The following is a 144,179-nucleotide window of genomic DNA, read 5'->3' as shown; positions in this document are numbered from 1 at the left end:
ATGCACACCGACTTTCCTGGCCTGCTTCAGGACATCCTGTAAGCCGCGGTACCTGCCCAAGAACCGCTGCACCACCAGGTTAAGGACATGAGCTACACAGGGCACATGGGTCAGTTGTCCCTGTCGGAGGGCGGAGAGGAGGTTGGTGCCATTGTCGCAAACCACCATTCCTGGCTTAAGCTGGCGTGGCATCAACCACCTCTCGGCCTGCCCCTGCAGAGCTGACAAAACATCCGCCCCAGTGTGGCTCCTGTCCCCCAAACAAACCAGCGCAAGCACGGCATGGCATAGTTTTGCCTGCGTACTTGCGTAGCCCCTGGAACGCCTACGGAGCACCACTGGTTCTGAGGACAGAGCACTGGAAGAGGCCATGGAGGAAGAAGAAGAGGAGGGGGTGGAGGAGAGAGGTGTGTCACAACCAATAGTAGCATTTTGGAGGCGTGGTGGCGGAACAACCTCCAACACTAACGCACCTTGTCCTGCATCCTTCCCAGCTGCCAGAAGAGTGACCCAATGGGCCGTGAAAGACAGGTAACGTCCTTGTCCATGCCTGCTGGACCATGAGTCAGCGGTAATATGCACCTTACCGCTGACCGCCCTGTCCAGCGAGGCAAGGACATTGCCTTCCACATGCCGGTAGAGAGACGGAATCCTGCCTCGTTGGACATGTGCCTCCTCCTCCTCCTCCTCCTCCTCCTCCTCTCTCCTACCAGGCACCCACGTGGAGTCAGTGCCCTCATCATCCTCTCCCTCTTCATCGCTGTAGCAAACCTGGCAGTATGCTGCAGCTTGTGGAACATGACTGCCAGATTGCTGTCCTTCTTGAGCATCCCCTCTCTCTGCATTCATGCTACTGCCTTCCTCTAGCTGGGTGTCATCATCAGAGGCTACAAAACACTGGGCATCCTCCTGGAGCATGTACCCAACACTGTGCTCAAAGAGTTCAGGAGACTCCTCAGGAGGACGTGGTGGGTCTAGGGAAGGAGTCACTGATGATGACATTGAGAGGAGGGAAGACGATGCGTTGGCAGCTGCTTTGCTAGTACCCTGAGACTGGGTGAGAGAGGATGAGGAGGATGAAGAGGGCTTGGTCATCCACTCTACCAAGTCGTTGGCATGTTGCGGCTCAACATGTCCAGCTGCCGAAAAGAAGGACAAGCGTGTCCCATGGCCACGTGCTGATGACAATGCACCGCGTCCACGACCAGGACTGTTGTCTCTAGACACAGAGCCTGCTTGCCCTCTTTTATCGGCTCGCGCCTGTCTGCCTCTCCTTGCCGGCCTTCCAGACATGGTAATGGCCTGAAGGGAGTTGGGTAAAAAAGCAGTTGGGTAGTGTATATTGTGCTAGAGGCACACAACACCCACTAACTCCTGCAGATGCCTTTATTATAGAACACCAGAGATAAAGGGGTATATACAGATGTATACTGTGCTGTGCTGGAGGCACACTCAACTTCCAATAACTCCTGCAGATGGCAAGTGGGCTCAAATAGAGAAGAGCTATGTAGGTGGATATAGCGGTATGTACTGGGTACAGAGCACGCAGACAGCACGCACAAGCTCCTAACACTACTGACTGCAAGCTCTATTATAAAAGATAGATCACTAGCTATATAGGTGAGGTGAATATAGCGGTGTATACTGTGGTCAGGGCACGCAGACAACAACCACTACACAACAGCAAGATCGAAAATCGTCCGAAAACGATCGGTGTGTACTGTGTTGAAGGTACACAGAACACCCACTAACTCCTGCAGATGCCTTTATTATAGAACACCAGAGATAAAGGGGTATATACAGATGTATACTGTGCTGTGCTGGAGGCACACACAACTTCCAATAACTCCTGCAGATGGCAAGTGGGCTCAAATAGAGAAGAGCTATGTAGGTGGTGTGGCAGCAGGCAGGTAAAATCACCTGGTTGTATCCAGGATGGTAAATATGTGTGTCCTAGATTCAGGCTTTATGCAGACTTTTACAATTAGAGGGGAAGAGTTAATGAGCCCAGCTGAAAGCAAGTGGGCTCATTAAGACCTCTACAAAAAACCCCAGCATGCTTAGGGAGATGCTCCATCCTGGAACCAGTTTTGTGTTGTATAGACTGGGGAGTGTGTCACCTGTACTGTGCGGTGAGTTAACGCCTGTGTGGCAAAACCTTTACAACAAAGGCAGGGACTGGTACAGCACAAGGCTGTACCCAGTTGTTAGACAGGGAGTCTACGTGTGTAGTTAGAGGTCAAGCTGACCAGGATTTATTTTCTTGTTTTATTTTGTTTGGCTGTTATATGTATCACTGCATGGAGCATAAATAAACCGGATCTTTTGTTTTTTTGAACCTACACCGCTGTCTGCTGTGCCTGACTTTGTGTTGTGAACCCATCCAGGGGGTCACACACACCCGCTGCCGAGCTAACCCCTCACAGTTGGTGGAGAATGCGGGCAGTTTTTTTTTTGTTAAGGCCAGCATGGAGGAGATACTGAGACAGCTGGCTCTAGCAAATGCAAACCAGCAGCAAGCAAATGCAAATCAGCAGCAAACAAATGCAGGTTTACAAAAGAGCCTTGCAGCTCAACAACAGAGCCTTGCAGCCCAGCAGCAGATAAATGCAACTTTGCAGCAGAGTTTGGAAAATCAGCAGAAGGCTCACCAGCAGAGTTTGGAAGCTCAGCAACAAGCCCAGCAGCGATCTGAAGCCCGCTTCATAGACCTGTTGCAGAAGCAAGAGCAGAATTTTCAACAGAAAATAGAGACATTAATACAGCAACGTCCGCAGACCAATGAAGCAAGTGGTTACAATAATACCGCATCCTTTGGTGTGAGCCATTTACTGACAAAAATGACTGGAGAGGATGATCCGGAGGTGTTTTTGACCACATTTGAAAGGACTGCTGAAAGGGAAAAGTGGCCTAAGGAGCAATGGGCTGGACTGGTGGCCCCTCTGTTAACTGGGGAATCGCAGAAAGCTTATTATGACCTAGAGCCTGACCAAGCAAAAGACTATGTGGTGCTAAAAACAGGAATATTGGCACGGCTGGGTGTCACCCTGGCCGTCCGGGCTCAGCGTGTGCATAATTGGACTTTTCAGGTTGGAAAACCCCCCAGGTCTCAAATGTATGATCTCATTCACCTGAGCAGGAAGTGGCTGCAGCCAGAGACTTTGACCGCACCAAACATTGTGGAACGTGTGGTTATGGATCGTTTCCTGAGAGCTCTTCCTACTGCCATCCAAAAATGGGTAAGCCATGGAGACCCAGAAAATGCAGATAAACTTGTGGATCTGGTTGAGAGGTACTTGGCTACAGAGAACTTGACCACCTCTTCCAGGGACTCGCGGACTTTCCATCCTAAGACCAGATCATCCCCAGTGGCGGGTAAGATGACTCCAAGGGGTGAGGGTGGAGAGAGTGAGAGGGTGGGGGTTCTACCTAAGGTCTGGCGGGAGCAGCCCAGGAAGCCCATGCTGCAAGAGACAGTGAAAAAGATTATTTGCTACCGCTGCCGGCAAGAGGGACATATTGTAGCCAATTGCCCCGTTGTGGATGAGCCTATGCAATGTGACTTTATAAGGGAGAGACGTCAGTCGCTGTTTGCGACAGTTGCATGCACTGCCATTCGGGGACCTGAGAGACATTTATGTAAAATGTGTATTAATGGTAGAAATGTTGATGTGTTGCTGGATTCAGGTAGCCTGGTAACATTGATAAAAGCTGAATTAGTTACTACAGAGGTCTCTGGGAAGAACAGGGTGGCTGTTATTTGTGTGCATGGGGACACCCGAGAGTATCCTGTAACTTCAGTGTTTTTTGAGACCCCCAAAGGTAACCTCTCTCATCAGGTGGGGTTAGTGTCTCACTTACCACATGATGCTATTGTGGGAAGGGATTTTCCAAAATTCTGGGAACTCTGGGATTGTCCTGAGCCCCCCACTGGTGCCCCTATAAACCAGGAAGATGACCAGAATTCCTATGGGAGTGGTGAGGACTCTCCTGAATTTCCCTTGTCGGTATTGGCGGGGGAAACTCGAGAAACTGGGGAGGAGCCAACATCCTCAGATGAAAACATGCCGTCTGTGGAGTTTTCGGATCTTGAGGTTCACAGGGAAAATTTTGCCACAGAACAGTTAAAAGACCCCACCCTAATAAAGGCACGGGAAAATGTGGTGAAAATAGATGGCGAGTTAGTGAACCCAGATAAGACTTGCCCTTATCCTTACTTCACTATGGAAAGGGACCTGCTGTATCGAGTGGCTCAAAGGGCAGAAGAACCCATTGAGCAACTTGTAGTGCCCAAACCTTACAGGAAGTTGGTGTTAGAATTGGCCCATGGGCACATTCTGGGAGGTCATCTGGGGACCGAAAAAACCAGAGAGAGGGTATTGCAGAGATTCTATTGGCCTGGGGTCATGAAGGAAACAGAAAATTATTGTTCCTCCTGCCCTGTGTGCCAGAAGTCGGCACCTATGCCACATTTCCGTAACCCGCTGGTACCTCTTCCTATCATTGAGGTCCCCTTTGAGAGGATCGCAATGGATTTGGTAGGTCCGATAATGAAGTCTGCTAGGGGACATCAGAACATTTTGGTTATTTTGGACTATGCCACCCGTTATCTGGAAGCAATTCCTCTCCGAAATACCTCGGCCAAAACCATAGCCAAAGAGCTATCTCTTGTTTTTAGCCGCGTGGGTATTTGTAAGGAACTGCTTACGGACCAAGGTACACCCTTTATGTCCCGGGTTATGAAAGAATTATGCAAGTTGTACAAAGTGAAGCAATTGCGTACATCTGTGTATCACCCCCAAACAGATGGGTTGGTTGAAAGATTCAACAAAACCCTAAAACAAATGTTAAAGAAGGTGGTGGATAGAGATGGAAAGAATTGGGATTGTCTAATACCCTATCTGATGTTTGCCATTAGGGAGGTACCCCAATCCTCTACGGGTTTCTCACCCTTCGAGTTGCTCTATGGGAGACACCCAAGAGGGCTGCTGGATATCGCCAAGGAAACTTGGGAAAATGAGAGTTCTCCTCACAGGAGTGTAATTGAGCATGTCGCCCTGATGCAAGATAGAATTGCACAGGTAATGCCAATTGTAAAGGAACATTTAACCCAAGCGCAGTTAGCACAGCAGAGAGTGTACAACCATGGGGCCAAGACCCGTACTTTTTCCCCGGGGGATAGGGTCTTGGTGCTAGTCCCTACGGTTGAAAGCAAATTTCTGGCCAAATGGCAAGGTCCATATGAAGTAATTGAGAAAATTAGTGAGGTGAACTACAGGGTTAGACAGCCAGGAAGGCAAAAGCCGGAGCAGATCTATCACGTCAATCTGCTGAAAGCCTGGAGGGATAGGGAATCCCTAGTCGCAGAGACTTTGTCACAAGTACAGCCTGATTGCTTAGTTCCTGAGGTTGGAATAGCAGACACCTTATCGAAACCCCAACAACAGGAGGTTAAAGAGTTTGTACTTCGTAACAAAGAGATTTTCTCTGAGCTTCCGGGACAAACATCTGGCGTAGAGCATGACATTATCACCCCGCCAGGAGAAAGGGTAAAACTAAAACCTTATAGAATACCAGAGGCCCGACGGGAGGCAATACGTGGGGAGGTTCAAAGGATGCTGGAATTGGGTGTGATAGAGGAGTCCCAGAGTGACTGGTCCAGTCCTATCGTACTAGTGCCCAAACCTGATGGGAGCTGGCGGTTTTGTAACGATTTTCGACAATTAAATAAAGTTACAAAATTTGACACCTACCCCATGCCGCGTATAGATGAGTTGATTGACCGGCTGGGAACAGCCCGATATATGACAACTCTTGATCTCACCAAAGGGTATTGGCAAATTCCCCTGGCCGAGTCAGCCAAGGAGAAAACTGCGTTTGTAACCCCAGATGGGGCATTCCAATATAAGAGAATGCCGTTTGGGTTACAGAATGCACCGGCAACATTCCAGCGGAAAATGGATAAGATTCTGAGGCCCCATCAGAAATATGCTGCAGCTTACCTGGATGATGTGATTATTCATAGCACAGACTGGGTCTCACATTTACCAAAAGTACAAGCAGTCCTAGACTCTATCCGGGAAGCTGGGTTTACGGCCAATCCAAAGAAGTGTACCATTGGACAGGAGGAGGCCAAATATCTTGGGTACACTATTGGGAGGGGGGTGATAAAACCCCAAGTCAATAAAGTCGAGGCCATACAGAGTTGGCCACGTCCCAACAGCAAGAAACAGGTACGAGCCTTTCTGGGAATCGCTGGCTATTATCGACGATTCATTCCCCATTTTGCTTCTCAGGCTGTGCCCCTCACCAACCTGACGAAAGGGAAAGAGTCGGTCATGGTTAAATGGTCCCCAGAGGCTGAAGAAGCATTTCAGTCCTTAAAAACAGCCTTATGTAGCCAGCCAGTGTTGTACTCACCAGACTTCTCTAAGGACTTCGTGGTACAAACTGATGCATCAGACGTTGGGTTAGGAGCAGTGTTATCCCAGGTCTGGAACGGGGAAGAGCACCCAGTCATTTACCTCAGCAGGAAGTTAAAGTCCCATGAGGTAAATTACTCCACGATTGAGAAGGAATGTTTAGCAGTGAAGTGGGCTCTAGATTCCCTTCGGTACTATCTGCTAGGTAGGCACTTTGACCTGGTGACTGATCACGCTCCTTTAAAGTGGATGGCTCAGAACAAGGAGACCAATAGAAGAGTAAATAGGTGGTTCCTAGCCCTACAGGAATTTAACTTTACAGTTAAGCATCACCCTGGTGTTAAAATGGGGAATGTGGATGCTTTGTCTCGGATACATGCGTGTCTGACTGCTGGTGTTACAACCCCAAGGTTGAAACAAGAGGGGGGGGTATGTGGCAGCAGGCAGGTAAAATCACCTGGTTGTATCCAGGATGGTAAATATGTGTGTCCTAGATTCAGGCTTTATGCAGACTTTTACAATTAGAGGGGAAGAGTTAATGAGCCCAGCTGAAAGCAAGTGGGCTCATTAAGACCTCTACAAAAAACCCCAGCATGCTTAGGGAGATGCTCCATCCTGGAACCAGTTTTGTGTTGTATAGACTGGGGAGTGTGTCACCTGTACTGTGCGGTGAGTTAACGCCTGTGTGGCAAAACCTTTACAACAAAGGCAGGGACTGGTACAGCACAAGGCTGTACCCAGTTGTTAGACAGGGAGTCTACGTGTGTAGTTAGAGGTCAAGCTGACCAGGATTTATTTTCTTGTTTTATTTTGTTTGGCTGTTATATGTATCACTGCATGGAGCATAAATAAACCGGATCTTTTGTTTTTTTGAACCTACACCGCTGTCTGCTGTGCCTGACTTTGTGTTGTGAACCCATCCAGGGGGTCACACACACCCGCTGCCGAGCTAACCCCTCACAGTGGATATAACGGTATGTACTGGGTACAGAGCACGCAGACAGCACGCACAAGCTCCTAACACTACTGACTGCAAGCTCTATTATAAAAGATAGATCACTAGCTATATAGGTGAGGTGAATATAGCGGTGCATACTGCGGTCAGGGCACGCAGACAACAACCACTACACAACAGCAAGATCGAAAATCGGCCGAAAACGATCGGTGTGTACTGTGTTGAAGGCACACAGAACACCCACTGCTTCAGACGCCAACACACTACACAAGTCCGCCGCGCTGGCGGCCTTATATAGTGTGGGGCATGCACTACACAGCCTGAGCTATGATTGGCCACAGGCATCCTGCCTGTGGCCAATCATGGCTCTCCTCGCTGCTGGCGCTGCGATTGGCCAAGCATGCGGGGTCACAGTGCATGCTTGGCCAATCATGAGCCAGCAATGCACTGCGCCATCACAGTGCATTGTGGGCCGTGAGCGCCACACGAATTTGGCGCGAACGGACCAAAACGTTCGGACTTCGCCGAACGGGCGAACAGCCGATGTTCGAGTCGAGCGTATGTTCGACTCGAACACGAAGCTCATCCCTACCTTACAACAAAACATTGACTGGTGTTAAATAAATGTATTGATTTTTTAAAACACATGAGCCTGGAAGATTCACCTGCATTGGGAGTTTGGTGAATGAATGATTCATTGCTTTAGAAAATACACCATAAATTGGATCTATAATTATTATTTAAATTATGGTTATCTGCAGGGCTGGACTGGGACAGAAATTTGGCCCTGAACTTCATCCAGATCGGCCCACTTACATTTTGAGTGTCCCATCACCAGCCCCCTTACAACAGAGTGTCCCATCACCAGCCCCCTTACAACAGAGTGTCCCATCACCAGCCCCCTTACATCAGAGTGTCCCATCACCAGCCCCCTTACAACAGAGTGTCCCATCAGCAGCCCCCTTACATCAGAGTGTCCCATCAGCAGCCCCCTTACATCAGAGTGTCCCATAACCAGCCCCCTTACATCAGAGTGTCCAATCAGCACCCCTTACATCAGAGTGTCCCATAACCAGCCCCCTTACATTAGAGTGGCACACTGAGCCATCGGCCCACCGGAAAACTCCCGGTAGTCCCGATGGCCAGTACATGCCTAGTTATCTGTCTAGGAATAATGTGAACAGTGTAATGTGAAAAAGAAACCACTGTAAACAAGCAACATTATTATATAATTGTGGATTAGATGCAGAGATTAGTTTTGCACACTATAAACAGATTAGAAGCAGAGATCTTGTTTGCACACACTCTGATCTTCTAGCCCCACAAAAGCCTCAGGGCAGCTTATAAGGCAGCACAACCAGTCCTGTTGTACTGGGTACGGGCCCCATCAGTTTAACAAGAGGACCAGGCAACTTTATAATTCATTTCTGCCAAATAAAAAAAATAGGGCTTACTAAACCTTGCCCCTGCACCTACTTGCTAAGGGGGTCGTATTTATTGGCGTATAACACGCACTTTTTTCCCCCTGAAAGCAGGGGGAAATCGGGGATGCGTGTTATACGCCGATCCCCGCCATTTCTAACCCTTTCTGCCGCTCTCGGTGGCTTCAGGGTATTTTGGGCCGCACTTGGCCGTTCTCGGCTATCTTCGGCCATTCTCGGCTATTTTCGTCCGCACTCGGCCATTCTCTGAGGCTTTCGGAAAGCCAAAAGCCACCGAGAACGGGTAAGTGTGGCCGAAAATAGCTCAGAAAGGCCGAAAATAGCCAAGAATGGCTGAGTGCGGCCGAAAATGTCCGAAAGCCGCTGAGAGCGGCCGAGAATTACCAAGCGCCGCCGAGATACACAGGTCATCCACTCTGTATCTCGGCAGTGCCATTTTTAAATGGAAAAGCCACAGACAAGGCTACAGATGACTGAGAAGGCTAAATGCAAGGCTGAAAATGACTGACAAGGCTGCAATGGAAGGCTTCAATGGAAGGCTGCAAATGACTGACAAGGCTGCAATGGAAGGCTGCAAATGACTGACAAGGCTGCAATGGAAGGCTGCAAATGACTGACAAGGCTGCATTGATGGGCATTTAAATGTAAGTTTTTTTTCCTTAAACTTCCCTCCTAAAAGTTTTTTTCTTTTAAATTCCCTCCCAAACTTGGGGTGCGCGTTATACACCGATAAATATGGTACATTTTTCTGGGCCCCATCAGGTCAACAGAGGGACCCAATGGAGACTCTTTCTCAAATACATTTTTTTTATCAGAAAATAAATGTTATTGTACAACATTTCAAGAAAGTACAACAACCGGATTCAAAACTCCAGAAATATAAACATAGAAGTAGCAAGTATACATTTCAGGAATTGAACCAATATGATGTATCTATGCATCACAACTGGGTATTCATTCTTCACAGTCAATGTAGGGTTCATTATTACAGATATCAACAAAAACAAAACTCAAAACAAAAATAACTTCAACTTGTGTGATCACCTCCAGTTTCAAGTAGATAACATAAACATCCATCCTCATGCAATGTCTATTTGCCACCAACATCCTGTGTCCCACTCAGGCCCACAAGGTCCGCAAGGTCCACTACTCGCATCCGCACAACCCACTCTCCTACACCTGGAGAAGTCTATCAAGGACCAACTGAGTCGGAGCCACTACAGGGTTTTCTATCCACTCTAGTCCTGACAGATTTTGGTAAAATTGCTGGATGTATTCCTATGCTGATATGCATTATTTCTCTAACCAATATATTATTAACTTGTTGTATCCATTGGAGATGTGGGAGCTTGAGGAGAGAGCCAAAACCATTCTATCAATTTTCTGGATAAGTAAAGTAATCTAGTCGTTTTCTCCATTTTCGCTTTAAAGGCAGCATATATTATGCTGCTCAAAAGTTCCATCTGGCTGCCCATTGCCCTCTCTGGTGGAGTGATCTGTAATGTACTGTACATGTTCCGGCTCCGCTCTCTCAGTTGCCCAGACTGATGTGCGGTGGCTGAGAGGGAAAGGTTAAGCCCCGTACACACGAGAGGACTTATGTCTGACAGACTTCCGAAGGAGTTCCGTCGGAGTTCTGCTGGAATTCCGACGGAGTTCTGACGGACTTTTTGGCTGAGCGGACTTGGCCACACACAATCACACTAAACTCCGACGGATTCGAACGTGATGACGTACGACTGGATTCGAATAAGGAAGTTCATAGCCAGTAGCCAATAGCTGCTCTAGCGTCGGTTTTAGTCTGTCGGAATAGCATACACACGAGCGAATTTTTCGAAGGGACCGGGTCCGGCGGAGTTCCTTCGGAAAAATTTGAAGCATGTTCCATATTCTAAAGTCCTTCGGACTTTGGCGAGTCAAAAGTCCGTTGCAGCCCACACACGATCGAATAGTCTGACGGACTCAGTCCGTCGGACTTTGGATGTTGAAAAGTCCGCTCGTGTGTACGGGGCTTTAGACTAATTCTGGTGGAGGCAGGGAGCATGGCAGCACACAGTGAGTGAGGAGTCACACATTGTTGTATCTTAATAGAATCCTCAGAGTACCACAGAATCCTTACTGTGCCTTATGATCTTTATCATTAGGATAATCACGCAGCGCAGCAGGTGCTCTGTCTCTGTCACAGCGTTCCACATGACCATTGGGTGCTGACATTGTTACCAATGTACCGTGTTACAGCCTGTAACAAACAGTACAGCCAAAAATGAATAAAGTCAGCACCCAACAGCCATGTAGCATGCTGTGACAGAGACATAGAGCACCTGTTGCCCTGCATGATTATCCTAATGATAAAGATCATAAGGCACAGTGAGGGTTCTGCAGTACTCTGAGGATCATAAGGTACAGTGAGATGCTACTTTACATGGGGGAGTTAGTAAAAACACGCAGTTGAGCTCTGTTTTTACTGCCCTTTAACCACTTTTAAAATGGCGCTGGGACCATGCTGCACAACTGCAGCACTGCATTCACCCCCACAACCGCAGCACTGTATGCACACCCCACTTAAGGACAAAACTACATTTTGTTTTGAGGCAGGGTAAGGGGAGGGGCCAGGGGTGGGGTTGAGGGCTGATTTAAAGGGGGCCTTGTCAGGTAGGCTGTACGGCCCCGAAAAGCCTACCAGAAGTTTGATAGGTATAGCTCCCCCACTGTTGCTTTCAAGCACTACAGTTATGATGTCACCAGGGAGCCAGGTCTATGAATAGGAAGAGGTCTTCCACAGCAACACTCTCCAATTGCAACTGCAATCAAGGGCAAAGTGGAACTGGGCAAAAAAATGTCTGCTATAAATAAAGTTGGTTTGTGTGTGATTGTGTCTGGTGCGGCATTAGGCGCACTCTCATCAAGCTCTATTAGAAAGTGTCTTTTCATGAAAGCATAACAAAGTCCTGCATGCTGCATCTTTGATGCGCTTTGATGAAAACGTTCCTAAGCTCATGCTGTGCCAAAACACAGTGCATACTCTATATATGAACCCAGCCTTATATATTATTTGCAACTGATTTGTCTGTGTGCTTGAAAGTTAAAGTGGTTGTAAACCTTACATTTACCCAATGATGTGACTGACTTCAGGTGACACACACACAGATGAAAAAAAAAAAAATCCTTCTACATACGTTTTACCTGTTTATCTGCAGCTTTCTCTCCTCTACAGCTGTTCACAGTCCAGAATTTAAAAACTTGTCCGACTGTCAGAAAAGAGTGTGTGGAGAGCTTAAATTACACTCTGCAGAGGTAAGGAGAGCCCTGAGAGCTGATTGGAGGGAAGGGACACACCCCTTCACACAGCTCACAGGAACAGAGCTGAGGCTTTTAATCAGCTGCAGAGGTAAGGAGAGCCCTGAGAGCTGATTGGAGGGAAGGGACACACCCCCTTCACAAAGCTCACAGGAACAGAGCTGAGGCTTTCAATCAGCTGGAGGTCCCTCCCCTGCCACCTTTTTTCTCTTGGTGGCAGAAGTGGCTCATGCTGATAGTAGAGTAATGAGGCAACAGACAGAAAAAAATGACACTAAGTTCTAAGGCTTACAACCACTTTAAAGAATAATAAACCTTAAATACATATGTAATTATTACTTATTGTATTCAGAAGAATGGGCATTGCTTTTTTATAGAAAAGAACCTGTACTTATTGGCATTAGAATGCCATGCACTGCTTTCCGACTGTGTACTCCTACTTCTGTGATCACACATGTCATAGCCGTGGGCACTACAGAAGCTGGTAACTATGAAGTAGGCAGGTCTCATACATAGGACTCGGGCTAAATGTGCCAATCCACAGCCAGCCTATAGTACATAAAGGATGAGTGGGTCCTCGAATGACAACGCTGTTTCTTCATAAAGATACACATGGGTGAAAATCATCACCCTTTGACAAAAAGATGCAGGCATGGCTGTTACTGGTAGGATCAGCAGGTATGAATAATGGAAAAGTAAGCCTAATGATTGATTGAAACAAACTTACTACACCTGCTGAAGGGTAAGCCACCATTTGTTATTTTGTTCTTTGTTCTTTTTTTGAAAGGGGAGGTTAGATACACTTTACGCCGCCGAGATACAGAGCTTTCGGCCGTTCTCGGTGGCTTTCAACCACACTCGGGCATTCTCGAAAGCCTCAGAGAATGGGTGAAAGTGGCCGAAAGCCTCCGAGAACGGCCAAAAGCCACCGAGAAGCTCACAATCGGTGGTCAGCGTATAACACTCACCCACGATTTTCCCCTTGGTGCAAAGATAAGGGGTAAGATAAGTGGTTTGATCCATCTCGGTGAACGCATCAGTTCCTTGATCTACTATATACAAGTGGTAGCTCAGGAATAACCGTTTTATCATTCACAATTTTCCTCTGATTTTAAGGGGAAAACAGTGCGTGTTATACGCCGATAAATACGGTATGTGGAAGAATAGATATCGGCCTAAACTGAGGAAAAAAGGTGTTTGTTTTTTTTGTTTTTTTTTTAAATTGGATATTTTTTATAGCAAAAAGTAAAAAAATATTGTGGTTTTTTTCAAACTTGTCACTCTTATTTTGTTTATAGCGCAAGAAAAAAAACAAAAAAACGCAGGGGTGATCAAATACCACCAAAAGAAAGCTGTATTTGTGGGGAAACAAAATCGAAAAAATTCATTTGGGTACAGTGTTGCATGACCACGCAATTGTCATTCAAATTGTGACAGCGCTGAAAACTGAAAATTGGCCTGGGCAGGAAGGGCATAAAAATGCCCTGTATTGAAGTAGTGGTTAAAGCACTGGATTTTTGTGTCCAAGATTGTACAATATATAAAACCATATGACTTGATGAAGGCAACTTTGTTGTAGAACATGCAATTCTAAGTTTAGACAAGCAGTATGCCTAATTGAACCTTCTTTCTCATGCTGTCCCTGTGACATCTATTCATCTGCCTAACACTGCTGCTCATCTACATCTGTGAACCACTGACATAAAAATAGACACAGGTTGATATTTTCAGACAGACTATTTCAAAGTGTCTGCTTTTCCCGTAGTGAGTCAGTGGTATCAGTTTTGCTTACAGGCATGTTGTAATGTTCACAGCAATAATAATACCTTTAAAGCAAAGCTGAAGTGTCTGGTAGGTAACAACAATATTTAGTTATATATATTTAAATAACTTTCTTCAATGTGTGCACCATAGATTAATAGTTTTCTGATGGCTGGCGGCATATTTATATCTTAACAGGCTCCACTGTGACTTTAGAAGACATCTAATATGGTTGAAAGGCAGAGAAGACCTAGTAGCTATTTAATCAAAAACTGAGAAAAATGGGAGGAAATCAATTGTAAAATGTTTCAAGCTACTACACAGCATGCAAATAATTTCCTCTCATTAAGTTTTTCTCTGATTAAATCTTTTAAATATATTACAAGTGTTTTGGAGCAGGGTGGTGTTGTGGACATAGCCCATATTGATTTCAGCAAAGCATTTGATAAATGTCCAAATAATTATTTCATAAAAAAGCTATACAAGCTAGGATTTAACTCTTTCAAAGTTAAAAAGAAAGATTTCAAAGTGTGGTTGTAAATGAAGTTCATTTGGAACAGAAATAAGTCACTAGTGGTGAACCACAAGGCTCTGTACTAGGTCCTATTCCATTCAAAGAACATTGTGATTTTTTTAAATCAATGCAAAGCATTCTTTGGTTGGATGAGATGAAGCGTTGAGACTGGTTGGTGTTCTCTGAAGGGCGCCCATGCTGAGTAAATGTCCCCCTGTGTTCACTATGCAGCAGGGCAGCCACTTGGCATGAGACCCAGAAACTGTAGTAGCAGTGCCTAGTATGGTGATCTCCAGATTATACGAGATTGGTCAGTTATGGCACATGCATACCTACATTGGTCCAGCCGAATCAATGCAACTATACAAAAATAGCCATGCATTGAATTCAGCTTTAAACTATGCCACAAGCACTGGCCAGAGAAGAATTACTTTGAAAAAGTTGACCAGCTTGAACATATATTGAATTATAGAGGATCCAAAATGTATGCAAAAAATATGCAAGAAAGTCTTAAGGGTGTATAGCAGTGTACAAAGGGTTCATTTAGAATGTTCAGTGTTACCATGTAAGCATTTGAGGTGTGAAACATTATAGTCAAATTCAAAGTCAAGCTACAGGGTAATTTTAGTAAGTACTCCTAATTAAAGTGTATCTTTAGCCAATCTTTTTTTTCTGCTATGGGTAGAGTATGAATAGTTTAAAACCCCTTTCAGGTGATATTTTGCCATCTGTCTCCCATTGAGGAGATCTCCTTTATATTCCTGCCCTAGAGATATACCAGTATGTGAGAGGAAATCTCCCCAAAGTTAGAGGAATTCTGCTCTTATGCAGATGTAACTCGTACAGGTGACCTTGTTACAAAACCTACCCTTGTCTCTTGTTCTAGTAACAACTGTAATATGTTTGATTTCCTCTCAATTACTGTGTTAGTGACCTTGGTCACCAGGAAAAATAGAGGGGTGAGTTTTCCCAACAAGACCAAAATAAAACCTTGAAAAAAGGTCTAACTATTCTTCCCCATGCTAAACAATGAATAAGAAAAGGCTTCCTTTACATATACTTTAAGCTTAAGGTTACAAAAGCAATTATAAATCTTGGCTGTTGAGAGCTTTAACTACTTTTCTAATTAGCATTACATTGATTTCATTGTACTGTAAATTAAATGAATAAGTAGCAAAAAGAGTATCTTAACCCAACCCAAAAACAAAAAAAAATGTAATATATATTTCAGTTTACCAGTTTGTATTCTGTAAGTTGTGGCTTAATTTGTTTTCTTTTCTTTCTGGCTTTTTTTCCTTTATTTTCACTTGACGATCGTGTGAGTAATACACTTCTAGTCCCTTCATGTCTACACTAATTTCTCCATCATACTTAAGCAGCCAGGGTTGTCACACAGGCTGGACTTCAAACAAGTATGCCTTTCTTCATCTCCATTACATGGTGGATTAATAGGACTAATGCCACGTACACATGAGCGGAATTTACGACAGAAAAAGTCAGACAGGAGCTTTTCATCATATATTCCGATCATGTGCATGCCTCATCAGACTTTTTACATAGAAAATTCTGATGGACCTAGAAAGAGAACATGTTCTAAAATTTTGCAACGGAACCAATTCCTATCAGGAAAACCACTCGTCTGTATGCTGTCCCGACGTACCAAAAACGGTGCATGCTCTGAAGCAAGTACGAGTCGGAAGCTATTGGCTACTGGCTATTGAACTTCTTTTTTCTGGTCCCGCCGTACATGTTGTATGTCACCGTGTTCTTGATGGTCAGACTTTGGTGTGACTGTGTGTATGCAAGACAGCTTGAGTGGAATTCGGTCAGAATTGATTCCGATAGAAAAAACGCTTGTGTGTACACAGCATAAGAGCTTAGAAAATAGAGGTAACATTGTTTAACTTTTATTTTCCACTTACAGTAAGTTATAGGGACATTGTATGTTGGCAAGCTCAACTGGCATATTCTGGACTTGCTAAAAATGTTCTGAGCCTAAAATTTTTTCATGAACACAGCCATGTCTAAGCCCTTGTACACACGGTCGGACATTCCGACAACCAAATCCGTCGCATTTTGTCCGAAGGATTTTGTCCGAAACTGTTGCATACACACGGTCGGACAAAGTTGTTGGAAAATCTGATCATTCAGAACGTGATGGCGTTATTTCGTTACAACGGGACTACGTTCAGGCTAGTAGCCAATAGCTTTGGTGTAGGAATTTGATCTGAGCATGCGTGGCACTTTATCTGATCGGAATTCTCTACACATGATCAGACAAGGTCCGATCGGATCATGGTGTGGGAAAATTTTACCGACAAGTTGGAAAACTTGGTCCGTTGGATACTCTGACGGAAACAGTCCGATGAAGACCACACACAGTCGGACACATTCCGTCGGAATCTCCGACCGTGTGTACAAGGGCTAAGAACTGGTTAGATGCAAAATATAATTTTTTAAATAGTTTTTGGGTTTAGGCACGCTTTAGGTACCACTTGCTACACTGATTTAGCTGAAAGCAATTAGCTACATAGGGGGTGACTCAATAAAGCATTTGAAACACCCTTTCTGGTGGTATGGTCCATATAAAACAGTCCACACTTAATTCGTAAAAGCCTTGCAACAGTGTCAGTAGGGGTTCTGTCATGTTCTACAGATTCAGCAGTTTTAACTTGTGCCACTTTAAGAATCTGTTGCTAATGCTTAAAAATACTTACCGCCAGATTGCATATTGGGGAATTGGTGATAATTAAGTTATGAGTTTGACAGCTTCCTTCTCAGGGCTCATGAGTTGCTATGATGCCAGCATCTGCCAGCTTCCTGGCAACCAATGAAGAATATTCAGCCTCATTCAAGTGCCAGCTGGGACATTATTTGGCCAACAGCTGGATGTAAACAAAGGGGACGGGGATGCCACCTATTATTCTAATATAAAAATGGCTATATTTGGAAAATGACAGGAAACTCCTGTCTGGCACTGCGTATGCCTCTCCTAACGTATAAAAAGATAACCAGGCTGCATGTCAAGATGTAGGTACATGCCAGAAGATATGCTTATTTGTGAATTTAATATTTGTATAAAGCATGTGTACAGTGGTGTGAAAAAGTGTTTGCCCCCTTCCTCATTTCCTGTTCCTTTGCATGTTTGTCACACTTAAGTGTTTCGGAACATCAAACCAATTTAAACAATAGTCAAGGACAACACAAGTAAACACAAAATGCAATTTGTAAATGAAGGTGTTTATTATTAAAGGTGAAAAAAAATCCAAACCATCATGGCCCTGTGTGAAAAAGTGATTGCCCCCTAAACCTAATAACTGGTTGGGCCACCCTTAGCAGCAACAACTGCAACCAAGCGTTTGCGATAACGTGCAATGAGGCTTTTACAGCGTCCTGGAGGAATTTTGGCCCACTCATCTTTGCAGAATTGTCCTAATTCAGTTACATTAGAGGGTTTTCGAGCATGAACGGCCTTTTTATGGTCATACCACAACATCTCAATAGGATTCAGGTCAGGACTTTGGCTAGGCCACTCCAAAGTCTTCATTTTGTTTTTCTTCAGCCATTCGGTGGTGGACTTGCTGGTGTGTTTAGGATCATTGTCCTGCTACAGAACCCAAGTTCGTTTCAGCTAGAGTACACGAACAGATGGTCGGACATTCTCCTTCAGGATCTCTTGGTAGACAGCAGAATTCATAGTTCCTTTTATCACGGCAAGTATTCCAGGTCCTGAAGCAGCAAAACAGCCCCAGACCATCACACTACCACCACCATATTTTACTGTTGGTATAATGTTCTTTTTATGAAATGCAGTGTTCCTTCTACGCCAGATATACTTGGACACACACCTTCTAAAGAGTTCCACTTTTGTCTCATCGGTCCACAGAATGTTGTCCCAAAAGTCTTGGGGATCATCAAGATGTGTTGTGGAGAAATTGAGACGAGCTTTGATGTTCTTTTTGCTCAGCAGTGGTTTTCTCCTTGGAACTCTGCCATGCAGGCCATTTTTGCCCAGTCTTTTCCCGATGGTGGAGGCATGAACGCTGACCTTAACTGAGGCAAGTGAGGCCTGCAGTTCCTTGGACGTTGTTGTGGGGTCTTTTGTGACCTCTTGGATGAGTCGTCGCTGCGCTCTTGGGGTAATTTTGGGTGGCTGGCCACTCCTGGGAAGGTTCACCACTGTTCCATGTCTTCGCCATTTGTGGATAATGGCTCTCACTGTGGTTCGCTGGATTCCCAAAGCTTTGGAAATGGCTTTATAACCCTTTCCAGACTGATAGATCTCAATTACTTTCTTTCTCAATTGTTCCTGAATTTCTTTGGGTCTCGGCATGATGTGTAGCTTTTAAGGATCTTCTGGTGGACCTTACTGTGTCAAGCAGCTCCTATTTAAGTGATGCCTTGATTGTGAACAGGTGTGGCAATAATCAGGCCTGGGTGTGGCTAGAGAAATTGAACTCAGGTGTGGACAACCACAGTTATAGTATGTTTTAACAAGGGGGGCAATCACTTTTTCACACAGGGCCATGATGGTTTGGATTTTTTTTCACCTTTAATAATAAACACCTTCATTTACAAATTGCATTTTGTGTTTACTTGTGTTGTCCTTGACTATTGTTTAAATTGGTTTGATGTTCCGAAACACTTAAGTGTGACAAACATGCAAAGGAACAGGAAATGAGGAAGGGGGCAAACACTTTTTCACACCACTGTACAGGACTGAAAGTCCCTTGACATGAAGAAGCAGTGTTTCATGTAACCTTGTGGGACTTTTATTAGGAACATGTATTACTTTAATAACTTTAACCACTTCAATACAGAGCACTTTCACCTCCTTCCTGCCCAGGCCAATTTTCAGTTTTCAGTGTCGCACATTGCATAAGAATTGCATGATCATGCAACACTGCACACAAACAGATAGAGCTTTCTTTTGATGGTATTTAATCATAGCTGGGTTTTTATTTTTTGCTAAACAAATAAAAAAAGACCAAAATTGTTAAAAAAAAACACCTTTTTCTTCGTTTCCATTGTAAAATTTAGCAAATAAGTAATTTCTCTTCTTCCCCTACGTTGATGAGGCTGCAATGATGGACACTGATAGGCTGCACTGATAAGCTGCACTGATGTGCACTGATAGGCTGCATTGATAGGCACTGATGGGCAATGATGAGGGGGCACTGATGGGCACTGATAAGATGCACTGATGGGCATTGATGAGACTGAACTGATAAGGTGGCATTGATCGCAGTGCCCTGATTATCAGTGTAAATGCCCCAGTCACCACAGGAAAGCCAGTTATTGTCTTTCCTTTCCTCAGACACTGACAGAGCTGAGGAAAGGAGATGCCGATAACTGGCATTTGTTTACGTGTGATGAGCTGTGATTGGACACAGTTGATCACATGGTGAAGAGCCTATGCTATAGGCTCTTTACCGTGATCTGTGATGCGCTATGCCCGAGGGAGGCAAGAGTGTGAGAACGTCATGCGATGTCCTCCCAGAACAAGAGTGGTTCCACCCAACTGTCTTTTTATAATATGGCGGACGGGAAGCAGTTAAGATAAAGGATTAACCTGGATATGGGTTAAGAGCAGGAAGGAGCTGGTTTCATTTTCTTAAAATCAGTTTTCTCCCAAAAATGAAAAAAAAGACAACAACTGCCCCAGTACACCAATCATACAGCCTAGTTTACTTTTAGAAAGAGTACTACAAGACTGTAGAACCTCAGCTATATTGATTGGTCAAAAAATAGACCAAAAAACAGCAAAGCCCCTAACCAAAAAAGGAAGAGAGATGTATAGTGCACTCCTAGAAACTGAGTCCAAGTGAGGTCAGTGGTTTAAAGAAAAAAAGAATCAAAATCTAAATCTAAAAATCAAAATCCTGCCATTATGCTTGACTCAGTGGCTACCGCTGCTGAAGAGCTAGAAGGGAATCTGCATTCGCACACACAGAAAAAAAGGAGCAGCACCGTTCTGAGTGTAACATCAAAGTGTAATTTATTTGGAAATAACAAAATGGCAGCTCACAATGTGTGTAGATAAATTAGTGGCTCCCAGCACTTCCTGGTAGGTCCAGGTCCCCTGGAGAGGTAGAGGTGATGTTGGAGGAAGTGGTGGGCGTGGCACGCATCTTGGAAATTGTATTTATGGGCATGAGCCAGTCAGTGGACTACAATGTGCAGCATGTCAGGTGTAATATCCAAAACAGGGCATAATTAGCTGATACATGATGCAACTGACTCCTGGAAAACAGGATAACCTCCCTCCATACCTAAGGACAAAGAGGAGCATATATTACAAATAAAAAATAAGAAACCATTCACAATAATAAAAAACATTACTAAAATAAAATAAATTGGCAGTACTGCATACAGTATCTCACAAACATGAGTACACCCCTGACATTTTTGTAAATATTTTATTCTAACTTTTCATGTGACAACAATGAAGAAACTACACTTTTCTACAATGTAAAGTAGTGAGTGTACAGCTTGTATAACAGTGTAAATTTGCTGTCCCCTCAAAATAACTCAACACACAGCCAGTAATGTCTAAACCATTGGCAACAAAAGTGAGTACACCCCTAAGTGATAATGTCCAAATTGGGCCCAAAAGTGTCAATATTTTGTGTGGCCACCATTATTTTCCAGCACTGCCCTAAGGCCCCTTTCACACTGAGGTGGTGCAGGTGCTGCCGGGAAAACTGCGCTATTTTTTAGCGCCGCTTTATCATTTTTTTCCCCTGCTAACAGCCGAGAAAGGGTTAAAACCACCGCAAATCGCTGCTGCAGTGGCGTTTTGTCTGCAGTATAGCAGAGCGGTGAAGGAGCATTATACACACTGCTCCTTCACCGCTCCAAAGATGTTGCTAGCAGGACTTTTTTACCGTCCTGCCAGCGCACCACTCGGGCTTTCACACTGGAGTGTGAGGAGCAGTTCTTTCAGGGTGCTTTTCTGGTGCTATTTTTAGCACTGTAGTGCCTTCATGAGTTCACCAGATCTTCACAGGTTGCCACTGGAGTCCTCTTCCACTCCTTCATGACAACATCACAGAGCCGGTGGATGTTAAGAGACCTTGCGCTCCTCCACCTTCTGTTTGAGGATGCCCCACAGCTGCTCAATAGGGTTTAGATCTTAAGACATGCTTGTCTATTGCTAAGTTTGACTGGGAGCCTGTCAGGTCATCTCAAGAGTGATTCAGCTGTAGCAATTAAGTGTCGTGCTGGAGGAAAGAGGATAATAGACATAGATGTATATAGGAAAGTTGTCACTTAAATGTTGAAGTCAAGTGAGCATCCCCTGTTCTCTGACTCTGGGTGCTTGTGAAAATTTGGTGTGTCTGGCTGTGCAGGAGTGGGGGATCCCTTTCATTTCCATTTACTACGGGGGGGTAGCGCTACATATTGGCAGTGACTAAACCCATGACATCACTACAGGCAGGCTTTACCCAAAAGGGGAATTTGGGGACAGAGCCATCTAGTGGCAGACTAGCTGAGTGCACCTGCTTACATGTATTTGTAATGTATGTAATATTTATAGGTGGATTGCAGAATTTTCTTAATTTTGATACATTTATATATTTTTTCTATTAAGTGCAAAACCTGTTCCTTGCTTTATAATATTAGGTTGGTAAACTTTTAGCAATTTTAGAAAATATGGGACCCCCTTTACTTTGGTGTTGTGGTGCTGTTTATAATGAATGAAATTCCAGCACAGTTACAGTAGCAGATAATGCTCCCACACTGTAGCCCACCACAGCATATATTTTTGTGCCTTTCAGTGTGATGCATTTAAGAATGGGAACATGACCTTAATGCAAAGTGTGAAAGGAGCATTAATGTATTATAGCCAAAGAGATAATATATCTGAACTGATGCTTTCTGTAAGACATACTGTAAATACACATTTATCGCTCAATCTACAACATTATAGAAAATAATGTATATTGCTAAAGTACGTATAAATATAAACAAATTAACAGCTTTACTGACATACTGAATAACTAGTAAATATTTTGTGATCTTCATCCAAGCCGCATTTTCTATTTTATGCTGACCATGCTAAACAGGGGGGATGCAATTCCCCTGATAGCATTGTCAGCTTTAGGGCATTCTCACAGGTTGACAGTTCCTCTGTTCTGTGCTGCATAGAGTGATTGACAGTGGCTCCTGTTCAGAGTCACGCTGTCAAAAATTATTACAACTCGAGAATAATGGAGTGGTCTATTCTTTCTGAGCTAGATGTGCAATGGAAAATACAGTGCAGGTTTGTGTAACAGAAAAAAAAAAAACATAAATAAAGGACCAGTGTTAAGGGGTTATTCCTGCGCCTAATCAGGAAAGGGAACAATGATTTAATTTTTTAGTTTTTTGTACCGCTGCATACACTGGGAATGGGGTACTTGAACCCCTTTTACAGGATGAAAAATATGAAAAGTAGTGTTGCGCAGTACTGGATAGATAGATATTAACCTGAAAATTTAATAAATTTTGTCCGCATCACAGTAATTTAAAAGAGTGGGTGTACTATCGCCCAGACTAGAAAGGGTGGTATGTAGAAGGCCAAGTTTGGCAAAGTAACATAAAGAAATGATGCTAAATTGTGAATAAATCTGTGTGAGTATCCTCTACGTCACAATGTGAATGTCATAGTACATAAATAATCAGCAAAATAAATAGTGGTACTTAATGCGATTAACAAAAATCGCATAAAAAGTGCAGTGCTAAACAGATGAATAAAACTATAGAAGTAACTACTACACCATAGAATAAAAACCAATATATATACAGAAAATCACTAAAAAAACAGGATTATGTAAAAAGAACATAATAGTGACTTAGAAATCGCATAAAGTGCCAGTGCCAAGAATAATTGTAGATAAATGCGTATGAATGTCTTTATACCATATGCTAAATAGTGTAGGTGCGGTGAACACATATAAACGTGCGACATAAAGCAAAAAAATAAAATGTGTAAAAAAACACAAAGAGATGAGATCTCTTAAACAGAAAATCGCAGTGAATGTGCACAGTGATTTAAAACTATATCAACCAATAAACATAATTAAAGAGGTTGCACAATCACATATACCAGGTTAGTGTCCATTCAAAAGTGCAACAACTGGTGGCGATTATATCCAAAATCGCATGCAACAAAAACGCATGTGGTGCTGATATTCGATTTATATGTGCACTATAAGGTAATGATGCAATCGGTGATTGGGTTGGTGATGGTGACTATCTCCCACGTGGTCCTGTGTGCTCAGGGTGTGGATGTCCCCTTACCTTACAGCTGTAAGGTAACAGCGTTTGACATATATATCCTCAGGGTTCCTGGTAATCCTTATCCCTCGAGGTCCTATTCATGTAGCCCCAAAGCCTGGCTTCTCCTGCCTATTGCTCCGTATTGATCTCCTCAAATGGACGCTCAGCGGTACTCAGCATGGGGGGGGGGGGTTGTTAGGTTGCCTCAGCGGTAGATGTATGTGAGGGTTAAATAGATAAGGAAGAGGGGAGCCCCATAGTGTAGTAATTTTTTAACAAAGTTTTGATTTTATTTAAATGTATTGAATAAAATACTCACAAACATATAGAGATTTTTTTGCAAGGTAAAAACGAGCCTCGAGCTCGATTGCGTCACTTCCGGTAGCGTCCCGACGTGTGTTCGTCACGCGTGTTCGTCATGCTGAGTACCGCTGAGCGTCCATTTGAGGAGATCAATACGAAGCAATAGGCAGGAGAAGCCAGGCTTTGGGGCTACATGAATAGGACCTCGAGGGATAAGGATTACCAGGAACCCTGAGGATATATATGTCAAACGCTGTTACCTTACAGCTGTAAGGTAAGGGGACATCCACACCCTGAGCACAAAGGACCACGTGGGAGATAGTCACCATCACCAACCCAATCCCCGATTGCATCATTACCTTATAGTGCACATATAAATCGAATATCAGCACCACATGCGTTTTTGTTGCATGCGATTTTGGATATAATCGCCACCAGTTGTTGCACTTTTGAATGGACACTAACCTGATATATGTGATTGTGCAACCTCTTTAACCACTTCCCACCCGGCCAATGCGTATATACGGCCGGGTGGGAGCCGCCTGCTCCTGATAGGACGTTTGGGAACGTCATTCAGGAGCAGCGGGATCGCGCGCGCGCGCGCCCGCGCAGCGGCGCGATCCCGATGTGCTCGTGTCACCCGGACACGGCACATCTCAGATCGGCAGGAGGGCTCTGTGATTGGCCCTCCTGATCACATGACGGCCGTGTCCAATCACGGCCGTCATGTGATGTAAACAAACAGCCGGTTGCTAGGCAATCGGCTCTCCTCTCCTCACACGGAAGTCACCGCTGAGGAGAAGAGAGCAGATCGCTGCAGCCGGCTGATGATCAGTGAGTATGGGCTGCTTTTTACAGCTTTTTACTCACTGATCATCAGTGTAGTGTACACACACAACACACCACACAGTACAAACACAGTCCCCACATATGTCCCCAAAACACACATGTCCCCAAAACATACATGTCCCCAAATAATAAAAACACATGTCCCTAATAATAAAAACATGTCCCCCATATATGTCCCACTAAAATCACATGTCCCAATGATTATCTGCACATATATGTACGTGATCACCTGCACACATATGTACATGATCATTTGCGTACATATGTCCGTGATCACACAAACCAATTATTATACACTTAACGGAATTTTTTTTACCAAAAACATGTAGCAGAATACATTTTGGCTTAAATTTATGACAAAATTTGATTTTATTGGATTTCTTTTCAAATAGAAAAAAGAAAATATAGTTTTTTTTCCAAATTTCCGCTATTTTTGCGCTTATATCGCAAAAAAAAAAAAACGGAGTCGTGAATAAATAACACCAAAATAAAGCTCTATTTGTGCGAAAAAAATGATAACAATTTCATTTGGGTACAGTGTAGCATGACCACGCAATTGTCACTGAAAGAGCGAGAGCGCTGAAAGCTGAAAATTGGGCTGGGAAGGAAGGGGGTGAAAGTGCCCTGTATTGTAGTGGTTAATTATGTTTATTGGTTGATATAGTTTTAAATCACTGTGCACATTCACTGCGATTTTCTGTTTAAGAGATCTCATCTCTTTGTGTTTTTTTACACATTTTATTTTTTTGCTTTATGTCGCACGTTTATATGTGTTCACCGCACCTACACTATTTAGCATATGGTATAAAGACATTCATACGCATTTATCTACAATTATTCTTGGCACTGCCACTTTATGCGATTTCTAAGTCACTATTAAGTTCTTTTTACATAATCCTGGTTTTTTAGTGATTTTCTGTATATATATTGGTTTTTATTCTATGGTGTAGTAGTTACTTCTATAGTTTTATTCATCTGTTTAGCACTGCACTTTTTATGCGATTTTTGTTAATCGCATTAAGTACCACTATTTATTTTGCTGATTATTTATGTACTATGACATTCACATTATGACGTAGAGGATACTCACACAGATTTATTCACAATTTAGCATCATTTCTTTATGTTACTTTGCCAAACTTGGCCTTCTACATACCACCCTTTCTAGTCTGGGCGATAGTACACCCACTCTTTTAAATTACTGTGATGCGGACAAAATTTATTACATTTTCAGGTTAATATCTATCTATCCAGTACTGCGCAACACTACTTTTCATATTTTTCATAAATAAAGGACCATTCTACTTTTAATTGGTGTAATTACAGGCTGATAAGTGGGTATGTACAGTACCTAGTGTTTTATGAATGCAGGAAAAAATACTCCTCAAATGCTGTAAGTTATTTTTAATGTATAAGTTGTATTTTTATGTTTGGACAATAAAAAAAAAGTTATAAACGGGTGGTTTAAAACAGGCTTTACAATGAAAATCAGACGACAGCAAAAACTAGGTCAAATAATCAGCAGGAAATTCATTTTGATTTGGGCATTTTGGTTAGCTCTTTTGAAAAGACAAGGTTGCATCCGATGATGCTGATACTACACCTTACAGCCACACTGCTGCATTATTCCATGTTTGAAGTTGCCTACTTGCATCTTTGAAGACTTGATGTGACATCTTTGAAGCCTTACTGTTACATCCGTAAAGCAGAGGGCCTGGACATCTCCAGCCTGGAGGTTAATCCTTTGAAGCTGAGTTCTGCAATATTTAGTACCGCAGGGTGATACTTTTATTACAAAGCTACACCTTCGAACTGGCAAATAATGTTTAGAACTTTTTGGAAAGTAAGAAAAACTGTACAATTACTTATTATACTAGAAACCTTTCCAGGACTTAAATGTCATTAGATTTATTTATTTGCCACTGAGGGGCATAAGGTTGTGTGTAAAATTGAATGCATACCATTAACTGATAACTGATAAAACATCATAGAAGCACTTGATACTTAACACATAGGATACATCAGGGCTGGCCCTATGATGGGACCCGGTGGGATCATCGGTACCGAGCAGCACTTTCAGGGGGGTGGCAAACTAACACCTGCCAGCCAGACCATTCTGCCCGCTTCACGGCCTGTGAGGGAGCCCGGTGCTGTTAGTGGTGACAGGAGCGGCTGGGCAGGCGGGCAGTTTGTGGGTGAGTGAGCAGGTGGGCCATTCGGCAGGTGAGTGGGCGGGAGACCAGAAAGATGACATGATCTCTCACTGCCTGCCCAGCATCACTGCAGTTCCGCCCTCACTGTGCAGCCGTAAGCAGCAGATAGATTACATCATCTAATTGCTGCCTGCCTTCACTCTGGGATACAGCAAGAGTGGAAAGTGACATGGCAAGTGACAATCCGCAACATGTGGCAGGTGATGTCGCGGCAAGTGACAATCCACAATGTGTGGCAGGTGACATGGCAAGAGACCATCCGCAACGTGTGGCAGGTGATGTCGTGGGAAGTGACAGTCTGCAACATGTGGCAGGTGACGTGGCAAGGGACAATCCTCAACATGTTGCAGGTGACATGGAAAGTGACAATCCACAATGTGTGGCAGGTGATGTGGGGATCTGCGATTTTTAGCAGGACTACAACATTGCAGTGGACAGATCAGACACCTTTGACACATTTTTGGGACCATTGTCATTTATAAAGCAATCTGTGCCATAAAAATGTACTGATGATTGTGTAAATGTCACTAGCAGGGAAGGGATTAACACTAGGGGGTGATCAAGGGGCTAAATGTGTTCCCTGGGAGGTGTTTCTAACTTTGGGGCATGAGACTGACTGGTGGAGGAGAGAGATCACTGTTCCTAATCACTAGGAACAGCAGATCTGTCTTTCCTCCCCTGTCAAAAGGGAAATCTGTCTGTTTATCCCTGTTCTGGCTCTCTGTGGAGTGATCACGGGTGGCCAGCGGACATTATGGCCACCAGCCACGCAGAGGTCCCTTTATACTCCTATATGCATGTATGGAGCCATGACAGGTCCTCCTTATACTCCCATATACATGTGTAGAGCCATGGCAGGGCCTCTTTATATTGAGGAGTTCTCTTTCTAACTCTAGATACATGTATAGAGCTGTAACATGCCCTCTTTATACTCCTACATACATGTATAGTGCCATGACATGTCCGCTTTATACTCCTACATACATGTATAGAGCCATGACAGGTCCTCAGGGTCCTCCTTCTCCTGTGTGGATATAAACAGAGGGGAAGCAGCTTTGGCCCATTCCATTGAGGGAGATAGCTGGCAAAACCCAAGAGTGTAGGGCAATGAGCAGTGTTATCGGTGTCACCCGTCGACCACCCCCCCCCCCCCCCCCCCCCCCGTGACCCAACTGCTTCGGGCTTGCGCTGTGTCACGCAGGTTAGGTGACATCATTGGTTGCTAAACGCTGGGCGGTTCTAGCAACCAGCGCAGTGGCAGAATAAAGTAAAACAGTTGAGATGTTAGTTATCTGCGTGGCGCCCACATCTGCCACTGATGGCACTGCTGCACCTGATGGCCCCCAAATTCAGGGCTATAGCCCCAATAGCCACCCCCTAGCAATGCCTCTGCTCGGTGGTATGTTTTGGGTCATTGTCAAGCTGCAAGAACCCTCCACAACCTATCTTCAATGTTCTGGGTCTCATACAAAATTTTACAGATTAGATTTTACCTCAATGCCGCAAAGTTGGCCTGCACCTTTGGCAGAGAAACAGCTCCAAAGCATGATTTTTTTCCATCTTCGTGTTTGACTGTAGGGATGGTGTTCTTAGGGTTATAGTCAGAATTGTTCTTATAATATAAGCTGCATATAAAATATATTGCAATAAACAGGTTCACCTACTAATATACTGCAAGATGACCATGTAAGCAGGTTGAAATAGCCTGTTAGGAGTTAAAGAGGAGCTCCAGTTGTTTTTGTGTTTATTAAAAGTCAGCATCTTCAAAAAGTGTAGTTACTGACTTCTAATAAACGCACACTCACCTGTCCCAAGATCCAGCGCTGTGCTCACCTGAGTAGTCGCTTCTCTCCCTTTTCGCTCCCCGGCGTCATCATCTTAACTGTGGGCACTCATCTGTGACATCTTGCAGCTTCACAGCTGGGTGCCCACTGCAAATGGGCAAGTCGCGTTGTGCTTCCTGAATGGTCCAGCAGTCTTCTGGGACCTGTGACATGTCCCAGAAGACTGCAGGGAGGGGGGGGAGGACTTCTGCACGGATTGCCTAGGCAATCTGAACAGAAGTGGGTGCGGGTACCTGTCAAAACTAAGTACCCACTCCCCCCACCAAAAAAATACATACCAAATGGGGCAGGGGAGGAGGGGAGGAGTACTTAACGTGGAACTTCACGTTTTGGGTGGAGCTCAGCTTAAATCCGACCCACTAATCCTGTGATATAAAGTGGGACAGTGGTCCAGTACAGAGAGCTTGAAAGTGTGTATCTCAGAGCTCCTGAGAGAGCTGGCCAAGGTTGGTTCGGGTTTGAGTTACCTGCAACAGCATGTTCCCCATGAAGGTCTAGTAGAAAGCTAAGACTGATGTCCGTATGGGAGAGGGATGGCGAATGACACCCAAGAGGAGCAGAAGGATGTTGCTTACCAAGATCAGGATGTAAAGTCATCAGAACCTGGGTTTCGTCCTGAAGACACCAGCCCTGGAAGAATGCCTTTGATGGACTTTGTATTGCAGGTATGCCAAGGCAGCACACAGCCTGTAATTAGAGTTGGGAATTAGGGAAGGATTGTGGCTGTTAACATTGGACTCTGTAATTATCTTTTGCACTTTTCTAAGTAAAGCATTTGAAACGTTGTACTTGCTTGGTCTGAAGTTAATGAAAGGGGTGTAATGCAAGTAACCGGCACACATAATCTACTGAGGGGGTCTTAAACACATTGGGGTATGAAGACATCGGTATGGTGTAGGGTAACGGAGGTTTTACAGCAGCCTATTGGTAGTGTGTACCTGTTATAGGTGGTATGGCCCCTAGCAGCAAGGGAGATGTTGTCAGCACTCCTTCCATCCTAAATGCAAATTACTTGGCAGATGTACATTGTCACAGGGACCTGAGAGTTAACTGGAGAACAGTTACGGTGCAAGTTTACGTGATGTATATTCGTTTCTGAGAGTAGAGATCTTCCCTAAGGTTGACTATTCCCCCACAGAAGCCTCAGACTTGTCTCAGGGCATTAATCAAAACGGCATCAAGCAAAGTACCCCATGTGTAGTGACTCAGCAAGGAGGGAAACATGGAGGACGTGATGACCACCCTGTCACCCTGACATTACAACCACTACCCATATACAGGAGCACAGAAAGCTATCTGACACTGTGCTTGTGAGATAATAGCAATAGGAAAGAGATTTGCCTATTGCTAGGATTCTGATCACAAAGCTATGGCCAGCTATAGTTACACTGCCAGAACACAGGGATAATTCCATAATAGTCTCTCCTTTTGGCCTGGTTAAATTACAGCAGTAACTCCTGCATAAATAGTCACGTGGTCTAATTCTGTCTTTACTTTCTGGAAACTTTCCTTTATAAAATATCACCGTCCTCCAATAGAGGTTTCTGACCCAACTAGCAGGGTCAGGAAGTACCTGTCTATAACCAACTAGCTTGGTGGTAATTAACAAGCAACAGCTATTTACAAATACAGACAGCAGAGGGCAGCAGATGCCTACACATGTTTAGTAAATCCACTGTAATCCTCCCAGTGTTGCCAGCCGCTCAGTAATTTTTGGGCTGCCCATAAATTTCACCCCAATTTTGGGGTGCCCGTAAATGTCCATTACGGGCAGCTGTGCCCATAAAAAAGATGGCTGCAGGCCAACAGGGCTACTCGGGAGAACTCGTACATGCTCGGGCGGGCACATGCGCAGTGATGTAATGTCACCGCCCGGCGCCATTTTTGAAAGGCCGACGCTTGTTCTCGGCAACGCCTCACCACAGCAGGGGTCTGGGGAGGTCGATGATGTCTGTTTCTGGCCTAGATAGGATTCCGGAACGGAACATTGACTGACCATCCATCCATCTAGGTCAGTCAGACCTCAGATGTGTATTGTGCTGACCTACCTATACTGAGCCAAGTATGGAGGAGGAGGAGGAGGGAGAACAGGTAGACAGAGCGACTGAGCAGGAGCAGGGCCACCCACAGAGACAGACCCCCTCATGTACCATATCCACACAGCCTCTGACCCCTGCACCAATTCCCCACAGCCTCTGACCCCATACCATGTCCACACAGCCTCTGACCCCATACCATGTCCACACAGCCTCTGACCCCCTGTATCATGTCCACACAGCCTCTGACCCCCTGTATCATGTCCACACAGCCTCTGGCCCCTCCTGTACCATGTAAATGAAGAAATATGTTTTTTGACTTTTGTTTAACTTAAACACATTTCTAATAGCACTAGCTACATGTTTATAGGTAACATATTGATATTTGCACTGTTTAGCACTGAAACAGGCATTGTAGGTACTTTTTTGCAGTGGTGGTAAAAAAAATTGTCTCTGTCAGCAAATTTCAGAATTTTTGCCAGTAAAAAATCTATGGCGTTTGTAAATTTTGGGGTCTTGCCAGTAAATTTTACTTTGGGGGGTTGGCAACACTGAATCTTCCTCCTCTATGAGAGATATAATTGGGAACAGAAAAGCCCATTTATTAAAGATTAGAGGAAGGTGGGGGAGGGTTCTACAGTCTCACAGTCTAGACTGGGAGTATTAGCCTGCGACATACTTTCTATTTTTAGTCATGCCACCCATTACATGCCTGGGGAGCAAAAGAATGGAACTTCACTCCCTGGTGGGTGCCTGTACTGATGGGATGTCTGCTGCTTAAGATACAATGCCTCTTCCTGATGCTTAGCACTCCAGCACAGTGCCCCCACTTCCACGCTGCAGCCCCCCCAACCTTAAAATAAATAAAAATAATTGTACCTTGGGCAGCTGCCCATCTGGCCCCTTTATTGACCTCGTCCTGAGCAACAATAGCCAGACCTGCAACGCTGGCTGATATATTTGCATATATGCTACAAAACAAGCATTGGCCATAAATGACCAAATAAAAGCAAGATATGTACTAGATCTAAACATCAAAAAGGAAGAGAAGCTGGACTCTGCTTCTCAAAAAACAGGTTTTGTAGGCACAGCATGAGACGGTATGTATAAAAAAATAACAAATTTTTTACTATACATTAAAGCACAACAATCATTAAAAAGAGGGGGGAATGACTAAAAAGGCACCCTCTACCTAGAAAGAGTCAACAGATACCTAATCCTATGGTATGAAGACAGAAAATGTCAGTATATTGCAGAGTACATAGGGATCCACCAGTAAGATCAGCATGCAAATAAAGAAATGGTCGCACTCCGAATATCCAAAAAGCTTGCCTGATGTACATTTATTGTCACAAGTGTATCAGACAAACACAGGACAAGCAGTTGACATGTTTTGCAAGCTATAGCTTGCTTGTTCACAACAAAAGTAGCATACACTAAGCAGGCTATTTAAGGAGTATACCCTAATCAGGCACACCCAAAAACCACCTGCTTAGGGTTATGCTAAATGCAAAAAACATTTCAGCTGACATGTTAAAAACATTACAACATTTAAAATGTATATATATATATATATATATATATATATATATATATATATATATATATATATATGTATATATATATATATATATATATATATATATATATATATATATATATGTATATATATATATATATATATATATGTATATATATATATATATATATATATATGTATATATATATATATATATATATATATATATATATATATATATATATATATATATATATATATATATATATATATATATATGTATATATATATATATATATATACACACACAGAAATTGATAAAAACAAAAATGTCCATAAACAAGATATCCATGAGACAAAATGTCATGTTACCCATAAATAAATCAAAACAACAGAAAAAGAATAAAAATGCACACAACAAAGAAAAATCATAGAAAAATCAATGTACTTATGTCCAGCCCATTGTTGCCCAAAAAAGATAATAATTGTATATATACATTCCCAAACCATCTATTGAGTCTAAATGTATATGATAAGTATATATATAAATGTAAGCTTATTCAGAAGGGCATAAGAGGCGAGCTGCTATAAGGGTCCTTTCACACAGGGCAAATCAGTGCCTATCCGCCCCATGGATCGCCGGAGCGATCTCCGCTGAGCAGGAAGATGACAGGTTCATCTCTGCACACTGCGCGGGGACGGACCTATCACAGCGCCGCTTTCCCCTATGGGAGATCGGGTGATGACGGACCGCAGTATCCCAATCACCCGACCCGATAGCTTTTTCCTCCGTCACACTTTTTCGGATCAGAGCGGGTCGATGTCAGCGGACTTGTCACCGCTGACATCTGACGCTCCATAGACCTCTAGGTCTCCATAGACTTTCAGGTCCGCCTGAAAAACTGATATCACAACATTGTATATACAAGCTGGCATATGTCACAGCCGTAAAGCATAAAGATAGACCATCATGGCCCTTTAACCACTTCCCGCCCGCCCTATAGCCGAATGACGGCTATAGAGCGGACGCTCTCGTCAGGGAGGCCGTCCCTGGACGTCCTCATGTTTACTTCCGCAATGTGCGCCGCCGCGGGCGCATCGGGGAAGTTTTGTGTTTGCTGTGTCCCCCGGAGACATGCAAACACAGATCGCTGTAAACGGCCAATCACAGCGGCCGTTTACAGCGCGATCGGCCTATCCAATGTAAACATATGAGATCATCTCTCAGCGCCGCTCTCCCTCCTCACACAGACAGCATGGGAGAGGGGAGAGATGAATGGCTGCAGTGGCCGTAAGTGAAAAAAAAAGTAAAAGAATGTGCCATCCGCCCCAGTACCATCCTCCCCCAGTGCCATCCGCCCCAGTACCATCTGCCCCAGTGCCATACTCCCCAGTGCCATCCACCCCAGTGCCATCCTCGCCCAGTGCTACCTGCCCCCAGTGCCACCTGTTAGTGCTATCTGTCCCCAGTGCCACCTGTTAGTGCTATCTGTCCCCAGTGCCACCTGTTGTCAGTGCCATTTATCCCCAGTGCCATCTGTCATCAGTGCCACGTATAAGTGCCATCTGTCATCTGTGCCACGTGTCATCAGTGCCACATAGTGCCATCTGTCATCAGTGCCACATATTAGTGCCATCTGTCATCAGTGCCACGTATCAGTGCCATTTGTCATCAGTGCCACCCGCCATCTGTTGTCAGTGTCACGTGTCATCAATGCCACTTATCAGTGCCATCTGTCATCAGTGTCACACGTCATCGATGCCACATATTAGTGCCATCTGTCATCAGTGCCACGTATTAATGCCATCTGTCATCAGGGCCACGTATTAATGCCATCTGTCATCAGTGCCACATATTAGTGCCACGTGCCATCAGTGCCACGTATAAGTGCCATCTGTCATCAGTGCCACGTATAAGTGCCATCTGTCATCAGTGCCACATATTAGTGCCATCTGTCATTAGTGCCACGTGTCATCAGTGCCATGTATCAGTGCCATCTGTCATCAGTGTCATGTGTCATTGTCCTGGTGCTCCAGGGCCTTCAAAAGTGTAATAGGTAGTCAACAAGTTAGATGTGTAATTTATGCTCCTAGAACACCTGATGGTGCTCCCTGCATGTTGGGTCTCTCTATGTGGCCAGGCTGTGAAAAAGTACCACACATGTGGTATTGTAATACTCAGGAGGAGTAGCAGAATTTTTTTGGGGGTGTCATTTGTGGTATACACATGCCATGTGAGAGAAATAACCTATTACAATGACAATTTTGCGGAAAAAAATTACAAAAATAAAAAAATCTTAATTTTGCAAAGAATTGTGGGAAAAAAAATGACAACATCAAAAAGCTCACCATGCATCTTACTAAATACCTTGGAATGTCTACTTTCCAAAAAGGGGTCATTTGAGGGGTATTTGTACTTTCCTGACTTGTTCGGGTCACAAGAAGTGAGATAGGCCACCAGTACATCAGATGTGATCAATTTTGTGCGATTCGCACCACAGCTTGTAGACTCTCTAACTTTTACAAAGACCAAATAATATCCACTAATTTGGGTTATTTTTTACCAAAGACATGTAGCAGTATAAATTGTGGCCAAAAGAAAAATTAATAATTTGCATAATTTTGTCACAGAAACAAAGAAATATGCATTTTTTTCAAAATTTTCGATCTTTTTTCATTTATAGTGCAAAAAATAAAAACCCCAGAGGTGATCAAATACCACCAAAAGAAAGCTCTATTTGTGGGAAAAAAAGGACAAAAAATTAATTTGGGTACAGTGTTGCATGACTGAGTAATTGTCATTCAAATTGTGAGTGCACCGAAAGCTGAAAATTGGTCTGGGCGGGAAGGGTGTTTAAGTGCCCAGTAGGCAAGTGGTTAAGGCACACTAAACCAGCCACAGGATATGGGATCACCAATGACATGAGATGATGATTGTTGTATTTTAATGTATAAAATGTGTTCTTTTTTATACATAACGTTTCATGCTGTACCTACAAAATCCATGTTTTGAAAAGCTGAGTCCAGCTTCTCTTCCTTTTTGTATTAATTTGGATGTTGGCAAGGTGAGGTCCTCCTTCCTAGATCTAAACATAATTTGCGACTTTGGAAAGCTTATACAATTAACAATTCAAGGAAAAAACTGCTAAATGCCAATCACAATTGACTATAATGAAGTTAGGTCGGTACAAGACAGTAAAATGTGTTGCTATGTGTAGATGTTTGCACTCATTACCGCTTTATTCAATAACCCCACTGGGCTGCGTAGGGCTTACCTATAAATCAATAGCAAAGTTCACAGCGAAGTCAGGTGATGTGGAAGTGTTTACCATACACCTGACTGGGACGTGTATATACGGCTATTCATTCAGCCTTATATCACATGGCCAGCACACCCACCCACCACTTATATGCTGTGGACCCGCTCATGTGACAATCTATTCCACATGGTATGTTATCTTCTCACTTCTATGTTAGTTTAAACTTTGTCATTTCTCTTTCTTTATAATAAATACCTACCATTGCTCTGTTCTAGATGGTGCGCATACCAAGTCTGTTGGCTCTGTTTGCAGCCTGAGCAAAAAACCCATACTATTTTTGTTGCATCCTCTTTTTAAAATATGTTGGATCCAATATACATGCCGTTTTAATAACTGGTTTATGCTATACACCCTACTATCAAAACTTAGGTGAGATTACTATATATTTTTTTTTAAATATGTTTTTCTCTTTACTCTAACTCTATATATATATATTTTTTTTTATATATTGTTGGAATCAAATATATATTCTTATATATTTGTCATACATCTAGAATCCTTATAGGTGGCGCATCTAGCATCTAATACTTCCCAGGTTTTTAAATACCTTTCATTGCTACTGTCTACTGAACTCTGGTCGTCTATGTATGTGCAAAGGTGCGGCTAGCCACACATGCCATGTATTTTCCTAGATTTACCATCACGGGTCCCTTGATGTGTGCGGTGTTGGCTGTTTATATTACCTATAGCTACATTGGTTATACAGTGCTAGATTGCACTGTGTATTGTTATATAGTATACCTACTTTACTATATTTCTCTACCACGCTTACTAGGCACGCCCCCACGTGGTGTCCATTGTATCACTTGCATGTCCTGGTCCTCTCGGATTATTGCCATGGTGGTCTGTTTGGTTCCTTGAGACATATATTTTATGTTGAATGTACGCCATTACATTTATTATTAACTGCCTCTTTTTTCCTCTCTTAGAAATTACCCAGCTCCTGAAGAAGCGTTTTTTTTTTTGTTTTGTTTTTTACGCAAAACATGTAGTGCTAAGAGCTAATATTTTATGTCATCACTCAGTATATTTGCATATATCATATGACATGTTTTTGATGTGTTTGATTTACACTGGAGAAGTTTAGTCATCACTGCATTCGGCAGTATTTTAAACATGTTTTATGTAATAATATATATGTAATAAAAATTTACTTTATTTTTTCTATAATTGGTGCGTCTCCATTTTTCCACTATTGAGAACGTGGCACTGCGCTACTTTAGGCTCCCACAGAGCTTTTCTAGCTTGTTTGATCCACAAGGCTAGGTTCACACTGCATTGTGGGCAGCTGTCACTGGGAACTCCCACTAAGCTCTGGCAGGGGACGATGCGAAGCACGCTTTTTTTTTTTACTTCATTTGAAGTGTCACATAGTGTGGTACAGCGTGGTGACATGTCATGCCATCCAGTGTGCTGTAAACAAATTGCAGACATGCTGCTTTTTTCTACAATGCCCCAACACTGTGATGTGAAAAGGACACATAGAAAACAACTAGGGAAGGAACAAGGGTAAAGGGGACTTTATATGAGGCCAGTCATAAAAAAACAATAAATATACAACAGTTTTGAATGTGTCCTAGCAGTGACCTGCATTTATAAAGTGTTGTGTGAACAAGCTCTAAAATGATGTGGCTATTGTGGATTACAGTAAACTCAGATTAAAGGATAAGTTCACCTGTATTCAGGGTGTAACATGTTACTGCTGCAGCAGCTCCCCCCCCCCCCCCGATACCCCTTTCTGACAACGATTGGGGGATCTTCTCCCTGCGCTCTACCATGTCAGCTATTCACAGAGTCCTGTGAATGATCGAACTACAAGTTCAGAAAGACTTTGCTGCTGACGGCTTGCAGTTCTCAATAATCTACCAGGGCGCTGCTGAGTTTGTTAATGCTTCCTGTCAGTGTGTAACTGCCTCCTCATATAAATTACAGATAGTCTGCAGGAGTCCTGCATTGCACTAACAATCAGCTGATCACGAGTGCAATGCTTTGCAGGCTCCAGGTAAAAAAAAAAAATACATGCACATTTTACTAGCAAAATTATCTTTTTTTTTTAACAAAGGTGAACTTATCCTTTAGACCCCTTTCACACTGAGGCACTTTACAGGCGCTACAGTGCTAAAATAGTGCCTGCATAGCACCTGTCTCTCCAGTGTGAAAGCCCGAGGGCTTTCACATTGGCGCAGTGCGCTGGCAGGACACTAAAAAAGTCCTGCTAGCAGCATCTTTGAAGGTGAAGGAGCGGTGTGTTCACCGCTCCTGCCCATTGACCTGAATGGGCACTGCTGCCGAAACACGGGCAAAGGACCTCTGCAGCAGTGCTTTGTGTGCTGTTTCAACTCTTTTTTGGCCATTAGCAGGGGTTAAAACCAGTTCGAAAACTCCCCAGAAAAACGGCGGTAAATCAGCGCTAAAATAGCAGCGCTTTGGCACTGACGCCCCAGTGTGAAAGAGGCCTTAAGGTACACTTGTGTGTTCATAGCTCATTGGTTTCGCCTGTTGCCTGTAATTTCTCTTTAATGATTCCACCTATGTTTCATGTGGACAGGTTTGAGAAGACGGGATATTATTTTTAGCAGATAAAGTACAGATGTATTTTAGACAAATGAAATGAAGCATGAACAGGAATTGAGCAATGGCCCTAAATAGCAAGAAAAAAAAAAACATCTGCATGTTCTGTTCTTGTGTCCTTTTTATTAATCAGCGTTTTTTAACAAGGGTGCCCAGGCACCCTGGAGTGCCTTGTGGCTTCTTCAGGGGTGCCTTGGCAAAATGCCTAAAAATGTATCAAAAATTGTGTACAAGCCAGCAGGTGGATGCTTCTAGTTACACAGACCCACAGTTTTGTATTATGCACCATTACGACTTCCTAGACATTGGCATCCTAACAACCAAGAGATGTCATCTGTTGATAAGGAGGATTTCTGTTGCCTATACAGCATCCTTGTTTGACCCTCCTCTGGCTCTCTCTCTCTCTCTCAGCACTGTGGTCACATTAGCAGACTGATGTAGAGAAATTGAGGGAGAAGAGACTAGAGGAAAGACTAGTGCAATACTAGTCAGTACCAGTCTGCATAAGTATATTTGGTTTGGAAGAAAAAAAAAACACCTCTATCATTGGGTCTCCTACATGTATATATGTTACTGCATTATGTAAAACTATTAGAATAGTTTTTATATTCTAAAATGAGTTGCCACAAAATTTCATAATTTTAAAGGTTGTCTTGAGGTTGTCTATAAATTTGAAGGGTCTGAAAAAAAGTTTGAGAAACACTGTTATAGATGATTGACAATGTAATATTGGGGGTTATTTACGAAAGGCAAATCCACTTTGCACTGCAAGTGCACTTGGAAGTGCAGTTGCTCTAAATCTAAGAGGTAAATTTGAAATGAGGGGAAGCTCTGCTGATTTTATCATCCAATCATGTCCCCCTCGGATCTACAGCAACTTTACTTTCAAGTGCACTTGCAGTGCAATGTGGATTTTACTTTAGTAAATAACCCCCATTGTCTGCATCCTGTTTAGTTCAACCTGGTTTCTTTGTATTTCCTGCTTAGTGTTCCAATAAAAAAAATATATAATTATCACCATTGGATGCCGACTTTGTGTTCTTCTCTTTGTCCAGCCTGCCCCAGAGCAGTGTTTACATACATTCAGCGAAGAACAGGTATTAGCCATACTACCGTAGCACTTGTGGGCTCATGCTTATGGCAGCAGAATTAAAGTGAGCAGCACCAAGTATCACAATTGGCTGTTTGTAAAAATGTCTTCCTATTTTGTTTACCTCTATATCTGGTGCTTGTGGCTAAATTCAAAAGGAAAACTTTAGAAAAGAGAAGAGACAAAGGATGTTCAGAGGAGTGAAAATATCCGATAAAATTCCAGACACATGAAACCCTCTCTTCTTTCTTGTGTCCAGTGGTCTTTAGAGTTAAATATAACTCTGCACATAAAGCAGACCCTATGCTGCCTCAAATAGCTAATTTTAGCAGTGTTTTGCCACACTAATCACATGACACAAAGAGCTAGTACAAAAGGTGATTTTGGAGAGTATCCCCTCTTCCACGTTGAAATCAGACATGGATCATAGTGCTGGAATGGGTGGGAAAATGGCTGCCAATGCCAGCACTGAAATGATGTTTCCAGTACAAAGCATGGTGAAGTTACGCACAAATGAAGCAAAGTTTTTTTTAAATTGAATCTTTTTACTTAATCTCTACAAAAAAAAAAAAAACAGAGGGAAAAAAATGTTTATATATGTATGGTGTATATATATATATATATATATATACACAATACACACACACACACACACACACACTCTCTAAAATGACAAATCAGCAAAGAAAACAGATACAGTTTATCAAAAAGGTGTTTACAACAACTAATTAGGGCTACTAATAGTAAATAAAAGGTTAGACAGGAGCACACCGTATGGAAAAAAAAAATTATTAATTATTTTTATTTTTTATTGCAGGTTTGCTGGAAGTTTTTTTTTTTTTTTTACAACACTTTCATTTTCCCTTTTAAATGAAAATCCTTTTGCAGCTTTCAGTCGGAAAAAAATTACAGTTGGCATTCCTGAGAAACAGAGGTGGACATAACTATCGGGGCTCACAGTTTGGTAAAGACACATCTTTAACCCCCACCAGAACACAGCTACAAAGTAGATTAGGAAATGGAATGCATCACCACAGCCTGTAATGAACACAGTCAAATTAAATAAAAAAAAAACTTTTTTCAACATCATAAATCATGCTTATCCAGAGTCTACACAACAGTCATTAAACCAGCAATAAATAGCTAATTGGATGCCATAAAATCCATTAGCCGGATGTCTCTTAAGCTTGGTACACACAATGAAATTATCAGGCGAATGATCGTTCCTTTTTTTTTTTTGTAAATGCTTGTTTCCATATCAAAAATGAAGAGGTTACTAAAGTTATGAAAATTCTCATATGACAGAAAGAAAATTCATAAATGGTGTAATGTGTAGCATTGTATTTGTATTGTATTTTCAGATGAAAACTGTACTAATTAAAAACAAAACTTTTCATGTTTGTCCCTTCGGATAATTTCAGATGAACTTTTGTTATGAGCTCTCGAAAGCCAATCAGATTATCATACGATCGCTTCAAAAGCGGTATTTTTCATACGATTTTCTGATTGTGTACAGGCCTTTACTCCAGGCCTGGTAATAGGTGTCGTAAAATGTCTATATTGTATGTGATTTTACAATATGCCTTTTGTGTCTAAATTTCTTCTTTTTCTAACCTAAGGTTGAACTGCCAAAAAACAAAATCTATATTCGTCTCATAAGCCCCAATATACTAAAATTACATAGTACCAAATATTCCCCCAAATTTATAAGAGAATTACTATTGTTCGGAGACCAAACGCTCCTATTTTATGAGGTGAATGCAGCGGATTAGACACATTCCATCCCCTAAGGATAATAAACATAACAATCCATATCATGTTTAGTCTCTATCAAATAGTACTGTATTTTTCGCTCCATAAGACGCACCCCCCCCCCCCAAAATGGGGGGGGGGGAATGTCTCTGAATATTATGGGGCTAATATAGACCAGACCTCCTCGCCATCGCCGCAGTGTTCAAATACTGGGCCGATCGATTGGCTCTTCAGCTGTGGGTTGCTTGTTTCAGAGAGCCTGCTTCTCCCTCTGTCAGGACCGGAACATCTGTGAGTCTGTGACAGGAAGTGTGAGGCAGAGCGGGCTCTCTGTGTCTCCCCTTCTCAGCCGTATGAGCTGAGCACACAGGTCAAAGACACACAAGACGGGATGCGTGTGCATTCTACTTACTCATCCTTCTTCTAGCAGTGGTGGGGATTAATAAAGCAGCAGCAGGACTGAGCAGTTTGTAGAGGGGGACACTAAGTTGCAGGCAATTAGTGTGCAGTAACCTCTAGCAACCAATCAGTGAACAGTAAAGTGTAGTAACCTCTAGCAACTGAATGGTGAGTGGTAATGTGTAGTAACCTCAGAATATTTTTTTCTTGTTTTCCTCCTCTAAAACCTAAGTGCGTCTTATAGTCAGGTGTGTCTAATGGAGCGAAAAATACAGTAATTTTGTTCTATGCAAGAAGAGGTTGGGCATCAGACTGTAACATGAAATTCATATCATGTTTAGTCTCTACCAAATGGTAATTTTGTCCTATGTAATAAGATGTTGGGTATCAGACCGTAACATGTACTTATATGAAAGTATGGATGCATTTATATCCTAAAGGAGGGATTTGTTAAAAATATCGTGAACGTGTTAGCACTCCTACCTCCCAACCCTCAGACCCTTTGGATGTCTGTGGCATCTCTGTATGTGTCCTCTAGAGCATGGGTCTCCAAACTATGGCCCTCTAGTTGTTCAGGAACTACTGGAGGGCCATAATTTGCTGCTCTAGAGGGTCCACAAAAGCTGCTGCAATCTGCAGCTTTGGAGCTTTCACGTGCTAAGAATGATTCTGAAGGCCAGTAACTCAGACCATATTTCCACTGAAGGAATTTGTCTCTAATGGTACCACAGACCAGGCAAACCTTGTGCTTTTAATTTTTATTATAATTTATTTTGCTGTTGTCTATTTTTGTAAAATCTTTTTTTCTGTAAATATTTTTCCTTGTACCATTTTACTTGTATTTTCATTAAAAGATGTCCAAAAATCATTAAGCTTTATCTCTAAACGATCTAAACCCAAATTGAAGGAATCCTTGTACTAATATATATTTATCCCTTTCATATTCCTGTCTGGTGTAACAGAGATTATCATAGCTGCTTCTTAAAGTCAGAATTGTTACAGTTGATACTGTGAACAGTGCATATTTCTCATAAAACATACGTTGGCAACTATTGTTCTGTGTATGTATAAAGGGTTAACTGCAGAATCAACTGACCCGAGAGATTATCGCTGACATTCTCGTCACAACAGCCATACACAGTACTCATTCCAGATGCATATACTGAGCTGAAAACAGACATTTTACAAGACACCAGCATTTGAGTCCTTTAATTATATTGAAAACGTTGATGTGAAGGCTGGAGGGTTTTACCCTATAGGTTTTCTTAGTAAAGTACATTTATCCCTTTAATATGGACACTGACAGACTTGGTTGAAAAATACTACTTCAGCTAATTAGTAAATTGCAGCATGTCCAATTGCTCTTTCCTTGGTGACAGATTCCCCTTAAAAGTGTTGCATTTCACCAATAGTTCATTTCATAAAAAAGCTATTCCTGTAGTCTTATTTAGAATTTTATTTTACAAAGAATTTACTTCTTAAAATATACAATATATTTTTAAACACTTATTTGAAACCACTTCTTTGTGAATACCCTATATTGGTCTCAAATATACCTGTAAAATGTTGTAAGGCATAATGGAACAAAATGAATTAATCTCTTCCCTGAAAAACGATAAACTCTCCAATGAATCCGTAAACCTAATCAATGTCTTTTCCCTTTTGTATAATCTAATTACCCTGCAATCAATAGCTAAATTGATAGAGATAGAACAATAATTACTACAAGAGAGTAGAAATACAATGTGTCTAAATAAAATGGAAATGTTTTAAATATTTACTAGAATTTAAAAAAAGCTTTGATGTATGAAAATGTAACCTTTCTAGTTAAGTGATTAGTACGTCTCTTTATCTTCTGTGTATTGACTCATGGCAATGCTCATGATATGTATCTTTGTGTTACACTAAAGTAGACCTAGTGTCAAATAAATGTTCAATGATAAGTCCTTGTATGCTACATAATGTATAAGTATTACTCTTACAAGTATCTTTTGCCTCTTATCCACATCAAGAGTAGACACTTTCACCCTCTTCCAGTCCAGGCCATTTTTTTTAGCTTTTAGCGCTGTCACACTCTGAAAGACAATTACTCAGTCATGAAACATTGTAACCAAATGAATGTTTTGCCATTCTTTAGACAGATACTGTAGTGTAGGAGGAGAAGTATAGCCATAAAAGCTTTGTACAAATGTTCCATGAGAACTACATCCCCTCCGACAAAGTGGTGATATTTCTGATTGCACCTTAATCGCTTTTAATGACGTGACATACCAAATGACCTGCAATTTAAAATGTATTTTATTGATGAGGTATGTGCCAAGTTCAATATTTTTATTTTTTTTCTGTCCTCCAGTGTTGCCTCCAAGCTCCCATTTACACAAATATAGTGGTACTTTAGGTTATACTTGAGAGATACAGTGAGTTGGAGTGACCTTGGAATCAAGCAATACCTCCAGTGGAAGAAAATTACTTGCTGCTCACAGAGGTTGGGGTAATGCGAATATAAAATGGCACATTTGTCTATATCACCAAATCACCACTGGGTTTTTTTTTGTTATATAAAAGAAAGACAAAAACCTCCTGGCGAGGCAATCCTGAGGACCACAACCTGGTACTAACACACAGCTAAACCCATCTCCACCATCAGAAACGCTGGTGAACACTGGTTAATGCTTATACCCCACACCTCAGGTGCTTGTGTACTTATCTATTAATATGTTCTGCACAGCCAGTTGTTGCTTGTAAAAATATTCATGTTTATTGAAAAACCACAGTGTGCAAATGCAGATAAAACCAGCTGATGTGTTTCAGCCTACAAGGCCTTAATCATAACTAGTAATAACTGGTAGTTATGACTAAGGCCTTGTAGGCTAAACACATCAACTGGTTTTATCTGCGTTTGTACACTGCTGTTTTTAAATAAACATTAAAAATTTTAAGAGCAACAACTGGATGTGCGGATCATCTTAATGGATTGCTGCTTACAGTCAAATGACTGTAGATCAAGCACCTGTGAGCTCCGCTGATATTCCTGTGTATGGGTAGTAGCACTACAGTGCCTTGAAAAAGTATTCATGCCCCATTTTTCCACATTTTGTTATGTTACAGCCAAAAGTGTAAATGTATTTTATTGGGATTTTATGTGATAGACCAACACAAAGTGGCACATAATTGGGAAGTGGAATGAAAATGATATATTGTTTTCAAATAAATATCTTAAAAGTGTGGCGTGCATTTGTATTTGCCCCCCCCGAGTAAATACTTTGTAGAACCATCTTTTGCTGCAATTACAGATGCAAGTCTTTTTGGGTATGTCTCTACCAGCTTTGCACATGTAGAGAGTGACATTTTTGCCCATTCTTCTTTGCAAAATAGCTCAAACTCTGTCAGATTAGATGAAGTGAATAGCAATTTTTAAGTCTTGCCACATATTCTCAATTGGATTTAGGTTTGGACTTTGACTGGGCAATTCTTACACATGAATATGCTTTGATATAAACCATTCCATTGTAGCTCTGGCTGTATGTTTAGGGTCGTTGTCCTCCTGGAAGGTGAACCTCCACCCCAGTCTCAAGTCTTTTGCAGACTCTAACAGGTTTTCTTCTAGGATTTCCCTTTATTTGGCACCATCCATCTTCCCATCAACTCTGACCAGCTTCTCTGTCCCTGCTGAAAAAAAGCATCCCCACAACAGGATGCTACCACCACCATGTTTCACGATGGCGATGGTGTGTTCAGGGTGATGTGCAGTGTTAGTTCTCCACCATACAGAGTTTTTCTTTTAGGCAAAAAAGTAAAATTTTGGTGTCATCTGACCAGAGCACCTTCTTCTACATGTTTGCTGTGTCCCCCACATGGCTTCTCGCAAACTACAAATGGGACTTCTTATGACTTTCAACAATGGCTTTTTTCTTGCCACTTTTTCCATAAAGGCCAGATTTGTGGAGTGCATGACTAATAGTTGTCCTGTGGACAGATTCTCCCACCTGAGCTGTGGATCTTTGCAGCTCCACCCGAGTTACCATGGGCCTCTTGGCTGCTTCTCTGATTAACGCACTCCTTGTCCAGGCAGTCAGTTTAGGTGGACGGCCATATCTTGGTAGGTTTGCAAATTTGCCATACACTTTTCATTTTCGAATAATGGATTTAACAGTACTCTGAGATGTTCAAAGCTTGGGATTTTTTTTATAACCTACCCTGCTTTTAACTTCTCCAGGACTTTATCCCTGACCTGCCTGGTGTTTTCCTTTGCCTTCATGATGCTGTTTGTTCACTAAGGTTCTCTAACAAACAGCTTTTTTTACACTGAGATTAAATTGCACACAAGTGGACTCTATTTACTAATTAGGTGACTTCTGAAGGCAATTGGTTTCACTAGATTTTAGTTTGGGGTATCAGAGTAAAGGGGGCTGAATACAAACACAAGCCACACTTTTCAGATATTTAATTGTAAAATAGTTTGAAAACCATTTATTATTCTCCTTCCGCTTAACAATTATATGCCACTTTGTGTTGGTCTATCACATAAAATCGCAATAATAATAATAATCGCCATATATAGATTGTTATCTGGAAGAAGCATCTGGTCACTGGATTTTGCACCCATCTGCAACATGTGATAAGATAAAAGTAGAGACGCCTTAAACTGAGTTGTATGCCAGACCAACCTCTAGCACTGACTGTAAAATGTTAAGGAATCGGATATTGGCTAGAGCAGGCAACATAGGAGAGAAAGCTTTGCTGAGCAAACAAAACATTCTTCTTTTATAACCTCTCCTATGTAGCGTTCATGGATGATCTTCTGGTCACCAAGATCTAAACAACCTCCGATGAGAATCCCTGCACCTCTAACGTAGCCTATTCCATGGCCAGGCTATTAAAAGTAGTCTAATTGGATTAGGGGGCTGTTACTGACCTTGCCATAAAAGATTTAATTTGATCAGAGACAAAAATCAAACATAAAATTCCATGGAACCCTGAACATTGTAAGACGGAGTCTTTCCATTGGTATCCTGTTGTAAATATCAGAAGCTGCATGTTCAGGGAAGTCTCCCTGAGAACTATTGCTGGAATGCCTCATAGGGCCAATATTGACATCAATAATTGATTTTGTTTCCCTGGCAAGAAGACCAATCTTAACTGACTAAGTGGTTCTCTGCACCACAAAAAGTTTATTTGCAAGATGTAACAAGAAAAGACTTGGTGTCCCCTTGTCAGGCAATGTAGGCTACTACTATCTTGTTGTCAACCTCACTAGTGAGGGACGAACTTCCGACGGGACGTTTCGCGAACGCGGACCGTGAACGCGGCTGATAGTTCGCGAACCGTAACGTTCGCGGCGGGCCCTATTAACTTCAATGGGAGGCGAACTTTGCAAACCTACAGGTCAAATTTTCAGCCACAAAATAATTAATAGCTGTGCAAACAAAGTCCCACCACATGGCCAATGACATAACACATGTATGAGGTGAATCTGGGATCGACAACTACAAGCATTCTTCTTTTATATGTGAAATTGTTGTGACAATTCAGGACTGTGGAGCGCATGAAGGCATTGGAGGAGAAGGAAGGTCAGGGTAGGCAAAGAAGAGGGTGCAGGAGATGATCACCAGCAGCGTGACATACAGCAATGACACCTGCACCGTGATAGAGTCATCTGACACCAGCACCGTGATAGAGAGCACTGACATCAGCAGCGTGACATACAGCAATGACACCTGCACCGTGATAGAGTGATCTGACACCAGCACCGTGATAGAGAGCACTGACATAAGCAGCGTGACATAAAGCACTAACACCAGCACCGTGATTTACAGCACTGACAGCAGCACCATGATAGAGAGCACTGACATCAGCAGCGTGACATACAGCAATGACACCTGCACCGTGATAGAGTGATCTGACAACAGCACCGTGATAGAGAGCACTGACATCAGCAGCGTGACATAAAGCACTAACACCAGCACCGTGGCATACAGCACTGACAGCAGCACCGTGATAAAGAGCACTGCCATCAGCAGCGTGACATACAGCAATGACACCTGCACCATGATAGAGTGATCTGACAACAGCACCGTGATAGAGAGCACTGACATCAGCAGCGTGACATAAAGCACTAACACCAGCACCGTGATATATAGCACTGACTGCAGCACCGTGATAGAGAGCACTGACTCAGCAGCGTGACATACAGCAATGACACCTGCACCATGATAGAGTGATCTGACAACAGCACCGTGATTGAGAGCACTGACATCAGCACCGTGGCATACAGCACTGACAGCAGCACCGTGATAGAGAGCACTGACATCAGCAGCGTGACATAAAGCACTCACACCATCACCGTGATATACAGCACTGACACCAGCACCGTGATATACAGCACTGACACCTGCACTGTAAGCAGCCCCAGGAGGAAGTCAGCATAGCACAAGGATGGTGGGAGCCCCTCATAATGAGCATAGCACAGGGATGGTGGGAGCCCCTCATAATATGCACAGCAAAGGTACAGCCCAAGGAGGAAGTCAGCACAGCACAGGGATGGTGGGAGCCCCTCATAATAAGCAGCCCCAGGAGGAAGTCAGCACAGCACAGGGATGGTGGGAGCCCCTCATAATAAGCAGCCCCAGTAGAAATATGACACCGCTCAACCTCTTCAAACAGGAGGGTACGGGCATATAGTACGGTGTGCTTTTTTTGGACAATGAAGTGAGCCAAATGAAGAAAGAAGGTCTGTGTGCTCGATTAAAAAAATTGTTTATAGACATATACATGGTCTACTGGTCACATGTGTTGAATTCCTCCGAGATCCATGCCTCATTCATTTTTAGAAATGTGAGGTAGTTAACACTGTCGTGAGCTAGGCGAGTACGCTTATCGGTCACAATCCCCCCTGCTGCGCTGAATGTCCTTTCGGACAGGACACTGGACGAGGGGCAAGCCAACAGTTTGATTGCAAATTGGGCAAGCTCTGGCCAGAGGTCAAGCCTGCCCACCCAGTAGTCCAGGGGTTATTCACTCCTCAGAGCGTCCACATCGGCCGTTAACCCGATGTAGTCGGTCACCTGACGGTCTAGGCCTTCCCTGATGCTGGATCTGGATGACACCTGTCGATGGGTCGGCTGAAAGAATGATCTCATATCCGAAGTCACCAACACATCTTCAAACCGGCCTCTTCTTGCAGGCGCTGTTGGATTGGTACTCGCAACTCCTTCTCTGGGAGTGGGAATTGCTCCTCTGCCAGCGCACGTAAAAGCAGAATGCAGCATTTCTTGAAACAAGGCCTGGAAGTGCTCCATTCTGACAGCCCTCTGTGACGGCGGTAACATTTCCGCCATTTTGTGTTTGTACCGGGGGTCTAAGTACGTTGCCACCCAGTACTTGTCCTTGACCCTTATGCTTTTTATACAGGGGTCCCTATTAAAACACTGGAGCATGAAGGCCCCAATTTGCACTAAACTGGAAGCGGTGTGGTGGCCTGGCTCCTGCTCATCATCCAGCATAATGTCGTCCTCTTCATTCTCCTCTCCCCATCCACGCACAACAACAGAGATCCCAGAAAGGTTTAAAGCATGCTCTTCTTGCTCCTCCTCATCCGCCCCCGCACCATCCTCCTCTGACTCCTCTTCAGACTCCTGTTGTTCACTTGTCTCAGATAGAGTAGCCCCCCCTGGGAATTCATCCAGCATTGCAACTTCCTCATCTTCCCGCTCCTGCTCCTCCACAGCTTGATCAATGACACGACGCAATGCACGCTCCATAAAGAAGGCATAAGGTACCATGTCACTGATGGCGCCATGGCTGCGACTGACCAGTTTGGTGATCTCCTCAAATGGGTGCAGAAGTCTGCATGCGTCGCGCATGAGCAGCCACTGGCGTGGTGAAAAAACCCCCAGCTCCCAAAGAACCTGTTCTGCCGCAGAGGTCATACAGGTAGACATTAACTGCACGTTTCTGCTGGAGCAGCCTATCAAGCATATAGAAGGTTTAGTTCCATCGCATCGGGCAATCGCAAATAAGACGTCTGACTGGCAGATTGTGTCGCCGCTGAATGTCAGCAAGGCGAGCCATGACCGTGTAAGATCTTCTGAAATGGGCCGAGATTTTCCTTGCCTGCCGCAAGATGTCCTGGACCCCAGGGTATTTGACAACGAAACGCTGCACGACCAAGTTTAAGACGTGTGCCATGCATGGCACGTGCGTAATTTTGCCCTGTTTCAATGCGCTAAGCAGATTGGCACCGTTGTCACACACCACTTTACCAACTGTCAAATTGAGCGGTGTTAGCCACTGATCTGACTGTGAACGCAAAGCTGAAAGGAGTGCCGGGCCAGTGTGGCTCTTGGCTTCCAGGCACAACAGACGCAGCACGGCATGGCAACGTCTCACCTGGCATGTCGAATAGGTTCTGGGGAGCTTGGGCGGCGCAGCGGAAGAGACGTTAGCAGCGGAAAAGGAGGAGTCAGCCGAGATGGAGAGGGAGGAGGATGGAGTAGGAGGAGGAGGAGAAGAAGAGCCAGGCCTGCATGCAATCTGTGGCGGTAAAACCAAATCTACACAGGTGCCACGGGTTACATGCTTGACGGCCGTCAGAAGGTTCCCCCAGTGGGCAGTAAAAGTGATATACCTTCCCTGCCCGTGTTTGCTAGACCACGTGTCTGTGGTCAGATATATCTTGGCACCGACACTGTGTGCCAGAGATACATTCACTTGCCGCTGAACATGGCCATATAGCTCTGGGATGCCCTTCTCTGAGAAATACTTCCTTCCTGGGACTTTCCATTGGTGTTCCAATGGCCACAAATTTGCGAAAGGCCTCCGAGTCCACCAGTTTATATGGCAGTAGTTGGCGGGCTATGAGTTCTGACAAACCAGCCGTCAACCGTTGGGCAAGAGGGTTATCCGGCGTCATCATTTTTTTACGCTCGAACATTAGGTCCACGGAAGCCTGCCTTTTTGCAGAAAAACGTGAGCTTGGCGTGATGGAAGGTGGAGTGGAGGACAATTGTGAGGAGAGAGGAGAAGGAGAAGTAGAAGACGAGGCTGGATGGTGAGAGCCTGGAGTGTGGCTTTGTGTGTTCCGTTGCTCCCACTGGGCTCGGTGATGGCTGCTCATGTGCCTTCTTAAGTCGGTCGTCCCTAGGTGAGTGTTGGGCTTACCGCGACTAATACGTTGACTGCAAAGATTGCAGATGGCAACGCTATTGTCAGCAGCGGACACGTTAAAAAAAGCCCACACTGCGGAGCCATGTGCCGGTGTCCTGGGAGCGCCAGATGTGACCGTACATGGTCGATGACTCACTCCTGATACATTTGCAGTCTGCTTTGTCCCTCCTGTGCAATGTACGTTATTCCTGCTTCTCCTTCCTATCTGCTGGTCCATATCTCCCTCTGAACTCCCCTCCTCTTCCTCTCTTGTGGGCACCCACGTGACATCACTAGACACGCCATCATCGACGTCACCTTCCCCACCGCTATAAGTAGAGATCTCGGAGTAGGCAGCAACACCGGGGACCAACCTCCTCCTTGGGCTGATCTGGGTACTGTCGTCAGACTGCTGAGTAGCGGTTGTTGCTACCTCCTCTTCCTGATCCAATACCAAGAGTGGCTGCGCATCAGAAATGTCTTGATATGGATCAGAAAATAATTCCTGTGACTCAAGCGGAAGGTATGTGGTGGTGGTGGTGGTGTTGTTGTTGGTGGTAGTGTCTTTGGGGGTGCACATAGCAGAGAGTGAAGAAGAGGTTGCAGATCGAGAGGATGAGGAGGGTGCAGAAGAGTAAGGCTGAGTGAGCCACTCAATCAAGTCTGGTGCGTCCTTTAAATGAATTGAATGCACCTTCTGCAACTTCCCACTTTGGCTCAAGCCTGTTGCTCCTGCCCTACCCCTACCACCCCTGCGGAAGGGCCTGCCTCTTCCTCTGGCTTTCATTTTTTAAATGACCCTGTGACAAAACGCACCTCAACCCTATGTATTGTGGACCTATACCAGTCCTTATGGAATAGCAGACTGTACCTCACTCAACCCTATGTACTGTAGCACCCTAGACCTTACCAGTCCTTATAAGGACCTTTGTGGAACAAGTAGGTTGTGAATGATTAGCAGACTGTACGTCAGTCCCTATACTGATGAAGGACTGCTGCAGTATAGGGCAGCGGTCAGCAGTAGTGCACCTCAACCCTATGTATTGTGGACCTATACCAGTCCTTATGGAATAGCAGACTGTACCTCACTCAACCCCATGTACTGTAGCACCCTAGACCTTACCAGTCCTTATAAGGACCTTTGTGGAACAAGTAGGTTGTGAATGATTAGCAGACTGTACGTCAGTCCCTATACTGATGAAGGACTGCTGCAGTATAGGGCAGCGGTCAGCAGTAGTGCACCTCAACCCTATGTATTGTGGACCTATACCAGTCCTTATGCAATAGCAGACTGTACCTCACTCAACCCTATGTACTGTAGCACCCTAGACCTTACCAGTCCTTATAAGGACCTTTGTGGAACAAGTAGGTTGTGAATGATTAGCAGACTGTACGTCAGTCCCTATACTGATGAAGGACTGCTGCAGTATAGGGCAGCGGTCAGCAGTAGTGCACCTCAACCCTATGTATTGTGGACCTATATCAGTCCTTAAGGAATAGCAGACTGTACCTCACTCAACCCTATGTACTGTAGCACCCTAGACCTTACCAGTCCTTATAAGGACCTTTGTGGAACAAGTAGGTTGTGAATGATTAGCAGACTGTATGTCAGTCCCTATACTGATGAAGGACCTAAAATATTGCAAAACACCTTAATCTGCATAATCTCCTTGGGCACTCTTTTAAGAACCATGTCCCACGTCGCCCCTCCTACCTTTGCTAATCTTCTGTGCCACTAACACAGAACAGTATGGTACGGTACGTGGGGGGGGCACTCTCTGCCCCCCCCCCTCTTTTCCTGCGGCCTGCCAGGTTGCATGCTCGGATAAAGGGTCTGGTATGGATATTTAGGGGGAACCCCACGTCATTTTTTTTTATTTGACGCAGGGTTCCCCTTAATATCCATATCAGAACTGAAAGGCCTGGTAATTGAATTTGGGGAACCCCACGCTTTTTTTTAATCAATCTTTCAATGAGTGTTCTCTGTATTATGGGAGCCGACAATTCATTATAGCTGCTAGTGATTTTAAATGACTTTTTTTCCTGCAGAAATGACACTTTGTGCAGGGAAATTTCTAAGCACGGGAAACATGCGCCCCTTCACAGGCATACTATAGACACCCCCCAGGTACGAAATTTAAAGGAATATTACACTTTTATTGTTTCACTCTAATCATTATTAAAATCACTGCTCCCGAAAAACGGCCGTTTTTTAAAACTTTTTTTTGCATTGATACATGTCCCCTGGGGCAGGACCCAGGTCCCCAAACACTTTTTAGGACAGTAACTTGCATATTAGCCTTTAAAATTAGCACTTTAGGTTTCTCCCATAGACATGTACAGGGTGTTCTGTGGGTTTTTGGAATTTGCTGCGAACACCCCAAATTGTTCACAGGCAATGTTCGAGTAGAACATGAGTTTGACTTGAACTCAAAGCTCATCCCTAGTGAAGCTTAGTTTCCCTACATTTTCTGCAACAACGTCTGTGACAAAGACTTTGTACCTGAGTAAGCACCTTGTTGGCTGCTAGGCCTTGTGAGAGAGGGACTGTCCAACTCGAGTGATCATCCAGCTGCGAATGGCTATTCTCTGGATGCAACGTCTTTAAAGTTTTTGGACTTTGACATTAAGAGTACCTGAACTTCCTTTTCCAATCCTCTGATCCCAAGTTGAAAGACTGTTCTATTGTTTAGAGTTTTTGCAAATAAAAGCCATTCAAGTGGATCTATTGTCAGTCTTATGTTACTGGGCCATCTACCACGGGACATCCCCTAGACGTGCAACAAGGAGAACGGAGGTTAACGGTAAGCCCAAAAATAACCAGCAGCTCCTTTGGGGGTTAGTGCTACACATATACATACATCTATATATATATATATATATATATATATATATATATATATATATATATACAGTGGCCGGTCAGAAAGAGGGTAAAGAGATTAAAGAGACCACAGTGTTCCTCTTGATAATGCCTTAAGTTTCCTTTCTTCTTGAAGACAGGAGTAACACCTGCCCTGGACACAGTGTTGTTATGTGGAGGGGGTGCTGGGAATATGTCAGCATCTTATTCTACAACTGCCTAAATGACAGGAGTGAGCTGCCACTCCTGTTTCAAGAAGCTGGAAAATTAATTACAGAGCAGAGGGCGCAATAGCTGCTGGAGGGGTGATTCTGCTTTCTCCTTCCTCCAACAGCAGCCTAAAATAGGTGTAAGAGACCAGACAGGCTGCAGAACACACCACCTTTTCAGCATGGGCACCTGCCCTTCTTTCTGTCCCCTCTTGTCATGTCACATATCATGTGACCAAAAAGAGGAAGAAGAAGCTGCCTCCATTCCTGGGCAGTAGCTGTGCTGAGAGGATCTGAACTGTAAATACAGAGCTCCCTCTTATAGCCTCCCTACCAGAGAAGGAGAGGAGCTGTGCCAGCCTCTGTGGGAGGAAGTATATGGTTGTACACTGGCATGTGTTACCCTCTCCTGAGCCTTGTGACTTGTGTGACATGCAATCCTGAGCCCTACAAAATGCACACTCCAAGGATATTTGTTATCCTTTCCTATACATCTCTCTTCATTGACTGTGTTTAGTATGCAATATATGTTCTCCCCTTCACCATATACATCTTGCTTTACCTCTCTCTCATTAAAAAGGTGCACACCTTTAGACCCCTTTCACACCAGAGCGTTTTGCAGGCGCTATAGCGCTAGAAATAACGCCTGCAATCTGCCCTAAAAAAGCTGCACCATTGTCTGTAGTGTGAAAGCCCGAGGGCTTTCACACTACAGCGGTGCGCTGGCAGGACGTCAGGGAAAAGTCCTGCCAGCAGCTTCTTTGGAGCGGTGAAGGAGCAGTGTGTTTACCGCTCCTCCACTGCTTCTCCCCATTGAAATCAATGGGGCAGCGCTGTAATACCGCCAGCAAAACGCTGCTATTGTGGCATATTGCTGGTGGTTTTAACCCTTTCTCGGCCACTAGTGGGGGTAAAAGCACCCCGCTAGCGGCCGAAATGCGCTTCAAATCCAGCGGTAAAACACTGCTAAAAATAGTGGCGTTTTACCGCTGACGCTATGGGCGGTGTGGTGTGAAAGGGGTCTTATATGAATATGCATGTGATATTTTACATGTTGGAAAGTGAACATATTACCCAGACACCTATGGGACCGTTCTAATAGGAGCAACTCAAGTCGCTCCGACTTAGAAAAAGGTTCCTGTACTACTTTTGGGGTGACTTCAGGCGACTTGCATTGACTTCTATACAGAAGTAATTTTGCAAGTCGACGCTGAAGTCATGTGCAGGTCATCTGAGGCAGCCGCGCTGCAAGTCATGCTGCCTCTGTGTGAACCGCCTCTCAGAGGATCCTGTTTAAATACACAAAAGTGTTGATTTCACAAATGCACTGTGCAACAGACACAATTTGTGAAAATAAAATTAACATTTGTTAAATATGCCCTTATTGTTGGAAATGAGAGGAGGTGTAAAGGGCAAAGTTGTGCCACAAAAACAAGATCTGGTTTTTGGATTCTTCCAAAAATGTATTTAGCTTGGTTTTATATTAGCAAATTAGCAATGTGTCTACATTCAATATATTGTAAACATTATTTATTTTCAGAGTTTAGATTTCTAAGCAATTGGTTTTATACAAATGTGATATTTGACTAACCAATATGTAGCTGTTGGATTCAAATGTCATTGATGGCTATGTTCACCTTAGTTAAACAAATGACTTCCTACAGGTTTGAAGGAACACTGGTATAATTTTCTGAATGTCCCCTTGTTTAATGTTATGTAAAGCAGATTATAAAATCATGCAGGTGCTGTAGAGTCTATGATGACGAGGTGTACATATAGTTGTGAAATGTGACAGTGTGTATATTTGTATGTTGCATTACAATTTATAATTCCTATTTTTTATATTTAACCACTTTCAGACCGGACCATTTTGCTGGTAAATGACCAGAGGTCTTTTTACACTTTGGCACTGCGCTGCTTTAACTGGTAATTGCGCGGTCATGCAATGTTGTACCCAAACAAAATTTGCGTCCTTTTCTTCCCACAAATAGAGCTTTCTTTTGATGGTATTTGATTGCCTCTGCGATTTTTATTTTTTGCGATATAAACGTAAAAAGACCGCAAATTTTGAAAAAAAAATGATATTTTCTACTTTTTGTTATTAGAAAAATCCAATAAACTCAATTTTAGTCATACATTTAGGCCAAAATGTATTCAGCCACATGTCTTTGGTAAAAAAAAAGTCAATAATTGTATATTGATTGGTTTGCGCAAAAGTTGTCACATCTACAAACTAAGGTACGTTTTCTGGAATTTACGCAGCTTTTAGTTTACGACTGCCTATCTCATTTCTTGAGGTGCTAAATTGGCAGGGCAGTACAAAACCCCCCCAAATGACCCCATTTTGGAAAGTAGACCCCCTAAGGAAATTGATAAGAGGCATGTTGAGCCCATTGAATATTTTATTTTTTTGCCTCAAGCGATTGAATAATGACAAAAAAAAAATATTTTTTTTTTTTTACACAAAGTTGTCACTAAATGATATATTGCTCACACATGCTATGGGCATATGTGAAATGACACCCCAAAATAAATTCTGCTGCTTCTCCTGAGTACGGGGATACCACATATGTGGGACTTTTTGGGAGCCTAGCCGCGTACGGGGCCCCGAAAACCAAGCACCGCCTTCAGGCTTTCTAAGGGCGTAAATTTTTGAGTTCACTTCTCACTACCTATTACAGTTTTGAAGGCCATAAAATGCCAAGATGGCACAAAACCCCCACAAATGACCCCATTTTAGAAAGTAGACACCCCAAGCTATTTGCTGAGAGGCATGTTGAGTCCATGGAATATTTTATATTTTGCCACAAGTTGCGGGAAAATTACAAACTTTTTTTTTTTTCACAAAGTTGTCACTAAATGATATATTGCTCACGCATGCCATGGGCATATGTGAAATAACACCCCAAAATAAATTCTGCTGCTTCTCCTGAGTACGGGGATACCACATATGTGGGACTTTTTGGGAGCCTAGCCGCGTACGGGGCCCCGAAAACCAAGCACCGCCTTCAGGCTTTCTAAGGGCGTTACAGTTTTGAAGGCCATAAAATGCCAAGATGGCACAAACCCCCCCCAAATGACCCCATTTTGGAAAGTAGACACCCCTAAATTTAGGGGTACACTAGTGAGACTAGGTAATAAATGGCGGGTGCCCTGAAACTATAAAAAAATAACTAACCAACCAGCGTCACCTGTAACAGTTATATGGTGATCACTGGTGAAAGGGTTAACTAGGGGGCAATCAGGGGGCTTTATGCGGTAGTATATGGGGGTCCCTGGCGCTATAAAAAGCTGCGGCGAACCTAAATACCTACCTGCCTAACTAGCGTCACCTGTGACACTAATACAGCGATCAGAAAAACGATCGCTTATTAGGCTGGGTTCACACTGGAGCGATGCGGGAACGCCACGAATGCGCGGCGGGTTCCCGCATCGCATGCCTCCCGGCGGCAGTTCACACTGCCCTATGCGAACTGCTGGGAGTGTCAGTGAAATGTTAATGACACCCCCAGATCAGTTCGCATATCGCAGTGCGATCTGCAAACTTGGATCGCATGGTGTGAACACCCATGCGATCCGATTCTGCTGCGGACCAAAAAAAGGGTCCCGTGCGAGTTTGCGGCGGGTGCGGCGGGTGCGACACGAATTCAGCCATACTATCTGTATAGCTGAACTCGAATCGCACAGAGATCGGATGTGATTTGCACTGCAGTGCGGTGCGAATCACATCCGTTCTCATAAACCGCTGCAATGTGAACCCAGCCTTAGTGACACTGGCGACGGGGGGTGATCACGGGGTTAAACCTTTATTGGGGGGGTTAGGGGGTACCTTAGAACTAAAGGGGGCTAACCCTAACTGCCCTAACAGTTATTAGTCACAAATGACACCCGTCGGGTGATCAGGGGGTTAAACCTTTATTAGGTAATAAATGGCGGGTGCCCTGAAACTATAAAAAAATAACTAACCAACCAGCGTCACCTGTAACAGTTATATGGTGATCACTGGTGAAAGGGTTAACTAGGGGGCAATCAGGGGGCTTTATGCGGTAGTATATGGGGGTCCCTGGCGCTATAAAAAGCTGTGGCGAACCTAAATACCTACCTGCCTAACTAGCGTCACCTGTGACACTAATACGGCGATCAGAAAAATGATCGCTTATTAGGCTGGGTTCACACTGGAGCGATGCGGAAACGCCACGAATCCGCGGCGGGTTCCCGCATCGCATGCCTCCCGGCGGCAGTTCACACTGCCCTATGCGAACTGCTGGGAGTGTCAGTGAAATGTTACTGACACCCCCAGATCAGTTCGCATATCGCAGTGCGATCTGCAAACTCGGATCGCATGGTGTGAACACCCATGCGATCCGATTCTGCTGCGGGCCAACAAAAAGGGTCCCGTGCGAATTTGCGGCGGGTGCGGCGGGTGTGGCGAATGGCTGAACTCGAATCGCACAGAGATCGGATGTGATTTGCACTGCAGTGCGGTGCGAATCACATTCGTTCTCATAAACCGCTGCAATGTGAACCCAGCCTTAGTGACACTGGCGACGGGGGGGGGTGATCACGGGGTTAAACCTTTATTGGGGGGGTTAGGGGGGTACATTAGAACTAAAGGGGGCTAACCCTAACTGCCCTAACAGTTATTACAGTCACAAATGACACCAATGCAAAAAAAAAAAAAAAAAAAAAAATGACATTGGTGTCACTGTGACTGGGGGGCAGGGGTAATTGGGGGGGTGATCGGGGGGTAAAGGGGGGGTGTGAGTGTGCCTGGCATGTTCTACTGTGTGTGTAGAGTGTTGGTGCAACTCACCGATCCGCTCTCCTCCGTGTCGGAACGAAAAATACCGACACGGAGGAGAGAATACATCACTTCCTCTCCTGTGTTTACATTACAGGAGAGGAAGTGATGTCACGGGGGATTTCTATTCGTTGGGAGCGATCGCGAGGGGGTGGCCATGAATGAATGGCCGCCCCCTTCGCCCCGGATCGCTCCCGGACGAAAACCGACCGCCGCAGGCACCGGGCGGGGGCCCGATCGGGCCCCCGACCCACGGGAAGGCAGGGACGTACATGTACGCCAATATGCCTGCCCGTGCCATGCTGTCGACGTACATCGTCGTGCGGCGGTCGGCAACTGGTTAAGGAAGTATGAAATATAGTAATTTTGTATCTTTAGAGTGAAATGATCTGGGAATGTCCACCCCAGATAGCAAGGATAACTTGCCACAAATTTGTGGCAGTATTAAATGGTAAGTCTGTTAACTTGCTGCTCATTTTCACTGGCAAGTTGTACACTTGCAGAGCACTTGAAGCACAAGTTCTAGTTGACACTTTTCCAATTTGTAGCAAATTTGCATGGCAAGTCTTTAGCAAGAGCAAAGTTGCAGTGGTGAGTCTACAGCAAAAGCTCTGCAAGTCTACAGCATTCAAATTCAGCCACAGTGACCCCTGTGGTGGGATGACTATTGCACAACATACCTAAGCCAGAACTTGCAGCAGACTTGCATAATGTTTGCAAAGAAAGTTGATCTGGAGTCATGCAATACGGACTTGCTGCAAGTGTACAATACACTTGTAAAGCCAGGCAAGTCTAGCAATAGCTTAGCAAGTAGTTTTCAAACAATATCTTGCTATCCTGGATATATAATATAAAAAAGTCAACAGCTTCATCAACATGAAGCAAGGGCAGGTGATTTGATTCCAGTACAAACTCTCTTCAGCACCCTCTGGACCTTAGAATGGGTTACACATGAAAAAAATAAAATTCCAGAAATCCTATTCATTACTTTTAAATAGAATCTAGCTTACCCAGTAAAACAGTACACATTTAATTGTGATGCATACTGTATAACTCACAACCGCCAGCCACATTCACTATACTGCAGAATGATTAATGCTTATTGGCAGTTTTGGATTGCTTTATTTATTGCACTTTGGATAGCTGAATAAGCCTGCAAGTCTTGACTGTTAACATTTTGCTGATTACTATTGGGTGGCAAAGCTGAAGTCATAGAATCATCCACAAAGTGCAATTGAGGGAATATAAGCTGATTTTAGTATTAAAACATTGATTTGAATAATGATATCAGCCAGCAGGGTTAAATAGCAGTCTAATAAAATTGGGGCTTTGGTAAAATTGTCAGTGATGCTGTTTTTTGTCACATTTTTTTTCTCCATTTTGAAACAATGTAAGCAAATTACATCTTCATAATTTAGAAAAATCATAGACAAAATCTGAATTTGACTCTAGCATGTCTAGACTGCTGATATATATTTTTTAAAGTGGAACATACAGACATGAGGAGATTGAGATACCATGAAACATGTTGATGATTACAGTAGGCCAACATTTATATCACCCAGGTTGCAGAAGAATGCACCTAAAGGTATGTGCAATCACCAACTAACTGCATTGAATATATGAAGTAAACTAGGGACCTTCTTATAAAACATAGTACAGTTTTATGCTAATATACTTTGTGAAACCTTAATTTATTGTAGGATTGGCAGCAGCTTTCTATCTATTGGAAGCCAACCATCCTTAAAAATTATGAAAAGCAGATACTTCCAAATGTTACAATGTTTATGATAATGGTGAATTTACTTGTGGCAAATAGAAATGTGTCCATGTGGGGACCGATGGTTACACAGTGTTTCCTCTGTAAACTGTCCAATCTCCTCCTTCCCTTCTTCTATGTATACTGCCAATTTTCTGGTCTTCCCTTAGAAATACCACAAAAGCAGATTTGGGCTGTACCGGGCAGTACTGCCAAACATAGTCACAATGAATGAACAAGGCAATTTCCCTTTTGTACTATGGCTTAATTTCACACCAAAGCACTGCATTTTTAAGCAAAACATTCTGATGAACAGTAATGCATCACACCATACTGAAATATATAAGAATTACATACAGCTGAGAAAAAAAAGAAGCAATTTAACAATGCACCACAGTGCACACTGGTGTGACTAAGCATAAATATGTACAAAGAGGAAATATATGTGTCTGATTTCACTCCAGGGCTCAAGGCTGCTCAGTGTTTCATGGGATGCTTTTCTGTTACGCCTCCCTGTATGTCCCTCTAGAGGCATATATATATATATACACATACAGCCAGTGCTTTTCACTCCAAGAAAATTAACATGGGCCTCTTTACCACAACCCTGCCCCGTGGTTGTTTGGGCTCTGTGTGAGCGGGGCGTATCGGAATATAGAATCCTTTTTTAAAACTAAGGGGGCCCCAGAGCTCCCAGATACTGCCTTTTACTATGTAAATGTATAAGGGTACATTCATGAGAAAAATAGTAAATATGCACATTTTTTGACAAGTCTTTTATTAAAAAATAAAACAAAATGCATTACAATGTAAATTGTCTTCAGTTACATTGTGCACTGATACAGATATGCATCAATCAAGATGAATGATGCTCACCAACAATCCATAAGAACATACATGACAATCGCCGACATTATTTACTCCTGACAACTATCCACCATAAATGACAGCTCCTGGTCCCTGCCACAGAATGTAAACTAATGGAAGATGTATCTATCCCAGGTGACGCCATTGACTAAATTACAAATGGCCCATATTTGGTAAATGACATAAAGTAAATCTTAAAATCATATCATATAATTCTTCATATGTTTGTGGGGTACCTTTAATAGTGGCTGTACTGTGTACCTGTAAAGCTAACAGCCAGTTCACATATTACCTCAATAACACTTGAGGCATCAGTGCAGTGAAAAGTTTTGCATATCTAGTTAAAGTCTCAACAAATTGATCAACAACAATATGGGGAAATGCTGGAAAGGTTATTGGTCTCCCCTTCTAAAGGTTTATTAGGGTCTGTCCAGAAACTGGGCCAAAACTGACAGCAAGCTCATTAAATGCATGGTGACATCTAGCAGAAAACAAAGAGCACTCAGCTGATGTGGTACACATTTACCCTGCCAAGAACTAATTAGAAATAAAATGAGGCATCATTGTTAAAGAATCTCAATTAATTCTTCATCAGGGAATAGATGGGAATATTTAGATAGCATGGGAGAACTGTTCTTGTATGCAAATACAGTATGGCTTGTTACAAAAATGACCAATTTACAAACTACAAATGAAGCTTTCATTATCTTTCATTCAGTAAATGGTTCCCAGTATAATCCAGGTTTCTCACTATATATATATATATATATATATATATATATATATATATATATATATATATATATATATATACATATATATATATATATACATATATATATATATATATCATATCTATCTATCTATCTACATAGTTAAACAATTGTATGCTAGACCTGTATGCTGTATGTTTTGCTTTTTTTTTTTTTAATACTTGCCTTTTTCAGGTGTCTTCAGGCTGGACATATGTTGCAATGGGTCATCTTTCGGTCTTCAGCAGTGGGTGTGCTGTCCCTGATGATGCAGAGAAATGCACTGACGTGATGCTGGGCACTTTGGATTTGGGCCCATGACACCCTACATTCACAGTAGATCCACAGTAGGTCCATTCCATGCCCAATGATGATGGGCTTCATTGAAACAAGAAGAATGAGGACACCTTGTGGCACACATTAGGTACTGTGTGGGATAGCTCTGGATCAAAGGCCTGAGCTGTTTTTTAAGCTTATCTGGAGTACCTCCAAAGATAAGGAGTAAAAAAAGGGGGGAAAAATGACTGAGGTCGCAGGAGAGTTCCTTATGGTATAGTAGTTTGACAGATAATTGCATGAGATATGATGAGATGGTACTTTGCAATGGTGTACGCATATCTGTGAGGTTGCTGAGCTCCCTGGGGGGATCAGACAACCTGAAGTGAAAGCTTGCAGGAAGGGTCCCTGTGCAGAAAGAAGTCACTTTCAATGCTTGTTGGGGTGATACAGACGATCCTACACTCTGCAGTCTCAGGATTCCGTTCACAGTAAGAGGTTTATGAGCCCCAAAAGATGGGAAAGTGGTGTCAGCAGAGGCACCCGAGCACACTGAGGAAGTGGTCAGTGTAGTACCATGAAACGCATTGACGGCGTTCTATACTATTCTGTGACCAATAAATATTGAATCAATGAAGAATGCATTTGTCAGCTTCACATTCAGGCACCTCTGCTGACACCACTTTCCCATCCTTTGGGGCTATAAACCTTTTACTGTTTTTTTTAAGCTGCCCATGGACCTTATCGTAAAATATGTCCAAAAAAAGCATGTCCTAGTAATAATAAGAATGCTAATGGGATATTGAAAGTGACTGTAAAGGTAATTTCTTTTCTCAAACATGTCATATTTACCTGCTCTGTGCAATGGTTTTGCACAGAATAGCCCCTTGTCCTCCTCTTCTTGGGTCCCCCACTGGCTTTCCGGGTTCCTCCTCCCTGCTGAAGTAGCTTGCTATGGTAGCACTCATGCATGCTCAATCCTAATCTGCACTCTGTTTGTCCAAAGACACACAGAGTGCAGCTTGGGCCCCACCCCCTGATCCTACCTCACTAGCTGTGACTGACAGCAGCAGGAGCCAATGGCTCTTGCTGCTATGTCTGATTCAGTGAGGAGAGACTGATTTTTAAGATGGCTTCTGAGCACATGTTGTATTAACTTTCTGTATCTTTTTTTTTAAAACTAACCACATAGTAAAATATAGAGTGATTCAGCTTTACCATTTATGGTAACGGATTGTACGGGAATGCTGATTAGCAAATAAAGTATGTACCATCATACCAGGAGCTATCAGTGATTCCTCAGCCAAAAGAAGCAATATAGCTGTATTATTGTAAGTATTAGGAGTGAGGCTGTACATCCCTCTGTGTGATTTCTGCTCCATTCTTTGGCTTGTAAGGATAACCCTTTTGTGTTGACACATCTGAAATGCATTTTCTGCTTTTCAATACATCTGGAGTTTGACTGACCACAGGAGAAGAATATTCCTAACAGGGGGGCTCTTGGGCTCTTGGGATTTTGATGTAAGGGGGGAGGACTCTGATATAGAGGGGGGACTCTGGGGACTCTGTTTGAGGGGGGACTCTGATGGGAACTTTAATGTAAAAGGTGAATCTGATTCTGCACTCTGTAAGTTGTTTTGTATGGTACTTACTGACCCGTTCACTCTTTACATTGTGCTGTACATTACATAGTCCTGACCAAAGTGTTCATTATCCCAACAGCAGCTGGGTTCTTCTAAGGTAGTCTCGGACAGAAAAGTGATAATTTTTTGTGTGCAGAAAATCATATGAGGTGGAAATGTTTAAAGTTTATGTGTATCTATGACTTGTGACATAATGAAGGGCAGTATTTTGTGGGTACAAGGACTGTGATATATGTCTGCAATGTATTCAGTAACTAGGCATAGATTTTGTTTAATCATCTCCCTTTAAGCCCCTCCCTTTAGGGGCATAGGGCTTTATCTATATCAGAAAATTTCTGTTAAAAGTAGTAAAAGTGGAGGAGTCATCAAGGGGGACAACTGGGACTCTACGAATGTGGTTGTGGTGGTGGGAGGGGGGGGGGGCTCTGGTGACGCAAACATGATACAGGAGATGGTCATTGACTGCAGACATGGTACAAGAGATCAATGCAGCCTCACCAGTGCCCATCAATGCAGCCTCACTATGTCCATCAATATAGCCTCACTGTGCCCATCATTGCAGCCTTTCTGTGCCCATAATTGCAGCCTCACTGTTCCCATCAATGCAGCCTCACTGTGCCCGTCAATGCCGTCTCACCGTGCCAATCAATGTAGCCTCACCGTGCCAATCAATGTAGCCTCGACATGCCTATCATTGCTGCCTCACCATGCCAATCATTGCCACCTCACTGTGCCAATCATTGCCACCTTATCGTGCCCATCATTGCAGCCTTACTTTGCCTATCATTGCCACCTTACCGTGCCAATGTAGCATCAATGTGCCCATCATTGCTGCATCACCGTGCCCATCATTGCTTCCTTACTGTGCCCATCATTGCTGCCTTACCATGCTAATCAAGGCAGCCTACTGGGAAATGTCCCGGTATCCCGGTAGGCCAGTTCGGCCCTGCAGAGACCTCAAGCTTTTAACCTCCACAGCACCAAAAGTTCAGCAGCCAGAAGATGACAGGACATCCCTGCAGTGAAGATTTCTACAGGATTCAGTAGCCTGCACATTGTGAGACATGTTTAATTACAAGTAACTAATGTGACTAAATCTGTATAAAAAAAAAAAATGTAGTTATATTTTAGCTTCAAGATCTCATGCACACTGGGTTTTTGCTCAGATTTTCTACTCCTGGCAGGAGAAAAGCAGCTTAAAAACCATGCCTAAAGTCACATTTTGCAAATGCGTCTAGGCAAATCAATTAGCATTGTGGCAATTATTCATTCCACTGACAAGAATATTTATTTACACTACACATTTACATTAGTGCGATTTCAGATGTGACTCGAGTCACACATAATCACATGACAATGGAAATCACATTGTTTTGAATGGTGCCCCTTCACATCAATGCAACATAGCTCAGTGCGATTTTGGAAAATGTTCCTGTACTATTTTGCTGCGATCCCAGCATGATTTTGGTTCCACAGAATATGCAAACCACCTTAAAGTAGCATCAAAGTAGCATCCATGTTGTACTACATACAGTGCCTTGAAAAAGTATTCACACACCTTGAAATTTTTACATTTTGTCATGTTACAGCGAAAATCGTAAATGTATTTTATTTGGATTTTATGTGATAGACCAACATAATTAGTAAATAGAGTCCACCTGTTTGTAATTTAATCTCAATATAAATACAGCTGTTCTGTGAAGTCCTCAGAGGTTTGTTAGAGAACCTTAGTAAACAAACAGCATCGTGAAGCCCAAGGAACACACCAGACAGGTCAGGGATAAAGTTGTGGAGAAGTTTAAAGCAGGGTTAGGTTATAAAAAAAATATCCCAAGCTTTGAACATCTCATGGAGCACTGATCAATCCATCATCCGAAAATGGAAAGAGCATGGCACAATTGCAAACCTCCCGAGACATGGTCGTCCACCTAAACTGACAGGCCAGGCAAGGAGAGCATTAATCAGAGAAGCAGCCAAGAGGCCCATGGTAACTATGGAGGAGCTGCAGAGATGCACACCTCAGGTGGGAGAATTTGTCCACAGGACAACAATTAGTTCCTCAAATCTATTCCCCGTGGAAGATTGGCAAGAAAAAAGAACATTGTTGAAAAAAAGCCATAAGAAGTCATGTTTGTAGTTTGCTAGAAGCTATGTGGGGGACACAGCAAACATTTGGAAGAAGGCGCTCTGGTCAGTTGAGACCAAAATTAAAATTTTTGGCCTAAAAGCAAAAAAAATAACACTGCACATCACAGTGAACACACCATCCACACTGGGAAACATGGTGGTGGCAGCATCATGTTGTGGGGATACTTTTCTTCAGCAGGGACAGGGAAGCTGGTCAGAGTTGATAGGAATGGATGGAGCCAAATACAGGGCAATCTTAGAAGACAACCTGTTAGAGTCTGCAAACCACTCGGACTGGGGCGAAGGGCAATAACTCTAAATATACAGCCAGAGTTACAATAGAATGGTGAAGATTAGGGGTCTCCAAACTTTCTAAAAAAAAGGGCCAGTTTACTGTCCTTCAGACTGTAGGGTGGTCCAGACTGTGACCAGCCAGTATAGAACATTTTCCAGGCATGAGTGGGTGTATAGAGTGTCCCATCTTTGAAATTAGGGGAGGAATAGTGGTCCATTGTTGATGCCAGTGGCATGAATTATGTCCCACTTTTGTTGTCAGAATAGTGTCTTATATCAGTGTGATGAATAGTGCCCCAAAGGCCAGATAAAGGCAAGCAAAGGGCCTCATCTGGCCCCTGGGCTGCAGTTTGGAGACCCCTGGTTTAGATCAAAGAATATTTACAGATAAATATTCTTTGATCTAAACCAGGGGTCTCCAAACTGCAGCCCAGGGGCCAGGTGAGGCCCTTTGCTTGCCTTTATCTGGCCTTTGGGGCACTATTCATCACACTGATATAAGACACTATTCTGAGAACAAAAGAATGGCCCAGTCAAAGTCCAGACCTAATCCAATTGAGAATCTGTGGCAAGACTTGAAAACTGCCGTTCACAGACACTCTCCATTAGGGATGAGCTTCGAGTTCGAGTCGAACTCATGTTCGACTCGAACATTGCCTGTTCAGCGAACAGTGAACAATTTGGGCTGTTCGCAGCAAATTCGAAAAGCCGGAACACCTTATACAAGTCTATGGGAGAAATCTAAAGTGCTCATTTTAAAGGGTAATATGCAGGTTACTGTCCTAAAAAGTGTTTGGGGACCTGGGTCCTGCCCCAAGGGACATGGATCAATGCAAAAAAAAGTTTTAAAAACGGCTGTTTTTTCAGGAGCAGTGATTTTAATAATGATTAAAGTGAAACAATAAAAGTGTAATATTCCTTTAAATTTCGTAGCTGGGGGGTATCTATGGTATGCCTGTGAAGGGGCGCATGTTTCTGGTGCTTAGAACTGTCCCTGCACAAAGTGTCATTTGTGCAGGAAAAAAAGTATTTTAAAATCACTTGCGGCTAAATTGTCGGCTCCCCGTAATACAGAGAACATTCAATGAGTGTTCTCTGTAGTAGCCGACAATTCATTCATTCATTGAAAAAAAAAAAAAAAAAGCGTGGGGGTTCCCCTAAATTCAATTACCAGGCCCTTCAGGTCTGACATGGATATTAAGGGGAACCCCTTGTCAAATTAAAAAAAAAATTGACGTGGGGGTCCCCCTAAATATCCATACCAGACCCTTCAGGTCTGATATGGATATTAAGGGGAACCCCGCATCAAATTTAAAAAAAATTGACGTGGGGTCCCCCTAAAAATCCATACCAGACCCTTTATCCAAGCATGCAACCTGGCAGGCCGCAGGAAAAGAGGGGGGGACGAGAGAGCGTCCCCCCTCCCTCCTGAACCGTACCAGGCCACATACCCTCAACATTGGGAGGATGCTTTGGGGGTCCCATGTTGATGAGGACAAGGGCCTCATCCTCACAACCCTGGCCGGTGGTTGTGAGGGTCTGCGGGCGGGGGGCTTATCAGAATCTGGAAGCCCCCTTTAACAAGGGGACCCCCAGATCCCGGCCCCCCCCCCTGTTTGAAATGGTAAGGGGGTACAAAAGTACCCCTACCATTTCACAAAGAAAGTGTAAAAATGGTTAAATAAGACAAACACACTTTTGAAAAATTCCTTTATTAAAAATAAAAAAAATAAAAAAAAGATTCCAGCGGTGCTAATCCACTCTTGCTATTTAGTGACGGATCTCCGGGGTCCAGCGATGGATGATCATATCCAGCGAGGGGGATCTCTCAGTCCAGCGCTGTCCATACATCCTTCTTCTGTCTCCACTGCGGAGACTGCGGAGATCCCAGCGCTGACGTTTCTTATATTAGGAGGGCGGGGCCACCCGTCACCTGACCCCGCCCCTCTGACGCTGGAGAGGGAAGCCAGGGGTTCCCCAGTGACGTGTGGGTGACCCCGCCCCCTCTGATGTAACGCAGGTTTCCGTTACATCAGAGGGGGCGGGGTCACCCATACATCACTGGGGAACCCCTGGCTCCCTTCATCAGCGTCAGAGGGGGCGGGGTCAGGTGACGGGTGGCCCTGCCCTCCTAATATAAGAAACGTCAGTGCTGGGATCTCCGCAGTTTCCGCAGCGGAGACAGAAGACGGATGTATGGACAGCGCTGGACTGAGAGATCCCCCGTCGCTGGAAATGATCATCCATCGCTGGACCCCGGAGATCCGTCGCTGGATAGCAAGAGTGGATTAGCACCGCTGGAATCTTTTTTTAATTTTTTTTATTTTTAATAAAGGAATTTTTCAAAAGTTTGTTTCCATTTTTACACTTTCTTTGTGAAATGGTAGGGGTACTTTTGTACCCCCTTACCATTTCAAACAGGGGGGGGCGGGATCTGGGGGTCCCCTTGTTAAAGGGGGCTTCCAGATTCTGATAAGCCCCCCGCCCGCAGACCCTCACAACCACCGGCCAGGGTTGTGAGGATGAGGCCCTTGTCCTCATCAACATGGGGACAAGGTGCTTTGAGGGGTCACAGACCCCAAAGCATCCTCCCAATGTTGAGGGTATGTGGCCTGGTACGGTTCAGGAGGGAGGGGGGGCGCTCTCTCATCCCCCCTCTTTTCCTGCGGCCTGCCAGGTTGCGTGCTCGGATAAAGGGTCTGGTATGGATTTTTAGGGGGACCCCACGTCAATTTTTTTTTAAATTTGACACGGGGTTCCCCTTAATATCCATGTCAGACCTGAAGGGCCTGGTAATTGAATTTAGGGGAACCCCCACGCTTTATTTTTTTTTAAATCAATGAATGAATGAATTGTCGGCTAATACAGAGAACACTCATTGAATGTTCTCTGTATTACGGAGAGCCGACAATTTAGCAGCAAGTGATTTTAAAAGACTTTTTTTCCTGCACAAATGACACTTTGTGCAGGGACAGTTCTAAGCACAAGAAACATGCGCCCCTTCACAGGCATACTATAGATACCCCCCAGCTACGAAATTTAAAGGAATATTACACTTTTATTGTTTCACGTTAATCATTATTAAAATCACTGCTCCTGAAAAAACTGCAGTTTTTAAAACTTTTTTTTTGCATTGATCCATGTCCCCTGGGGCAGGACCCAGGTCCCCAAACACTTTTTAGGACAGTAACTTGCATATTACCTTTTAAAATGAGCACTTTAGATTGTGAACGTTCGAGTCCCATAGACTTTAATAGGGTTCTAAAGTTCACACAAAGTTTAGGTCTGTTCGCAGGTTCTGGTGCGAACCGAACAGGGGGGTGTTCGGCTCACCCCTACTCTCCATCCAATCTGACAAAGCTGGAGCTGTTTTGTAAAGAAGAATGGGCAAAAATGTCACTCTCTAGATGTGCAAAGCTGGTAGAGACATATGCAAAAAGACTTGCAGCTGTAATTGCAGTGAATGGTGGTTCTACAAAGTATTGATTTAGGGGGGCTGAATACAAATGCACCCCACACTTTCACATATTTATTTGTAAAAAAAATTAAAACCATTTATTTTTTTTCTTTCCACTTCACAGTTATGTGCCACTTTGTGTTGGTCTATCAAATAAAATCCCAATAAAATATATTGACTTTTTTTGGTTGTAACATGACAAAATGTGTAAAATTTCAAGGGATAGGAATACTTTTTCGAGGCACTGTACTTGCACTGAAAGTCAATCAGATCACAACAGTGTCAACCTAGCATTATGAAAATAAAAAAACAAAATAGTTGGATTTTAAGGAAAGCCTGTGATATGTGGAGCTGTCAATACCAGCTTTCTTCTGAAAATACCACTTGCCTGGCTATGTTGTCTCACTTCAATATGTTCAGTCATTGATGTGAAACAAATAGTAAATGAATTAGGATATCCAGAATAGAGATGTAAGGTTTCTTTATCTGCTTACTTTTTCTGATTCAGGGACTCAAACTTTTCAAGCAAAGCTTAAGAATGTAAGCTAAGCAAATACAATATTTAAAAGGTAAAGTTGGCAATGGTAGCCTCCATGTTTTTCTCATGATAGGTCCTTAAAGCTAAACTCTGGTGTGACTAAATGTAATCCCTTGCAATAGAGGTGCACCCATACTGCTTGTCTGTGGGGGACTGAGTACAACTGATTTACTTACCTGATCCTCAGATCCCGCAAGTTCCACCCTAAAAATGCATGCAACATGTTCCCAACATAGCCTTTAAATGAGCAGTTAAAGTGGTTCTAAAGCCTTAGGCCGCGTACACACGGGCGGATTGTCTGCCCAACTAAGTTCGTCAGACAATCCGACAGACAGTCCGTCCAACATTTGAATGAACGGACTTGACCACACACGATGAACAGACAGTCCGCTGAAAGCTTGCGCGATGACGTGTACAGCACGTACGACGGGACTAGAAAAACGACGTCCAATACACTGCAATGCAACCTTCGGCCCTGTAAATGCTTTCTGAGCATGCGCCATACTTAGTCCGTCCAACTTGCCTACACACGAGCGGACTGTCCGCTGAAACCAAGTTTGGACGGACAAAACCAAGTTTGGACGGACAAAATTACGGAAATTCCGAAAGACTTAGTCCGTCAGACTGTCCGCTGAAAAAGTCCACTGAAGCCCACACACGAGTGGATTGTCCGCTGAAACACGGTTCAGCGGACTAAGTTGGGCAGACAATCCGCCCGTGTGTACGCAGCCTTAAGGTTTTTCACCTTAATGCATTCTATGTATTAAAATGAAAAACTTTCTGTGTTGCAGCTCCCCCTCAGCCCCCCCCCTCCCCTTTTTTTGAGCCCGATCCGATCCAGCAATGTGCACAGGCCCAGTAGCTCTCACTGCTGTCTTCCTCCTTATTGCTGCCAATCTAATGCTGTGACACATGAGCAGGGGGCAGGGCAGAGCTGTCCGCTCTGTGTCAATATATGCAGACAGGATGGCTGGGGAGCGAGTACACTAGGGTTGCCACCTCATCCCATTAAAACCAAACACATATTAATTACACAGGTTCTGGGGCTAATTTAATGCTGAGTGAACTTAATTACCACCTTAATCAGCCACATAACCTGTGTAATTAATGTGTTCGATTTTAAAAGGATGAGGTAGCCCTAGAGCATGCATGGATGCCCCTATGGAAAGTGTCTTTCCAAGGAGGCACCCGCTGAGGAGGAGGGTCCTGGAGAGCCAGTGGGGGACCACAGAAAAAGAGGTTCAGAGCTGCTCTGTGCAAAAGCATTGCACAGAACAGTTAAGTATAGACATGTTTGTTATTTGAATTTTTTTTTATTAAGTTTTACTAACACTTGCCGTGCAGGGGGGAGCTCACGTGAAGACTTTTTAACTTTCCTGGAGTTCAGCTTTAAGGTTGAAAACTGCCTCTTGAAAAAGATTACTTATTAATATCTAGCCATCCTTAAATGGTTGGGTTTGATCAGTAAGTGAACTTATCATAAGCAGTATCTGCTGCTAGAGAACAAGGCTGATTATTATGAGTTTGCATAAGTGAGACAATATTAATCTTCTATAAACAAGGTAATAGATACAGGAAACTGTAGAGGAAATTTTTTTTTTTTTTAATTTGAAGTTATTGTACTTGTTTTATCAATGAGTTATATCCAGATACACAACAAACAGTGCAGCAGCCCCCTGATGCACCAATGCCTGCAGTCTAAAGTCAATGTTTGTCTGTAGTGTTGTATGACTTAGAGAAAACTTAATCCCCGCAAATGCCCGTCTAGTTAATCTTCATATAGATACCATAATGCCTGCAAAATGCAGGCTAATCTTTAAGAATAACAGAGAAAATACCATCTACCTTTCATATGAAGTTTTGGACATTTGCTATTAATCAGAAGCAATGTTTCACTCAGTCACTAATTTAATGATTAGAGATGTTAAAGAAAACCATATTGAGCAGTCGTTATGGATTTTAAGTGAAAACATATGGAGGTTTAGAAGAGAGCCATCTGAAAAATGTGCTGCCACGCTGAGATGTATTCCATTTTTTTCCAGTTTCTTGGTCTGTCCATTTTTAAAAAGTGACAGAACTTTTATAACTGACTATGTGTATGGCAAGATCTTAAATATGAAGTTTTATTTCATTTTGCATTCCCTGTTTCCTCCTTTCTATCCTTATTAGCATGCTAATGAAGTTTCATTAGATACAATATTTTAGACCTGGTGATGTTGTCACTGGGTCTTCATGCTTCTCTATGCAATGAGGACAGATCATGGTTGGTGGTAGGAGCCATCATGGTGCTGTACATATTTGCCTAAAATATTACAATACCCTGCCTCTGTTCTCCTGCCAACAACCCACAACCTTGATGCAAGCAGTGGGCTGAAGAAATCCATTGAGGCAGGCTCTATCAGACTTGCTGTAGCTTCTAATGCATGCTGGAGACTCCAGAAGAGGAGGTAAGGGGTCGCTCTGTGCAATACCATTGCATAGAGTAGGTAAGTGTAGCACCTTCCTAGGATAGGATGCTATGATTGCTCTGTAATCAGAATGGCTGGGATCAGGCCTGGACTGGGACAAAAAATAGGCCTATGCATTTTAGACCGAGCAGCCCATGGCATATTTACTAGGAGGCACGGAGAGTATGGGGGTGGGGGGGGGGGTGAAAAACACAGGGGAATGTGGAGAGCACTAGGGGGCCGGAGAACACAGGAGGAGAAGAGCACAGGGGGGTGGAGAGCACAGAGGGACTAGAGAGCACGGGGTGGGTTGGAGAGCACTGGGGGGGTGGGGACCACGGGGGGCTGGAGAGCACAAGCAGGGGCAGAGAGCATGGGAGGCAAACAGCACAGGGGAGCGGAGAGCACAGAGGGGCTGGAATGCATAGGGGGCTGAAGAGCACTGGGGAAGCCGGAGAGCACAAGGAGGCACCCGCTGAGGAGGAGGGTCCTGGAGAGCCGGTGGGGGACAACAGAAGAAGAGGATCAGGGCTGCTCTAAGAGCACTGAAAGGGGCTGAAGAGTATGGGGGGCTGGAGTGCACTGGGGGGCTAGAGAGCATTGGGGGCACTGGAGAGCACTGAGGGGGGGTGGAGAGCATGGGGGGCAATGAGCACTAAGGGGGGCTGGAGAGCACGGGGGGCAACGAGCACGGGGCAGGAGCATTGGGGGGCAATAAGCTCTGGGAGGGGCTGGAGAGCATGGAGGGGCTGGAGAGCATGGAGGGCTGGAGAGCATGGAGGGCTGGAGAGCATGGGGGGCCAGAGTGTACAGGGGCTGGAAAGCACTGGGGGGAGTTGGTGATCACTGGGGGGGCGCAGAGCATGGGGGGGCACCTGATAGCACTAGGGGCAGTACAGCAGTAGAAGAATCTATCTCTTTATTTTTCTCCTACAGCCTCTGAATGGCCACGGGAGAGGGAGAATAAGAAACAGGCATTTGGAGGCTGTAGGAGAAAAATAAAGAGATAGATTATTTTACTGTGTATGCAGCTGCTCCTCATATCCAGGCGCACGCATGGGGAGACAACACTCACATTACCTCTATCTGGTGGTCGCGTCTCACGTAGATCCCCTCCCTCTTTATGGTAACAGGTAACGTGTGTTAGGCCGCGTACACACGCGGGGACTGTTCGCTCAACTTTGTCCGTCAAACAGTTTCAGCGGACAGTCCGCTCAAAATTAACATGGACGGACTTGGCCACACACGACGAACGAACAGTCCGCTGAAACCGTGCGCGATGACGTGAACGGACGTACGACGGGACTAGAAAACGACGTCCTATACACTGCAATGCAAACTTCGGCGTGTAAATCCTTTCTGAGCATGCGCGGAACTTAGTTTGACGAACAAGCCTACACACGAGGGGACTGTTCGCTGAAACAAAGTTTCAGCGGACAGTTTTTCGGAATTTCCGAAAAACTTTGTTCAGCAGACTGTCCGCTGAAAGCCCACACACGAGCGGACTGTCCGCCGAAACACTGTTCAGCGGACAAAGTTGAGCGAACAGTCCCCGCGTGTGTACGCGGCCTCACCCCACCACTTCCCGGGTTCACACTGTAGCGATGCGGGAACCAGCGCAATTTCAGCGCTGGTTCCCGTATTGCAGGCAGTTCACACTACCCTCTGCGAACCTCACACTGCCCTCTGAGACCACCCATGCGATCCGACTCCAGTGCGGGGGAAAAAAGTCCCTGCACCTTTTTTGTGTGAATCCAATGCTAGTTCACCCATTTAACTGTGTGGCTGAACTCGCATTGCACAGACATTGCATGTGGTCTGCACCAGCAGTGCGGGTGCGAAGCACATGCAATGTCTGTGTTCACTACAGTGTAAACCCGGGCTAAAGGTAAATTAGAGATTTTGGGTCTTTTTTGAGCCCAGCTCTCAATAAAGAGGACCTGTTATGCTTATTTCTATTAGAAGGGATGTTTACATTCCTTGTAATATGAATAAAAATGATAAAAGTGATAAAGAACAAAAAGTAAAGGGACAGTGTAAAAAAATAAATAAATAAATAAGAAAAAAAATTTAAACCGCCCCATCCTCCGTGCTCAAGCGCAGAAGTGAACGCAAATGTAAGTCATGCCCACATATGTAAACAGTGTTCAAACCACACATGTAAGGTATTACCACGATCGTTAGAGCGAGAACAATAATTCTAGTGCAAGACCTCCTCTGTAATTCTAAACCGGTAACTTGTAAAAAAAAATTAAAGCGTCACCTATGGAGATTTTTAACTACTGTCGTTTGTCCCCATTCCTTGAGCGTGCGCAATTTTAAAGCATGACATGTTAGATATCTGTTTACTCAGCGTAACATAATTTTTTTACATTATACAAAAAAACATCAGTAACTGTTTTTTTTTTCATATTAAAGTGTATTTTTTGCCAAAAACATTGTGTTTGAAAGGCCAGCGTGACATAAAATATTGCAATGCTCACCATTTTATTCTCTAGGGTCTCTTCCAAAAAATATATATATAATGTTTGGGGGTTCTAAGAAATTTTCTAGCAAAATAATACTAATTTAAACTTGTAATATAGTAGCAAGCCCGTTGCAGTAACTGGGTGGTAGCACCTGCCTGTAATCACACGATCAGTTCCAGCTTTGTAATAGGGTGGGCCAACAACAAAAATAATTCTGGAGGTGTTTTTTACACTGTTGAGGTGCTTTGTACCCTGCTGTAATAGGTAAAGAAAAAAAAAGATAAAGTCTTTGATAGTAACTAAAGTTTGAAAAGGAAAGACGTTTTTTTGAAAATGTGTAGTAACTATATGTGTTTTATATCATATAGTACATTTGCAATGTTCCTTTTATTTGTGCTTTCTGTATGCAGTTGTTTTCTGTATTCTGGCTTGTGACATAAACTGGTCTTCTAGGGGTGTTTAAATGCAAGTTAGAGTTTTAGGTAAGAGGAGTGTAATAGGCAACAGTCAAACTGTATGACAGAGGAAAATAAATGCGGCTTTCTTACACGGTTCATAATGGCGAGTACCAGAGCCAAACATATTGACCTCCTGCTTCCAACTAAATGTAAAATCATGGACTCCATGACCTTTAAATGATTGTTTTTTTTCTATGCATAACAAAACACATTTCAATGTAAGTGCTTTTTAAAATAAATCACTGCTAAGGTGACTTTCAAACCATTGTGTTCTATTGCACTGTTATTTTTCCTGATTTCACAGAGTGACAACAAAACCCCCCAAAAAAATTGGCTAACCATTTTGAAGCTGCAAGGTCACTGCTTCATTTATATGATTTCACTTTTCAGGCAGAGAGAATGTTTGTAATCAAAGAAGAGGAAAGAATTGATCAGCACGGGGAAAAGATTGTGTTGTGCTGTTAAGTGCATCATGCCAATATACAGTCATTTGTCATTTAGCTGAACGGTAAGCATGCTGGGATAGATTTTTGCAGAGCAGCATTTGCACCTATTAAATAGCTAGAGAATATAAAATAAAAACAGATATACAGAGTGCGGCATTAAATGCAGATTCTGAGTGCTATGCTAAATGGGCAATTCGCAGCTAAGATGAACATAACACAATTTCTGCACCTCTGGAACTGCTCATGGCATTTTAAACAAATACAAATAGCATAACCTACTACACAGACTGCGAGATCAAGCGTTTGCAAGTAAGGTATTTCGTGATTGTTTACTGCTATGCTAGTCATATGTGTAATAGGCTACACTAATTTGTATGCATTTAAAAAGTGGACACACATCAGTCAGAATATTTAGTCTTGCACATTAATCGACCATTTACACTAGCTTTTGGGTGGCAGTGAAGCTACACTGTTCAGCTGCCCTTTTACCACCACTTAACTGCTCCCCCTATAGCTGCAAAGGCAGCAGCTAGGGGGTGTATACATGTTCTTGCCTTGCCGCTTTGACTATACCCTCTGTTGCATTTGGCGAGCACTACTGCATGCTTAGCATGACCTATTCAAGTAAATGAGGCCACACTATAACCACCCACTGCTGTGTGGTAGCATGGCTTTCAGAGGGGTTAAGGCTCTGTTCACACAAGTGCAGGGGCAACAGTGCGCATGCATTTTTGCATGAATTTGCACATCATGTTTAGGGCAGCCTATTCACAAAAGAAGTGTATGACCTTTTTTCTCTCACTCCACTTCCATTCTCTGGAGTTTCTAACCCGGCTAGCAGGGAAAGGAAGAACCTATCTATAACCAATGTACTCTGTGGCATTTAAAGCAAGAGTAAACTTAAAAAAAAAAAAAAAACGTTCTCCCTGCAACCTAAAGGTGCTAGTATGCATCGACTTATGACTGTATGAAAGACTTACCTTGAAATGAATCCCTCTAGCAGCACACAATCATCTCTGCAGAGGCTTCCATCTTCACCCGGTCTTCCTTCCAGGTTCGCGTGCTGCGGCCGATTTAATAACCGAGCCACAATGGTGCTACTTCTGCGCATGCGTGTGCGAGTCATTGCCACAGCACAGAGCTCTAAAGGAATGGTGCGGGTATGTAGTTTCTTCAGAGTGCATGTTCCGGTGACATCACTGGCTGCCAGCCAAGTGAATATCACCTAAACGGTGCATGTTTAGGAAATATTTATTTAACCTACAGGTAAACTTTATTAGCAATTTTCTATTGTCAAGAGTTTACTACCACTATAGGAAGCAACAACTATTTACAAATACAGGCAGCAGAGGGCACCAAAAGAAGAGGCCTAATACTCACCTGTTTTGCAGAACTTTGGATTTTGAAAGTTCTCACAACAGACACACTTCATGGTCTATCTGCATCCCTGCCACATATTGTGGTTCAATGTGCTGGCCTTTACATTACTTGAGGCCACAATAGGGACTTAGGGCTGGTGGTTGGGACCACAATTATGGCCAGGGATGCAGGTGTCAAACACAGACATGTGACAATCTATGGAAAAGGTAGCACAAAAGGTGTGTATTAAAGGCCAACTTCTGATTTCACTTTTATTTCTTAAAATGGCCCCATGGATGATTTCAAAATATAAAAGCTACTCTGACTGCAATGCTCTCCTCATGTTCAAATTAAAAAGTTATTTACAGGGGGCATGCCCAGAACTCATTCTGCATGGCAGCCTAAAACCTGAGCTCTCTCCCAGCCCGCACAGCAAAGGCAATTTCGGAGGCTTTAGCATCACACATATGGGTAGGAACCAGACGACTTGCTCCACCTCGGCCCCTACCAGGCGCTGCTATGGACCTCCGGACGTTCTTTATGCAGCCCACCATGTCTCCGGGCGGCATAGGCAAGATGGCGCCGGACTCCTCCATACCTAACACAAGGGACTCGGTGCAGCTCCTCCCCTCCACACAGCCACATCACCGGACCTCCGCACACCAGCAGCAGCAAGCACTGCATACAGGAGAAGCCTGCAATCCACCCGGAGCGGTGAGTCCCCCACATCAGCAGACTCCCCCTCCCGATGCCTCACTACTAGGCCCGCTGGTCGCCATCTTAGGCCACCAACACCAGCAGTACACACCGTGTACTGGAGCATTTCCACGGATGCTGCGGACGGCATCGGATCCCTGCATCCCAGGCTCACCCACACCCTCGGGAACCTTGGAGGACTTTCCAGCCCTACCAGAGCCGAATCTCCCATACCTGCTATCTGGGTATGGGCCTGCCAGACCCCAGGCCACAAGGGGGGCTTCTCCAGCAGCATCACCCTCTCCAAAGATGCAGAGACCGTCTCGGTCCAGAGACCCTTTCCATATCAATCCCCAGGAAGCCTCCCCAGTCACCTATGCTCAGATGGCAGGCCCCTCAGCACCATCACCGCCTACAGGACACCCAAGACAAGACCCACACAAGACCCAGCCTGGTCCAAATCCTGGGAACACTCACCCCAACATTCAGACCTGAGCACCCTTCTACAACCTCATCCAAGGTCACCACCTCCACCTCCTCACCCTCACCAACAGATGGGGGCTGCGCAATCCCATCCTATACCTCCTCAATGGCACTCCTACCTGAAAGTGATGCCTACTAAAGATGATTTCAGACAGCTTGTAGAAGATGTGAAATCCACCTGCCGCTTGGAAATTCAGGCCCTCCAATCGGAACTTAAACACCTAGCTGATCGAGTTGAAATGGCGAAGGAGGAGATACAAGAGACCAAATTGGCAATCCATCCAACCCAAATCCAGGGCGCAGACCATAGCTCCCTTCTCAGGGACATGCAATGGCATGTCGAGGACCTGGATAACAGGGGACGCAGGAACAACATCAGGGTGTGGGGAGTCCCGGAAACAGAGGGCCCTGAAGACGTGCAAACCGCCTTGCACGCAAAGTGACTCTGGACGATGCTAACATACAATTATACCCAGACCTATCCTGGATCACCTTGCAAAAACGCAGGCTTCTTCGCACACTACAAGAGGGGAACATCCAATACCGCTGGGGCTTTCCATTCAGCCTCACAGCCAAACATCAAGGCAAAACGGCCGTGCTACGATACCCGGAGGACCTGACTACATTCCGCGACATCTTTGAAATCCACATCCCTCAGCTCCCTGACTGGGACCTAGTGGCCACGCCACCTCCGCCACCTTCAGTCTGGCAGAAGGTCGCCCCAGCCAAGCGCTCTCGGGCACCGGGCGGACCTGCAAAACTGATCAGACTCTACAACAGCTGAACGAACCATGCATATCTCACCAAGGAACGAGCCCACCCAGCATCCAGCTAACCTATTTTATCTAGAGACCCTGATCCAACCACTACTCAAGCTTTAACCCCCCTCCAATGCCCTAGTTTTACGTCAAGCTAGCACAAAGGGCAAGTCTCGGACGAGACTTCAGTGAGAGAGACTTCCCATGCCTCACCCCTCACCCCCATCCTCGGTTACCAGACCACAGTTATTCACGATTTTCTTGATTTCTATGACCGACCTAGGATTCCCCCGTGCCCCCCGGCTCACCCTAAGGGGTGGGGGTCGAGGGTGCTCAGGGGAAGCCGTGTTGACCTGGGCCAGTTGGCCTCTAAAGGTCTTATGCTAATGTATGCACAATGTATTCAAAGTCTACTTGAACTAACGCTTTATTTTCTTTCTAGTTCTCTTATCATCTCCCTACTCTCTCGTCATCACTGAAAAACTCCGAAATCTGCCTGGGGGTCCTCCTGCGGGATGCCCACTCCCGGCCTATGGAACCAGGATGACAGCTTTGACAGATAAGCAATCTCCCCACTCCCCATATTTATCCCCATGGCTAAGATCCTGTCCCTAAATGTTCACGGCCTGAACTCTAACAGAAAAAGGCATCTGGCACTGAGCAGCGAGTTTAGACAGTCCAGGGCAGATGTTATTATGGTCCAGGAAACACATTTTGACAAAGGGGGCTCCTTTGCGTTTGCCTCCAATTACTACTCCCAGAGCTACCTCTTGGGACCACATAAGAAAGCAGGGGTAGCCATCCTCATAAAACAAGGTTCCCTTTTACTTGCTCTGACCAATACAGCGATCCTCATGGTCACTTCATTATCCTCCGTGGTAGATGGCAATCACAGCCAGTCACCTTTTGCGCGATTTACACTCCAAATGTCCGACAGATTGGGTTTCTAACTAGGGTGTGTAACTGTCTCTCTTTAAAAAAGGAAAAGGGAATGCTGGTAATGGGGGGGGGCTTTAATTTAATTCAATCAGCCATCTCGGATTGTCATGTGGTGAACCTCATGGCATCTTCGGCAGAACTATCAGGGATTCTAAGTTGTTCCAGCAGCTAACAGGACGCTATGCCCTGTTTGATGCTTGGCGGGTCGTTCATCCTGGCGACCGACAGTACACATTTTATTCAGCCCCCCCATCGTACACACACCCGCATAGACTATTTTTTTGTCAACCACCCCGCCCTAAGACCGAGTCAAAAGGTGCAAATATTGCCAATATCCTGGTAAGATCACACCCCCATACTGCTAACACTAGACGTGGACACCCCCTATCGCAGACCCTACAACTGGTGCCTAAATACGTTCCTTCTCTAGCACCTTCCCTCAAAAACAGCATTAGACTCCATTTTAAAACACTATTTTGTGGAAAATGACACCCCTGACACGACCATTCCCATACTATGGGAAGCCCACAAGGCGGTAATGAGAGGCAAATGTTTGGCCCTGTCATCTGCCACGAAGAGAGACGCGCAAACCTTAAAACTAGAAACAGAAAATGAACTTAAGGCTTTAGGAAGCCACCTACAAAGTTCCCCCTCCCTGCCCCTTCTTAAAAAGATCTCCACCCTCCGGGCAACCCTAGGTGACTTAGCTATTGGACAAGTGGAGAAAGCCCTAACCAAGTTGAAACAAATATATTACGATAAAGGCAACATGGCACACTCCCTCTTGGCCAAGAAGCTACGGAATAGTGCCCATGCAGTAACACCCCACCAGGTTAAGAAGGCCTCGGAATCCCTGATATCACATCCTGAGGAAATAACCCGCTCCTTCATAGAATTCTACAAAGACCTATATAATAAGCCAGACATCCCCCACAACCCACCATCCCCCGAACTTTCCCAGCGTATGCAACACTATCTCGAGAAAAGTGGGATCTCCCAACTCCAACCTGAGGATCTAGCTGCCTTAAATACATTGATCATGGAAGAGGAACTAGTACAGACCATCAAAACCCTCCCGTAAAGCCCCAGGACCGGACGGTTTACCGTATGAATATTATAAAACATTCCTTCCTCATATACTCCCATACATGTGTAAATTATTCAACGTTTTTTTATTCGAGACACCCCCGTCCCACCGGACATGCACAGTTCCTTTATTACGGTCATTCCCATACAGGACAAAGACCCCTCCCTCTGCGCAAATTATAGACCCATTGCCCTTTTGAATTTTGATCTGAAGATATTTACTAAACTACTTTCACTCCGCCTGAACACGGTCCTCCCTTCACTTATCCACAAAGACCAGGTGGGCTTTGTCCCACTCCTCCAGGCGGGAGACAACACCAGGAAAATTATAGACCTGGTTGAGGTGGCGAACAGGGAGGGCATGCAGTCCTTGTTGCTTAGCCTGGATGCCGAAAAGTCATTTGACCGCCTTGGGTGGCCCTTTCTGTTTGCCACACTATGCCACATCGGGTTCCGGGGCCCCTTCTATGCGAGCAATCCAACACCTATACTCCACTCCTACCTCCCAAGTTAAAACACCTTTCGCTACCTCCCCCAGTTCTCAGTGACCAATGACATCAGACAGGGATGCCCGCTATCCCCCCTACTTTTCGTGCTTTGCGTAGAACCCCTAGCCGCCACAATTCGTGGAAACCCATACATAAAAAGATATCTCGGTTAGAGGCAAAGAGTTCAAAATTTCACTATTTGCTGACAACATAATCCTCACCATGACACAACCCAGAATCTCCCTACCAAATCTACATGCGGAACTCGACAGATACGGGGCAATATCAGGGTACAAAATTAACGCATCCAAGTCAGAGTCAGTCACCTCCCAATAAACATACCGGATGCAGAGACAACTCACCTAAAGGCTAACTTTACCTACAGCTGGAAACACAAATCACTTAACTACCTGGGGATCTACATCACTCCAAAATTCACCGCCCTGTATCAGGAAAACTTCCCTCCCCTATATCGATCCATAAGGGCCCTCCTGTTGCAATGGAAAAAACATCACATCTGCCTGTTCGGGAGGATAGCTTCTGTAAAAATGACGGTGCTCCCAAAATTGCTATACCTGTTCCAATCCCTACCAATCCCGATACCCTACGGACACCTGAAAAAGCTCCAAACTCACCTACTCCAATACACATGGAACTATAAAAGACATAGAATACCGCGCTCAGTACTAATGACGGCACGCTCGGATGGGGGCCTAGCATACCCTAACCTTATTAAATATTACCAGGCGGCTCAGCTAAGGGCAATAACATCTTGGTTCACCCAACACTCCTATAACAAATGGACGGAAATTAAAAAAATATGGCTCGCTCCGGTACACCCAAACAACTTGCTATGGAACGCAAATACAGAGGTAGAACCTGAATGTATGCTGGGCCCTATGACCCTACTTAGGCGAATATGGCGCAAACTGATCCAACAACATACACTGACCTCGAACAGCTCGCTCCTGACCTCTTTTGTCTATAATCCCAAGGTGCCAGATAGCCTCACTCATTGCATGTCCTCACCATGGACCATACGGAACTTGTTTCACTTTGGGAATCTGGTAGACCCCAGGTCCCGCAAACTACTATCTTTCGCTGAGCTGCAGACCAAGTTTGACCTGCCGCGCCAGGAGTTCTACGGTTATCTCCAAATTTGCCACTATGCTCTGACCATAACACCAAATCTGCAATTTTCCCCTCCAACCCCCTTTGAAACCCTAGTATTGGCAGGCTCTGCCCAGAAGGGTTTAATATCTGATATATGCAAAATATTGAATGCATATCCCTTGGATTCCAAGGGCAAACATGCCTATATGGTCAAATGGGAAAAGACTCTGGGTGAGAAGATCCCTGTGGAGCACTGGCAGAGGATTTGGTCCCAGGCAGCAAAGAGCTCGCTCTGCACACTCTACAAGGAAAATATCTACAAAATTCTGTACTTCTGGTACATGACCCCAGATGTGCTACACGCCATTTACCCCACCAGCTTCGACCGCTGCTGGCGCTGTGTGGGGGATAAAGGCACCCTCCTCCATATATATTGGAGCTGTCCACTGATACCTCCTTTTTGGACTTCGGTTCAGCAACTACTGGTCCGACTCCTCCGAGAACAGATCCCTATCACCCCAAAATTCTTCCTACTAGGCCTGTCACCACAGAAAATACCAGTACCCCCAAAAGAAACTAGTATGCCACATCCTCACAGCAGCCCGCTGCCTAGTGGTGGTAAACTGGAAGCGGTGCTCACCCCCTCACCAGATCCCCTACACGCCAGGATTAAGGATGTAGAAATGATGGAAAGAATGACCGCTAGAATGCAGGATAGACTGGATGCCCACAATAAGGTCTGGGGGTTGTGGCACCTCTGGGAGGATCCACCATAAACAGCTAGGACAAGCCAACGTGGTGACTTCTTACTCTTCTTTCCCCTCTTTCTTCTCTTTCCTTTTGTTATGAGTCCCCCTGTGACTCATATTATCACTTACGCAAGTTATTACACTTTTTTGAAGACAATACTGGAGCATGCGCATTGAACGAATAGTCGCAAAATGCTCAAACATACCTGTAATGTATTGCACTTATGTCATACTGTGTATAAAAATAAAAACTGTTATTTGAAAAAAAAAATTCAATGTGAAACATGCAAATATATGTTAAAGGTGTAAAAATATTAATGAACAAAGCAAACAAAAAAAGTTTTAATCATTAATAGTTTATAAAATAGATGTGAACAAAAAAACATAAATGGAGGAGAATGAGGAGTTAATTAAGGCTTATTAGAGTAACTTAAGGTTAATAAGGGGTTAAACAACATGAAATCACTTGTTGACCAGCTGCCGCCAATATACGGTGGTAGGACGGTTCTATTACGCGAATCGCTGTACCGGTACAGCGCTGCGTGTTATAGATATAGCGGGCGCACACACGGCACCAAAGGCGCAACCACAGATGCGTGTGGCTGGTGACCAGGATGTCTACCAGCCAACCACGATCACTCCACAGAGAGGCAGAATGGGGATCTGTCAATGTAAACAAACAGATTCCTGTTCTGTCAGGGGAATACATAGAGATCGTCTGTTCCTAGTAATCAAGAACAGCCATCTCTCTCCTCCTCCAGTGAGTACACTCCCCCCATTGGTAGAAACACCTCCCTAGGACACACTTAACCACTTGATCTCTCTTAGTGTTAACCCGTTCCCTGCCAGTGTCATTTATACAGTAATCAGTGGCTATTTTTAGCTCTGATCGCTGTAAAAAAATCAATGGTCCCAAAAAAGTGTCCGATCTGTCCCCCGCAATGTCACAGTCCCACTATCTGTCCCCCACAAAGTCGCTTATCACCACCATTACTAGTAAAAAAAAATTATAATAAAAATGGCATAAATCTATCCACTATTTTGTAGATGCTATAACTTTTGCACAAACCAATCAATATACGCTTATTGCGATTTTATTTTTACCAAAAATATGTAGAGGAATACACATTGGCCTAAACTGATGAAGACTTTTTTTTAATTATTTTTTTTGGGATATTCATTATAGCAAAAAGTAAAAAATAATGTTTATTTTCAAAATTGTCACTATTTTTTTGTTTAAAGCACAAAAAATAAAAAAACACAGAGGTGATCAAATACCACCAAAAGAAAGCTCTATTTGTGTGGAAAAAAGGACATCAATTTTGTTTTTGTACAGCATTGCATGACCACACAATTGTCAGTTTAATTGACGCAGTGCCATATCGCAAAAAATGATCTAGTCAATAAGGGGGCAAATTCTTCTGGTCCTTAAGTGGTTAAAGACGTGGCGGCGCTGCTCCTTAAAGTGGTTTTATACCCTGCTTTCACATTTTTACCTACAGGTGAGCCTATAATAAGGTTAACCTGTAGGTACTGTAAAATTAATATCAGAGCTCAATGTGGAAAAAGGTCATGCTGGATACCTTAGGAACGTAAAGCTGCCACATCGTTTGATGGAAATGAAAATGATCAACCTACAGAGGGCTGAATTCAAAGACAACCCCGAAAATCAAAGTAAAAAATTATGCAGCAAGCTAGTTCATTTTGCTGACATTTTATTGCAGCAAATCAAAAATGGTACTCAGTAGTTTCTATGGCCCCCACATGCTTGTATACATGCCTGACTGAGGTGCAACCTGGCTGCGTCGGATGGACTGAAACATAATGTCCCAGAGGTGTTCTTTTGGATTTAGGTCAGGCGAGCGTGGGGGTCAATGGTTCAATTCCTTCATCCTCCAGGAACTGGCTGCATACTTTAGCCACATGAGGCTGGGTATTGTCATGCAACAGAAGGAACCAAGGACCCACTGACAATGGGTTGAAGGATCTTTATCCCGATACCTAATGGCAGTCAAGAGGCCATTGTTTAGCCTGTAGAAGTCTGTGCATCCCTCCATGGATATGCCTCCCCAGACCATCACTGATCCACCACCAAACCAGTCATGCTGAACGATGTTACAGGCAGCATAGCATACTCCACGGCTTCTCCAGACCCTTTCACGTCTGTCACATGTGCTCAGAGTGAACCTGCGCTCATCTGTGAAAAGCACCGGGTACCAGTGGCAGACCTGCCAGTTCTTGTGTTCAATGGCAAATACTAATCAAGCCCAACAGTGCCTCGCAGTGAACACAGGGCCCACTAGAGGATGAGGCCCTCAGGCCACCCTCATGAAGTCTGTTTCTGATTGCTTGGTCAGAGACATTCACACCAGTGACCTCCTGGAGGTAATTTTGTAGGGCTCTGGCAGTGCTCATCCTGTTCTTCCTTGTGCAAGGAGCAGAACCTGGTCCTGCTGATAGGTTAGGAACCTTCTACGGCCCTGTCCAGCCTGTCCCATGTAACCTCCTCCATGCTTTTGAGACTGTGTTGAGAGACACAGCAAACCTTCTAGCAATGGCACGTATTAATGTGCCATCCTGGAGGAGTTGGACTGCCTGTGCAACCTCTATAGAGTCCAGGTGTCGCCTCATGCTACCAGTAGTGACTGAGCCTAGCCAAATGAAAAACTAGGGAAAAACCCTCAGAAAAGATGAGTATTTTCAGGGTGTCTTTGACTTCAGCCCTCTGTAGGTTGATCATTTTCATTTCCATCAAACAATGTGGATGCCATACTAATCTGCACTCAACATACAGTGACATTATCTGTTCAAATGTCAACATGCTTAATGCATAATTTCAGACCACCCACCACCAGGAGGAAACCGCTGCTTGTCACCTGAACAGCCTTAAGCCATCTGGGTATGGTAAGTATAACAATACAGTAAAATGCATACAAAACACACTGTACGGGCCTCTGGCAATTAACCCCTTCCCGCCGAGCGTACGCAGATCTGCGTACTTGGCTTCCGGGGGGAAAACCGGGATGATGCCCGCACCTGCAGGCATCATCCCGGTACCGTTTTTTACAGCGGGCGATTGGCTTTCCAGCCATAACAACCGATGCGGCTAAAAGCCGCTCGGCTGTTATGCCGGAGGAGCGGGAGGGGACGTCCCCCCCCTCCCGCCGCCTCTCGCCGCTGTTACCGGTGCTCCCGCTCGATCGGGAGCATCGATTAGCGATCCGTCGGCTCTGGCTGCTGGGGAGGAACTGGAACGAAGCCGTAATCGGCTTCGTTCCAGTCTCCTCATCGTAAACACGGAAGCGACGTCATGACGTCACTTCCCGTTTACTCGGCTGCCAATGGCGACGGTTTTAAAAAAATATCCGGTATTCAGAATCAACGTTTTCGGCGATCTGAATACATTGAAGTGTAAAGGAGGGGTGGGTGGTCTTTTAGACCCCCAATCCCTCCATAAAGAGTACCTGTCACCACCTATTACTGTCACAAGGGATGTTTACATTCCTTGTGACAGCAATAAAAGTGATCAAATTTTTATTTATTTTTTAAAACAATTTAGTCATTTTAAAATAAATAAAAAAAATAAAAAAATAAAATAAAAAATTTCAAAGCGCCCGCCGTCCCCGCGAGCTCGCGAAGCAAAGAAAACGCATACGGAAGTCGCGCCCGCGTATGTAAACGGTGTTCAAATCACACATGTGAGGTATCGCCGCGATCGTCAGAGCGAGAGCAATAATTCTAGCAGTAGACCTCCTCTGTAACGCTAACCTGGTAACCGTAAAAATTTTTTAAAGCGTCGCCTATTGAGATTTTTAGGTACCGTACTTTGTCGTCAATCTACAAGTGCGCGCAATTATAAAGTGTGACATGTTTGGTATCTATTTACTCGGCGTAACATTATCTTTCACATTACGCAAAAAATTGGGCTAATTTTACTGTTTTGTTTTTTTTTATTCATGAAAGTGTCCCTTTTCCCAAAAAGTTGCGTTTAAAACACCACTGCGCAAATACCGTGTGACATAAAATATTGCAACAATCGCCGTTTTATTCTCTAGAGCCTCTGCTAAAAAAATATATATAATGTTTGGGGGTTCCAAGTAATTTTCTAGCAAAAAATATGGATTTTAACTTGTAAACACGAAATTCCAAAAATAGGCTTAGTCATGAAAGGGTTAAGGGAGCCTCAAGTTGGGCTTAAAGTGGTTGTAAATGCTTACATATACCCAGTAAATTGACTGGCCTCAGGTGATACACAGAGATGAAACAAATCCTCCTGCATAAGTTGTACTTGTTTATCTGCAACATGTCTTCTCTACATTCATTCAAACTGCTGAATTTTAAAGCTTGCCAGAAAAAGGGGGTGAAGTGCTGAAGTTACACTCTGCAAAGCTCAGTGAGTTGAGCTCTAAAAGCTGATTGGAGAAAGCACCCATTCCCCTCCACCATCTGATTGGAGGGAGGGGACCCACCACCCCCCTCCACCACCCTCCTCCACACATTACAAATGAACAGAGCCAAGGCTGACAATTAGCTGAAGGTCCTTCCCCATCACCAATTTTCTCTTTGTGTCAGGAAAATTTCACAGAAGCGATTCTTGCTGATAGCAGAGGAACAAAGCAGCAGTACACATTATAGAGGCATAGGCTTTGTTCATATTTCATGTCTGAAGTATACAAACGCTATAAGTCTTTTCTTTTGCACATTTTTTTTCCTTTTTTTTTTTTAGAACATCGAAGGTCACTTTAAATAGAAAAGAACATTACATGAGTAATTTTATTATTCTGGAAAAGCTTTATGTGCATCTGAGTTTACATATCAATGAGAACAATGTAAGAAAATACTATTACAGGGTAGTTTTTGGTAAATGAGTTGAGTCACCTGCCAGCTTCTTTTACCTTTTTGGGGCTCTGTTAAAAAAAAAAATGTATTGCCATAGTTTCTCAGTGCCCCCTGCAAACAAATTCTCTGTGTACCTGAGCATTCACCTATCTAAAACAAAATATTCAACAGGAAGGGTGCGCCCAGGTAAAATTGTAACAGCAGGTATTTGACTTGCAAAATGATTTCAATGCTAGGGTTAATTTGACTCGCTGACTTTTACTACAAACTTTATGAGTTATTGGTAGAGTAAGTGGTTTTATACCTTAAAAAAATAATCAAAACTTAGAAAAATATATAGCAACTAAAATCAAATCCAAGTTTTGAGCTTCACATGAGGAAATTTGTGCAAACTGGAAGATTAAAGCTGCAGGCACCCAACAAAATGAGTCAGTGGATAAAGCTATGAGCAGGCAGCTGAGATCCATCCCTTACCCAGGGAATTATAGCATTTGAAGCACCTCCAGAGGATTCCAGTCCTGTAAGGCTGGTATTAGAAACTCATACTTGCTATAAAAGTCCTCAAGTTCAACCAGTGGTCTTGAGAGCCATTTCTCTTTGCTATGACCTCAAAGATAACCCTCCCATGGATTAGATACTAACTGTTACGTGAGACTTTGCAGCAAAGATATAAGGGCATGTCTACATAACAATACCTCCTGAACCTGGTCTAAGAATGCTGGCAGGTTATCTCACTTAAATTATATGTAAATGAATCCCCTCATCTTCTGGTAGTATAAGCAACTCATGACATCCTGAGAATTTTTCAACATGGCAATTGTTTATGATACACAGTGTGTTATTCTCTGGGGTTTCTTAGCTCAAAGAGAGCGCCAAACAGTGAGTTTGTTCCGAGCCAGAGGTATGTTTCAGGGGGTTTTTCTGCCCACTTTTATTTCCCTGATAGCAAGGATGACTTGCCACACATTTCTGGCAGTATTGAATTGTAAGTCTTGTGAACTTGCTGCACATCTTCCCTGGCAAGTTGTACACTTGCAGAGCACTTGAAGCACAAGTTCTAGTTGACACTTTTCCAACTTGTAGCAAATGTGCATGGCAAGTCTCTAGCAAGAGCAAAGTTGCAGTGGTAAGTCTATAGCAAGTGCCCTGCAAATCTCAGCAGGAGCCCCGCAAGTCTATAGCAAGAGCCCCGCAAGTCCACAACAACAGCCCCGCAAGTCTATAGCAAGAGCCCTGCAAGTCCACAACAAGAGCCCTTGCAAGTCCACAACAAGAGCCCTTGCAAGTCCACAACAAGAGCCCTTGCAAGTCTATAGCAAGAGCCCTTGCAAGTCTATAGCAAGAGCCCTTGCAAGTCTATAGCAAGAGCCCTGCAAGTCTATAGCAAGAGCCCTGCAAGTCTATAACAAGATCCCTGCAAGTCTATAACAAGAGCCCTGCAAGTCTATAACAAGAGCCCTGCAAGTCTATAACAAGAGCCCTGCAAGTCTATAGCACGGGCTCTGCAAGTCTATAGCCAGAGTTATGCGAATCTCAATTTTTGGCAAGAAAAAAGAAGTAAGCAGCGCAAATTTATAATCACACAATCTGGTGATAGTGAACCCACTGCTATTAACAGTACACTGTTTTTTTTTTTCTTTTGCACTTTTTTTAATAGCATTTGCACTTGGGTTGTTTCATAGAAACAAATAATTATTGTATGATAGACGAATTATTTTATGCAATGACACAGAGTTTATCATTATACATGATTGTTAGATTGAATGCATTTACATGTGTGCAGTGGGTTCACTATCACCAGATTGTGGGATTTTAGATTTATGCTCCGTTTTTCTTGCCAATTAACTGATGATCATAGGCATGCGCAGGGGATGTGCTAGGTGTGCCTGGGCACACCCTAATCACCCCAATCGCATTAGAATTATCGCTCTGTGTGCAGACAGGGAGATGAGAAATATCTCCGTCTGACCAGTTCTGCCATTCATGAAGTGTTACCGTACTTCTCTTTCACTGTACTGGCTCTACCATAAGAGTGTGTGTCTGTATGTGTATGTATATGTAGTATATATCACACACATATACACACATGCATGTGTGTTTGATCTTTGGGGTGCGCACCCTAATCCAATAGGCTACACACACCTATGCTGGTGATTCACTACTTAGGTGGCAGCAATCTTATTTAATCCTTCAATTTTCCATTAATATCTTTGGCACTAGTTTTCCTGTTGTTTGTCCAAGTGTCCGTTTTTTATATTTTCACTAATAAGTGAAGAGAGGTGAATTGTCTGAAAAATTGCAATATCTAAGCCAAAGTGGCTGAAGTAGAAAAAAAACAGCTCTCATTGAAATATTTTTAGTTCAGCTTTTTTTGGCCTAAATTTTATCATTTCCCTAAAAAATGTACCTCAGTTCACTGAATAGTGCATAAAGACAAAACTGATCTTTATAAAAACATTTATTAAAATATTTGAATAAAATCAATACATAATACTGGATTACATTTAAGTTTTTTTTATTAGGGTGAACATTTAACAAAACTTAAAAAGAACATTCTTAAAAACAATAAAAATGATACAATAAAAAATAAAAAAAACACAAAACAATAATTTCAGTAATATGTGATACTATGTGAAACAGTGATGAAGTGCACTAATTCAAGAAGCTAAACAGCAAAAAGACAAATATGCATAAATGACTATCCCTAATTCAAAAAAACAAACAAACAGAAAAATACAATAATATCCGATAATATGTGAAGCAGTGATAAAAGTGCTTAAATCAAAAGCAGGTATTCCTCCGATTCTACATAAAAAACAATAAAATAAGTCCCAAATAATAAAGTGTATATGCATGTGCATCAAAACGTGATGAGATGGGAAGATCACGTGCTAAAAAAACAGTTCTTGAAAGTTGTGAACACAATTGTTCCCACCTTCCAGGCATCCACCAGAAGTGTGCCCTAGCAGCTCACCTTAAACAAAGACCACAACAGGTCTAGTGGCACTTTTGGTATCCAAATCCTTAATGGCAGTTCACGTTCTACTCTCCTCTTCTCACCTGCATCGAAATCCACAGTTGGTCTGATAAGGCTTTAATATATGGATCCTTTATGGAAAATCTCATTCCACTCCACTCTTCTTTCCTTAAAGCACCATTAGACCTGCTAGGTGAGCTGCTAGCATATAATCAAGGAAAAATAAAACATTACAAATTGTGCTCCGCTGATGGGATATTAGGGTAATGCCACGTACACACGTAGCAGATTATCCAGCCTGATGGACTTTCCGCCGGACTTTCCGAACGAGCTACTTGCCCACACACAGCACTTTTTCAGTGGACTAATACGGCGTACTAAGTCCGCCAGACTATCCGCCGTACTTTTGAAATGAACGGACTCGTCCACACATGCGGAGGAAAGTCCGCTCATTTTGAGCGCGTCTCCAGGTAGCCGGGGCCAGCGAAGGAGGCATCGCTGGCCCCGTCACTTGGTATAGACTTAAAGGGGAACCCCTACGCCGAAAAATCGGCGTGGGAGTCCCCCCCAGGTCCATATCAGACCCTTATCCGAGCACGCTACCCAGCCGGCCAGGAAAGGGGATGGGGACGAGCGAGCGCCCCCCCCCCCTCCTGAGCTGTACCTCAACATGGGGGGGTGCCTTGGGGAAGGGGGGCCGTGCGGCCCCCCCACCCCAAAGCACCTTGTCTCCATGTTGATGAGGACAAGGGCCTCTTCCCGACAACCCTGGCCGTTGGTTGTCGGGGTCTGTGGGCGGGGGGCTTATCGGAATCCGGGAGCCCCCTTTAATAAGGGGGCCCCTGGATCCTAGCCCCCCACCCTCTGTGAATGAGTATGGGGTACAATGTACCCCTACCCATTCACCTGTGGAAAAAAGTAAAAAAAAAACACAACACACAAGAGTTAAAATTGTTTATTGCACAGCTCCGGGGGTCTTCTTCCGTCTTCGGGGGTCTTCTCGCCAGACTCCTCCGCTATCTTCTGCTCTTTTGCTAGCTCTTTCACTAGCGGAGGAACCCAGCTTTCTTCTTCGCCGCTGCCCTCTTCTTCCAACTTCGGGGGTCTTGTCCGGCATAGGGGTTCCCCTTTAAGTCCATACCAAGTGACGGGGCCTCCTTTGATGGCCTCGGCTACCTGGAGACGCGCTCAAAATGAGCGGACTTTTCTCCGGGTGGGAAAAGTCCATTCATTTGAAAAGTGCGGTGGACTGGCACACACACGGCCGGATTGTCCGCCGAAATGCAAGTCCGACGGACAGATTGGAGTGCAAAAATACTTTCTTAGTCCGCCGGACTTTTGGGTAAAAAAAGTCAGCCGAAGTCCACACGGCGGGATTGTCCGCCTGACTTTTCCACCAGATTGTTTGATCGTGTGTACGAGGCATCAGTCACTTGATTTCTACCTCTCTAAATTACATATCAGATATCGTGGATACCACTCACCTCTCTGCACTCCACGCCCAAGCACCAATGAAAGAAAAACCTTACACACAGCAGGGAGCAATGATGAAAATTCAGCCACAGTGTGGTGGGTTAACTATTACACAACATAACTGAACTGGAACTCGCAGCAGACTTGCAGAATGTTTGCAAAGAAAGTTGATGTGGAGTTATGCAATGCAGACTTGCTGCAATTGTGCAACAAACTTGTGAAGCCTGGCAAGTCTAGCAAGAGCTTAGCAAGTCATTTTCAATCTTGCAGCACAATTACTTGCTATCTGGGTTAAAACAAAAGCAAAAAAATCATACTACTTGAATAATTTTCCACGCAAGGGGTTCTTACCATCAATGCAACAAAACATAGAATTCCCCCTTGTGTCTCTCTTTGCAGCTTCACTGCTCAGGTCTCCTGCCTTGGTCCTTTAGACCATCAAACACACAGTCCCAGTGCTCGTCCACAAAACAATGTACCTTTGTCAGCTTGACTGTTTCTCCTGCAGCTCCCAGTTGGTACATCCTCACAGGCTCAAGCCTTTGTCCTGTCCTGACCTCACACACTGACTCCCTCAAAAGGGTGGGGCCATTGACCTCTAAAGCTGTCTCTAAACCCAGCACATACCTGCATCATTAGTGTGTCTGTTTCCTGCAAAATCTAGCCTAGACCGTCATTTAAAACAGTGGCACAGTCTCAACCTGCCACAAGTGTTATGGAAAACTGAATTCTACCTAGTTAGTGTTTACATTTTCTTTCAATAATTTTTATTAAGGTTTTCAAAAGAAGAATCCAAAACAAGTTATAGATAGCACCCCCCCTTTTAAAAAATCATGGTAGTGACAATCCAGAAAGGCATCTATGAGGAATATGCATTAAAGAAGCCTCAGGCTAAAACCTATTTCTGACAGGAAGATGGCATGCTGGGGGGAGGCCGTACCCCACCCCAAGGGGAGCACACTGTGGGGACGGCCTCACTCTCCAACCCCATCTCCGAATGGCCCGCAAGAGCCAGAGCCTCATTGGGCTGTCTATCTCTTAAATCAAGCATATAAATGAACCCAGGGACAGTCGACAAATCAATCGCTGTGTGTAGGAGACAGGGAGGAACCTACACCTGTAGCAGGAATGCTGAACTGAAAGTCCAAGGCGAACTTGGTGCGAGCGCGCGGAAACCTGGCCGTGCCAGGGGGCTTCTGCCTGCTGTCGCATCTGGATACAAAAAATCAAAACACTGGAACAAACCATCGGAACCAGAGAGAGAGGGAAAAGGAACAGGATCAGAAAGAGAGAGGAGGTAGGGAAGTAAGAGAGGAATAGCAGGTCCAAAAGAAGTAGGAGAAGAGGGAAGGATAAGGATAGAAGGTCATCCAATCAGATAGTCGCGGCTTAAGAAATCTATGTCCCAGGAATTATGGAAATTCCGACATAATTCGCCCATGGTTCCCATATCAATTGGAATTTGTGAGTTGTATCCAGTAGTGTAGCAACAATTTTTTCTTGGGCCATGATCCAAGAAATTTTCCTTTTCATGTCGTGCATGGGTACCGTGGGTCTTTTCCAGTGTTTAGCTATAGTAATTCTAGCACCTAATAGCATATAGAAAATTAAGGCTTGGGTGTGTTTGGGAGTACCGACCATACTGGCATTAAGAAGTGCTATCTCGGGTAGCTGTGGAATAGGTGTACCCGTAATTTTCCTCAACAGATGGAAAAAATTGTTCCAGAATTTCCGTATCCTGGGGCAGGTCCACCATATATGAAATAGGGAGCCAGTAAGCCCGCAACCCCTAAAACATAAAGGGGAAGCGTCCGGGAAAATCTTAGCCAGTGTGGTCGGTACGAGATACCAGCGTACCATGAGTTTAATACTAGCTTCCATTAGAGAAATATTCATAATATTTTTGAATGATCTGTGAAATTGAGAATACCATTTGGGTAGGTCCCACTCTACTGCCAGATCTTGTTCCCAAAGTCGGGCATATAATGGCTTGGTGGTATTCTTGGCAAGTGAGTTGTAAATGATGGAGATACCCCCCCTCTGATCCAGCATGTTGCCACACCATATTTCATAAGGGGTCGGTAGAGGGGGTGTAGAGTTTAGAGGCCATTTGGATCGAAGGAAGTGAGAAATTTGTAACAGTCTATAACGCTCAGTGGGGGGCATTTCTAATTTGCTCACACAGTACGCCAGTGTGAGAGGTCCTGTAGTATGCAGGAAATGTCCGATCCTATACAAGCCTTTGTCTACCCACCACCTGAATGCTGTAATATTTTGTCCGGGCGGAAATTCTGGGTTATTAAAGAGATGGGCAAGTGGCCGCATGGGGGAGACTAGGGCTGAGTGCATTCGGAGCCTATCCCACAATGACATAGAGTGAGAGAGGGTGGGGGCCAATATCGCTGGCCGCAAATGCGGTTCAGACCAGAGTAGGTAGTCAATTGTGTGTTTGGGTGTCGCCATCCTTTCCAAGAGAAGCCAATCTGGTTTGGGGTTTTGTGAGTGTACTGTTGATATTTGGGCTATCTGCGCAGCTTGGTAGTACCACCAGATATTGGGCAAAGCTAGGCCTCCTTGGGACTTGAGTCTATAGAGAATGTCTTTGGAACATCTCCTACCCTTGGAACCCCAAATAAATTTCAGGATGGAGGATTGGAAGCGCATGATTTGGGCTTTCCTGATAGGAATTGGCAGAGAGCGGAAAAGATACAGTAAGCAGGGCAATAGAGTCATTTTAATAGAATTTACACGGCCCATCCAGGATAGATCATACCTTGACCATGTCGCCATGTCGGCTTCTAGTTTTTTGAACATGGGGGGGAAGTTACTGGAAAATAGTTTATCATAACTAGAAGTCAGGTTTATTCCTAGATAGGGAATAGCTGATGAGTTCCAGGTGAACGGGAAGTGATTTTGGAGGTTTATGAGAAGGTTTGGAGAGATAGATATGTTTAGAGCTGCAGATTTAGCTACGTTGACTTTAAGACCAGAGGCTCTACTAAATTGCTCCAAGAGTTTAAGGATGTTGGGAGTAGAGATAAGGGGTGATGTGATGAAAAGGAGAAGGTCGTCAGCAAAGAGGGCACATTTATGTTCCTGAGCACCACAGGAAACTCCTCTTATGTCTGGGTTTGTGCGTATGGCTATGGCTAGGGACTCAATGGCTATAGCAAAAATCAGGGGGGATAACGGACACCCCTGTCTAGTGCCTTTCTCAATAGTGAACGTGTCCGAGTACCTGCCCTGCAGACGTACTTGGGCATTGGGAGTAGAGTAGAGTGACTTCATAGTGCCTATAAAATTGGGACCCATGCCCCACCTCCCAAGGACCGCAAAGATATAGGGCCAGGTGACCGTGTCAAACGCTTTTTGTAAGTCAACGGAAAGGAGGAACCCCTCTTGCTTGGGTCCTCCATCCCATTGAGAGTTAAGGAGAGACACTATATCAATAGCTCGTCTGATTTGATCCGGGCCTTGTCTCCCCGGGATAAAGCCTGCCTGGTCCCTGTGCACATACTGAGCAATAAAAGATGATAAACGGTTAGCCATTATTTTTGTTAAAAGCTTGAGATCATTATTGATCAAAGAGATCGGGCGATAATTGCTTACTAAGGACGGGTCCTTTCCGGGTTTCGGAATGACCGAAATGTATGCCAGGTTGGAGGCTTTATCCAGGGGAGTACCATGACTAAGAGAATTGAAAAATCTAGCTAAGTAAGGCGCTAAGATATTGGAAATTTTTTTGTAGTAGCCAGCTGAGAAGCCATCAGGGCCAGGGGCAGAACCTAATTTGAGCTTGCGTAATAGTCTCCAGGACCTCCGACTCCGTAATAGGTAGATCTAGTAGCTCCGCATGAGCTCCGGTGAGTTTAGGCAGGGGAATGGAATCTAGGAACTCCTCAATATTTGGGGGAGATCTGGGTTTGTCATCTTTATATAGAGAGGCGTAGAAATCTTGGAAGCATTCTAGAATGCTCTGTGGATTTTGTGTCAGGGTGCCGGTTGGTAGCTTTATTTTGGGGAAGGCCATAAGTCGTGATTTGGGAGACAATTTGGTGGCTAATTTGGAGCCTATTTTATCCTTATGCATATAAAACCTGGCTCCAGACCATCGAAGATGTTTTTCAGCCTCGGTGGTGAGGGCCAAGTTGAGCCTGATCCTGGAAGATTCCAAGTCTTCCTGGGAAGATTGTGTACGTTCTCGCTTGTTACGTTTACAGGCCGCTTGAAAGTCATTGGAGAGTTTGGTTATTTCAGCTCTATGTGCCTTCTTCAATTGGGATGAAAATTGCATAATTTTGCCCCTCATTACCGCCTTATGGGCAGCCCACAACGTTGCAGGGGAAATTTCTTCAGTATCGTTAGCTATAAAGTATTCATTCAAATCCCTTTCAAGCATGGAGCAGTGTGCCGGGTTACTAAGCAGAGACTCATTGAGACGCCACTTAAATTCCTTGTTTGCGGTAGAAGAATTGCGGAGATAAAGTGTAACCATGGAATGGTCTGAAATAGGGGAATCTCTGATTTTGGACTTTGTAGCTAACGACACATTAGTACCGCGAAGGAAAATATGATCTATCCTGGCGTAGGATTTTTGTGGGGCCGAGTAGTGGGTGTGGTCCTTGGTACGGGGGTTGAGTTCTCTCCAAATATCCACAAGACCTGAGTCAAAGAGGAGCTTAGCTATTCTAGTACTCTGTTTGGACGGTTGCTTTGGTCTCGAGGGACCAGAACCAGATTTATTTAGAGAAACGTCAAAGGTAATGTTGGAATCCCCACCCAGGACGACAACCCCCTCCAGATGTGGGGAGATTGTAGTCAAGAGAGAAATGAAAAATATGTCTTGGCCTTTATTGGGCGCGTAGTACGAGACAAAAGTGTAAAGTGACCCATCTATGGTGCCTTTTACAAGGAGAAATCTACCTAAGGGGTCAGTGAGAATCTGGGACATGGAAAAATTTAGGTTTTTAGAGAAGCACATAGCAACCCCCTTTGTCTTGTTTTCGGCATTAGAGAAGTAAAACTGGGGAAATTGTTGGTGTAGGAATGAAGGCTGAAAGGATTTAGGGAAGTGGGTCTCCTGAAGCAAGAGGACTGAAAAGTTTTGTGAGTGGTACAGTTTGAAAAGTTTCCTTCTTTTAATAGGGGAGTTAAGACCCTGGACATTATGAGACACTATGGAAAGGGGCGAAGGTATGATGTTATGCACTGGCATGGATCAGATGGGAGGTATCTACTGGGAGAGAGTGGGACCTACCTGATATTATAAGGACTGAAGCCGCCAAATCTTGTAGGAATGTATGATAAGATGACCTTCGGATGGGAGATAGGAAGGGAGGGTCAGAGGTGAAGAAGAAGAAAGATGGACCTGCTAGGAGAAATAGAAAAAGAAAAGAAATATCCGTTAACATTAACATTATACAGATATGCAAAAATCCCAAGGAGAGGTGTGAGAACCCATTCCCACACCTCATCCCACCCATACCCAAACAAACTCGAATGAGTGCTCCTTCAAAAAAAAAGAAGGGTCACAAGGCCTCCCCACCGTGGGAGGAACCACAAAGATTCCCCCCTCGGGTCGGAAGGTTTGGAGGCGCAGGACAGCCGTCCCGGCCTACTCCCACGGCCTAAAACAGTTGCTAAGGGGTGTAGTCCCCAACTAGATTATTCAAAAAACAGAGAATATGTGCTCTGATGCGGAAATTGTACCTCCTCGAGCGGTTCTCGAGGTCGTCAATTTTGGAGAACGCTGTTTCAAGTTGGTCCTGCAAGTCCTGTACTCGCGCGGTGTTTTGATTTACTCTGGAGATTGTTTGGTCTGCTTTTTGTTCAATCGTTTCTATTCTGTTACCTAAGTGCTGTAGTTCAGCTTGTATGGCTGAGGTGATTTGTGTAGCGTTTTGTGAGAGACCCCTGGCTAGCATGGTGCCAAATAGTGTGACCATGGACGAAAAGTCCTGAGGAGAGGGATGAGAGCCTGGCATATAGGCCAAAGTGCCTCCTGGGCTGGCTGCAATGTCCTCCATGGGGGAGAGCGGCATTTCATCCAGGACCCTGCTTATAAGGGATTCTGTGGAGGAGGGGGATAAGCAGGCTGTGGAGTTTGTACTCACATCGGGGCCTGGGGGCCCTGTCGAGCGCAGCGGTGGGTCGGCTATGGAGTCCTCCTCCTCCAGCATGTCTCCTCGTGCGGCGGCGTCCGGCGCCATTTTGGAGTAGGCCGCGGGTTTCGGTCCCGTGTTCAAAGCACGGGATAGGTCTCTCCTTGCTGTCCCTCCTGCCATCCCGGGATGCCCGGGTGTATCCTCCGTCCGCTCGTGCCGTTCGCGGTCGGGGCTCGGAGCTTAGTGCGGCGCCGTGGGAGATGTTAGGCCGGGACGGTGCGGAGCTCGCAGACTAGGCAGCCATCCAGCGAGCGGCCGCGCATGCGCCTCGTGTTTACATTTTCATACAAAGGATGTATTCTATTTTGCATACAATAAATGCTGTGCAAGACAGAACAGGACATGAACTCTCAGAGAATATTATCTGATAATAGTTGTATGTAAAGTACTCTTCAGTACAAGAATAAAAAATCATTACAACAAAAAGTTTTCAGCTCATAAGAATTGCTGAGACATAGAGTGCCTTGAAAAAAGTATTCATGACCCTTGAAATTTTTACACATTTTGTCATGTTACACCCAAAAAGTGTGCATTTGTATTCAGCCCCCTTTACTCTGATACCCCTAACTAAAATCTAGTAGAACCAATTGCCTTCAGAAGTCACTTAATTAGTAAATAGAGTCCACCTCTGTGTAATTTAATCACAGTATAACTAGAGCTCTTCTGTGAAGTCCTCAGAGGTTTGTTAGAGAACCTTAGTGCACAAAGAGCATAATGAAGGCCAAGGAACACACCAGACAGGTCAGGGATAAAGTTGTGGAGAAGTTTAAAGCAGGGTTAGGTTAAAACAAATATTCCAAGCTTTGAGCATCTCATGGAGCACTGTTAAATCCATCATCTGAAAATGGAAAAAGTATGGCACAATTGCAAACCTACCAGGACAAGGCCGTCCACATAAACTGACAGGCCGGTCATGGACAGCATTATTCAGAGAAGAAGCCAGGAGGCTCATGGTAACTATGGAGGAGCTGCAGAGATACACAACTCAGGTGGGAGAATTTGTCCACAGGACAACAATTAATTGTGCACTCCTCAAATCTATCCCCTATGGAAGATTGGCAAGAAGAAATCTATTGTTAAAAGAAAGCCATAAGAAGTCCCGTTTGCAGTTTGTGAGAAGCCATGGGAGGGACACAGCAAACATGGGGAGGAAGGTGCTCTGGTCAGATGAGACCAAAATGTAACTTTCTTTTCTTACATCAGGGGACACAGAGCCATAGTACTTACTATGTGGGTTATAGGGCCACTGATAGGTGATGGACACTGGCACGCCCTAAGGCATGAACTGTACTCCCTATATAACCCCTCCCACTACTGGGAGTCCTCAGTTTTTTCGCCAGTGTCTAAGGTGTTGGTCACGAGTAAAGATGTGCTGTGCTGAGCTACACTGGAAGCTTCCCTGCTGGGGCTAGCCATGCTGACCGGATCCGTTCTGATGTCCTTTCATGGGCTAAATGAATGGTACCCGGGCCTCGTGTCCAAAGAAACAAGGTTATGCTTGTGAACGCTTCTCTTTTAGAGAGCTGGACCCTGGGATCCAGTACTTTTTGGTAGTAAGGCCATAAAGTTTTTACTGGCAGGGTGCTGTCGCAGGTCCAGGATTGTGGGTAACCTGAGGTTCCCCTGTTCCTGAAGGTTTCCTGAAGGTTTCGGAACCCACTGTGAAGGGTGAAGATTGGGTTTTATCTCAGATAACCCTGCTGCGAGGAAAGGTAAGGGAGATTTTCTCAGGAATTTCTCCTTCTATGTATAATGCTGTCATGCCTATGTGTCACCACTGGGGGCTATATTGAGCACTCGCTGCCTGATGCTGAAAACAGCGCAGAAGCCTTAATTTCTCCTCTCCTCCAGCCACAAGAAGATCCTCCGGTAAGAAAGGGGGGTCTGGTTCTCCTCCTGCGCCCCCAATGTTATTTTTATCCCCTTCGGGGGATTGATATGCCAAAAGTAGTTTCCTTTTAAAAAGAAAAAGGGGCAGACTGCGCGGCCACTCAGCAGAGGATTTACCCCCCACATCTGCTGTTTCACAGGATGCCCGAGCCACCGCTGAAAGGAAAGGGGAGGCCATAATTCACGCTGGGGACATGATTAATGGCATCAGATGCCGGCCACACATGCAGGAAGTTGTTAAAGCGCTGAGTGTGTAGCTGCTGCCTGGCTGGCTGGATTCAGGTTTGATGACACAGGCATTCCCTTTGACACATTGTACTTTACCAGGCTAGGTATTAATAGCAGCTATTAGCGCTGGACTATAACCTAGCAGTGTACATTCTTTTGCTGGTAGTGCCTCTGCTTTGTGCTTCAGGCTATGAATGGTAAAGGGACCAGGAACGTTTCTAAGGGTTTTAAAGGGTCAGTGGTTTCACAACAAACTAAATCCATTTCCAAAAGAATGTCATCCTCCTCTGAGAGTGATGCACCTGGTCAGATTGAGCCGTCAGGGGAAATTGTTGTTGCAGCTGTGCTAGACACTTCAGCCCCTGTATATATCACACAAGAGGTTTTTTCTTCTACCATTTGTAACTTGGAAAAGAAGATTGATGCTATGTTATCTCTCCATAGTGGGGTAAAACGTAGCAGATCCCCATCTAGTGTTCAGGACCCTCTTGTTGAGGTTCATGAGGCTGGGGATCAGGTAGCTCTTCCCAAAGATTGGGAAGATACTTATTTATCCTCTTCGGAGGATCCTAATATAGAAGGAGTAACATCACAAGACAAGTTGCTTGTGTACTCTCTTACTAAATTGGTTTGTTCAAACTTTTTTCTGCCTGCAGAGCAGGCTCTTGAGGACCGCACCTCCAATTTGGGATCATTAACACCTCCCCCATCTGAGGATGCCTTTCCTATTCATGAATGGCTAAAAGAAGCTTATGTATGCTGAATGAGAACATCCAAATAAACAATAGTATCCTGTTAAGAGATTCTCCAAACTTTATCCTATGGAAGAAGATTTCTATAAATAATGGGGGGATCCAGCGATTGATGCTGCAATCGCCTCAATGAACAAGAATCTCACATGTCCAGTGGATAATGCGCTGATATTAAAGGATCCAACAGATAAAAATTTGGAACTTCTTTCTAAAAGCAATATGTCTTTAGCAAGTTCAGTAGTGCAGCCGGTTCTTGCTGCATTGGTGTATCCCAGTCCATTAAGGAACAGTTTGTGGAGATACTTAAAATTCTGCCTGATCAGCAGGCCCAGCAATAGGCTGGTGTATCAGACGCATTATGTTTCACAGTAAATGCTATGAAAGATTCTATCATTCAAGCCTCCCGGCTTATGCTTGGACTAGTGCTTTCTCGCAGAGTTCTGTGGCTGAAAAATTGGTCAGCCGAAGCACTGTGTAAAAAGCTCTTAGCCAGTTTCCTCTTTCATTGTGAACGGCTATTGGAGACGATCTGTATAAATACATCCAAAGGATCTCTAATGGGAAAAGCTCTCTTTTACCAGTAAAGAAGAAGTTCAAATATTTCTACTTTAAGCATGCTGCCTCTATTGTGCCAGGGGCATCAGCCTCTAGGCAGTCTTGATGGCCTCAACTGTCAGGTTCAAGGGGAAGACCCCAAGGGCAGCACCAGGGTCAGAAGAGATCTTGAGACAGAAAGCCCACAAAGCAGAATGCTAAAGTCTCCTCATGAAGGATCGCCCCTGCTCACTCGGGTCTGACAGGAACAATGTCAAGACAGATGGGTGGCTTCTGCAGTTTTCTCTAGGTTACAACTAGAGTTCCGAGAGTTTCCATCTCCTCGTTTTTCTAAGGTCAAATGTTCCCAAGGATCCAGAGGAAAAGAAGTCTCTCTTTCTGGCTCTGGATCATCTATTATCCCAGTCAGTGATATCAGAGGTTCCCTTAGTGGAGCAGGGCGCAGGTTTTGATTCAAACCTTTTCACAGTTCCAAAACCAAACGGAGAGGTAAGACCCATTCTAGATCTCAAAGATCTGAATCGGCACTTAAACATATGATCCTTTCGCATGGAGTCTATCCGATTGGCTGGTCCGCCCTGCAAGGAGGGGAGTTTTTGGCTAAAATCGATATCAGAGTTGCATATCTCCACGTACCAATATTTGCCGCTCACCAGAAATTTCTACGCTTTGAAATAAAAAATAATTTTTAGTTGTGGCCCTGCCATTCAGTGTAGCCACAGCACCACAGGTGTTCTCAAAGATTCTGGCACCTCCTTTAGCCAGATTAAGGGCTCAAGGCATAACAGTCCTAGCCTATTTAGACGATCTACTTTTAATAGATCATTCAGTCTCAGGTCTAAACCAGAGTCCGATCACAGCTGTAAATTACCTGGAATCTCTGGGTTGGATACTCAACCTAGAAAAATCCTCCTTAAAACCATCATGGAGATTATAGTACTTGGGGCTGGTTATAGATAACGTACAGAAGAAGGTATTCTTACCCCAGACAAGAATCAGATGCATTGTAGGACTAATTCAACTTATCTAAATCCTTCCATTTGGCTGTGCATGAGATTGTTAGGGGAAATGGAGTTTTCACTCAAGACTGCTTTAAAACACCATCCTGTCGGTCTGGAATAAAAAGATTCAGGCCTTGGTTTTTTACAATACACTTGGCTCCCGACGTAAGTCAGAGCCTAAATTGGTGGTTATCCAGCAAAAGGGAAAATCTTTTCTACCTGTATCCTGTAAAGTGTTAACAACAGATGCCAGCCTTCTAGGCTGACGAGCAGCCCTGGAAGAAGATTCTGTCCAGGGGAGATGGTTACAGAGGACCTTGCCTATTAACATTTTGGAGATTCGGGCAGTACGTCTGGCCCCAGAATCTTGGATGGTCAGACTACGGGACTGTCCTGTCAGGATTCAGTCCGTCAAGGCCATGGCTGTGGCTTACATCAATCACCAGGGGGGCACGAGAAGTCGTGCAGCCCAAAAAAAAGGTGGATCATGTTCTAGCTTGGCAGAACACAACATTCCCTGACTATCGGCAATTTTCATTCCAAGAATAAAAAATTGGCAGGCGGACTAATAGAGTCGCCAACAATTATTTCCGGATGAATGGTCTCTTCACGCCGACATCTTCCTAGTGATATGTCAGAGAGGGGGTACTCCGGACATGGACCTATTTGAATCCAGATTCAACAACAAAGTCGACAACTTTGTGTTGAGAACAAGGGATCAGCTGGCAGGCGGAACAGATGCATTAGTCTTCCCATGGGATCATTTTTTTACTGATCTATGCATTTCCTCCAGTTCTGCTACTTCTGCACCTTCTCCACAGGATCAAGCAGGAACAAAAGGAGGTGATTCTGGTGGCCCCAGCGGGGCCCAGAAGATCAGGTTTGCAAAACAGACGTTTTGTTTGTACTGCCAGAGGGTCCAAAATGTGGACAGGCATTGTCAAAATCCACTATTTTCCAAATGGATGCGTCAAGTGATTGTTCAAGCTTCGGCTTAAAGAAGAAAAGTCTCCCTTCTCATTTTAGAGCACACTTATCCAGGGCGATTAGAGCCTCTTGGGTGGTGCATCATCAGGCCTCTATGGCTCAGATCTGTAAGGCCGCGATTTGGTCTTCGGTTCATACATTTATCAGATTTTATCAAATCAATGTTAAAGGTCATGAGGATATGGCCTTTGGTCACAGTATACTGCAGGCTGCAGTATGAGTCCTCTGGCCTCCTTTTTGCCCTACTTTTTTGTTGTGTCTCCCTCCCTTCATTTGCCATTGCTATGGGACATCCCACATAGTAAGTACTATAGCTCTGTGTCCCCTGATGTAAGAAAAGAAAACAGGATTTTTATAACAGCTTACCTGTAAAATCCTTTTCTTTGATGTACATCAGGGGACACAGAGGTCCCTCCCTTATTGGTATACACTTGTATTGCTTGGCTACAAAACTGAAGACTCACAGTAGTTGGAGGAGCTTTATAGGGAGTACACTTCTTGCCTTAGGGTGTGCCAGTGTCCATCATCTATCAGTGGCCCTATAACCCACATATTAAGTACTATGGCTCTGTGTTCCCTGATGTACATCAAAGAAAAGGATTTTACAGGTAAGCTGTTATAAAAATCCTGTTTTTTGGCCTAAAAGCAAAACGCTATGTGTGGCAGAAAACACTGCCCATCACCCTGAACACACCATCCCCACCATGAAACATGGTGGTAGCAGCATTATGTTGTAGAGATGCATTTCTTCATCAGGGATAGGGAAGCTGGTCAGAGTTGATAGGAAGATGGAGGGAGCCAAATACAGGGCAATATTAAAAGAAAACGTGTTAGAGTCTGCAAAAGACTTGAGACTGGGGCAGAGGTTCACCTTCCAGTGGGACAATGACCCTAAACATACAGTCAGAACTACAATGGAATGGTTTAGATCAAAGAATATTCATGTGTAATGCCACGTACACACGACCGGACCTTTTGACAGCAAAGGTCCAACGAAATGAATCCATGGGACAATTCGATCATGTGTGGGCTACATCAGACCTTTGCTGTCCAAAAATCAGACGGACTTTAGAAATAGAACATGTTTTAAATGTTCACGCCGGAACTCCGCTACAGCACCTGCCAGCGAGAATGTTTCTAGCGTGATGCTATGGCCTTGGTTCTCGGCTGCAGGGTACTGTACATCTTGCGCTTGCTGCAATAAAAAAAAACCTTTTTAGCATGCCCGGGGACTGTGACGTCATATGGGGTGGGGTCACCGGGCGACATCACCCGGTGACCCCGCCCCATGCCTATATAAGTCGTTGCGCACCGTGTACACAGCATTACAGCAGGAGAGAGCATTGTGTCAACATCGGAAGAAGAGAAGAGGGAAGAAGACGACGCAAGAGACCGGGCCACCGCTAGGAAAAGAGCAGAAGATAGTGGAGGAGCCGGGAGAAGAATGGGAGAGCAGGAGAAGAGGCCGGAGAGCGGGACAAGAACCGGAGACAGGGAGAGAAGGCTGCATAGCAGGAGAAAAGGCCGGAGAGAGTGGAGGAGTCGGAAGAGACCCCCGAAGACAGAAGAGACCCCCGGAGCCTAAAAACTACTTTAAAAACCTGTCTACTGTGTTTTTTTATTGACTTTCTTTCCCTCGGGTGAATGGGTAGGGGTACGATGTACCCCATACTTATTCACATAGGGTGGGGGGCCGGGATCTGGGGGCCCTCTTATTAAAGGGGGCTCCAGGATTCTGATAAGCCCCCCACCCGCAGACCCCAACAACCAATGGCCAGGGTTGTCGGGAAGAGGCCCTTGTCCTTATCAACATGGGGACAAGGTGCTTTGGTGTGGGAGGCCCGCAGGGCGCCCCCTTCCCCAAAGCACCCACCCCCCATGTGGAGGGCATGTGGCCTGACATGGTTCAGGAGGGGGGGCGCTCGCTCGTCCCCACTCGATTTCCTGACCGGCAGGGCTGCGTGCTTTTATAGGGGTCTTGTATGGACCTTGGGGGGACCCCCACACCGTTTTTTCGGCGTAGGAGGTTCCCCTGAAAATCCATACCAGGCGAATGGCTCGCAAGGTGTCAATCTCTTGCATTCAAAATGAACATGCTTTAGTCCATGTGTGGGCAAGTCCGTTCATTTGGATGTCCGTTGTAACTCCATCAGAAGTCCATCGGGAAGACTGGTGGACCTAGTGTGCAGGAAAGTCCGGTCATGTGTGGACAAGTCCGTTCGTTCGGAAAGTCCGTCTGAACTCCACTTCACAATTATGTGTCACTTTTGTGTTGGTCTATCACATAAAATCTTAATAAAATACATTTACATTTTTGGTTGTGTCATGACAAAATATGGAAAATCTCAAGGGGTATGAATACGTTTTCAAGGCACTGTATGTGATTCTGGAGTGGATCGCAGTTAGTAAACCAGTGGGAAAAACTGAACTAGAAGATAACATGGAAGCAGGATCGAAAATGAGGAAAGTTTTATTATAGAGAACTTTTTATTCATTTGAAGTCAAGTTATGTCTTTATCATAAATTGCAAATGTGGAATGAACACATAACAAACAATTAAAATAGCACTGGGAGAAGAATAAAATGTATTAGAGACAGATGCAGAAAAAGACGAGACACTTGAAGAGTTGGTGTTCACAGTAATCTAGTGCAGACAAATGTGCTGAAAGGACAATTGTCAACATTAAAGATAAAACATAACAGTCACTAGTGTGATAATAATTCTCTGTACCAAGTGCCAATGACATGAAATGGGTCAACTTGACCTCCACTGACAGCATGCAAGAAAAGCTACTTGTGCTGCTTAATAGATGAGCACCATCTGTTACTGGTTTCTCTTTCATGTTGTAAGCACAGGTGTAGGGGCTCTAGGCTACCATAAAATTGTATGCTGGCATCTTCAATGTCTCCTCATTTCCACACTGTTATAATAATAATATAATATAATATAAAATGCTGTTAAAATATTTTACTGATATTTGTATGATTTCTAAAATATTTCACTGGAATTTTTTTATGTAATGTACTATTGCCTATAAAATTGAAAAGCAAAGAAAACAGTAACTAAAACAGTATTCATTTTGGAAGCTGGGTGTGGCCATACATGTAAACAGTGGTAGTGGCTTAAAGGGAAATAATTAAATAGAACATAAGCCTATTTTCTGCATACATTGCATACAGTTACCACTGTCTTAGTAACAGTGGCGGCTGGTGCTAAAAAAAATTGGGGGGAGGGGGGGGGGGGTGCAAGCAAACTGAAAAATTCTGAAAAAAACCCCTCATCAATTGTAAGCTCACTGTGCCATCAAACGCAGCCACTGTGTCCATCAATTGCTGCCACTGTGCTATAAAATGCAGCCACTGTGCCATAAAACGCAGCCACTGTGCCCATCAATTGCCACCACTGTACCATCAAACGCAGCCACTGTGCCATATAAAATGCTCCCACTGTGCCCATCTTATGCAGCCAATGTGCCCCATCAAATGAAGCCACTGTGCAGCATAGAATACAGCCACTGTGCCCATCATATGCAGCCTCATTGTGCCCCTTCATATTCAGCCTCACTGTGCCCCATAATATGCAGTCTCACTGTGCCCCATTATATGCAGCCTCACTGTGTCCCATCATATGCAGCCTCACTGTGCCCCATCATATGCAGCCTCGCTGTGTCCCATCATATGCAGCCTCACTGTGTCCCATCATATGCAGCCCCACTGTGTCCCATCATATGCAGCCTCGCTGTGCCCCATTATATGCAGCCTCACTGTGCCCCATTATATGCATCCTCACTTTGCCCCATCATATGCAGCCTGGCTGTGCCCCATCATATGCAGCCTCACTGTGTTCCATCATATGCAGCCTCGATGTGTCCCATCATATGCAGCCTCGCTGTGTCCCATCATATGCAGCCTCACTGTGTCCCATCATATGCAGCCTCGCTGTGTCCCATCATATGCAGCCTCGCTGTGTCCCATCATATGCAGCCTCGCTGTGTCCCATCATATGCAGCCTCACTGTGTCCCATCATATGCAGCCTCGTTGTGCCCCATCATATGCAGCCTCGCTGTGTCCCATCATATGCAGCCTCGCTGTGCCCCATCATATGCAGTCTCGCTGTGTCCCCTCATATGCAGCCTCGCTGTGTCCCATCATATGCAGCCTCACTATGTCCCATCATATGCAGCCTCGCTGTGTCCCATCATATGCAGCCTCACTATGCCTCATCAAATGCAGCCTCACTTACCTTACAGGAAGCTCTGCTTGGGCCGTGCGTTCAACGGAGCTGCCAACATCACTTCCGGCTTCCCTCTTGAACAGGGAAACCATAACTAACCTCTTAACATAAACAACAAAGCTCCCGCCCGTAGTAATACTACGAGTGTTAGCTGCTCGGCGATTTGGATTGCGCCGCAAAGCAGGTCAAAAGCCTACAAATGAAGTGCCTCGTCTGCAATCTTGTGATTTCATTAATGTAGCGCTTCCCATAGTGCACTGTATCCTGCACCCAAACACAGTGCACTTAAAGAGCATTTTTGTCAATTTTTTTTTTAAAGGGGCCTTGGTAACCACAAATTCATTCTAAATTACTAAGCAAAAATTACAGTCTCCCAGACACACTCAAACCTCAGGACATAAGATATGTTTTAAAAATGGAACTCTTTTGGGATGTATGCTTTTCTGTGCATAGAATTTAGAAAAATAATTAACCTATTAGGCTCAATTGATAAAGCTTCAACAAAAGCATAATGATCTTCATTTGAGCCGAGTGGCTGCAAATTCTAAATCTCAGACTGAAAATAACTGTAACTTTTGAAAACAAGACCCATATCTTCATATATTAGCTTTGAAAATTTAGCTGTTTGCTTGAGCTCACTGGGTGGAGACTACTAAGCAACCAACACTTTTTAAGAATAAAAACAAACAGATATTTGTCTGTGCTTGAGAGGTCTTAAAACAACTTCAGGGCTGGCCATTACAATTAAATGGTCAGTTGTTGCATTTATTGTACTGAATGGACATAACTGTATGTCCTCTCAGAACTGCTCCCAAGGATGTGTGTCTTTCCAATCCTGTGATTGCACTATGATTGGACAGTGCAGATCACAGGCAAGAGGTAAAAAGCCATTGAGAGTGGCTCTGTGCCATGTGATTGCTGTGATCAATCACAATTGTAAACAGTGTAGTTCTGGAACTCACTCCCCCACCCCCACGATGAAGGAAAAACAGATTGTTCACATTGCACCTATTAAAGGCATGGAACATTGGCAAATGTGCAAAAATGACAGCGGTGTACTGCATACCAAATTTGTTTTGCCCTGATATACACTTTAAAGCTGAACTCAAGGTCAAAAAAATTATCCTTGCAGCGCACTGCATAGGTTAAATGCTCTTTTTGTTTAGGGATAGAGAAAAAGGAAGCTATATTTACCTTGTTCCCACAAGTTTCCATTGCACTATATGACAGGTTAGCTGAAGCCAATTCTTTGTTTCTCCACTGCTCGCAGCCAACCTAATTCATGCACAATGCAGGACCAGCTATTCCTAAATTGTACATGCAGATAACGGGGGCCTATCCACATCCTAGAGCATTGAAGAGTGAAGCAGAGTGCCAGCTGCTGGGGGAGTGAAGAATAAGGTAAGTATAGATGCTTATTCCTCTACCCCTTAGCCCTTGTACACACGGTCGGACATTCCGACAACAAAATCCAACGGATTTTGTCCGATGGATTTTGTCTGAAACTTGTGTTGCATACACACGGTCAGACAAAGTTGTCGGAAAATGCGATCGAACATAACGTGATGACGTTATTTCGTTACGACGGGACTACGTTCAGGCTAGTAGCCAATAGCTTTGGTCTAGGAATTTGATCTGAGCATGCGTGGCACTTTGTCCGATCGGAATTCTCTACACTGTAGTCCGATCGGATCATGTTGTCGGAAAGTTTTAAAGCCCAGCTCTAAAACTTTGTCCGTCGGATATTCCGGCGGAAACAGTCCGATGGAGCACACACTTAGTCGGATTATCCGACAACACGGTCCAATGGGACATTTTCCGTCCGAATGTCCGACGATGTGTACAAGGGCTTAGACAAAACAAATATTTAAAAAAGGCTTCTTCCACCTCACTGCAAGGGTATCTTTTTTTATTTTATTTTTTTTATTTTTTTAACTTAACCCAGAGTTCAGCTTTGACAGAATAAATAAATGCACTGCTCTAAATAAAAGTCATATTATGATATTCTCCGAATAACTTGATTGACTTTTCCAATTACATTAGGAACAATGTATACAATTATTTTACAAGGTTTATTTCAATCTGTAAATTACTTATAGATGTTACAGTTTTCATTTCCACTACCCTAGTGCATTGTTTAATGTACTATATATATCTGCTATACAGATAAAGTATAAAAGAAGAGCAATGATGAAATCTTGAATTTCAGTTTAGAAGTCTAATTATGCCTGATTCCAACAAGAAATTTGCCCTCCCCCACCCTTTTCTGAATGGTTATTTTCTAACTTCATCTGACATAGCACTAACTAGGACTATGATTGGCCTCAGGGCAGAAAATGTGCTTCAACACCACTAAAGCAACCCATGATATTTTTAATTAGATGTCCTATGGATGGCTGAAGGGGACAACATCGTGGTTTTGATTTCAATGGATCTTGAAGAAAAATGTGTTTATAAAAAGAGTTCCTTTATTTGCATATGTCTATGGAGGGCATGCCGTTTGTATGTAGGATTTGATTCGCCAGGGGAACTCTAATGGGAACGTTCGCTCATCAGAAATATTGAAACATGAACTAGTTCAGAAACATATTAGCTGTCTTGATCTTAAAAGTGATGATCAACTCTCAAGAACACTAATTAAGAAATTTAAATATAAGAGTTAATTTAGACTACTTTGCCGCATTGATTCTGTCTTCACTCTAACAATATTCTCTTTTCTCTGCTATAAAGTTAGCTTTTTAATCAGCTCAAGTGGGGTCACTGAGTGTGTATGTCTTTGTTATCCAGTAGAGCGCTCACACTATGCTCAATTACTATATAAAGTGGTCTTTCCAATGAGTGTTAAATATGTCTGAAAGCCTGTTCTAATCAGGTCTTTCTTTTGTATTGTGCTAGCACACTGGTACATTGGCTATTAGGTAGAAGAATAAAAATTTTATTTTACAAATATTTTTCAACAATATAAAATGTTAAGGACAAGTTAATTGATGGCACATGCATATTCATTTCCTATGAATATTTTTTTAGCAATGACCTTAAGTAACTCTCACTGATTGTCATTTGCCGTAGCTTTATTTCAAAACGTTGAATGAATGAATGAATGAAATACTTATATAGCGCACAATGCGAACTGAATCGCCTCTAGGCAGACTTGCCAATGACCCTGGTTGGGTCTAGTTAGTCAGCTGTGTGCTACTGTATGTGTATAGTGGTTGCCTTGCAGTATGTTAGTAGTAGTAGTCACCATCCAGTATAGTAGTAGGTAAGATCATATGCAGCTCCTTTTTTTTAGTTAAACCTGTCCCTTCTAGTCTGGGATTCTATAGATAATTTTAATTCAGGACTCAATAACCAGCATAGGCTAAAGCCAGGTTAGGCATCTGGTGGCCACTTCTTGTTGTTCATTAATGTTGCTGCTTAAAGCCAATTTGAAGTCTTTGTTTTCATTATTTATCTGCAATTAGGCTGCATAACAGGTAAAGTATATGGCCATTTTTAAAGAATAATACAATGTGGCATCCCCTGCATAATGCTTCTCATTGAACATGAGTATTGTTGATTAGAATAACATACTGTGGATGTGTCATTTGGTCAAGAACTAGTCCTCTGCACTCTGGGTGAGAACAGCGTTCAGGTTTTCCAGCATTCTGCTAGCACAAAGCAGCTTCTCTACAGTATTAGGTACATAATATGAGTGCATAATATGAGTATCATTATCTTTACTTGGTATACAACTTAGAAAAGAAAAATGTTGTGCTAATTTCCAAATACATGAACAGTATCAAAATTCAAATGTAAAAATCTATATGTTCATTGAAACCAAGTTCAAGTACAAAAAAAAGAAATAAAGGTGCAATCGAAATGTGATCAGATACCATGTTTCCAATGCTTGCTTTAAACTATCTTTTTTACATTTAAATATTCTTTATTGACATTTTTTCCCAATTATAAAACATTCATATAAGACATTTCACCAACGTATTTTCCAAAGGTAATATTTTTTCCTTGCATATTATACATCCTACATTTACCTTCTCCCGGGCCCCCACCCCCCTTCCTATGCGGACTTATACACCCTCATTTCATCCTTCCTATTCACCTCTCATATGTACAACCATTCCCGCATACACTTTAGCACTTCTCTACTCTCTCCCCCATCTTCCCATGCCCACCCAGTGTTCACTCACACTCAATTACTACCCATATCATCCTGAGTGTTATCTATTGTACCCTAAATTTCTCATCTATTATTCTTGTCTAGCTTTAAAGTCCCACTATGAATACTATTTCCCTATGCGTATAAAAAATTACCTTGGATCGCTACTCGAATCCTCTTTCCCATTCTCTCTAAGAGGGATATTCCATCTTTCCCAGCCATGGCTTCCACATCTTTTCAAATTTCTTGAAATTACCTGAATAGCACTTTTCCTGCACTATCTCATTTATAACTTTAACCCATTCCGCAGATGACGGAGGCCTCATTGACTGCCATCTCTGTATAATACATTTTCTTGCTTGGAATAGGCACCTCAATACCACTGCTGTAGTGCTTACCGATTCTCTAAATTCTCCCATGTATTCCAGCACACAAAGCCTGGCATATAGTTTTAGAGTAGTCTCGTATATTGTGTTTATGATATCAAGAACCTCTGCCCAATTCCGAAATAGTCTTGGGCATCTCCATACGATATGTATAAGGTTCCCTGTCTCCTCGCACCCGGGGCACTTGGCATCTGGTCTCCCACCGAACATAAGCAATATGTCTTATGCTACCCCCGAAGTCGGAAGAAGAGGGCGGCGGCGAAGAAGAAAGCCGGGCTCCTCCGCTAGTGAAAGAGCTAGCAAAAGAGCAGAAGATAGCAGAGGAGTCCGGCGAGAAGACCCCCGAAGATGGAAGAAGACCCCCGGAGCTGTGCAATAAACTATTTAACCCTTGTGTGTTGTGTTTTTTTTTACTTTTTTTTCACAGGTGAATGGGTAGGGGTACATTGTACCCCATACTCATTCATATAGGGTAGGGGGCCGGGATCCGGGGGCCCCCTTTTTAAAGGAGGCTCATGGACAGATTGGAGTGCAAAACTACTTTCTTAGTCCGCCGGACTTTTGGGCAAAAAAAGTCCACCGGAGCCTACACACGGGCGGATTGTCCGGCGGACTTGAGTGCGCCGGACTTTTCCACTGGATCGTTTGATCATATGTATGAGGCATTAGGGGTATAGTAAGCTCTATGTACCAGAAACGGATGTGATACTTTCTGTGATGGGGAGACTGACACCAATGGCCCCAGTTCCAATATCCTCCTCCACTGCTCTGCCGTTATTTCCCCTATATTTTAGCCCTTTGTCTTTACTGCATATCTGTACATATAATTCAGAGATAAGTCCCTTGGTCATACCAGACTTAATTACCCTTTGAATGACCTGTGCCTGTGATAGACAGAACGCATCCCAGCATTGGACCAGTGTTCTGTCTATCACAGGCGCAGGTCAGAAGGAGACGGGGCTGTGTCGAGCAGATCGGTGACAATTATAATGTAAGCGTCGGTAACAGTGTGGTATCCTGTGGCTCTCCTCTTCCTCCCTGGGGTGATCGCTGGAAGAACGGCTCCCTATCAACCCCACTGGTGGTGCTCTCCCCCCTCTCCCAGGCAGGTAGCCCAGCTCGCAAGCCCTCATTTTCCACTCACAAAATGCGAGTAGGCGAGTGCAAAATGTGAGGGCTGCCCTACTCAATCCCTTTCCAGTAAACTACATATACAGTCCAACTGTATATTTTTCAATTTGCCTGCAGCTTCTTCTTGTTATCTTCCACCATAAGGCAGCTCCCCCCCATGCTTTTACTTGTAGTCGTGCAGAATATAGCAAAGCATATGTGGCTTTATACTTTTATAGGCTGCGTTTGATGAACTTGGCCCTGCGCTTCTGTAGATCCAGTGAGAAATCTGGGTACATCGAGATCCCGACTCCATTATAGAGGATGTTCCCCATCTCTCTGGCCTTTTGCAACAGGATCACCTTATCTTTATAATTATAACAATTCAGAAGTAGTGACCTGGGGTATCCTCCTGGTGGTGGTGCTCTAGAGGGGACTCTGTGTGCTCTTTCTATTGAGAACAGTGGTGAAAAGGTATCCTTCCCAAATATTTCCATAAACCATTTTTCCAGGAACTCTATGGGATTAGGACCCTCACTCCTTTCAGGGAGACCCACCACCCTCACATTGTTCCTGTGCAGCCTATTTTCCATTTCGTCCATTATTGATGCATGTATACCCACTTGTTCTCTAATAGCTTTAATCTCCTGTTTTAATGGGTACAGGTCTTCCTCTACTAAGCTTAATCTCCCTTCTAGGGCTGTTGTCCTTTCAGCTGTCTTTTGCAAGTCATGACTCACCAATAATAGTTATTCCTTACTATTCTTCAGTTGATCACATAATTCACCCAGTGAGAACTTACATGCGTTGACTGCTTGTAGAACATCTTTCAGTGTTGGTTCTCCCTCCCTCAGTTGCCTCGTTTGAACACCACGCCGACAAGCCTCCACCCACTGTGTGAATCCAGCATTGTCCTGCACGTATCTCACCTATTCTCGTAGGACTTTGCTTGGGATTGTATGGCCTCCTCCCCATCTCCCCCCTCAGCTCCAAGTAAAGAGACTCACTTATCCCCTGTGGCCCCCTCCGCTCACATCACAGGACACAGCAAAGCAGATTATTCTTGGAAGGAATAGGGAGAAAGCTCACACACGTCCTCTCACGCCAATATCCAGTCACACCCCCCCGCACCAATTTTGCATTAAACTATCTTTAATTAGATGGTCACTGTGATCTGAAAAGCCCCATATGGTGTCACCTGGTGGAGGATTTTATCAACTGCACACCAAATATCCTTTATATCAGTAATTTGAGTCCCACATTTACCTGTCCCTTGCTCACATTTGGATTGCACCTTCATTTCCTTTTTTTTGCACTTGAACTTGTTTTTTTTTTTTTTTTAAATAATTTTTATTCAGAGAAAAATAAATAAGAACATACAGAGGCATACATGAAGGCACAATCAGTGATAAAAAGAGAAAATATAAATATCCAGGGCAAGCCCTGGGGCAGAGGAAACCGTGATACACAGAAGAGTTCAGCGAACAGTAATACTATATTAGCATAAGGCAACAGGGACCAACTGGATGAATCGGGGACTGTTTTGAACCCTAAGTAGAGCAGGTGCTAATACCGGCTCCCTAGACGAGCAAGTGCCTAGTTACACTTTATAAATCCAAGTAATTAAGAAGGAGGGGAGGGGGAGGGGGAGGTAGGGAAGGACAAGGGGGGGGGGGTAGGGGACCGGGGGGGAGAGAAGGCAGATTAGGAACAAGGATAATATCGTAAGGAGGGATTCATAAGCAATGACCACATAGGAGAAACCTGGGGAAGAAATAAGGACCAAGGCAATCTAGGCAGTGAAGTAGATCATGGAGAAATATTAGGAGTGAAGCAAGTCATTGTAGGTAAAAGAAAGTTGATCCAATGCACGTTGATCAGGTAGGGACATGGTTGCGGTTATGAACAAACGCCACTTGGCGAAAAAGGCAGCTTTTTGGGAGACATGGGAGAAGTCAGCCAGAAGCCTCTCCTTGTACAGGAGAGATAAAAGGCCATTGATAAGTTGGGAGGCCGGAGGGCCAGGAGGCGAAAGCCAAAAACGGAGTATGAGGCGGCGGGCCAGAAGTAGACATAGTAAGATCCAGTCGACTGTAGCATGCTGGGAGTGGGGCCCTAGAATGTGTCCGGTACCTGGCAATGTAGACCATGGCAGCAGCAGGGGACCCCAATATCCGAAGATTAGGAGCAGAGGTTCCTTGGGTAGTTTCAGTAGAGTGATATCAAAGATGAATGCTATGACCTGGTCCCAGAATGTAGATATTGTCTGGCAAGACCAAAAACGATGAGAGAGAGGTGGCTTCAAACATTGACAGTGAGGGCAGGATGCCCCGTCTTGCTTGGACTTGGGAGACAAAAACGGGACGTAGGCCCTGTGGGCAATCTTGAACTGGGTTTCCCTCCAGATTTCGTTGGGCGTGAGTCTCAGTATTTTGTTGAGACCCAGCATAATCTTGTGGACGATGTCGGGGTCTGGGAAGGCCGAGGACCAGTTTGCGATGGAGGTGGTGGAGGCCGGTGGCGTTGAGCGTTCCAGCAGGGGTTTGTAGACATCAGAGATCTTAAAACACTCGTCCCGTATCAGCTGATCCATGAAGCTGGATTGGAAACGAAGAGGCTCTTCCTTGCAACTCTGGGTAATAAAGCTGACACACTGTTGGTAGTGCAGAAAGTGCGAGGCGGGTATTGAGAACAAGTCCATCACTGACTGAAAAGGAAGAGGTCTGCCAGTAGCCGGGTCACAAAGGGAGGAGAAAAGGGACAGGCCCCGTGCTGACCAGGACGAAAAAGCTTTGCATTGAAGGCCTGGAGTGAAGCAAGGATTTCCTTGAATAGGCAGGTGAATGGAAATAAAGGGTGGGAGTTTAGCCAGTTTCCTTGACTCCCTTCATGCTATCGCTGTATCTCTGAGGACAAGGTTATGTTGGTGGGGGGGGGGGGGGGTACCGACTTCCAACGGCTATGCAGCAGGGCAGTTAAGGAGAAAGGGTGAGCCATAGCGGTTTCGAGTTCAAAATTAAAGTACCTGGACGAGTGGGTGATCCAATCTAGGCTGGTTCTAAGTAGACAAGCTAAATTATACAATCTAACATTAGGTAAACTAATACCCTCTTTGCCCCTGGGAATGTGTAATTTTTTGTAGGCAATACGTGGTCTTTTGCCGTGCCATAAAAATTTTGAGATAGCAGAATCCAATGAAGTAACATCTTTGTGTTTGAGCAATAGTGGGAGAGTTTGCATATGGTATAAGAGTTTGGCAAAGCTGACCATTTTCACAAGGTGGCACCTTCCCAGGAGCGAAAGAGGCAGATCCATCCAGTTGGTCAGTTCTTGGGATATCTTAGAGAGCAGGGGAGGATAATTCAGCTGGTATAATGAGGAAGGTAATTTCCCAATTTTAATTCCCAGGTATGTGATGAAGGAAGGGGCAATCGAAAATAAAGAGCCAGCAGCCCAGGACGGGGTGGAATGGGAGCCAATGGGTAGAATCTCGCTTTTGGAATAATTAATACGGAGCCCTGAGCAAAGCCTAAATTCGTCGAAAACGCCTTTAATAGTGTGAATGTCAGCTGCCGGATTGGATGTGAAGATAAGTACATTGTCGGCGAACAGAGATGTGCGGAGTTCCTTGCCTCCTATGTCTATGCCATGGAGGGGTGCCGTATGGGTTAGGTATCTGGATAGAGGTTCGAGGGCGATGTTAAAGAGTAGAGGGGATAGAGGGCAGCCCTGTCTGGTGCCTTTGTGTAGGGGAAAGCTAGGTGAGAGAAGGCCAGCCGCTACCAGATTGGCGGAAGGGGAGGAGTACATAGAGTTAATGAGGTGAGAGAAGGGGCCAGAGAAACCTAATTTGGAGAGGGTTAAGGAGAGCCAATCGAAGCTGACATTGTCAAAGGCTTTCTCAGCATCTAAAGTGATAATGGCATAGGTACCCTTGGGGTTTTGTTTGGCAGCTTCGAGAGCTAGTAGAACTTTGCGGATATTTAAAGTGGCTGTTCGACCCTTGATAAAACCCGATTGGGCCGAGTGGATTAGGTGGGGTAGGATATCGGCCAATCTCGTGGCAACGATCTTTGAGAGGATTTTCACGTCTAAATTAAGGAGGGAGATGGGCCTGTAAGAACCGGGCTGTAGTGGATCCTTTCCTTTTTTGAGAGGAGTTTGATGACAGCTTGATTCCCTGAGGGGAGATATGGACCTCCCGTCCAGATAGCGGAATAAACGGAGAGAAGTGTGGGTGCCGCGATGCGTGTATGGTTTTTATAAAAGTCACTAGTGAAGCCGTCGGGGCCGGGTGCCTTGTGTGAGTTGAGATGGCGGATGGTGTTTTCTATTTCAGGGAGAGTGATGGGGGCATTGAGCGTCTCCAGTTGCTCTGTCGAGATGGAGGGGAGTGACAGAGTGTCTAAAAAATATCGAGCCTTTTGTTGTATGATGGGGTCTGGGGCGTATAGATTTGTGTAATACCGCAACATTGCTTCATTAATGGCTTGAGGGGAAGAGAGTGTGCGGCCCGTGTGGTCACAGAGGAAGGTGATGTGTGTAGGGCGATGGCTACCTTTACATAGTCTGGAGAGAAGTTTCCCAGCTTTATTACCGTACCTGTGAAGGGTGGCATCTAAGTGAGCCTTCTTCGTGCGTTCAAGGGTGTCTGCCCAATTGTCAAAATTTGACTTGGCTGATACCCATTCATCGTGGTACTTAGGGGTACTGGTGGAGGATAGCTGCTGTTGGGCAGCATGCAGTCTGGCACTGGCCAATTTGTAGTGTTGGAGAGCGTTGCGTTTAAATGATGTGGCATAGCTAATAATGCGCCCCCTAAGATACGCTTTCCCGGCATCCCAGAATAGGTTAGGATTAGCAGAGTGGGTGGCATTTGTGGACGTGTATTCTGCCCAGGCCTTGTCTAAATATGTAAGGAAATCTGAGTTGTTGGCTAGGAAAGCTGGGAAGCGCCAGAGATTAGGGTGAGGAGGGAGATCCAGCCTATCTAGGGAGATTGCTACTGGGGCATGGTCTGAGATCGCAATGTTGTGTATTTCGGAATCAGAGGTTAAGGTTATGATATCGTCTGACCCAAAAAAATGATCAAGTCTCGCTAGAGATCTATGAGGGTTGGAGTAAAACGTGAACTCCTTGTCGACAGGGTGTGAAAGATGCCAGAGATCTGTCATGTGTAGGGAGTCCATGGTGGACGAAAATAGGGTAGGGTTTGATACGGCCGTGCCTGATGTCAGGGTTCTTGGAGAGGATCTGTCTATCGAGGGGTGCATGACGTCGTTAAAGTCACCACCTACCAAGTGAGGCAGGCGGGTGAAGTCAAGTAGCCATGTAGAGAGTTCTTTATAAAATTGTTTAGTGGGGTTGTTAGGAGCATATACATTGGTGATGAACAGCTCTTTAGTGCCTATCCATACCGTTGCAGTGAAAAAACGACCTTTATCATCCGAGAGGGTGGATAGGATTGTGCATGGGAGATTTTTGTGTATTAAAAGCAGGACATCAGCCTTCCGTCCCAATGATTCCGCTCCATGAACTGAGCCCACCCACATTTTTTGCATGCGCGGGAAATCGGATGCAAGTAAATGGGTTTCCTGTAGAAGGGCAATATCTGCCTTGAGGCGTTTAAGATGCCGAAGGATCTTCACCCTCTTTTGAGGAGAGCAAAGGTCTTTGACGTTCCAAGAGACTACTCTAAGAGGGGCAGTGGTTGGGGGCTTGGAAGGCTGGCATTCTGGCTGAAAAGTGCATGGAAGATTAGGTGGCCTAGGTTGGAGTTAATATAGATCGGAGATGATGGGCCTTGTTCATGGATCCTAAACGGATGAAGGGATGAACCCAAGTGAGCAGGGGGGGAGAACGGGGGGGGGGGGGGAGGGTTTGGGGGAGTAAAAGGGGAAAACGGTGGTGAAGGAAGAATAACCAAACAAATAAACAAAAGCACATACTTCTCTTTTTTCCGCATGAGTTCACTGTGTAGGAAGGGAAGCTCCTCAAACAGAGCCCCAGGGATAAGATGGAGTGCCAGCGGGCCGTCTTGACGATGCTCAGTGAGCACGTGATTCTGGGACGAATGTCGCAGCGTGGCAGCAGGGCTGTAACGGTGGAAGAGGATACACAGTGGAGTTATGCCAGAATCTGTCACGCTGTAGTAACCACAGTAATGCATGGCATGGCAATACAATACATATACAACATCAAAGAGCATAGTGTAAAACAAGACAAAATGAAATAATAAAAGTAACCTGAGCAGTCCTACGTGAACTCGGGGGAAAACAACGGAGGTGAGGCAGAGGCAGGAGGCCTGCAGTGCCCAGCGTCCAATTCCTCCATGGTCGGCAGAGAAGCAGCTCCCGGAATTGGAGAGTAACGAACCTGGTATCAGGAATAATGAAGGGAGGGAGAGATAAACGTTAGGGTAACACAAGTAGCGGACAGCCGCTACTCAACACAACTTGCCTTGTGACCTGGACGGAGGAAGGAAATAGGATAATTCGTCATTAGGAGACAGGTGAAGCTTCAGCGTGGAATATTACGGTGTCGGTGATCCGGGGCCGATGCTCTAAAGCGCTTTGGTGAGTCCTTCCTGGGGCTCCTCTGATCCAGCGCTCGGATTGATGAGGCCGGTTTGGAGGGTGTGACTGGCAGTGTGTCCGAGCGAAGAGAACGTAGGAATGCTTCTGCTTCAGAGGGGTCCTGAAAGGAGAGTTGTTCCCCCTTAGGGGATTTGAGACAGAGCACTGCGGGGAATGCCAGGGAGAATTTAATCTGCATTTTAAACAGTTCCGAGCAGATCGGTTGAAAGGCTTTGCGTTTCTTTGACACTTCAATAGAATAGTCCGCGAAAATGAGAATCTTGACACCATCAACATGTAAGGATGGGGATTGCCGGAATGCTTGAAGAATAACGGCTTTATCTGCATAATTGAGATACTTGGCAATGATGGGGCGAGGATTCTTGCGGTCAGCGTTGAAGGAGCCCATGCGGTGCAACCTTTCCACTGTAAAGGAACCCGAAAGTCCCATGGCCTCTGGCACGCGTTTGGAGCAGAAGTCGTTCAGTTCGGCTGTAGGGAGCGATTCAGGGACACCGACGAATCGCAAATTGGATCGTCTGGATCTGTTCTCCAAATCATCTAATTTTTGGATGATATATTGGACTGTTTTTTCCTGGGACTGCTCTGTGGCTTGGGACTGATAGAGATCATCTTCCACCTCAGAAACTCAGTGCTCAAGGTCATTGAGCCTGGTACTATGTTCTGTGAGCTGGGCCTTGATTTGTTTCATACCAGCCTGAATGGCTTTTTCCACCGAGGCAGTGATCATAGGAGACAGCAGGGCCGCCACCGCCTGTGCTATGCGGTTGGTATGGCCATCCTCACCGGGGAACGGCGAATTAGCATCCCCAGGCAGATTGTGAGGGGTCCCTGTGGCTTGCCCACGTGAGTGGGGGGGTCCGGTGAAGGCAGGGGATGTGTGAGAGGTGACCCCGCTTACCTCCATGGCCGCATCTGTAAGATCCGGAGCCGAGGCCTGTGATGCTGGAACGGAGTAGGCCGAAGCCGGGGGCTCGATTTGTGGCTGTTCGGGTGGCGCAGCCGGGGCCGCGTACGACCGGGCCCCCGTTTTTTCCACAAAACGATCCATGGTAGCGGGGATCGCGGGGGGGGGGACGCTCGGGTCCAAGATGGGGCACTGTGTCCGCTGGTATTGGCTTTACAGGCCGATTTGTGAGGCTCTGTGGCGGGAGCTAGGCTGAGACGCAGCTAGCTCATGCGGCGCCGGAACCGGAAGTCTGAACTTGGTTTTAATGAACATATTGATTTTTACATTTGAACTTTGATACTGTTCATATATTGGGATATTAGCACAACATTTTTATTTCCTATTTTGTGACTATGCTTATATCACAAAGTATGTTGCAGCTTTTTCCTTTTATTTAGTACTGTATGCACCTAAGCGCAGTTTATACCTCTTTTTTGTCTTGTTATACAACTTGATTGCATAACACTAATAATCCTAAAAGCTTTATTTGAGTTTTAAAAGTAAACCCTTGCCTTTTTAGATTGTTATATTGTATATAGTGGAAAAACAAAATACTCGTCTAGCATATTTTCTCATTCCTGGTGCTTATCCATACATATGGCTGCTTTTAAGTCCCATGCAACTCGCGGGATCAATTGTAGCTCTTCAAAAGGCTAGTTTAATAGCTCCCTTTTCATTCTTGTACATAGATACAAAATGTGGAGGGAAATATGCAGCTATGGATAGGCACAGCAAAGGAAAATTGTGTTAGGTGAGGATTTGATCTTAGTTTACTGGTGCCCACATGCCAACATACATGTAGTTAATAACTTAGAATACTATGGTTAATGGGAGTGAATGCATACCAAATAAATATTTATTAAATTATCCAACAGAAGAATGGGTCTTTGGATTGGATGGATGAAATGCACCAACCCTATGTATACTGCTATATAGGCACTAGTAATCGAAAATGGAATAAAACGGACCTTAAACTTCAATATGCATCGAGTAAAAAAATTTGATAACCTAAAGAATAATAATAGTAATAATAATAATGAATTAATAGTAGTAGTAGTAGTAGTGTTGTTGTTATTATTATTCTTGTTTGTAATCGTCATCATAGCATTCAGCCCATGTAAAAAAAAACATTCTGGCAATTCCTATCTACCTGCTCATGTAACTGTCTCACTGCATCTCCCAGTGGTCTTTACAGAGCTTCAGGTCAGTCAGCTTGTTGTAAGGCTAGGCTATATGGAGTAGACATGTGCATTTGTTTTTGTCCGAATGCATTTTCGTCCGAATTTCAGCTATTTTCGTTTTAGTTTTGACAAACGATAACGAAAGCACAGAATCCGAAAAACGAAAGATCCGACATTAATAAATGCTTTATTTTCGTTTTAGTTGTTACAACAGTTCGACATGACTCTGACAATAACAATCTGTGTATATAGAACACAGATGTGTATATAGAACACAATGAGTGTTCTCTGTATTACGGAGCCGACAATTCATTATAGCTGCGAGTGATTTTAAAGGACTTTTTTTCCTGCATAAATTACACTTTGTGCAGGGACATTTCTAAGCACCAGAAACATGCGCCCCTTCACAGGCATACCATGTCCCCTGGGGCAGGACCCGGGTCCCCAAACACTTTTTAGGACAGTAACTTGCATATTAGCCTTTAAAATTAGTACTTTAGATTTTGAACGTTGGAGTCCCATAGACTTTAATAGGGTTCTAAAATTCACACGAAGTATGCTATATACTAGCTCCGTCGAATCTCTTCTATACATTCGACAGACACCATAAGCCTTCAAAGACAGATTCGACCGTAATTCATGTGGATTTTCGGACGAATGCAATTTTTGAACGAAGAACAAAATAAATAAAAACTAATTTCGGGAGTAAGTAAATAAATTAATTTTTCGGACGAAAACGAAATTCCGAAACGAAATATTTTACTCTGCACATGTCTAATATGGAGTATCCAACAGAAGTACCTAGTGTCAGTCACATGACCAGTTTTCATTGGCTCTTATGCCACATACACACTGTCGAAAATTCAGCCAGCAAAAGACAGATGAGAGTTTTTGGTCGGAAAATGCGATCATGTGTATGCTCCATCTGACTTTCAGCCAGCAAAAAGATTGAGAGCATATTCTCAATTTTTCAGTCGGAAAAAGTTCCTATCCGAAAATGCATTTGTGTATATGCAATTCCGACGTGCAAAAATTCACGCATGCTCAGATTCAACTACGTGACGGAAGCTATTGAACTTCATTTTTCTAGTCCCATCGTACATCACCGCGTTCTTGATGGTCAGAATTTGGTGTGACCGTGTGTGACAGCTTGAGCGAAATTCCATCGGGAAAACCATCAGAGCTTTTTCTGAAATTCTGATTGTGTGTACGTGGCATAAGTGTTAAAAATAATAGCCATTATAGGAAATAATGATCATTATAGCACAGTGAACTGTACCTATATGAACTTAGGTTTGCTACACTTGCCCTTTTGTCATTGCCTACATATTCACAACACTACATGTTTGAAGTGCTATTATTGGTTGTGTCCATTTTAGACAATTATTGTACTAAACCAGAGGCAGATATATACCATATTTTTGGAGTTAAAGAGATATAACACTCAAAACAAAATATGTAATATTTTGCAGCCTACCAATCATTAGATGTAGTGGTTGCATTAGTATTCATTTCAGGCTTTGGGGGGGGGGGGGGGGGGGGTGTTGGAAGTACTAGCATATAAATACAGTAACAAATTGAAGCCAAACTCAAGCTAATACTTGATAATCAGCTACAGCAGACAGTTTTTTTCCTTTTGGGATAAATATTTTACTTTATAAAGGAAACGAATGCAACCATCACATCTAAGAATTGGTAATCTGCAATATAATAAATGTTTGCTTTTGGGTTTAATACTGCGTTAATTTTGTCTTACAAAGAGAAATGAGCATTATTGAGCACCTGCAGTTATTTAAAAAAAATTATTAAAATGTTCTATTAAAGTTGAACTTTCAACTTAGTGTTTATATTTCTATTCAAGTCTCTTCAGCACATAATTAATTCTATACCAACATAATTAAAAGTACTTGAAAGTGCAATCTTATCCACTTTCCACTATTTGTTGGTATTTTTAAAAGTGTTCAGATTAAATCCATGGGCTGGAGGAGCTTACAATCTAATGCTGATACTTTAGTGCCAACTTGGTTTAGAAGCCATATAAACTACAAACATAGTTTGAAATGTAAAAAGAAGTTAGTACCCAGAGGAAAGTCTATGCTTGTTTGAAATCACACCCATAATACCAGCTCTGCAAGACCACTGTGCTAAGCACTTAGACATCACTGCACCAGTCCAGTCTTTTGATGTAAACACATTAATCTCTGTCAGCTGGACTGGCTTTTATGTCAATCTTGTCTTTATAATACTACACAGAAGAGATGGCCAAGGTTCACACTGAATTATGTGACAGTTAGCTCTTCATATAAGTCAGAGAACAGCTGACTCTCGTGTTAGAGATAAGTGTGATGTCAACCAACGAAAGCCTCGTACACACCACTAATGGCTGAGAGCACTGACGTGGAGCCGATCGGCAGACCTTTTTCATTCATAAGCCTTTGACAGAATCTTCTGTGGGACCGGCTGCCATACACATGGGCCAAGCGTCGGCCGGTTTCTATTGAACCGGACAATGCCGGCCGACATTCATCCCGTGCGTACTAGGCTTTAGGGTAGAGTTGCATCATGTAAAGCAGTTTGTAGGTATTGCACTTTCAGAGACATTTTTTCATGATCAAGTAACTATAATGCTTAGCTAGTTAAAGCTAAATTTTTAGGATTTCTTTAGGATTGGGCTTTTTTTACCACTTTTCTAATTACCTATTCAGAGGGAGTCACTGTGACTGATGTAGAAGATTAATGACTTCCTCTGAACCGTATCTTTGAGACGGATATTAAATATGATATAAAAATCTCTCTTCCATATCATATCATGACCATCGGATACATACTAATTTGTCTACAAGCATATATTACCCATTGCCACAGTAGTATCTTGTTTTCTTCATGAAGCTATGGCTGATTAATTAAGCAGAAGCTTAGGCTTTCTTTTTTTTTTTTTAAATCCTATTTATTAACTGTACCAAAAAATGTACAGATTTGTTTAGTAATCTCTCTAGTGATGTGCAGAACATTGCTCTCCCATTACTTTCATTAATAATACACACTGATTTACTTTGTGGATCATATCCTTTTTACAAAACCAGAAAAGTCAACTTGATTTAATGTTGCTGTAAATATGAATAGGTAAGGACACAGACATTAAAGCATAGCTGAGGTTTTAACATGTAAATGGAAAGGCTATGCAGTACACTTGATCAAAGCAGATAAACTCCGGACATTAAGGCTGAAAGTAATGTCAATACATGTGTTTCTAATGTGAGTAGCCATTGTCCCTCGCAAATTCAATTAGGGATGATGTTCAGGTTCATTATTACCATAAGTTTGTGTAAATCCTGAGGGTTCGAAATTTCAGGACCCTGGTGAATTTATTAGCAGATACGCACAGAACCATAATGCACGGCATGGTCTTTGAACTATGGCCAGTAGGCTTTTAAGAGACAATAAAGGGTCTTTTTGTTAATCAAGCACCCTCAGTGGTGTCTTTTATTTCTAGTCTGTTCCCCTGTCATAACAACTTATTTTGTAATGCTGCAAGGCTATACAATTGTACTACTATTTTAGGGAGTTGTATTTTGAGGATTTTATTTACCTGAGGGTATATTGTTCTTTATTTTATGTTAATAGGGTCCTTTGATTTTATGATTAAAGGAGAAGTACAGCCAAAGGTTGTTTGTCTGTACATCTCCTGTGGATTACAGGAGTGCAGTTTGTTTTGCACTCCTGTGACCCGTTTTCAGAAAAGAGTGGGCTGAAGTCCGCTCTCTGCTGACGTCATAGAAATCGGTCCAGGCTCCGTGCCATCATGACCATAGAGTCGGGATCCTCCAGATCCCTGAACTGACACTCGGCTCAGCCTCTCAGCAAGCTGCTGAGAGCCTGAGCTGGCCACCCCACCCCCTCCACAGCTCATCGCTCCAGTGAGCGAGGAGGGGGCAGAGCAAAGAGCTGTGACTGACAGTCACAGCTCTCTGCTCAGGGAGCTGTGAGAACTGAGTGATTGACAATGTTCGATCATGGGTTTCCAGTGTAGAAAGGGCTGGTGCTACCACTAGGCGAACTAGGCAGCCACCTAGGGCGCAATCACACCTAGAACTCATCCACTGGTCCCCTATCTCACTGTGTGACAGTATTAGTCCTTAGTAGTCCTTGCCACCGCGTAGTCCTGTGGAGGAAGAGAAGGAGGTGCTCGGAGCTTGTCACAACCTCAATCATCCAACAGTTGTTGGGTCAGTGGAAGGATCCATGTGTTCCTCTCCCCTGGCTCCTCCCCTTCTCCCATGCTCTGCGGATCTCGTACCAAGTGCACAGCATAGATAATGGCAGCCTCTCCAGGATAGACGTCCATAGTGTGGAAGACCTGCCAGAGCAGCGATCATCGGAGAGCCTCAACGTACTGTTCATGACGGTCCGCTGACCGACACTGACAACTTGCCGTGACGTCACTCCCTGATCGAGGGCACCCCGAACATCCCTGCTACCAGCTGCCTGTGATGACCTCACACACAGCCCTGATTATATGATGCCACCTACTATCCCCTGTCATCATCATCGTACTCCTTGTCATCTCCCTGTTTCTGGCATCCCACCACCCTACCTCTGAGGCCTGTACATTTTATCACCCCCTGTCATCTTCAGCCCCCGATCAGCTTCCTACCCCCCCCCCCCCCTGGCAGCTTCCTACCACCCTGTCATCTTCATACTCCCTGTCATCTTCACCCTCCCTGTCAGCTTCCTACCACCCCACCCCCTGTTATCTTCATCCTTCCTTTCAGATTACTACCATCTCCTGTCATCTTCATCCTCCCTGTCAGCTTCCTATAATCCCCTGTCATCTCCCTCCTCCCCGTCAGCTTCCTACCACCCTCTAGGACCACCATCTGGGACAATTGTGTCAAGTCACTAGCTATTAAATAAGACACGTCAGATGTCCACAGCAGAACATGCCAAATCAACTAATATTTTTCTAAATAGGGGCTCATGTGTAGTATTTCCACACCATTTAGGGCATGCTGTAGTTATTTTGATCTGGCAGAAAAGACTACATGGGGAGTTGCTACAGGCTCACCCCTCCTGCTCTTTGCCTGTCACTGGCTGGAATAATCCCTACTAGAAATTGTTGATGTTAGGGTACAACTACCAGGCACACCCTTTCACATACTTTCTGACAGAATACATGCGTGGCTGGATTCAATCTAATAATTCTGGCTTTTAATTTTTACATGTCTTTATTGTCTAAATAAATAATGGTGTAGATTTCTAGTTGACTGTGCTCATCTGAACTAGTTTTCCAAAAAGCACATTTAAGGATTGTCTTTGGCCCACAATAGAGGTCATCTTTAGGATCTTCTCAATGCTAGGGCCCACACTGGCCTACATTTTGCGAAATCACATTGTTTATTTAATGTATTTCTCTTGTATCTATTTGGATATTTGTCTATTTGAGATGAAGAAATCTCACCTAAATGCTTGCTCTTTGCCAACACATGACACCTCCACCTTTGGAAAGAAAAAGGTCTCTGATGTCCATTCCATGTTATTTTATTCTTTTAAACACAGAAGCAATTAAACAACATAGAGGAGAGGGATGGTGAAATAGCTGTGCTGCTTCCAAACAACCTCTGACATGCCAGTGTGTTTATGAAGGTCCAAGATGCCAGTTTTTGCCTTGTGCCACAACGTATCCACTTTTCACAAATGACGGTGAGTGGAGGATGTGAAGATGGCTTCCACCCAACGGGATCTGTAAGCAGTACCACTCCTATACAAAGACATTGAGATGTGAGTCACATGTCAGAATAGGCTTTCGATTAGTTCAGGCTAGTTACAGTTCGGGAAATCACCTTATCATAGGTCAGGAGTTAAACAAACATATCAGTTGCAAACAAATGCTGATTACCACAGTATCTTTACTTCATGTGGGGCATACAGGACAATTTAGGTCCATGTTTGTCATTGGGCACCTATAGACTCGGGAGAGCCATATGTGTGCATGCTGGTGTGTGTAGTGTGCTACATCCATAACTGCTATGCATATTTGTTTTTTGTTGATATTAACAGACAATCACAAAGTTAAAAATTTATGGAATTACAAACAGCTTTGCTTCCTTTGACAGGGAGCTGTGATTGTGCTCCAGGTATCACATGGGTACTGGTTAAGGCACACACCTGTGTCCTAGACAGTCCTTCTGAATGGATTTTCCAGGGTCCAATTTTTAAGCAAGAAGCTCATGTGCTTATTTGGCTAAAGAGCAAAAAATTACAAAATTACAAAAACATAGCACATGTTGTTAGCAGATTGGCCAGGGTTACTTCCAATGACATGTTGTTATGTGATCTGTTCTCCAAACAACATGTACAGCTCATTTAAATTTATAAAAAATATAGGCAAAAAAAAATGTCTCAATATTATACATTACCAAGGAGCCCTCCTGAGGGCATTTGGCTACTTCTCATATAGTGCAGTCTGTCGGAAACTGAATGCATCATGACATGACCCTGGAAAACCCGTTTGTGCACTCATGATAAGCTGTCTGGCGTCACACACAACTTACACATTGAGAGAGTGGCACTGCTTACGGTTCCTATAGTCCACTTCACATCTCCGGGGGGGTCTGATTGCTACATGAATACAATCAATGGCCCTCGGGATCTGTGGAAATTGGGCACGCTGGTAGAAAGCCACCTTCGCATTGGTCCACTCATCTTCAGTTTGTGGCCAGTGGATACATTGGGGCTTTGGGATGTAGCTGGCTCCAGTTTATCCAGTTTATCTTCTAGAAGGTCATACAGGTAGAGAATTGCTCCTTTGGTCAGCTGTAATCTGGTACAGACATCAGGGTCCCGTATGTCTCCCAAATAAGCCTGTGGCATAAAGAGCGGTGGTAGGCGAAGGCGGGGGTGGAAGAGTCACGGCATGTTCTCCTGCTCCCTCTTCCTGCAATAACTCCTCGGCTATAGCTTGGGAAACTAAACACATTCCCATTCAAACAACATTCAGAGAGTCCACCATAAGATCCACAATTGCCTGTTCCTGCTCCTGCACCATAATATTAGCAAACAGAAAAGATGAGCAAATGGCCATATGTCCATGTGGACATTTATGCACGACACACACACGCCTGTGCGCCACGTCCTACTATTGTACAAATAGAGCAATGGCTGCTGGTCATTCTCTCTTTTGGATGCAGAGTGTGACACAGAATTTCTGTACACCGCCACATCTCCACCTTCCTTATAAAGGTAAGTCACATATTTAACTCTAACCTGCTACAAATAACTATTTAATTAGGGTGTGCTGCCAAATAACATTTTACCTAAAGTGTTTGTGGTGCTCCAAATTTTGAATTGTTTGTTACCCACTCCTCACTCCCATGCTGTTTTTAATTAGCATAAATCTGAATTGGTGATCACCCCCCCCCCCCCCTCAAGATAAAATGGTGTGTTTGAGCTTGGTAGGCAGTCACATTTTAGACTAATCTGCTTCTTCACACAAGCTTGGCCACTCAAACTTGGCTTCTGTTTGTTTGGCAAGCTGAGCTCCACCAGAGTTAGCAATATGCATATTTAGGCAGTAATGCAAAATGTAAATATACCCTTGCTGTGAAACATCTAACCCTCCCACACATGCCTGTTCTAGCTAAGACAAGATAAGTTAGGTTAGTTTCATTTATTTTATAACTTAATCACTTTCAGACCAGACCATTTTGCTGACTTAAAGAGGGATTCCACCTACAAAAAAAATATTAAAAGCCAGCAGCTATAAATACTACAGCTGCTGACTTTTAATAAATGGACACTCACCTGTCCCGGGGTCCAGCGATGCCGGCAGCCGAGGCCGATCGATCGCTCGGCTCTCGGCTGCTGCCGCCACCATTCTAGGTGAGGGAATCAGGAAGTGAAGCGAATCGGCTTCACTTCCCGGTTCCCTACTGCGCATGCGCGAGTCGCGCAGCGCAATAGGAATTGTCCGCGCTGTCTCTGGGACCCGTTTGTGTCCCAGCAGACAGCGCGGCAGGACAGGAAATGACATAGACTCCCACGGGAGTCTATGCCCGAAAGTGGGTGTAAATACCTGTCTTTGACAGGTATCTCCACCCCCCTCCCCCCTGAAAGGTGCCAATTGTGACACCGGAGGGGGGGAGGGTTCCGATCAGCGGAAGTTCCACTATAGGGTGGAACCCCACATTAAGACCAGACCACTTTTTGTGATTCGGCACTGCGTTGCTTTAACTGACAATTGCGAGGTCCTGTGACGTGGCTCCCAAACAAAATTGACGTCCTTTTTTTTTCCAGAAGTAGAGCTTTCTTTTGGTGGTATTTGAATACCCCTGTGGTTTTTATTTTTTGCGCTATAAACAAAAATAGAGCGACAATTTTGAAAAAGAAAACGCATTCTTTTTTACTTTTTGTTATAATAAATATCCCCCAAAAATATATAAAAAAACCATGTTTTTCCCTCAGTTTAGGCCGATACGCATTCCTCGACATATTGTTGTTAAAAAAAAAGCAATAAGCGTTTATTGATTGGTTTGCGCAAACGTTATAGCGTTTACAAAATAGGGGATAGTTTTATGGCACTTTTATTAATATATTTTTTTTTTACTAGCAATGGTGGTGATCAGTGATTTTTATTGTGACTGTGACATTATGGCGGACACATCGGACATTTTTGACACATTTTTGGGACCATTGTCATTTATACAGCAATCAGTGCTATACAAATGCACTGATTCCTGTGTAAATGACACTGGCAGTGAAGGGGTTAACCAAGGAGTGGCAGTGTAGGGGTTAAGTGTTCCTAGGGGCATGTTAATAACTGTGGGGGGCTGGGCTTTGTGTTAGTGAACACTGATCTCTGTTCCAATCACATGGAGCAGAGATCAGTGTCACTTGCTGCTAGGCAGAACGGGGAGATGCTGTTTACAATGGCACCTCCCCCCGTTCAGCCTCCCCGTGAGACGATCGCGGATATCCCCATGGCGATCGAGTACGTGGGACCCGCGACTGGACTCACGGGGATCCCGACCAGCACGCAAGCGTGCCGCCGATGGAAAGGCGGCATATAGAAATGAACGTACCTGTACGCCAATATGCCTGCCCGTGCCATTCTGCTGACGTACATCGGCATGCGCCAGTCAGGAAGTGGTTAAAATGTAGAACTTTTATAACTTACCTTCTATGTGTGAAATGTGCCTCATTGCAGACACACAAGTAATATGCCAGTGTGAGCAGACCCATTGTAGTTTCTAAATAAGCCTTGCTTTCATTAAATTAATGGCTGTAGGTGTTCGTTTTTCACCTCCCTCAGTTCTTTTTGTGTTTGCATCCCTCTGTGAATTTAGTTCTAAGGCCAGGACAGTGGTTAAGTGAGTATGTACACCATGTTATTTTTTTGTACCCATAATTAGTACACTCACTGCATAGAGTGTGCATATTATCCATGTGGCTTTGGGTTGTACAAAAACTCTCTTTGCCTGTACAAATCTCCAAACATGCTGGCTAAGAATTAAGGCTCAGGTCTAAATGTCCCCTAGTAAATTTGAGTATCAATGGGAGTTAGACAGACAAGTTTGTTATTTCCTTGAGGGCAGCCCGGGGACAATCCTTTACAGCTTTTTAGTCCATTTTGGAAGATTATTTTGAACAGGATGGTTATAGGAGGACCAACAGCACATGGATTGTAATGTGCTGCTGGGTAATTATTTCATGCAGCAAAAAGGTTCCTGCATAATGTTTGCTCTGCAGGGACTGGTCAAGTGCATGTTGATTATGAAGCATGCAGTTTCATGGTCCTTGCAGCAGCTGAGCGGGAAGGCTCAATGGAGTTTATGAACTTGATTACGCTATGGGGTAGCCAGCCTTATCACCCACTCCCTCAATTATTCCCTGTGGCCATTCTGCCTTGGTGTTCATTAGAATTTGGCCTTGAGCTGTATGCATAGCCTCTTCAAATAGTGGGGTTCATTTACTAAAACTGGCAAATGCACAGCTGCACCAGATTTAGCATGGTAGCCAATCAGCTTCTAACTTCAGCTTGTTCAATTAAGCTTTGAGAATAAAGAATTTGCACTCTCCATTTTTAGTAAATCAACCCTAATGTCTTCTCTGACATCCCTTTAGCTGTGCTCATTTAAGCATCCCCATGGGTGACCTCTGCTCTAAAAATGTAGGGAGACATGGCATCACCTGCACACACCCCCCCCACCCCCACCATCCCACCATAATATGTGCTAGCTACTTCTGTCTGCCCCAGGCTGAACTCACATGTGTTGTATGGGGCCTACGAATTGAATCACCAGGTTGTCAAGTGAGCTTTGCACTTTTGGCCAGAAATATGTTCGAACAAGCACACCATTATACACCATTATACACAGCCTTTCTCCAGATAAGGCATGTTGAGTCTTTTAAAGGGATGGGCCAAACATCCCCCTGTTTGGTTGACAGCAAAACTACCAAACATGGGAAATGTTCGAACTTGAACAACAAAACCCATTGAAGTCCATGTGAGCCAAACAGGAAAAATCAAAGGCTTTGAAGGCATACAGTACAGACCAAAAGTTTGGACACACCTTCTCATTCAAAGAGTTTTCTTTATTTTCATGACTATGAAAATTGTAGATTCACACTGAAGGCATCAAAACTATGAATTTAACACATGTGGAATTATATACTGAACAAAAAAGTGTGAAACAACTGAAAATTTGTCTTACATTCTAAGTTCTTCAAAGTAGCCACCCTTTGCTTTGATTACTGCTCCGCACACTCTTGGCATTCTGTTGATGAGCTTCAAGAGGTAGTCACCCAAAATGGTTTTCACTTCACAGGTATGCCCTGTCAGGTTTAATAAGTGGGATTTCAAGCCTTATAAATGGGGTTGGGACCATCAGTTGTGTTGTGCAGGAGGTGGATACAGTACACAGCTGATAGTCCTACTGAATAGACTGTTAGACTTTGTAGTATGGCAAGAAAAAAGCAGCTAAGTAAAGAAAAACGAGTGGCCATCATTACTTTAAGAAATGAAGGTCAGTCAGTCCGAACAATTGGGAAAACTTTGAAAGTGTCCCCAAGTGCAGTGGCAAAAACTATCAAGCACTAGAAAGAAACTGGCTCATATGAGGACCGCCCCAGGAAAGGAAGACCAAGAGTCACCTCTGCTGCGGACGATAAGTTCATCCGAGTCACCAGCCTCAGAAATCGCAGGTTAACAGCAGCTCAGATTAGAGAACAGGTCAATGCCACACAGAGTTCTAGCAGCAGACACATCTCTAGAACAACTATTAAGAGGAGACTGTGTGAATCAGGCCTTCATAGTAAAATAGCTGCTAGAAAACCACTGCTGAGGACAGGCAACAAGCAGAAGAGACTTGTTTGGGCTAAAGAACACAAGGAATGGACATTAGACCAGTGGAAATCTGTGCTTTGGTCTGATGAGTACAAGTCTGAGATCTTTGGTTCCAACCACCGTGTCTTTGTGCGACGCAGAAGAGGTGAACGGATGGACTCTACATGCCTGGTTCCCACCGTGAAGCATGGAGGAGGTGTGATGGTGTTAGGGTACTTTGCTGGTGACACTGTTGGGGATTTATTCAAAATTGAAGGCATACTGAACCAGCATGGCTACCACAGCATCTTGCAGCGGCATGCTATTCCATCCGGTTTGCGTTTAGATGGACCATCATTTATTTTTCAAATAGGACAATGAGCCCAAACACACCTCCAGGCTGTGTAAGGGCTATTTGACCAAGAAGGAGATGGGGTGCTGCGCCAGAGGACCTGGCCTCCACAGTCACCAGACCTGAACCCAATCGAGATGGTTTGGGGTGTGCTGGACAGCAGAGTAAAGGCAAAAGGGCCAACGAGTGCTAAGCATCTCTGGGAACTCCTTCAAGACTGTTGGAAAGCCATTTCAGGTGACTACCTCTTGAAGTTCATCAACAGAATGCCAAGAGTGTGCGGAGCAGTAATCAAAGCAAAAGGTGACTACTTTGAAGAACCTAGAATATAAGACATATTTTCAGTTGTTTCACACTTTTTTGTTCAGTATATAATTGGACGTGTGTTAATTCATAGTTTTGATGCCTTCAGTGTGAATCTACAATTTTCATAGTCATGAAAATAAAGAAAACTTTGAATGAGAAGGTGTGTCCAAACTTTTGGTCTGTACTGTATATGCAAGTAATTGTCCAGAAAAGTAGTATTGTGGGTTTGGGTACTGCCCTGGGGGCCAGGTCTGAATTCATACATTAAATAATATTGTATTTTCACAAGCAGTGTTTTTAATGATGCTTAAAGTGCAACAATGAAGGAAAACGTATTTGAAATATCATGCATGGTGGGTCCCCTTACTGTGCCTGTAAATTGGTGCATTTGGGGCATATACAGAACATGCTACAGCAAAGATTACATGTGTAAAGCCAACCAAAAGAGTCAAATCCCCTTTAGAGTGACTTGTGGGTCCAATTGCTGGCAGCCAGCAATTAAAGCCAAAAAGAAAAAAAGGGATATGCGCCCCCCCAGTCCATACCAGGCATGTTGGTGGATTACCATTGAGGGACACTTATTTTGAGATAACATTTTAGACGGAATGATTTTGAAAACTGTCTCTTGTGTTTTGTAAAAACGTTGGACTCTTTTTTAATGAAGGTGTATGGGTATGATGTACCAAATACCCATTCACATGGGGGATCAGTATCTGGAGCCCCCTTTGATAAAGGGTGTTTAAAGATTCTGAGAAGCCCTCAACCCACAAACCTCCACAGCCCAGGGTTGTCGGAAAGAGGTCCTTTTCCCCATTAAAACGGTGACAAAGTGCTTTGGGGTGGGAGCCCCCCCTGCCACAAAGCACCCACCCCCCATGTTGAGGTCATATGGCCTGGTATAGTTCAATAGGGGGGGGGGCACTTGCTCATCCCTCCCTCTTCCCTGACCTGCTGGGCTGCATGCCTGGATAAGGGTCTGGTATGGATTTTTGGACTCCAGTTGTAGGCCTGAGGGGTGCATCTTCCTCCAGAGGATGGCAGGTAGCTGTGGCACAGAGACTTCCAGCCTCAAGAATGTCCCCAAGCCCGGAGGCTCCAGGGGAGGGTTCATCCAGGCAGGCTGCAAAGCCTCTGCCATTCTAGGTCAAATTCTACCATTTGGCCACATTTTTCAAGTATCCAAACTGGGCAAATTGCTTGTTGGTAATGAAAGAATAGTTTGAGGATGATTTTTTATTTTTTTTGGAAATGCAGCCCCTCAGTTTCATATCATGTCTGCAGCTGGAGTCGGGGATGATCCTGCATCCGATGTGAGGGCATGTGTAAGGACCAAAATGTGTGGTGGGAACATTGAAAGGAGTCCTATGTACTTGTTGTCATGCCATATATTTGAGTTTTTTTCAATCTTCTGCAGACAATGCAGCTGCTCCAACTTTGCCCCCTTGCGCAGCTCCTATTGAGTTGGCTCTACATCTGGTAAGTTAAAATAATTGATCTTCTTTGCTATAAGTGTTTGCACACAACAACTTTTATGTGTTGTGCTTTTGCACAAATATACCTTTGCCAATTGATCTATCAAGTTGCTTTGAAGTTCTTGTTTCTTTAAAAAATGATGGGTTAACATAGCCCTGGAAACTAACTGTTGATTTACTTAAACTGGAGAGTGTTAAATCTGGTGCAGCTGTGCATGTTAGTCAATCATATTCTAACTTCATCTTGTTTGAAAAATATTGGAGGCAAAAAAAAAGTTTTGTTTTGCATTAAGTGCTGCACCATATTTTGCAATCAGCAGTTGTAGGAAATAAAACCCCTAAGAGCCGGTTCACATAGGGGCGACTTGTGAGGTGACTTAGATGCCTGACAAGTCATGTCCCGTTCTGTGCAATGGAACCGTTCTAATAGGAGCGACTCAAGTCGCTCCGACTTAGAAAAAGGTTCCTGTACGACTTTTGGGGCGACTTGCATTGGCTTCTATACAGAAGTCATTTTGCAAGTCACTGCTAAAGTTAGATCCCGGTCGCCTGAGGCAGTCACGCTGCAAGTCGTGCTGCCTCAGTGTGAACCGACTCTTAGGCTCAGTTCACACCTCTGTGCAGAGTGGCTTTCAGCAAGGGTCCGGTGTGTTTCTGTTCTCTGTTTCATGGCCAAATCTGAAAAATGTTGTCATGAATTCTGCCCAGCCCAAGTTCACACGATAGCAAGCCCACACTTTGCATGTGATTCGCGCACACTGCTGTGCCGAGCACATGTGATGTCTGTGCAATGCAAGTTCAGGTATACAAACTGTATGGCTCAACTTGCGCTTGATTTGCATAAAAAAGGTGCAGGGACTTTACTTGTCCTGCACTGGAATTAGATTGCATGGGTGTTCTCACCCATGCAATTATATTTCGGGCAAAATACAGTTTGCGCTGTGATCTGATCTAGGGGGTGTCATTAACTTTGTAATGACACCTGCAGTGGTTCACAGAAGGCAGTGTAAACTGCCTGTGGGAGAGATGCAATGTGGGAGCCGGTTCTGCAATTGCACTGATTCCCGCAACACTGCAAGACACTACGCAGCTGCCCCAGAGCTATGTGAAAAAGCTCCATAGAGAGCCGGTCACACTCTCGTGTCATGCAAATTGGATGCAGGGAAACCTGCATCCAATTTGCATAGGTGTGAACTTAGCCTTCAAACTGTGTAAGCTGCATTTTGTTGTTGTGTGACTGTGCCCCCAAATTGGATGGTGTGTACATATTTTAGCCATCTCTCTAAGTTAACTTAAAATGTTATGCTGAAGTGTCCTGTGCTAAGTAACCCAGCCTTGACAGCATGAACATGTTCTAGTACTTTGGCAAATGGCACCCACTTCTACTACTGTCTGTGTGTTCAGCCATGCAAACACTGTTATTCAAATTGTAGATTATTTTTTCTTTTTGCATTCCAGCCCACATTGGATGCAGCAGGATCAGCACTCCTGCCACCTGGCCAAAGACGACTTATCAAAGTTGGTGAAAGGTTGGCTGCCCAGGTGGATAGATTATGGGAGCAAAGGAGACCTTCTACACAAATTAAATAAAGAGAAAGGATACTGCAGCTCTTAAAGCGGGAGTCCGCCGGTAGTCCGCCGTTTATTTTTTTTTTAAAGCCAGCAGCTACAAATACTGCAGCTGCTGACTTTTAAAATAATGACACTTACCCGCCCAGCGCGCCCGCGATGTCGGCACCCGAAGCCGATCTCTCGATCGTCTCTCGGGTGCTGCCGCCGCCATCTTGGGTTTGGGAATCAGGAAGTGGAGCCTTTCGGCTTCATTTCCCGGTTCCCTACTGCGCATGCGCGAGTCGCGCTGCGCAATAAGGATGGTCCCCGCTGTCTCTGGGATCCATGTGTTTCCCAGCAGGCAGCGGGGGACCTTCGGAAAGGGGCGTAGATTCTGTGGAAAGGGGCGTACCTTCTGCAGAATCTATGCCGGAAGTGGGTGCAGATACCTGTACTGTACAGGTACCTGCACCCCCCTCCCCCCTGAAAGGTGCCAATTGTGGCGCCGGAGGGGGGGAGGGTTCCAATGAGCGGAAGGTCTACTTTAGGATGGACCTCCGTTTTAAGCCTCGTACACATGATTGGATTTTCCAACAGGAAATGTGTGATGACAGGCTGTTGGCAGAAAATAAGACTGTGTGTATGTTCCATCGGACAATGTTGTCAGATTTTCCGCGGGCAAATGTTGGATAGCAGGTTTTAACATTTTCCGCAGCGTGTGTACATAAGTCCGTCGGACAAAGTACAAATACACATGCTCAGTAGCAAGGATGAGCCAGAAGCATTCGGTCTTGTAAACTAGCGTTTGTAATGAAGAATTAACATTCGTGATGTGGCAAATTATGAAATCTCGAAGTGCAGCGCACATTCTCTTCTTCTTTAATGGGATAATAATGAAGCTGCTTTGCTGGTGATACTGATGGAGTTATTGCAAATTAATTTTCAAAGGCTTTTTTTCTAGTGATATCAAGAATAATATATATATATATATATATATATATATATATATATATATATATATATATATATATATATATATATATATATGTATATATATATATATATATGTATATATATATATATATATATATTTGAGCAATTTACCACAGCACCATTATCCCGTATGAACTGTGTTTGGGGATTGCGCCCCCTCTTACTTTTCGTGCTACCCAGAATTTCTATAGTACATATGATATAATTATATACCAAAGTATTATTAATTTCTATCCATCATTACAGTGATTCATAATGTATATTAATATTGTGATACTCCCACCGGAGACCACTCAAAGTGTTGAACAAACTCCCAAATAAAAGATGAATCAAACATTTTTTATAAAAATGATAAACAAAAAATGTGCCACAATAAAATACCACAATAGTCCTCAAATGCAATGGTCCTTATTCTTGTATCCGAGCCTCCCCCACCGTTGTGTGGATATAGTCCAATCTCCAAAATACAATAACATGTTGAATCAAAGCCCAAATCCTTCTGTTTTCATATGCCTTACTTTCCACTAGCATAAATTTATTTGTGCCACCACCACCTTATGAAATGACCACTCACCAGACTTAATCGTCACAATACACCTTTGGTTCATTCAATGGATAACCACTCCTTAATACTCTCTCCCGTTAGCAATTCCTTGATTATTGTGTATTCATAAAAAGGTATATGAAACCAACACTGCACTTTTGAAATAGGCAAACAATTGACATGAATCTTCGTAAAAGGAAGCACTAAAAAATTAAATGTGTTTGGTTTCATGCAAGTAGCTATTACAGCAGACACAGATTTTTAATGGTAAAAGTTTGGGTGACATTCAAAAATATCTCCCAGAAACTGGTATATAAGTAGCTGACTTGCCATATCCTATAATCAATACATATGTTGGGGGAGGTTTTTTAAATACATCATGGACTTTAGTCTAACAGATTTGGGGTCAAGAAAAATCTAAGGGTCAATATTAGTCAGTCCATGTATGAAGAATTAGTGGCCATTTATGCCTCCCTGCACTCCATCTTGCTAGCTTGCCCCATCTACCATTACCATTCCACTGAAATGTGAAGTAACATACTAGTGATGGCTGGAGACTATTGACAATAATGACTAGCTACATATGACTAGCTACATCCACAGTTGTCACCCTGACTGGTTTGCAACCTAGCTGCAAGTCGTAAACAAGGCATCTTTTAACTCCGGTGGCTGCTACCTTCTCTTTCCTCAACCTGGCTATTTCAAAGGGAAACTACTTCCAGGTGGGCCACATCCACTAAAAGCAAACTTGGGACTTTGACCACTGAGGAGTCTTCCCAAATTTTCACCCACAAAAAATGTAATTTGTATGTGATTTTTGGCTAACTTGATCCATGGCAAATTTACAAGGAAACAGAAGTCGTTTCCATGTTTTACTTTTTGAAAAACGAGAATCCCCAAACTAAACATTGTATGAGCTGCAATCCATGGCAAACAATAATCTTCAAACCTTGAAATCCACAACTTTAAAGGTAATAGCTAAAGTTGGAAGTGTTTTTTATTTTCCTGTTGACAACTGCTACACATCCTTCACTTTTTAACTAATCACCTGAGAGAACCTGAGAGAAGCTTTAGCACTGCAGCTGGAGTGCCCATTGTGCATCAAAGTTATATATGTATGTGTGTGTTCTGTAACTGCTGTGTTTCAGATTCTGTTCAAATGAAAAATAGGAAAGGACATTTGACAAGGTAGTGCAGGGCTGGATACCTTTTTTTATTTTTTTTTAAGCAAAACATTTTTCTAGAAAAATATCTAAAAAAAATAATAAATAAAAAGGCTCACTTCTACTTATAACCCAATCAGCTTCCAGGTTTTATTGCTAAAGTTTAATTGAACAAGCTGAGGCAAGAAGCTGATTGGTTTCTATGCAGAAGTGAGCCTGATTTTGCACACTGCACATCAATGCTGAGAAGGCATGCCAAATCCCTCCCTAACAAACACCTAAACTAACAGTTTGGCACGTAAATCAACTAACCCTTCATACAAACACAATAAAGTGAAAGCAACTTACAGTGATTTGGAGAATATGCCGCCTGCTGCTGCTCCTTCTCCTGCTCTTTGTCCTCTACAGAAATAAGAGATGAGACATTTTTACAATACATCAAGATAGAGAGAGATATAGATTCAGACACACCAGGCTGATCAATTAGTGCTTACTGTGAACGACTTGCAGGGGCTCTTGAGGGGGTGCCCCAGCATGCAAAAATTTGAGGCAGGCAGTCCTCCCCTGGAAATGGACAAAAGCACCACTGGCTGTCTGTGACCGGCTGTGGCTAAGACAAGAGAAAAAGGAAAAGATCTACAACTGGCACACCCAGAGTAATCAACACATACCTTCCTCAAAATCATCACCCCAATTTCACCTGCAAAGTTACCACACCACACTTCCTCACAAAGATCATTTGCAAACACCTTTTGAGTATATTAACTTACCAGCAATTTGAAGACTTACAGTGCGGAGAAAGTTCTCCCTCCGCCTTTTCACATCTGACCAACAGTGCTGCAGGTGCAGCACTGTTGGTCGATGTTGAAACCACTGCTACAGGCGGTGGCGGACATATCGGATAATGTTTTGCTTCCCGTTAGTCTGCCTGTCATCATATATTTTTTTCAATAGTATCTGTGGGGGGAACAAGAAGGAAAGCAATTATAAATTTAACACAAGACATGCAAATACAAATGTCTAACAACACAAACACAAACCATGAACAAAATCTTGCCCTTGTTCTCTATACATACATACATATATGTACCGTATGTATGTCTCTATCTAACTCTCTCTCTCTCTCTCTCTCTCTCTAATATATATATATAGTAATTTCACACACACAGTGGATATAAAAAGTCTACACACACCTATGAAAATGTGAGCTTTTCGTATATCAAAAGAGAGTTTCCCCATAGAAGTCAATGTAAATACTCTGAAAGAGTTCATAAATACTCTGGAACTGAGTATTTCTGAGTATTTCCAAGTGTTTACAAATATTTACGAATGGCTCAGAGTGTCACCAAAGCCCCCGCACCTCTGGAGAACTGCAGTACTGCACATCAAAGAGGCTTGAATCCTGCTCGTGTTGCAAGACAACACTCGCAAATCGAGTCAGAATTTTTACCAATAAATTGCTTGAATTGCAAAACGATAGTTATCCGCATTACTCACAATCCGAGGTTCCACTGTAAATGATTGGATGAAAAAATCAGCAGAGTTTGCCCTCAATTCAGATCTTCCCTTCAGATCTAAAGGGACTGCACTTCCAATTGCGATTGTAGTGCACTTGTGCAAAGAGGATTTTCATTTAGTAAATCAACCCCAAAGATAAATAATTTCCTAACTTTTGGCAGGTTTATTGTGTCCTAGAAACTACCCAACTATATTTCACAACAAAAGCACAAACTTTAATGGGGTAAGAAGGAAACAACTAAACTATAATAATGTGGTTGCATAAGTGTGCACACCCTCTTATAACTGGAGATGTAGCTGTGTTCATAATCAAGCAATCACATTCAACCAAATATCTAATACAGTATCTATCTATCTATCTATCTATCTATCTATCTATCTATCTATCTATCTATCTATCTATACACACACACACACAGACACACACACTGAAGCAGGAAGCAATATAAATTGGGCTGGAAGTGAATCTGTACACAGGAAGTAGGTGTTTGTTTTGAGGCCAAAACATTTAGACATACACACATGACCCAGACAAACACCACCGCATGTTATATTACTTTACAAATCATGAGCATTTCGGCCTTGGAAAACCGAGAGTGGAGCATGGTAGTGGTCAGAAATTCCCAGCAGGACAAGTAACTTCCATTCCTATGTGCTGTCCACTGCTTCCGGAACCAGCTACACTCTACAGGACATACCTACATGCACACAGCATTTGCTCATCTCGAATTGGCAGCTGTCACACATCTAGATGCATTTAGCGGCAAGAATCCATATTTTGATGTAAATTAATAGTAAAGCAGATGCATATTTCCAGGACTGGAATAACAACTGTTTCTAGTGAAAGGCAACTAGTGTTTTCTATTAACCGTTCCAGCCCGAAAGATTTTACCCCCTTCCTGACCAGAGCACTTTTTGCAATTCGGCACTGCATCGCTTTAACTGACAATTGCGCGGTCATACGACATTGCACCCAAACAAAGTTGACATCCTTTTTTTCCTAGAAATAGAGCTTTCTTTTGGTGGTATTTGATCACCTCTGCGGTGATCAAATACGACAGAGGTGATCCCCACCATCATCCATGGCTTCTCAAGAAGACTCTTCACCAGGGGCTGTTCGAAAACAGTGTTCACATTGCCCAAGTCCGCTGAAACGAATGGATTATTATCCCTCCACGGGCGGCCGAGTGTCCTAAGATGGCACCAGCAGCGGAGCACACACGCGGACGGCCAGAGACAGAGAAATTTCCTCAGACTCCAGCAGCTCATCCTCTGTATGTACCGCTATCGATTGCACAAACATGGGGGAAAATGACATCTCTCCCCCTGATAGCCTCACCACTCGCAGCCCCACTAAGTTTAAAAAAGCTAAGGGAGACAGGCACGAAGAAGATTCTGACATGGACGATAGTACTCCTCTTGAGCATTTCCCTTCCTTCTCTCAGCCTGTAACTACGACAAATATGAAGGACATGCTAATCTCCCTAAGAGACTCTTTACATATTGATATGTTGAAAATGTTAAAACCCATCAAAGCTGATGTGCAAGAGCTGCAGCACAGAATGGCATATACAGAGCATAAAATGGAGAATGCTTTCTCTGCCCACAATAACTTAGTGGATGCATATAGAAACCCAGGAACAATTTCCCTAATGCCCTGATGGCGTGGTATAAGCGCCCTCAGATGTCAAGCAGCTCAGTCTGCCTCTG

Source organism: Lithobates pipiens, unplaced genomic scaffold (assembly GCF_037356315.1).
Source record: "Lithobates pipiens isolate NorthernLeopardFrog02 unplaced genomic scaffold, aLitPip1_a1.2 Scaffold_3, whole genome shotgun sequence".
Classification (NCBI taxonomy): domain Eukaryota; kingdom Metazoa; phylum Chordata; class Amphibia; order Anura; family Ranidae; genus Lithobates; species Lithobates pipiens.
Note: the sequence above shows the minus strand (reverse complement) of the source record.